Source organism: Rattus norvegicus, chromosome 4, assembly GCF_021556685.1.
Source record: "Rattus norvegicus strain SHRSP/BbbUtx chromosome 4, alternate assembly SHRSP_T2T, whole genome shotgun sequence".
Lineage (NCBI taxonomy): Eukaryota > Metazoa > Chordata > Mammalia > Rodentia > Muridae > Rattus > Rattus norvegicus.
The window spans coordinates 165,671,062-165,815,240 of NC_141537.1; the positions used below are offsets into that span (position 1 = coordinate 165,671,062).

The 144,179-nt window shown below is 37.8% G+C and overlaps 3 protein-coding genes across 13 annotated transcripts in view; all 3 read right to left on the reverse strand.

Annotated features, from left to right (window-relative positions):
- Window positions 1-3,931, reverse strand: part of Ly49si3l1 (immunoreceptor Ly49si3 like 1) — a 23,733-nt gene extending 19,802 nt beyond the window's left edge. For all 6 annotated transcript variants that reach the window (XR_015687104.1, XR_015687105.1, XR_015687106.1 and 3 more), the window contains exons 1-2: window positions 3,860-3,931; window positions 2,021-2,187 (exon numbers count right to left, since the gene is read on the reverse strand). Coding sequence is in view for 2 of the 6 variants with exons in the window: in XM_087659821.1 (XP_087515947.1) it covers window positions 2,021-2,132 (112 nt within the window). In the remaining 4 variants the exon portion in view is untranslated. The remainder of the gene's footprint in view (window positions 1-2,020; window positions 2,188-3,859) is intronic.
- Window positions 3,932-32,932: 29,001 nt separating this feature from the next.
- On the reverse strand, window positions 32,933-73,980 carry Ly49si2 (immunoreceptor Ly49si2). Of its 3 annotated transcripts, XR_015685725.1 has the most exons (9): window positions 73,867-73,980; window positions 72,024-72,190; window positions 69,858-69,947; window positions 69,022-69,240; window positions 67,675-67,817; window positions 63,997-64,100; window positions 50,558-50,713; window positions 38,037-38,157; window positions 32,933-33,186 (listed from the first exon to the last, which is right to left on the reverse strand). XR_015685725.1 is itself a non-coding variant. In XM_087658496.1 (8 exons), the coding sequence occupies exons 2-7, from the start codon at window positions 72,133-72,135 to the stop codon at window positions 50,578-50,580; spliced, it is 804 nt and encodes a 267-aa protein (XP_087514622.1). In that variant the 5' UTR covers window positions 72,136-72,190; window positions 73,867-73,980; the 3' UTR covers window positions 36,801-38,157; window positions 50,558-50,577. The 3 variants fall into 3 exon arrangements, 2 of the variants coding, with proteins under 2 accessions (XP_087514622.1, NP_001009498.1); XM_087658496.1 differs by lacking the exon at window positions 32,933-33,186 and having other exon boundaries at window positions 36,801-38,157; NM_001009498.2 differs by lacking the exons at window positions 32,933-33,186; window positions 38,037-38,157 and adding an exon at window positions 50,265-50,478.
- A 9,071-nt stretch (window positions 73,981-83,051) lies between these two features.
- Ly49si4-ps1 (immunoreceptor Ly49si4, pseudogene 1) lies at window positions 83,052-111,139 on the reverse strand. Of its 4 annotated transcripts, XM_087659824.1 has the most exons (8): window positions 111,033-111,139; window positions 109,208-109,376; window positions 107,016-107,105; window positions 105,942-106,163; window positions 104,735-104,877; window positions 100,995-101,098; window positions 85,323-85,478; window positions 83,052-85,243 (listed from the first exon to the last, which is right to left on the reverse strand). In XM_087659824.1, exons 1-7 carry the CDS (start codon window positions 111,132-111,134, stop codon window positions 85,343-85,345), a joined length of 966 nt encoding a protein of 321 aa, XP_087515950.1. In that variant the 5' UTR covers window positions 111,135-111,139; the 3' UTR covers window positions 83,052-85,243; window positions 85,323-85,342. The 4 variants fall into 4 exon arrangements, with proteins under 4 accessions (XP_087515950.1, XP_087515951.1, XP_087515953.1 ...); XM_087659825.1 differs by lacking the exon at window positions 107,016-107,105; XM_087659826.1 differs by lacking the exons at window positions 83,052-85,243; window positions 85,323-85,478 and adding an exon at window positions 97,315-100,154.
- Between the last annotated feature and the right edge of the window lie 33,040 nt (window positions 111,140-144,179).

Genomic DNA, 144,179 nt, shown 5'->3' on the forward strand with positions numbered 1-144,179 from the left:
ATTAATACAATTTTGTATAGCAGAGAATCATGGGGAAATTATGTACAAGTTGATGATACAAACAGCCTGAACAGTGTCCTGAAAATTGTAGATTTCTACCTAAAATATACCCATGGAAGAAATCCTACATGTGTGAAGATTCCCAAAGTTCTTAACTTATTTCAGCTTTATCCTTGTAATGTGAATAGTCTGATCTCAGACTATTATTAATTGTATGACAGGTATGTGTCCTCACTCAGTTCTATAGGAACAAAAGTGCATTCTAGAGAAGACATTGGTGGCATAGGTACAATGCAAGTACAAGATAACAAACTAGAGCATAGGGTTACCAAGAAAGATAACTGAAGATAAAGAGGAATGAAAGATGGATGGATGTTACTGAGAACTGGTAGGGAACCACAGCAGGTCTGGACTTGATGTGTATAAATCCTCATCCTTGAAAGGGCCTATAGTTAAACTATTTCTTTTTCCCTGTAATTTTGATTTTGCTTTATATAATACTAAATTTTTTCTGTATCTAAGGTATTTGGAATCTGAAACTTATGCTTCTCATTACTATGACATCAAAGAAGAAATTGACCTCTGCTTGGAACAGAGCCATGACAGTGTGTATAGAACAACTAAAAAAGAAACAGAGAAAAAAGAAAATGCCATACTTCTTCATTTTCATTAATAAATGATTCTTTGACATTTTCAGGAACTCATAATAGGGTGTAGTTATTCCCACATCCCCTAATCCTCTCATCCCCTCTTCCTTCATCTGCAAAATTATTTCCATTTAGAGACTTCATCTTCTGATGGCCAACTGTTGTTGCCTGTTTCATTAGATATTGGGATATTACAATAATTAAAACACTTTCCTTGAGAATGAAAATATTATTTATAATGCATGAGAGTTTTTTGTGTAGGATTCTGTTTCTCTAGAAAACAGTCTTTTATCAGACTCTGGCTTGTTAGTTTTAAAGTTTTCACAATTTCTGTTGACCTGACTAAATAAAACCCGAAAATCTCCTTACAGTTTATCACATCTTTTTTAATTTTAATTTTTATTGGCTGTTTTGTTTTGTATTTTCATTTCAAATGTTATCCTCTTTCCAGGTTCCCTCTCTCTCATCCCCCCTTCCTTTCTATGTGGATGCTTTTCCTCCCACCCAGCACTACTCTAGGGAAATGTGCCTCACAGTACCAAGGACTTCTCCTCCTATTGATGACAGAAAATGCCATCCTCTGCTACATATGCAGCTAAAGCCGTAGGTCCCTCCATGTGTACTCTTGGTTTGTGTTTTATTCCCTGGAAGATCTGAGGTGGTTGATATTGTTTTTTTTTTCCTATGTGGTTACAAACCCCTTCAACTCCTTCAGTCCTTCCTCTAGCTCCTCCATTGGGGTCCCCATGCTCAGTTTGATGATTAGCTGCAAGTATTCTCATCTGTATCATTAAGGCTCTGGCACGCCCTCTCAGGAAACATCCATATTAGTCTCCTCTCAACAAGCACTTCATGGCATCAGCAATATTGACTGGGTTTGGTGGTTGCATATAGGATGGTTCCCCATGTATGGCAATCTCTCAGTGTCCTTTCCTTTGGGCTCTGCTTCACTCTTTTTCAGTGTATTTCCTCCTGTGAGTAATTTGTTCGCCCTTCGAAGAAGAACTGAAACATGCACATTTCAGTCTTTCTTCTCACTTCTTGATTCTCAAAAATTTTTCCCTACATTTTCCCATTGTTCTACTCTCCTCATCTGATTTATTCATTAAGTGAGTAAGAGCTAAAGAGTAAAAGTAGTTTTCATTCTTCCATTTTAATTTTAAAATTTGATTGCTTTTCTTTTAATTTTGTTTTTAACAATTTTGTTCTTAACTACCCTCAAACTAATACTCCCAGTTCCCTTCTTGTGCAAAACCAACCCCAGATAAAATGGAACATGATAGTTTTCAATAGAAGCCAGTAAGGTATTTTTAAACTGTTGAAAGTTTAAAATGCATAAAAAGCAACTGAGTTTAGACACTAAATACTCTTACCTGTGTGGCCAGCTTCTCTGGCCGTTTGAGTCTCTTCAGGCCTCACTTGGTTCTGCCGCCCTGAAGACTTTTTAAATCTCACAGTTGAGTAAGAGACCTCCTGCTCACTCATTTTGGAAATGGTACATGAAGTTTGTTTTCAGTGAAAGTTGGGCCTTCAATGATTTCTAGATATAATGTTGAAATGCATATCTTAGGATGGTATCTGTATCTGATGATACAGAGGGCTGATAAAGGGTAGGGTCTGATTGATTTACTTAATGATCCAAACACCCTGACATGGAATGACCCTTATTTCCATTACAGGTGAGAACCCTTTGCAGATTTCTGTTAAATTTGTTTATTTCTAGTGGCTCCAGCCAATTTTGTTAAGAAATATGTAATGAATTAAAAATTTACTAACTCATTATAATATTGACACAGCAATGGTTCTAAATATTCGGCATATAAACATGTTAGGTAAAATAGGCCCTTTGAGTCTCCTCACCACTGAAAATCCTTAATTTTTTTTTAAACAAAGTGTCCAAATAGACGTGAGTCAAATCATTAGGATTAAATAAAAATGTTGCTTCAAAATTATTTACACGTTTCTATAAACACATGAATAGTAAATGTATTTTTATTGATACATGGATCTAAGAGTTTCCCAGGCACTACCTTCAAGAAATATTTGAAAGGCAATACTGCACATAATACAAGATATATAAATATCTCTTGGATTGAAGCCTCAATTAGCTGAGATGTACAATTTCTCCATGTAGCCACAATCTGCATATTGTTCTCTATACTTGAACCTGGTTAATCAATTCAACCAGAAAGGTTTCTACTGAGTATAATAATCCAGACCCAGAAAGACAAAACTATTGTGTCTCCTCTGAGGCTCCTAGCTCAAAGTCTTCAGAAATCCTGTTACCTTTAGTAACTGCAGCAACAAGAAAAGTAAAAAGGAGATATTACTGAATAGAATGTGGGAGCAACAGATAGAGGCAAAGAGGAAGCAATATGAAATTTTAATCTCAAATCATTCCATGTACACACCCATCTCACATATAATATACTCATACATGATATGATATTGCAGGAAGTTATATGTAGATAAATTTTGTTACGTTGTAGCATATATGAAATAATGCCCATGAATAATACACTCTGATAATAGACATCAATGTAATGTAAATAGTAAGTACTGGTAACTGACCTTATCCTTAAATTATTAACTGAGCTATGACCCAGCAGATAATAAAGACAACATGCTGCACATAATACAATATTCTTCTCTTGTTTTTAATTTGTGAAGTTTTCCCAGGTTATTTACCTTTATTCCTTATTTATGACAAAAAATAATCATTTCATTAAACAATTCTCATTCAAAATTGTTTTTTTATTATTGTGGAGTTGAATGAGCCAAGGTCATCTGTGCAGAAGACAACTTTACAAAGTTAGTTCTCTCACGCCACCTACATGTGAGCTCCAAGGATCAAACACAGGTATTAGATCAGGGTTATATAGCAAATACCTTTACAAACTGATCTATCTTACCTGGTTCCTATTGTGATATTTGTCAGATGGATAAGATATGAACATTTGATGCATTTAAAGAGTAAAGTCCTCCATAGATCCCTCTACCTTAATTTCTTAGCACACAGCAAAATTCACTGCATTCAGTGAAAGAAAATTACCAGTGCAGAATAAGAGTTTTCACATGCAGCCAGAGTTAACCTGATCTAACACAACCAACAGTGCTTCCCCATCAATCCCGCTTTCATGTCAAGTCATGTGAAATTCTCAATTAAATATTTGATCATTTGATAGAAAAACAATAAAAGCAGACATTGTTACCTCTGTCTCTACACTGAATTGATTCTGTTAAAGGGAATTGCTTCATCTGTATCCCCCAGAGGCTCCGAGATTAAAGGCAAAACTAACTTTCCTCTGAGTGATACTCAACCTCATGACTTTCTGCCCCTCCTATTGACCAAAGTGAAAAGAGGAAATTCTTTAATGAAGGCTGACTCTGAGACCAAAGGAAAGAAACAACTTACTGTGCTAGATCCTGCAAAATAAATGTCCAAAATTTACATTTGAAGACTTAGAAAATGTAAACTGCAGAGTGATAAAAACCAGTGTCTTTTGCACAACAATTAGGAAAAAAGGAAACTGAAGCTGTTCTGTGCCTAGATTTCAAATGGGCTGTTGTGAGTTTTGTCTTGTGTTACTACTTTTAAAGTTTCTTCTTCATTTTGAATTATGCTAATAGCAGCTTAAAGTATAGATTAGGAGTGCCATTAAAGCTTTCATGTTTCCACTAGTATTGACTTTCTTTACACTCTTCTAGCTTTTTAAACATAGATATTTACTGTGAACATTGTCATTCCACATGGAATGATTTAACTGCTGATATGTTCATGGTGATGGGAAATCAAATCTAAGACAATGAGCATGATCATGATACACACTTTTCCTGAGCTATAGTTTGTTCTTGTAGGGTTTTTTATTGCTTTGTTTATTGTTGTAATTTTGATATACTTGCCATACCTTACTATGTAGCACAGGCTGATCATACACATAGATCTCTGTACTCACTCTTTTATTCTGTTAGAATTATAGCTGTATACCACTACACCAATTTATTCTATGTTTGTGATAGATATTTTCTAATAAATAATAAGCAATTCTACACTTTACAAATATTGATCTCAAGTATCCCATCAATTATATACAGTATAAATTAAATAGATAATCCTCGGATGCTGAACATACTAATTGTTTTATAGAATTTTTTGCTGTTAATTTAAGGACTTCATGGGGTATACTTTAGAATATAATAAAAAAGCCATTTTATGCATGAAGTCATAGAATTTTAGATAGTACAACTTTATGAAACTCTAATATCTATCATCTCCTGACATCCAGTTAATTTACAGTCTATCAGTCCACATGAACAAATTCACAATTGATTTTTTTAGATATAGATTAGGTGACTTTTCCTTGTATGAGTTTTGCTGATGGGTTGTGATGAGAATTCTTGGAAACAAGATGTTTCAGTAAAGACTCATGTAAACAACAGAAAAGTAGGAACTGTTTAATGGTGTGTGTCTAGCCGTTAGACTCCAGAAGCTTATCTAAGACACAAAAGCAGCTAAATTTTCTACCTTGTAATACCCAAAAGTGCAGGTGTTTAAAGGTCAGGACACGGATGGTACATGAGCAAAAGGGAGAAGCTGTCACATCTGCAACTGTGAGCCATGGCTGCTCTAGAAAACCCACATAACCCCATCAATTCTGAAAGGTTTATGGCATAGTGCCTGAAGAATTAGTAATGGCACCAAGACCTTGCATTCTTATCTCTGCTGAGAGGGTGCTGTTTTTAACATGAGGCTAAATACATGCACAGGACACACTAGTTTTTGTTCTCTCTATATTGTGTGCCTCATCTAAATTCATGCAAAAACCATGGGAAAGAACTGAAGAACTGTTTGTTCATTACTGTGACCAAAGTATGAAGAGGAGATGGGGAACCTACCAGTGCACTTGATGAAGGAAGAGGGTCGTTAACAGAAACTGAACACAGGGTGGGAGGGTTTTGGTTTTTGTTTCTTTGTATGTCAGAGACAGGAGGATGCCCATAACTGTAAAGCCAAAGAGTAGCAGCTCTTGGCTGCTCTGTATAGTTGAGCTCTCAATTTATAGAAGAATGCAAACTGTTAAGGGGCACAATTAGCCTTGAAGATATAGGGACTGCAGAAGGAATGGAACTGACTGACATCCCCATACTGTTTCTTTGACCAAGGTTCACCATAAAACAGGAAGTACATAACTTCACATGACCAAGTAATAAAAGTGAGAAGTGAAAACATGAAGAAATTTTTGTTTTCTTGAGTTTTATCTTCTAAATTATTTTTGTGGAAAAAACAATAACAGTACACAGACACACACACTTAGAGAGAGGTGTGTGTGTCTGTGTGTGTATGTGTGTGTGAGTGTGTGTGTGTGTGTGTGTGTGTGTGTTGTGTAAGTGAGTGAATTCATGGATGATTTGCTGTAAAAAGCCTTTAGTTGTGAAACCACAACTGTCCACACCTTTATGTTGAGAAAGACACAAATCTAGTCCCACATTCAAACCTTCCAGTCAGAACCTTAGACCTCAGTGCCATCATTGCACAGCTGCAAGCTGCTATTCCTGTCCCAGCATAAGGTGAGAGACACCTGGAATAGTCATCAGCCTGAGAAGGATGGGCTGATCACTTGCATCATTGGGAGGACTGCTTACCCTGGCCAGTGTCTCTTCACTCAGTGCTGTCTTTCAAGGTGGAACTTTTACCACATGAAATATGGTAAACTTCACAGGTCTTAAGAAAACCCCCCAAAGCTCTATTTTGAGATTTCCTGTGCTTATGTCCACCCTGTGCAATTATTATGGCAGTTATTTTAGCACTCTGCCTTCTCTGCCTACCCACATAGTCCTAGATGGGCTCAAGCAGTGAGAGGAAATGAGGAAGATTATTCAGGAATGTTCTAAGCATGATAGAGTGTCTCAGATAGATTTTATTGTGTATAACTGAGCTCTTCAAAAGGCACAGATGCAACTGACTCTTGGAGAAGAGAGTTAGGCAACAATGTATAAGACCTTTGCCTCTTCACTCCCTGTTTTCTCACTGTGTCATATTTCAGAGTAAACACTCTAATCTAGTTTTGCTGCATCCTCTGTGCAGTATTCAGGCTCAGGCCATCTTCCTTAAAGCACTCATTCTTTTAAGTTTATTTCTATTTCATTGTGTGTAGTCTCATATAGTTCAGGATGGCTCAGAATTACTATGCATGTGCACAGCTCTGAAACTACATCTAACGGGTGTGATCTGAATGTGCAGTGTGATCTGCCATATCCAGCCTTTGTGTCACACTTTTACTTTTGATTCTGTAATTATATTTCTCATTTTGATGAGAAGTATTATCCAATAAGCCCAGGGATCTCAGGATTAAAACAGGTCAAACTATTGTGGATCAAGTTATAGCTTAGCCCTTTGTAAGAGACAGCTCCCTCTCATTTTAAGTAAATATGTAGGTGTGTAATAGGAAAAGTTTCAAATAATCCAAGCTATCACCTATAATCCCGACAATAATGTGGAATAGCCATATTGATAATGGTTAGACTTCAACAGAAACAAGTCCTGATTCAGAGAATCCACTTTTAACATCTCAGTGATTTTCTTCTCTCTCTCTCTCTCTCTCTCTCTCTCTCTCTCTCTCTCTCTCTCTCTCTCTCTTTCTTTTTGTCTATGGAAATTTTTTAATAGTCTATTCACTTCAACTATCCACACATTAGAATAAGCTGATGTTACAGCTAGCATTTCTAGATAGCTTCCATCATAGGTAAAGAAATAGCTGCTTTCCAGAATACTAAAGGTTTTTCTACCTAGGGATCCAGCTTTGTGGACTGAAAAAAAAAAAAAAAACCAAAAAAACCAAAAAAACTAAAAAAACAAAAACAAAAACAAACAAACAAACAAACAAAAAAAAAACCACTGGATTATCAGCTCCCCAACTATGAGGCCAACATTGTGAAACTATACAAACTGTTCAGAAAGCAGCAGGGTGAACAAACAAATGAGTGGGTGTTTCACTCTCCATTGTGACTCAGCGGTTGTTAAGTGTATAGCAAAGGAAGGACTAAAAAGTCCGTATATATGTTAGTTTAGGGTTACTATTATGTGTCTTAGTCAAGGTTATTTTTTTGCATTTTTCAAAATTAACATTTCAAATGTTATCCCTTTTCCTGGTTTCCCATCCATAAGTCCCCTATCAAATTCCCCCTTCTTCTATGAGGTTGTTCCCCTATCCAAACACCCACCTCTTCTCCACTCCATTCCTCAATGTTCCCCTACACTGGGGGGTCCAGTTTTGGCAGAACCAGGGGCTTTTCCTCCTATTTGTGCCCAACAAGGCCAGCCTCTGCTACATTTGCAACATGGGTCTGTCCATGTGTACTTTTGGATAGAGGTTTAGTCCCTGGGAGCTCTGGTTGATTGGTATTGTTCTTATGGGATTGCAAACTCCTCCAGATCTTTCAATCCTTTCTCTAACCCCTCCAGTGAGGACCCCATTCTCAGTTCAATGGTTGGCTATTTGAGATAATGCCTTACAGCTCAATGATCTCAAGGAGACATTTCTTCAAATGAGGCTCCTTTCTATGTGATAATTCCAGCTTGAGTCAAACTGACACACAAAACCAGCCAGCATACAATGTTGAATACAATTGGCACTCACAGGCTTATTTAGGTATCACCAAGGTAGTGAGTCATAGCTAAGGTCACACCATTGATTCTTGGGTGTTTCTAACTTATCCCCACTCTCTGTCTCATGCTAGACACTGAACCAAACAAACCTTGAAGGGAATGGTTTAATTCATTGCACATGTTACTACTAGATATTAAAGGAATATGGAACAAGCATATACTTGGCTCAGAGCAGAAATTACACATCCTTTTTCAGGCTTGCTCCATGGCTCAAATTTAGCTCTTTTTTCTTTCTTTTCACTTCTTTTTTTTCTTTTTTGATTTTTGATTTCTTTAAAATTTTATTTAATTTGCTTTTTTACATTCTAGATTTTATTCCTCTCCCAGCCCACCCTCTGACTTTTTCCCATTCCATACCTCCTCTGTACCCTCCTGTCTCCAAGATTATTTCCCTACTCTCCAAGCCCCTACCCCAGCACAATTGAAACTTCCTGGGGCTTCCAGTCACTTGCAGGTTAAGTGCATCTTCTATGACTGAATCCAGACTCAGCAGTTCTCTGCTGTATATGTGTTAGGGTTCTCGTATCAGTGGTGTATGCTGCCTGGTTGGTGGTCCAGTGTCTAAGAGATCGTTGGGGTCCAGGTTTATTGAGACTGCTGGTCCTCTTGCAGGACACCCTCCTCACCTTCTCCTAGCTTATACCTAATTCAACCTCAGGGGTCAGCAGCTTCTGCCAATTAGTTGGGTGCAAATATCTGCACCTGACTCTTTCAGCTGCTTGATGGGTCTTTCGGAAGGCAGTCATGATTGGTCCATTTTGTGAGCACTCCACAGCCTCAATAATAGTGTCAAGCTTTGGGGCTTCCCCTTGAACTGGATCCTACTGTGGGCTTGTTTCTGAACTTCGTTTTTCTCAGGCTCCTGCATTTCTTTCAAACAGGAAGAATTATTGGACTGTGTTTTGACTGTGGGATGTCAACCCCATCTTTCACTTGTAGCTCTGACTTTCTGCTAGAGGTGAGCTGTACAAATTCCCTTTTCCCATTGTAGGGCATTTCATTTAAGTTCTATCCCATTGATTCTTGAGAGTCTCTCACCTCTCAAGTCTCTGATACATTCTGTGGGATCTCCTCAACCTACTACGTCCTGAGGTTGCTTGTTTCTATTCTGTCTGCTGGCCTTCTGGATTCAGACCTTTCTCCTACCTAATACCACATCGTGTTTCCCACTCTGTCTCCCCATTCCCTTTCCTTCCCAGACCCCTCCCTCCCTCCTCACTTGTGATGGTTTCTTAGTTCAATAATTTATGTATTTGCCCCTCTCACCACTCCTCATACACCCACATGCCCCTCCCCCATTAACCCTTCCCATTTTCCTCAAAGAAGAGGAAAACTTTCATGGCTAAGAACCTTCCCTGGCACCTGCAATTACAGTAGCCGCATCCTAGGGCTCTAAAGCTAGACAAGGCAGTTCTTATTGTGAAAGGTGAACCACATGTTATCAACAGAACAGCAGGAGCCTCTATTCCAATTCTTAGGGGAACCATATGTAAACTAAGCCATACGTCTCTTAAAAATGTGCAGGGTCATAAGTCCAGCCCTTATATGATTCTTCTTTGGTGGTTCAGTATCTCTGGGACCCCAGGCATACAGGTTAGTTGACTACGTTAGTTATTCTTATGACATCCTTGACATTCAAACTCCCTCTATCCTATTCCCCACTTTTTCACAATGCTTCTTGAGCCTTGCCTAATATTTGACTGTGGAGACACTACACCAAGTTCCATCATCTAATACCACATCATGAAAACAGTTATGCTAGGCACCTGACTAAAAGCATAAGAGAATATCATTAATCATGTCAGGATTTGGCTCTTTCCCAAGGAATGGATCTCAAGTGGATAGAGTCATTGTTTGGCCATTCCCACAATCTATGCTACATGTTTTTTCAAGTGTATCTCATAGGCTGGATAAATGTTGAGTCAAAGGTGCTGTGTGTAGGTTGGTGTCCATTTCCCTACACTGGATGTCTGAATTATCTGCTAGATGTTGCCACTTCAGTCTCCATATCCCCACCTGGTAGGAGTCTCAACTAGGGTCAACCCCATAAGGACCCAGATGCTTCCCTTAGCCCAGGTGTCAGGCTATTCCCAGAGATATCACCCAGTGGAGTCCTCTTTTTCTCTCTAAGTCCTTTTGTACACTCCCTCACCATACCAGATCCCCAACTCAATTATCCTCCTCACCGACTTTCCCACCTAGTTTCCTCCATTCATCTACTTCTGATGTATATTTTATTTCCCCTTCTGAATGAAATACAAGCATCTTCACTTGAGTCCTCCTTATGACTTAGTTTCTTTGACTCTGCGGTTTGTAGCATATATTTCTTATAGTTTATGGCTAATGTCCACTTATCATTGCGTACATACCATGTGTGTTTTCCTAGATCTGAGTTACCTCATTTGGGATGATAATTTCTAGTTCCATTAATTTACTGCAAATTTCATGATGTCTATTTTTTTAATAGTTGAATTGCATCCCATTGTGTAGATGCACCACATTTTCTTCATCCATTCTTAAGCTGATGAACATCTAGGTTGTTTCACATTTTTGGCTATCATGAATAAAGCTGCTGTGAAAATAGTTGTGATGTGGTGGAGCTTAAGTATAGACCTGTGAGTGGTATAACTGGGTTTTCTAATAGAACTATTCCAAATACCTGTGACGTTACCCATTTAATTTGTACAAATCTGCATTACCTCCACTGATGGAGCAGTGTTCCTCCTGCTCTATATCTTTGGCAGCATGTGGTCACATTTAAGTGCTTTTAGCCTAGCCATTCTGATGTGTGTAAAAAGTCATTTTTCAGATGACTAAGCATGTTGATCATGTCTTTAAATGTTATTCAGACATTTGATATTCCTATTTAGAAGTCTCTGTTTATCACTGTACTCTAATTTAAATTGGGTTATTTGCATGAAGTCTGTCTAACTTATCTATTTATTTATATATTTTAGATATTAGACCTCTGACAGATGTAAGGTTGGTTAAGATTTACCCAATATGTAGGCAATTCTTTTGTGATATTGACAGTGTCCTTGGCCTGACAGAGTATTCAGTTTCATGAGGTCTCATTTACTAATTGTTGATCTTAGTTCCTGAGTTATGGGTGTTCTCTTCAGCCTGTTGTCTATTGTACTAATGAATTCAAGGCTATTCCCAACTTCATCTTCTTTTAAAATTGTCTATCTGGTTTTGTGATGATCCACTTAAACTTGAGTATTGTGCAGGGTGATAAACATGGATCTGTTTGCTTTCTTTTACATACAGACATCCAGTTTCACCAGCACAATTTGTTGAAGTTGCTCTCTCATTTCCATTGTATTATTTTGCCTTCTTTATTAAAAATCAAGTGTCTATAGGTATATGGGTTAACTTCTATGTCTTTGATTAGGTTATATTGATCAGTCTGTTTCCATAAAAATACTTTGCACTTTTTATTGCTATTGTTCTATAGTGCTGCTTGAATTCAGGCAAGTGATACTTTCAGATGTTCTTTTATTGTACATGATAATTTTAGCTATCCTGTACTTTATAGATTTTTTGTTGGTCCACATGAATTTGAGAATTGTTCTTTAGATTTTAGAAATTCACTGTTCTTGATTGTGGCTGCGGTTTGATGAAAATTATGGTACACACCTAATTAATTGAGTAATGAAGGTTCATGAACTAGAAAAATATATGTAAATAAACCCTAAAGGCAGTTATGTCAGTCTTTGTTATGTCGTAGAGTGTGGCTCCCAAAACTTACCCATGGGCTTCTGGATCCAAAAGACCCAGCATTCACAATTTTCTGCACAGCAAATAATAAGCTAACCATTGCTACACTGTGAGTCCATATCTCTAAAACCACACAAACAAATAGTTATAAATAAGTACATTTAAGTTGAATGAGCAGTCCAGAAAAAGCTGTACCACTAGGAACACACAGGTAAATATAGCTCAAAAGTTTTTTTCCAAACTCTGATGTTATAAATATTAGATTATACTCTACAAAAGATTTCTTCAAGGCCCATCATTCCTATAAGGGTTCTTAGAAATTCTTACTCTCTCTCTCCTCAAGGAAAGTTAGTGTGAAACATGTCATGAGAGCCTTTGTGGATGAGCTCAGGTTCTCTGGTTCACTTAATGGCAAGGTTCAAGTCCAAATCAGAACTAAATGCTACATATTTGACTTCTAGCTGGAACTTGGATATATCCCTGCAACCTTGGAACTCAGAAAAATTCATTGATGGGGTATCAGCAAGTCAAATCCCTCCTCTTCTGTAGTGTGAGTTTGAAACTAGGTTAGCCTATGGAATCCTGATTTCACAAAAGCAAAAAAAAAAAAAAAGGAAAAAAAAGTAAGGTCCACACAGTAAGCAAACCAACATGCTTTACTTTCATTGTTTTGTTTTTCACTGTTTTCACTTTTCACAAAGTGTATGCTCTTCATTAGGATACCCATAAGAAACTAACATGCATTTAAAAAATGGCAGAATCTACCGATTTAAGAAAAGTCACAAATTTATTAAAGGAAAAAAATTAGCCAAATTAAAAGATAGAAATACCTAAGTTGCATTAAGTCTAATATATATATATATATATATATATATATATATATATATATATATAATCTTTATATATATATATATAATCTCTCTCTCTCTCTCTCTCTATATATATATATATATATGTATATATATATATATATATATATATATATATATATAATCTTTCCAAAAGCCATCTTGCCTGGGAGGCTGGTGTTCTAGCCCTCATGGTTCATAGCTGCCTAAGAATGTTGGTAGATTTCTCCCTCATTACCTTATATGTCATCTTCCTTTTCTCTGTACATGAGTCAGCAGCAAAAAAGATTCTATGTGTGTTCCAAATTGATTTCTCTATATGCAGTCACCAAGGTGTTCAGCAATAAGGTCTTATAATATTGAGCTGGTGAGAACCAAAAGCCAAAGCAATATCCCATGTTGTTTTTGAGATCTGTGTGAAGTGTGGCTGTGGTAAATTCTTTTGATGGCTTGTTGTTTCTGCAACAGTCATTACCAACCATCAAATGTTACCTCTATTCACCTATAACTGTCAGTACTGAGACTGCACTAATTTCATTCTGTCAACACTTAGTATTGAGTAGGGAAAAGTTTCGTGGCACATGAGCCCCTGCTTGGAAACTACTGGCTATGGATAAATGCAGGTCATCAATGTTTTCTTTTGAGTCCTTACCAGTAACCAAAACAGACTCAATTGATAATAGTTATCCACCTATGCTCTGCATGGATGCAGGGATAGACCTAACTGGAGCAGTGAGCAAATGAAAAGAGATGTATGGATGGATGCAGAAAAGCTACTATGGTCAGATGTCCTGTTATCTTTGAAACAGGAGCCATTTGGTCTTCTTTGTTTTACTATTATTATTCCTTAACCTTATTTTTAGAGCCCAGTCTTTATACTCCCCCTTGTATGCTCCCCTTGTATGTTCCTCATCCCATATCTCCTCCACCCTCCAGTAACCAAGCATATGCCCCCCTGCCTATCCTTACTCCACAAGACTTCCCTATTCCCTGGGCCTCAAGTCTCTCAAGGTTTACAGCATCTTCTCTCATTGAAGCAAGATCAGTCAGTCTTATGACGTATCTGTGTCAGGAGACACATACCCATTCTTGTACACAGCTTGATTGGTGGCTCATTGTTTGAGCGATCTTGGGAGTCCAGAAGAATTCAGAATGCTGGGTTTTCCTATGTGAGTGATGAATAAGTACTTGAAAAAATGGTCTGTATCATTAGTTCTTAGAGACATGAAAATTCTTTGATCAGTCATAATCACAAAATTAAAACATTGATAATATCAAGTATTCCAAAAAATGAGAATCAAAGGGAATTTTCCCATACTACAGAGAATATTAAGTGATATAAAATATTCAAGACTTGCCAGAATTTCCTTGTGAAAGGAAACTGCATTTTACATAGGGATTCTTATATGAGATCTAGATGTTGACTGAAGAAGTATTAAATATATGTTCACACAGAGACTGACACAAAATTGGAATTAGAATTTTATTCAATAATTGTCAAAACTGAAAGACACATCATGTGTTCACATGTGAATGACAAAATATTATGAAATATTTGTGTAATAAGAAAGTACTTTTTAACAAAAAAAAAACAGTTGGTCTGTCAAAAAAGCTTGAGTTAGCTAAAAGGCAATAATGATAATAATAACAATAGTGAAATGTGTAGAGATTGGAGGAGCCAACCACAGCTTTGTACATAATATATGACACAAGACAGAGACATACTAATTCCCAGTTCACATAGCTTGTGTCTGCTCATGTGAGGCAAGTTGGGGAGGGAAAGAGGCTTAAAAGAATTTTAGGTGGTAAAAGAATTGCAGTGTGAGTGTTTGATGTTCCTCTTACTTACGGTTTCTAATGAGAAACACTAGGACCAAAAGAGTTTTGGAGGAAAGGGATTGTTTTACTTATACTTTCACATAACAGACTCAATGAAGAAATTCAGGACAGGAACTCAAACACAGTAGAAATCAGGAGACAGAAGCTAATTTACAGATCTTAGAGAAAATATTTATGGAAAGCTTATTACTTCTATTAACTTCACTATTATTCTTGTGCTTTATGAGACAGAGTCTCATTCTGTAGCCTCTAGTAGCTTCAAACTTACTGTGTAAATTAGGCTGCATGGAAACTCCTGTACCTGGAAGATTTAAAGGCTAAGCACTAGCAGCAAGCTGGTCTCAGCAAATATTACTGTATCTATGAAGTTGCAAATTATCAGCAAATGAGGGGGATAAGATATATGATATATGGATGGTTGTATGAATTTCTTGAATTGGCCTGACACCTAGTCACCAAATATGAAACTATATTTTAAATAAATTTAAATTCCTATTAAAAATAAATTCTTCTACATGAGAGAAAAAAATGAACACTAAGCAACCAACTAACGAATAGACAGAGCCCTATTACACATCCTAGTTTTAGGTAGCAATATCAAAGCAATAGGATATCAAAATGCCATATCCTAGTGTGCCACCTCAGGGTGATAAAGTATGTTTGCTATTACCCAGGTGCTGTGTTGCACTGAAGAACGAAACAGTGATTTCTTGGGGCCTGGAACAATTGGTGTCCATTCTCCTGTCACAACCTGCAATATTTAGGAGGAAGGATGCTTTCTTCTGCTCTGTTAAATCAGATTTCAGCACATTTTTCACTTTCTTCCTCATCACTCTGTACAGCTGATTGGGTCACGTGGTTTGGTAGTCACAGTCATCACAAGAATCCAATAAAAGCCTTCAATTTATATTTATACTTTGCATTATACACTGATTCAGGAAATCAGTCCATTCTTTTGACACAGACATATGACAGGGTTCTACTGCCATCAGCACAATGTAAACCTCTAAGTTTGAAAGCACCACAAACTCAAATTGTCTGTGATGACTTTATTGCTGCAAACTCATTATAAAGCAAAACATGTAATGGGTAGTAATTTAAATTTGAAGCTTATATTGATGTGGGCCATGATTTTAAAAACAACTTTATGGACTAAACAGTACAGAGTATACAATTAGTGTTAAGTTTATCACTAAGTCCTTTTCAGTATATCCCAATTCAACATTAAATGTTGTGGGCCAGAAACATTGTTTACTGGATAGAAGAAATTGTCAGCAAAACTAACAACCTGAATTAGGTACTCTTATACTATACTGTAGCAGGGGAGAAGTGAATCCATCAGCTGTCCCCTAACTACACATGTACTGTGACATAAAAACACATGTGTAAACACTTAAACAAAGATAAATGAATGTAATAAATATAAAGAATGATCTATAGATCACAATTCACAATTCCTTATTTATTCCTGTCATTTTTCGTCAAGTAAAATTTATCTTCAGTATCACAAAGGTGATTAACCATGATGATTTCTGGATTGAATTCATTTTGAAAACAAGAAAAATGAATATATGCAGCAAACAAATTAAGGTCTCATGTTCTGGGGAAAAGTTGCAAGTAAGCAGGCATGGTAAGGAACTGTGTCAAAAAGATGAAACAGGAAATGAAATCCACCAAACTCCATTGACAGAGATATGACAGGGATAAACCTTCTACCAAAGATATCATATCTGAGCCCTGGATTTAAGCCAGGTAGAAATAGAGAATTGGACTTTACTATAGTAACACTAAAGGAAGTCAAATGATTTAAGTGGTCTCTGAATCATAGAAAGAACCCATAAGGTACAATAGGACTGAGTATACACATAGCCAGACATGAGGTATTAATATGGGTACAACCAATAAAGGATGTACGTTGAACATGGGCAAAGAGGAAGAGGATCAGAAGACACTAATATACACATGACATACATACTCTGCATCATGAGCTCTCAACACTTCCTGCCAAATGATGCTCACCTAGATCTCTACACAAGAAAGAGGCTTTAGATTCATAGTTACTCAAATGTTTTGTTACAACCTGACATTCTAGCAGTGGGACATTTTATATATTTTTTTAAGGGAGAAAATACTTATAGTAACACCAAGAACTTTCTGATCAACAGAATCCCTACTGGAGCCTCAGGTCTGGTCATAACAAGCACACCAACATCAGGGAACACTTCTGTTGTATAGTCATGGCCCACAAAGATCTCTTAATCTGAATACAGGCATTCTCTCCCCTGTAAGCACAGTAATAGAAGAGTACTACCATCTCTGCCTCTGTTTGATGCTGTAGGTTATAAGCAAATTCATTAACTCATTGGACTGTCAAGGTGGAAAACAGCAGCCATCTTATTGCTTAGAAGACAGAGGCAAGGGGCACAAAGCAAGCCTATGTGAAATTATCCCTCATTTACAGAACAAAATTCATAACAAAAATTCTAATTTTTATGATTTAAAAATGTGAACACATCTAGTAAGCATGTCTGTTACTTGGCCAGTTCTGTAAGAACTTGCTTGAGAGTGTGGTAGGAGGTCAGAGAGGAAGTTGTTTTTCTGCAGATTTGTACCCTAGCTATCCTTACTGTCAGGGCCACATTGAAAAAGAATTGAGTGAGACTTGCCATATTCCCAGGCACTAAAAGATTCCTGAGAAAGCTATTACTTTACCATGCCTCAGATACTTTCTGTGCCTCTCAGAGGCAAGTCAGTGATTACCCCTAAGAATGTGACATCAGCAGCTAAAGCCAGCAGAAACATTATCGCTGAAGCATAAATCTTTACACACTAGGATGTTGAGCTAAAGCACATAAAATAAAATGGTTGATATCTTCATGGACAAAATGAACAGGACAGAGTCAAATCTTCCAGTATTCCCAGCACCTTAGAGATGGAGACACAAGGATCAGGACTTCAATACAAGCCTGAGTAAGTAAATCTTTATCTAAAAAGAACAAAATGCAATGAATACTAAAGTGATTTTAAGTGATAAAAAGGCGATTTAAAATATATGTTACTATCAATGATATTTTAGGAGAACCGCATAAATCTAAAGAAGAAATTTCAATCTTTTTTGCATTTAAAAGCATCATTAAGCAGGAGGCAAAATATATAATGGGATATAAAAATAGAGGAGGGAATTAGGAGGACTATAAACAATTGTGCATAGGACTTTACTGTGGGGGACCAGATTGCTTATTGGATCAAGAGTGAATTAAACAAATGAAAGGATGCAGAAAAGGCTGAATGTACACTCTCTACTTACTAAGTTCATAGGTGGGAGAGACAATATAGACACTGTGATACCTTAGTGGTTTACGGTTTTGTGTAAATTGGAGATTTTAAGTATATTTCTCTATGATTTGATTTATAGCTGTTGTTTTTTAATTTTCCTTTTCTAGGGAGAGTTAGAGAAAGATGAGGAAGTTAGGTGGATAAGAAGATGTGGAGGCTCTGGAAGGTGTTATGGGTGGACAATCTGATCAAAATATATTCTTCAAAAGATATGTTAGCTAAAAAAATAAAAATATAACATTGAAAAGGAGATAAAACCACAGAAACATGAGAAATTAAATTAAAACAATGTGAAAGTTATGGTTATCACCAGAGATATTACTGGTCAGGAATTTCACAGAAGTTTACAATACAGAAAAGTTTATTGCCATTGCCCTGAGTTTCCCTCCATAACTACATAGTAAGAACCTATTGCTAGAAACACTACAGATTTTAACATTACCACAAAGAGAAATTAGTCACAAACCAATCTGAAACATTTTCCTAGGCTGACTTAAAAAAGATTCCAAGGTGCCCTGCAGCCTACTGGGAGAGAAAAGATATCAGTTCTCTTAGAGGGCAGAGAACCCTAAACAATGTCATGACCTGCTTGCCATTATTGTAGCTAGCTGCCCTCCTTTTAGAGTTGAGGCTTTATAACATGGGAAAAAGTGTTAGTTGTGCTGGTGAGAGGGCTCAGAGGTTAAGAGCAATGACTGCCCTTCCAGTGGTCTTCAGTTCAATTCCCAGAATCCAAATAGTGGCTGAAAACCATCTGTAACAGGATCTGATATCCTCTTTTGTTATGTCTGAAGAAAGTGACAATGTACTTATATAAATAAATAAATCTTTTTAAAAAACAAAAAATAAAATTATGTTTGGTATTTTAATCCCAATCATACACCCAGGGTTAGGGAGGTCATAAACCCTAAAAGGAACCTTTTTATAGTTACAAGGCCAAGTGAATAGCCTGCCAAATTTAGTGTTGATATTCATATTTATGCTGTCAACATTGGCCAGGGAAGATTCTCTTTGCAGTAATACGTGTACAGTATGAAGCTGCAGAACTGTCAAACTTGAAGAAAAGAGAAGATATGATTGAGTCTATAGGGACATCTTGATTAAATCCCTCCCTCCTACCACCCACAGAACTCAGAGAGAAACAGCAGAAGAAGCAGAAAGAATATATGAGCTCTTTGTATTCTAGAGCAAAAAGTTTTGACCTGTGTTCATTACTAGCAGTTAGTTATCTTTTGAACCTTTCCTCTTCCTTGGTGATCTTATGTACATTTTTCTTACCACTGACATCCACAGATAACATGCACCAAAGTTAAATCAAGGTAAACTATGATCAGGTAAACTATCTAAACAGTCCCTAAACTAATAAGAAAATAGAAGCAGACTTTAAAACACTCCCAATCAAAAAATAAAAAAATAAAAAAAAGAAAGTTCTAGGCCAGGAGGTGATAATTCAGAATTCTACTAGAAGTTCAAAGAACAGCTAATATCAATACTCCTCAAGTTATTCCACAAAATATAAACAAAAAGAACACTTCTAATTCATTCTATGAAGCTATTTATACTGAGAGCCAAACGACATATAGACCCAACAGAGAAAGAGAACTTCATAGTAGTTTCACTTTTAAATATCTATGCAAAAATATTAAATAAAATTCTCAAAAACTGAATCCGAGAACACATCAAGATAATCATTCACAAAGGTCAAGTAGGCTTCGTTTCCAGGAATGCAAAGAAAGTTCAATTTATAGTCAACATAATCTCTAAACAAATTCAAAGAAAACTCAAATGATCATCTCACAAGATACAGAACAAGACTTGACAAAATCCATTATCTTTTCATGGTAAAAGCCTTTGAGAGAACAAGAATTCATTCTATATACCTATACACAATAAAAACAATATATAGAAAACTAACAGCCAACATCAAATAACATGGGAAGAAACTTGAAACAATCCAATGAAAATCAGGGACAATCAAGGCTTCCATCTCTCTCTCCCTATTTAATACAGTAATTGAAGATGTAGCTGTAGCAATTTGACAACAAAAGATCATATAGATACAAATTTTCAAGCAAGTAGTCAAAATATCAGTATTTGCAGATGATATGATAGCATAAAAAATGACCTCAGAAATTCTACCAGAGTTTTCCAGAGTTGTGAAATAACTTCAGCAAATGGCTCAATAAAAAATTAACTCAAAAAATTAGTAGCCTTCCATTATTCAAATGATAAAGGAGCTGAGAAAGAAATTAGGGAAACAACACACTTTCCACTATCCACAAATAATATAAAATATCTTGCTGTAACTATAACTAAACAAATGGAAGGTCTGTATGACAAGAATTTCAATTCTCTGAAATAAAAAGACTTAAGAAGATGAAAAGATCTTCCATTGAGTAGAGGAAGGCTGCTAATTTTTTTGAATTAATTTTATATCCAGCCCCTTTTTTGGGTTATCAGGGTTAGGAATTCTCTGGTGGAATATTTGGGATCAATTAAGTATCATCTGGAAATAGTGATATTTTGACTTCTTTCCAATTTGTATCCCTTTGACTTCCTTTTCTTGTCTAATTTTTCTGGCTAAGACTGCATATTATTATGTATTGATATGTAGAGAGTGGGCAGTCTTGTCTAGTCCCTGAATTTAGTGGGATTGCTTAGTTTTTCATCACTTAGTTTCATGGTTTTTACCAATTCGCTGTACATTGCATTTACTATATTTAGATATGTGCCTTGCATTCCTGATCTTTCCAGGACTTTTACCATTAAGTGGTTTTGAATACTGTCAAATGATTTCTCAGCAATGAATGAGATGTTCATATGGTTTTTTCGTTGAATTTGTTTATATAGTATATTATGTTGATCGATTTGCTTATATTGTACCATCCCTGAAACTTTGGGATTAAGCCTACTTGTTTGCAACCACATAGGAAGAACAAAAATATCAACCAACCAGACACCCAGAGCTCTCAGTGACTAAACTTCAATCAAAGTGTACACATGGAGTAACCCATGACTCCACTGGCATATATAAGAGAGGATGGCCTTGTCAAGCATCAAAGGGAGGAAAGGCTCTTGGTTCTATGAAAGCTTGTAGCCCTAGTCTAGGGGAATGCCAGGGTTGGTAGCCTGGAGGGAGTGGGTGGTTTGTCAGGGGAACATCCTCACAGAGGCAAGGGTGGGGATATGGGATTAGGAGTTTCCAGAGGAGAAACTAGGAAGGAGGATATCATTTGAAATGTAGGTAAGAAAATATCAAGAATAAAGAAGGAAAAAAAGATAAACTCATTGTGTTAAGAAGGGGGACCATAGAAGAATATTATACTATATTAAAAAATTGCTTTGAATTAAAAGAAGAGTCTTAACATGTGGAAGATGATCATAAAAGCATGTGAAAGGATACTCACAAACAATTGGAGAAACTAGTAATTTAATCCAAATTAGGTACACATAATATTAAATTCCTAGAAGTGAACACTTAAGGGTGGATACAAAGGGGTTGGGCAGGGAGGAAGAACAACATTTGGAACAGTTGATGGGTGTACCAGGATGGGAATAAAATCAGGAGTGTAAAAATAAATAATTTCAAAAGAAGAATACTGTAATCAAAATACTGCATGTAAATTTTGAATAAAAAGAAATCAATATATAATAAGTAGAATAAAATATAAATAATTTTCTAAGGGGAAAAAGGTTTCCATGATTTTGTATAAATAGATCTAAATGGATCAGTTGGATTAACATGGTGAAGATGGCTATCTTACCATATTGAATCTATAAATTCAGTACAATTCCCATTAAATGACAACACACTTCTTCACATATATGGACAATTCACATGGTAAAACAAACAACAACAAGATAGAGAAAACAATAATCAATAATAAAAGAACTTCTGGAAGAATAACCATCCCTGGACTCAAGCTGTAGTACAAAACAATAGAGAAAGAAATTGCGTGGTATCGGTACAGAGACAGAGAGGTAGATCTATGAATTAGAATTGAAGACACAGAGAAAACACCCACACACATATGGAAACTTGACCTTAGACAAAGAAGCCTAAACCAGATAGTAGACAAAGAGAGCATCTTCAACAAATGATGATAGTTTAACTGGCACTTTGTATGTAAAAAGAATGAAAATTGATCCATATTTATCAGCTTCTACAAAGCTCCAGTCCATGTGAATCAAGGATCACCTCATAAAACTAGATACACTGAATCCAATAGAAGATAAAATGGGAAAGAACCTCAAACACCTCGAAACAGGAAGAGAACACCAATGGCATAGGCGCTATGATTAACAACTTGCAAATGGTACCTCATGAAACCAAACACTTCTATATGGCAAAGGCCACTGTCAATAGGACAAAATGGCAACCTAGACATTGGGAAAAGATTTTTACCAAACCTATGTCTGATAGAGGGCTAATATCCAAAATTTACAAAGAACGCAAGAAGGTAGACTCCAGAAAACCAAAAACTCAATTAGAAATTGGGGTGCAGAGTTAAACAAAGAATTCACAACAGAAGAATTTTGAATGGCCAAAAAGTTCTTAAAGAAATATTTAAAGCCTTTTTCATCAGAGAAATGCAAATTTAAATAACCCCGAGATTCAACCTTATCCCAAACTAGAATGGCTAAGATCAAAAAGTTAAGTGACATACTGGCACATACTGGTTAGCACTGCATCATTGCTAGTGTTAAGACAAACTGGAACAACCACTCTGAAAAACAATGTGACAGTTTCTCAGAATTGGAAATAGTTTTACCTGAAGAAACAGCTATAGCCCTCTTGGGCATGTGCAAAATATGTTTAAGTGATTTCCCAGTAATAACTCATTTATGTCAAATCCAATGTCAGTTACATAAGTTATTTTAATGAAAACTTCAGGGAGCTAGAGGCCTTGGATTCATGAAATGATTTGTGAATGTATTTCTTAGACAAGTATTAATATGGAGCCAAAGATGGTCTTGAACTCACATTTTCCCAGCTCCAGACTACTCAAATTACATTTCATTAAATAAGTCTAACACTTCATGGAATTATTCAAAGACAAAATTCAGAAGACCAAAAAATCCTACGTGACTGCTTTTCTGTAGTTCTAACCTGGAAGTGCAAGAACTTGCATATGAGAGAGAGGATAATTGGATATGTTTAATGTGTCTTACATATGATGTCAGAGTGGAGTGAGTTCTACTAAAATTACTGCATGTATTTTAAAATGCTGTTTTAAACTTCCTTTATGGGAGAAACTGGAAAATTTTACTGTTATGTGACATTAAAAGTTATTTCATGCTGTAGTATTTCAAACATATATTAAATTGGCATATAAACTGTGCATCATGTTCTAAATGGAAAAGTGTTCAAGCTCATTCTGCAACCATTCCTCTAGGAAAAACACAACCTACGTATTAGGGTAGATTTCTTCAGCAACAAATGGAACTTGGACATTGTCAGAATCTTGGCCACTGATATTCTTTTGAATACTAATTTCTAAATGTAAATATCTTTATAGAACATAAGAATATTATGAAGTATATATTATGGACAAAACCATTGAAGATCACCATGGGTTAGCTCTAACAAACCATTCACTTCCACGGTTTTCATGTATCTTCCATTTTGCACACAGGCACAGAGGTCAATTACTTTCCCTACTGCCATCCAATTACTAAGATCAGGCAGCCTCACTTCTCACTTATCAAGATCAAGCCCAATACTATGGCTTCTGAGAATGTAGGTGACATTCTAAGGAGATAACTGTCAGTTTCAGGGTGTGCTTTGCCAAAGGGTGAATCTTATTTAGGCAAAATGAGTTTCTGTAATGGACTGTCTTTCAGATTCCTGAGAAAGTGATGAGATTACTAAGACATAAGTGTCACTTTAGTGACAAGACTCTTATAACAGACCCTGTGTCGTGCCACTAAACCAGAAGCAGGACGGGGCACCCTTGACACTCTTACTGCACACTTTTAGTCAAATTATAGGAAAACATACACAGCCCTTACTTGCCTGGATTTATACCACATTATCTAAATGTTAGAGATGGAGTCTAAGGATAAAGGAGCAAGTTAGCGCTTATGGTACTATAATAAATAATTAATAATAAATGATAAGCATACCAATTAAATTTAAAGAGTCCAGATGAATGGTAAGAAATGTTCCTTGTAATAATTTATATTTTTATCATTTGAGTCGTGTTCACTGCATAACTGACATATTTACGCAAGTGTGAACACCATATTGAAGCTCCCATCTCTGCTCAAGGGAGGATTCTTTTGTAACCAGTGGGACTCTTCTCTGACACCCAGGCAGGAGACACACACACACACACACACACACACACACACACACACACACACACACGATGAAAGGATGGAAAGAGATTCCAAGTAACAAAACTAAAGAACAAGCATAACTAGCTACTTTACTATCTGGTCAAAAAAAATTCAAACCAATACTACTGAAAATCACCAGTAAATGTCATTTCATATTCATTAAAGAAAAATTTCATTGGGATGATAACCAATCTATACACTCTCTGACTTCATAAAAAGAACTTGGAAGTGGTTCTCCCTATGTGTTCCAATGTTCGTGGCAGCTGATGATCACCTGAGTGAGTGTAGATTTTTTTTTTATATTAACTTGAGTATTTCTTATATACATTTCGAGTGTTATTCCCTTTCCCGGTTTCTGGGCAAACATCCCCCTCCCCCCTCCCCTTCCTTATGGGTGTTCCCCTCCCAACCCTCCCACCATTGCCGCCCTCCCCCCATAGACTAGTTCACTGGGGGTTCAGTCTTAGCAGGACCCAGGGCTTCCCCTTCCACTGGTGCTCTTACTAGGATATTCATTGCTACCTATGGGGTCAGAGTCCAGGGTCAGTCCATGTATAGTCTTTAGGTAGTGGCTTAGTCCCTGGAAGCTCTGGTTGCTTGGCATTGTTGTACTTTTGGGGTCTCGAGCCCCTTCAAGCTCTTCCAGTTCTTTCTCTGATTCCTTCAATAGGGGACCTATTCTCAGTTCAGTGGTTTGCTGCTGGCATTCGCCTCTGTATTTGCTGTATTCTGGCTGTGTCTCTCAGGAGCGATCTACATCCGGCTCCTGTCGGTCTGCACTTCTTTGCTTCATCCATCTAGTCCAATTGGGTGGCTGTATATGTATGGGCCAACTGTGGGACAGGCTCTGAATGGGTGTTCCTTCAGTCTCTGTTTGAATCTTTGCCTCTCCCTTCCCTGCCAAGGGTATTCTTTTTCCTCATTTAAAGAAGGAGTGAAGCATTCACATTTTGATCATCTGTCTTGAGTTTCGTTTGTTCTAGGGATCTAGGGTAATTCAAGCATTTGGGCTAATAGCCACTTATCAATGAGTGCATACCATGTATGTCTTTCTGTGATTGGGTTAGCTCACTCACGATGATATTTTCCAGTTCCAACCATTTGCCTACGAATTTCATAAACTCGTTGTTTTTGATAGCTGAGTAATATTCCATTGTGTAGATGTACCACATTTTCTGTATCCATTCCTCTGTTGAAGGGCATCTGGGTTCTTTCCATTTTCTGGCTATTATAAATAAGGCTGCGATGAACATAGTGGAGCAAGTGTCTCTTTTATATGTTGAGGCATCTTTTGGGTATATGCCCAAGAGAGGTATAGCTGGATCCTCAGGCAGTTCAATGTCCAATTTTCTGAGGAACCTCCAGACTGATTTCCAGAATGGTTTTACCAGTCTGCAATCCCACCAACAATGGAGGAGTGTTCCTCTTTCTCCACATCCTCGCCAGCATCTGCTGTCACCTGAGTTTTTGATCTTAGCCAATCGCACTGGTGTGAGGTGAAATCTCAGGGTTGTTTTGATTTGCATTTCCCTTATGACTAAAGATGTTGAACATTTCTTTAGGTGTTTCTCAGCCATTCGGCATTCCTCAGCTGTGAATTCGTTGTTTAGCTCTGAACCCCATTTTTTAATAGGGTTATTTGTTTCCCTGCGGTCTAACTTCTTGAGTTCTTTGTATATTTTGGATATAAGGCCTGTATCTGTTGTAGGATTGGTAAAGATCTTTTCCCAATCTGTTGGTTGCCGTTTTGTCCTAACCACAGTGTCCTTTGCCTTACAGAAGCTTTGCAGTTTTATGAGATCCCATTTGTCGATTCTTGATCTTAGAGCATAAGCCATTGGTGTTTTGTTCAGGAAATTTTTTCCAGTGCCCATGTGTTCCAGATGCTTCCCTAGTTTTTCTTCTATTAGTTTGAGTGTGTCTGGTTTGATGTGGAGGTCCTTGATCCACTTGGACTTAAGCTGTGTACAGGGTGATAAGCATGGATCGATCTGCATTCTTCTACATGTTGCCCTCCAGTTGAACCAGCACCATTTGCTGAAAATGCTATCTTTTTTCCATTGGATGGTTTTGGCTCCTTTGTCAAAAATCAAGTGACCATAGGTGTGTGGGTTCATTTCTGGGTCTTCAATTCTATTCCATTGGTCTATCTGTCTGTCTCTGTACCAATACCATGCAGTTTTTATCACTATTGCTCTGTAATACTGCTTGAGTTCAGGGATAGTGATTCCCCCTGAAGTCCTTTTATTGTTGAGGATAGCTTTAGCTATCCTGGGTTTTTTGTTATTCCAGATGAATTTGCAAATTGTTCTGTCTAACTCTTTGAAAAATTGGATTGGTATTTTGATGGGGATTGCATTGAATCTGTAGATTGCTTTTGGTAAAATGGCCATTTTTACTATATTAGTCCTGCCAATCCATGAGCATGGGAGATCTTTCCATCTTCTGAGGTCTTCTTCAATTTCTTTCCTCAGTGTCTTGAAGTTCTTATTGTACAGATCTTTTACTTGCTTGGTTAAAGTCACACCGAGGTACTTTATATTATTTGGGTCTATTATGAAGGGTGTCGTTTCCCTAATTTCTTTCTCGGCTTGTTTCTCTTTTGTATAGAGGAAGGCAACTGATTTATTTGAGTTAATTTTATACCCAGCCACTTTGCTGAAGTTGTTTATCAGCTTTAGTAGTTCTCTGGTGGAACTTTTGGGATCACTTAAATATACTATCATGTCATCTGCAAATAGTGATATTTTGACCTCTTATTTTCTGATCTGTATCCCTTTGATCTCCTTTTTTTGTCTGATTGCTCTGGCTAGAACTTCAAGAACTATATTGAATAAGTAGGGAGAGAGTGGGCAGCCTTGTCTAGTCCCTGATTTTAGTGGGATTGCTTCAAGTTTCTCTCCATTTTGTTTAATGTTAGCAACTGGTTTGCTGTATATGGCTTTTACTATGTTTAGGTATGGGCCTTGAATTCCTATTCTTTCCAGGACTTTTATCATGAAGGGGTGTTGAATTTTGTCAAATGCTTTCTCAGCATCTAATGAAATGATCATGTGGTTCTGTTCTTTCAGTTTGTTTATATAATGGATCACGTTGATGGTTTTCCGTATATTAAACCATCCCTGCATGCCTGGGATGAAGCCTACTTGATCATGGTGGATGATTGTTCTGATGTGCTCTTGAATTCGGTTTGCCAGAATTTTGTTGAGTATTTTTGCGTCGATATTCATAAGGGAAATTGGTCTGAAGTACTCTTTCTTTGTTGTGTCTTTGTGTGGTTTAGGTATAAGAGTAATTGTAGCTTCGTAGAAGGAATTCGGTAGGGCTCCATCTGTTTCAATTTTGTGGAAGAGTTTGGATAATATTGGTATGAGGTCTTCTATGAAGGTTTGATAGAATTCTGCACTAAACCCGTCTGGACCTGGGCTCTTTTTGGTTGGGAGACCTTTAATGACTGCTTCTATTTCCTTAGGAGTTATGGGGTTGTTTAACTGGTTTATCTGTTCCTGATTTAACTTTGATACCTGGTATCTGTCTAGGAAATTGTCCATTTCCTGAAGATTTTCAAATTTTGTTGATTATAGGTTTTTATAGTAAGATCTGATGATTTTTTGAATTTCCTCTGAATCTGTAGTTATGTCTCCCTTTTCATTTCTGATTTTGTTAATTTGGACGCACTCTCTGTGTCCTCTCGTTAGTCTGGCTAAGGGTTTATCTATCTTGTTGATTTCCTCAAAGAACCAACTTTTGGTCCTGTTGATTCTTTCTATGGTCCTTTTTGTTTCTACTTGGTTGATTTCAGCTCTGAGTTTGATTATTTCCTGCCTTCTACTCCTCCTGGGTGTATTTGCTTCTTTTTGTTCTAGAGCTTTTAGGTGTGCTGTCAAGCTGCTGACATATGCTCTTTCCTGTTTCTTTCTGCAGGCACTCAGCGCTATGAGTTTTCCTCTTAGCACAGCTTTCATTGTGTCCCATAAGTTTGAATATGTATCTTCATTTTCATTAAATTCTAAAAAGTTTTTAATTTCTTTCTTTATTTCTTCCTTGATCAGGTTATCATTGAGTAGAGCATTGCTCAATTTCCACGTATATGTGGGCATTCTTCCCTTATTGTTATTGAAGACCAGTTTTAGGCCGTGGTGGTCCGATAGCACGCATGGGATTATTTCTATCTTTTTGTACCTGTTGAGGCCCGTTTTTTGACCAATTATATGGTCAATTTTGGAGAAAGTACCATGAGGAGCTGAGAAGAAGGTATATCCTTTTGCTTTAGGATAGAATGTTCTATAAATATCCGTTAAGTCCATTTGGCTCATGACTTCTCTTAGTCTGTCGACATCACTGTTTAATTTCTGTTTCCATGATCTGTCCATTGATGAGAGTGGGGTGTTAAAATCTCCCACTATTATTGTGTGAGGTGCAATGTGTGTTTTGAGCTTTAGTAAGGTTTCTTTTACGTATGTAGGTGCCCTTGTATTTGGGGCATAGATATTTAGGATTGAGAGTTCATCTTGGTGGATTTTTCCTTTGATGAATATGAAGTGTCCTTCCTTATCTTTTTTGATGACTTTTAGTTGGAAATTGATTTTATTTGATATTAGAATGGCTACTCCAGCTTGCTTCTTCTGACCATTTGCTTGGAAAGTTGTTTTCCAGCCTTTCACTCTGAGGTAGTGTCTGTCTTTGTCTCTGAGGTGTGTTTCCTGTAGGCAGCAGAATGCAGGGTCCTCGTTGCGTATCCAGTTTGTTAATCTATGTCTTTTTATTGGGGAGTTGAGGCCATTGATATTGAGAGATATTAAGGAATAGTGATTATTGTTTCCCTTTATATTCATATTTGGATGTGAGGTTATGTTTGTGTGCTTTCATTCTCTTTGTTTTGTTGCCAAGACGATTAGTTTCTTGCTTCTTCTAGGGTATAGCTTGCCTCCTTATGTTGGGCTTTACCATTTATTATCCTTTGTAGTGCTGGATTTGTAGAAAGATATTGTGTAAATTTGGTTTTGTCATGGAATATCTTGGTTTCTCCATCAATGTTAATTGAGAGTTTTGCTGGATACAGTAACCTGGGCTGGCATTTGTGTTCTCTTAGGGTCTGTATGACATCAGTCCAGGATCTTCTGGCCTTCATAGTTTCTGGCGAGAAGTCTGGTGTGATTCTGATAGGTCTCCCTTTATATGTTACTTGACCTTTTTCCCTTACTGCTTTTAATATTCTTTCTTTATTTTGTGCGTTTGGTGTTTTGACAATTATGTGACGGGAGGTGTTTCTTTTCTGGTCCAATCTATTTGGAGTTCTGTAGGCTTCTTGTATGCCTATGGGTATCTCTTTTTTTAGGTTAGGGAAGTTTTCTTCTATGATTTTGTTGAAGATATTTACTGGTCCTTTGAGCTGGGAGTCTTCACTCTCTTCTATACCTATTATCCTTAGGTTTGATCTTCTCATTGAGTCCTGGATTTCCTGTATGTTTTGGACCAGTAGCTTTTTCCGCTTTACATTATCTTTGACAGTTGAGTCAATGATTTCTATGGAATCTTCTGCTCCTGAGATTCTCTCTTCCATCTCTTGTATTCTGTTGGTAAAGCTTGTATCTACAGCTCCTTGTCTCTTCTTTTGGTTTTCTATATCCAGGGTTGTTTCCATGTGTTCTTTCTTGATTGCTTCCATTTCCATTTTTAATTCCTTCAACTGTTTGATTGTGTTTTCCTGGAATTCTTTCAGGGATTTTTGCCATTCCTCTCTGTAGGCTTCTACTTGTTTATTAATGATTTCCTGTGTTTCCCTAAGTGTGTTCATGTCTTTCTTGAAGTCCTCCAGCATCATGATCAAATATGATTTTGAAACTAGATCTTGCTTTTCTGGTGTGTTTGGATATTCCATGTTTGTTTTGGTGGGAGAATTGGGCTCCGATGATGGCATGCAGTCTTGGTTTCTGTTGCTTGGGTTCCTGCGCTTGCCTCTCGCCATCAGATTATCTCTAGTGTTACTTTGTTCTGCTATTTCTGACAGTGGCTAGACTGACCTATAAGCCTGTGTGTCAGGAGTGCTGTAGACCTGTTTTCCTCTCTTTCAGTCAGTTATGGGGACAGTGTGTTCTGCTTTCGGGCGTGTAGTTTTTCCTCTCTACAGGTCTTCAGCTGTTCCTGTGGGCCTGTGTCTTGAGTTCACCAGGCAGCTTTCTTGCAGCAGAAAATTTGGTCTTACCTGTGGTCCCGAGGCTCAGGTTCGCTCGTGGGGTGCTGCCCAGGGGCTCTCTGCAGCGGCAGCAACCAGGAAGACCTGTGCCGCCCCTTCCGGGAGCTTCAGTGCACCAGGGTTCCAGATGGTCTTTGGCTTTTTCCTCTGGCGTCCGAGATGTGTGTGCAGGGAGCAGTCTCTTCTGGTTTCCCAGGCTTGTCTGCCTCTCTGAAGGTTTAGCTCTCCCTCCCACGGGATTTGGGTGCAGAGAGTGTAGATTTTTAATATATGCCTTTATGATTCCCTGAGTTTCCTCTTATGCCTGTTTTAATGTCTGTATTTTTATCTCTGATTTTGTTAACTTGGATCTTCTCAGTTTATTATTTGGTTAATATAGCTGAAAGTTTGTTAATCTTGTTAATATTTTCAATGAACAGTCTCCAGGACATGCCCCTCCTCCAGCAGTAGCTAGACAACACAACATGAATCAACGGGTTTTATAAAAGAAGAAAGAAAGTGAAAAGTAAACATAGAAGGGAGAATTGAGCAGGTAGGGAGATAGGAGTATGAACATAGTCAGATGAAGGGAAATGAATATGATTGAAATACCTGGTATGAAATTATTGAAAATCTATTATAGTATTATTGTTTTAAAAAGAAGTTGTAGGTTAATGTCAAAATCTGGCTTAGGAAAAAGAAGTCAGATACAATGCTGTAATCAAAACAGAAGTAATTTACAGTGCAAGAGCACAGAGAGGAGTAAGAAAGGATTTCTAGAAGAGAAGGAAATGCTCTGTTTGAATTTGATAGACGATTAGAAGTTTACTTATTGATCAAGGCCCATGTTTTTCAACTGGGTATAGTGCCACGTGTTTTAATCCCAACAAATAGGAGGCAAAGGTAAATATCTATGAGTTTGATGACAGCCTTGTCTATACAGCAAGATCCAAGCTGAGTGTGTGTGCGTGTGTGTGTTATATACATTTATATACATTTCTTATGACCTATAGTGGCTATATTTTTTTTACGTACACAGTCCCTAGAAGATGATTTTCAAAATATCAAGGTAAAAATATCAATATCATATGCACACATTTATTTCTGCACTCAGGAGGCAGAGGCAAATGAATCTCTGAGTTCCAAGTCAGCCTGTGTGTGTGTGTGTGTGTGTGTGTGTGTGTGTGTGTGTGTGTGTGAGAGAGAGAGAGAGAGAGAGAGAGAGAGAGAGAGAGAGAGAGAGAGAGAGAGAGAGAGAGATTCTGGACAACTAGTGTAGCACACAGAGAAACTGTCTCTGAAGAAACAAAAGAAAATCCCAAACAAGCAAGCAAACAAAAATCACCACCAAAAATGAAACAATAGAAAACATAAAAAAAAATACTCAGGACAAAAGAACACTAAGATGACACCATTGGTGAGTGAACAGGAGGATCCTGAACATGGAGAAAATACCTACAGTAAAAGTATCCAATCATTGGATAGGTACACAGATTCTAGATTAGAACAAGTTACTGTATCAAACTTAAGTGTTCTGAGATTGGTCATTTGTGCGTGGTTGTATAATACAAAGTGTTGTCCCTGGAAAATATTGAGAAACACGAATATCTTGATTTTATTTGATTTGTTTGGTTCTATGACGTAGGCTCTTGCTTTATTTATTTTTCAGCAACCACGTCATAACCTCCTAATTGCCAAGGTCACAGTGTAAGCCACTACATCTCACCAACTTAAGTTATTACCATCATTTCTACAAGGCCACAATTCTTGATGGATTAAAGTGGGTGTGTGGGACAACTGATACCTTAGATGAAAGATATTCAGTAGTTCCTTGAATTATGCTTACAAATGTTAACCAAACTTGAAATTATATTTCATGAGCAAAAGAAATGTTTGTAACAACTAGAAAATTTTCTAGATAAAAAAATTCAAATCCAAGCAAATAGTATCAACTAATATATAAAAAACCAAAACCTACAACTATATTCTATCTTGTAATTGAACTATCTTTTTAAAATAAATTAATTCATTTATTCACTTTACACATTCCAATATCAGCACCTACTCTACTACCAGAAACTCTCACACAGATCCTTCCCACATTCCTTTCTCTCCTACCCTTCTCAGAGCGCCTCCTCACGCCTTGCGAAAAGTCACATGTAGCTTTCTTAAATGAACATTGTCAATTATGCCAAGAAGGTGTTCAGGTTTTGTGTATTCAGGGAAGTGGTTTGAAGGGATCTTTTGTTTTCATTTTTATGTTTTGTTTTGAAACAGGGTCTCATGTAATCTGAACTGCCCTCAAATTTGGTGTATAGCTGAAGATGACCCTTAACTCTTGATCCACCTGGTCCACTTTCAATTAAGAGAATTTATTCAAATCTTAATGAAATAATCAGGCTGTTTATTGGGATTTATTTAGTTCTATAAGAGTTTAAAAAATCAGAAAGAGCAAAGTCCTGGAGGCTTTGAAACAAACCATGTCCATGCACCAGAGGAAATGTCTCCTGTCTTCAACAGGAAGGAACAAACCTCTGCTATGCCATATCAGATTCCAGAGAATATTCCAAAACTCTTCCAGTTCATCTCTCTGTTTGTACAACAGGCTAAGTCCTATGAAGAAAACACTTGTTTGAAAGCAGTCACACATTATTACAGGAAACAAATGAGGATCAGCATATTTCAATTTTACGTTTAACTCTCATTGGAGAGACAATCAGGGAACATATCCAGTTCCTTCTTACAAATACATGGGTAGAATTTTTTGCACACAGCATTTTCTAGTCTTGTTTTGGATAAGAACATACATCCTCCATGCTTTTGATCGTATTTCATTAGGTTCAAGGGACTAAAGAACAAAATCACCAATTGGCAACTGTTTAATTTTGAACATTCCCTGCAATAAGTCATGTTTTTAAATTTCTGTTCGCCAAAGTATATGGAATGTAGATAAATTAGTCATAAGTTCACCACCAAAATGTATTTTCTTTAAGCTCATAAAAGGAAATTGTCTCATGATGACATGAAAAGTTTCTATCTTTTTTCACACTCACAATTTTTGGGCAGCAGGTAAAATGGATTTTCAATATTTCCAAAGAATTATTTCATGCTAAACTTGTTTCACTTTAATATTTTGGTCAATAAAAATGCTAGGATAATAGTAAAACAGATGAGTTTGGCACAAAGAACAAAAACATATATTTATGTTTTAAAGTGAAAGGGGAGATTTGACATACAATCACATATTAGGGCATGTATCTTATGTATGGGACTCTTTTCCTTTCTTCCTGCTGACCTCATAATTAATGAAGCTTCATGTAAACATGGTAATCTAATGAACTGCCTGTATGCATGCAACACAACTCTGATTTCTGCAGATTGGTTTATGAGAGACCACAAATACCCTTCTGTTTAAAAAAAATGCAGCTAAATAAAATAATATGTTAGATAACAGAGATAACTACCAATAAAACAAAAGGACTGTGAGTTCTGGGACAGCTTGGGCTATGTGGTAAACAAGAATTAAAAATGAATTATTTAATAATTAATCATTATTTTTCCCTTGTATAAAGTAATGGAAATCAGATTTCTACTCAACCTGAGTTGTTAGCAGGAATTGGAAGAAACTTAGATGGTCAGGGCAGCACTGAAGCTAGTGTTTCCCCATAGAGGTAACTAAATAAAGAATGCACTCAAAACTGAGATTCATAACACTAAGTGCAGCCAGATCTGCTGGGAAACAACTGTAGTTCCAGTATTTGGAAGATGAAAGTGGAGGATTTAAGATACAAGGAAAGTCTTTCATACATAGAGAGCTTGAGCTTAGTAAGGGTTACTGAGTCTCGGTCAAAGAAAGGAGAAAGAGCATGAAACCCACTCAAACTACTTGGGCTGAGATTTCATTTTTTATGTACTTTTTTTTCATTTTTTCTTTCTTTTACTGGATATTTTCTATATTTCTGTTATAAATATTAATCCCCCTTCCTGGTTTCCCATCTGGAAACTCACTATCCAATCCCTCCACCCTGCAATCTCCATAAGGTTACACCTTCATCCACAAAACCACTCCCTCCTGCTGACTATCCCTGGCATTCCCCTGTACTGGAGAATCGAGGCTTCATAGGATCAAGGGTCTCTCCTCCCATTGATGTGCGACAAGTCTATGCTCTGCTACATATGGAGCTGGAGCTGTGGGTCGCTCCATGTGTACACTTTAGTGGGTAGTATAGTGCCTGGGAGCTCTGTGGGGTCATTTAGTTGATATTGTTCTTCCTATTGGGTTGAATCCCATCTCCTCTACCTCACTCCTTTCTTTAACTTATACTTTGGGATACCTGTTCTCATTCCAATCATTGACTGTGAGGTTCTGCCTCTGTATTTATCCAGCTCTGGCAGAGCCTTTCATGACAAAGCTGTATCAGTCTCCTATTAGCCTGCACCTCTTGGCATCCCCAATAATGACTGGGTTTGGTGATGGTCATCAGGGAAACGTGAATCAAAACATCCCTGAATAACCACCAAAAAAAAAAATCAATCAAAGTGGGATATACACCTAAACTGATAATTCACATCAGGGGAATCTGAAATTACTAAGAAGAACCTAAAGAAATGTTCAAATTACTTAGTTATCACTGAAATGCAAATCAATATGACCCTGAGATTCTACCTTATACTAGTCAGAATGGATAAGATCAAAACATCAGGGGACAAAACATGTTGGCCAGGATGTGGAGAAATAGGAACACTCTGCCATTGCTAGTGGGATTGCAAACTGGTACACCCACTCTGGAAATCAATTTGGAGGTTACTCAGAAAATTGGAGATAGACCTACGCAAAGACCAAGAAATAGCACTCTTTGGGAAGTACCCAAAAGATGCCCCACTATGCCACAGGCCACATGTTTTACTGTGCTCATAGTGGCCTTATTCGTATTAGCAAAGATCTGGAAACAACCCAGATGTCCCAGGACAGAAGAATGGATACAGAAAATATTTTTCATTTACACAATGGAATACTACTCAGCTATTAAGAAAAGGCCATCCTGAGACTTGTAGACAAATGGATGGAACTAGAAAATATCCTGAGGGAGGTAACTCAGACCCAAATAACATGCATGGTATGTTCTCACTAATAACTGGATATTAGCCAAAAATAATACCCAAGATACAGTTTACAGAACTCAAAAATATTAACAAGGTGAAGGGCCCAAATGAGGACAACTCGTCCCACTTAGGAGGGAGAAGAAAACAACAATAAGAGGGGGAGAGAGTGAGGGACAGGAGATGTATACGTCATGGGGTAAGGGAAGAGGGGAACATGATCTGGTATTGGGTGGGGGAAAAGGACTGAAGCCCCGAAGGCCAGCAGAAAGAATGAAAACTGGAAACCTCAGGGAGGGAGGTTGGGAAAATCCTGTAGAATATACCAGAGATCTGGGAGGTGAGAGCTCTCAGGACTCAAAGGGGGTACCCTTGATAAAATGCCCTACAGTGGGGGACAGAACTATTTGCGCCAAACTACCACAGAGAGAAAGGGCATCAAGTGAGGGATGGGGCTGCTATCCCACATTCAAAGATCTGTTCCTGTATATAAGATGAAGGGATCGAAATGAAGCAGAGCTTGATGGAAAGAAGATCCAGCAACAGGCCTCAAGTGGCATCAGGCTCAAGGAGAGGCCCCAAGACCTGACACCATTACCAAGGCTCTGGGGCATTCACAAAAGGAAAACTATAATGGTTGCCCTCTAAAAAACCCAAGGAGCTGCTGAAAGAGTCAGATGCAGATATGTGCATTCAACCAATGTACTTCAAAGCTGCTTTGTAAAAGAGGAAGAAAAATGGCCTTTACCATTTTAAGTCAAATTTCAAAAGAACATTTCTTCCCTTTCTAGTCCATCACCCTATTTACATGGTAGCCTGAGACCTGAGGTTAAATCATTTGGTCACTAAGTAGTCACAAATCATTACAGGAAATCAACAAATATAGCAAAATATTCCACTTTTATCTTTCCTTCCCTTCTCACACCAAATCTGGAAATAGATGTACTGTCTTTGAACAGATATGGAGTGGCTTTACCACAGTCATCATTATCTGTATCTGTGACACTGAAAGATACATAGTCTCTCTCTTAGATAATGATTTCATTACAGATAAATCATTAGAAAACAAAAATATAAAATGGGCAGTTGTTTAAGTTTAAAGCATATTGATTTAGGCCAAGGTTTTTGAAAACAAGGTTTATTAACCAAAGTGTACACAATATGAACTTAATCAGAAGTGCATAAATAAAACTGTTAAATTTCTCTGAAGTCATAAAAAGCTTCTTGGGCCAGTAACATGACTCACACAAAATGACAACCTGATTTCACACTTCATACCCCACAAAGTAGGTGAGAAATAACTTAGACGTTGTATTAAGTGGCACAACAATATTCTTAGGAAAACATACTTTAATGTAGACCAAAATACATAACACTGTTATGAGACTATGAAAGGTGAGGCAGGTCAATAACCTCATAATTTGGGTGGCTGAATTAGTAGGATATTAACCCTGGTTAGATATAGAACAAGGTCCTAATCAAATATTAAGTAATAATTAAAAGACCACTTGATGTACAGTCAGGAAGCAGATCCCTACAGGCTAAAGCTTCAGTAGAGCTGACACTTGATAGTATCAGCAGAACCTGGCAGGGAAAGAAGAATAGAGGAACTGTGTGAAATGATCATTTAAATTCTAAGAAAACCATTGCATGGAGGTCAGGAGTTCAAGACTTGTTGGTAAAATACAGTGAATGTGAACTAGAATATCCTAGGAAAAAAATCTATGTCAGAAATATCAGAAAGAGAAAGCCATTTCCCAAGCTTTTTGGGAAAAAAAATGGCAAAGGAGGGGTTGGGGATTTAGCTCAGTGGTAGAGCGCTTGCCTAACAAGCACAAGGCCCTGGGTTCGGTCCCCAGCTCCGAAAAAAAGAAAAAAAAAAAAAAAGAAAAAAGAAAATGGCAAAGGGATAAATCATTAACATATGATCACCTTTCTTTAACCTTGGATTTAATCCAGGGAGAAAGAGAATATTTATATTTACTGTAGGCACAGAAAAAAAAGGATAAATGAATCCAAGGTGGCCATAAACAACAGAGAGAGTTATTAGATACAGTAGAAGTGAATACATCTTGTAAGCATGTCTGTTCCCTGGCCAGTTCTGCAAGAACTTGCTTGAGAGTGTGGACGGCAATTAGAGAGTTATTTGTTTTTCTGCAAATTTGTACCCTAGCTATCCTCACTGGCAGGGGCACATTGAAACAGAATTGAGTGAGATGTCCCATGTTCCCAGGCACTGAAAGATTCCTGAGAAAGCTACTACTTTACCATGGCTTAGATACTTTCTGCTGCCTCTCAGAGGGAACTCAGTGATTAACCCTAAGAAAGTGACATCAGGTGATTAAAGCCAGCAGAAACATTACCTCTGAAGCAGAAATCTTTACAGAGTAGGATGATTATCTAAAGCATATAAAATAGAATGGTTGATATCTTCATGGAAAAAAACGAACGGGACAGAATCAAATCTTCCTGGGTTCCCGGCACCTAAGAGATGGAGACATAAGGATCAGGACCTCGACACAAGTTGAGTAAATAAATCTTTATCTAAAAAGAACAAAATGCAATTAATATTAAAGTGATTTTTAAGTGATATAAAAGGCGATTTAAAATATATGTTACTACCAATGTTATTTTAGGAGAACCACAAAAATCTAAAGAAGAAAATTCAACCTTTAATGTATATAAATGCACCATTAAGCAGGACGTAAAATATATAATGGGATATAAAAATAGAGGAGGGAATTAAGAGGACAAAAAACAATTGTGCATAGGACTTTACTATGGGGGACCAGAGTCCTTATGTGATCAAGAGTGAATTAAACAAATGAAAGAATGCATAAAATGCTGCACATACAATCACTACTTACTAAGTTCATAGGTGAGAAAGACAATATAGACACAGTGATTCTTTAGTGAATTAGGGTTTTGTGTAAATTTGACATTTTTTAAGTATATTAATCTATGATTTAATTTATAGCTGTTGTTTATTTGATTTTCTGTTTCTTGGGAGAGATAGAGGAAGTTAGGTGGATAGGAAGATGTGGAGGTTCTGGGAGGTGTTAGGGGTAGGAAATCTGATCAAAATATATTCTTCAAAAGATACATTAGCTGAAAATATAAAAATATAACACTGAAAAGAAGATAAAATCATAAAAACATGAGCAATTAAATAAAAACAATGTTCAAGATAGGGTTATCACTAAAGGAATGACTGGTCAGGAAGATCACAGAGGTTTACAGCATAGCAAAGTTTATTGCTATTGCCCTGAGTTTCCCACCATAACTAATCGTTGCTATTGCTAGAAACACTACAGACTTTAACATTACCACATAGAGAAAACAGTCACAAACCAATCAGAAACATTTTTCATAGTTTGGTTTAAAAAGATTCCAAGATGCCTTGCAGCCTACTGGGAGAGAAAAGATATCTATTCTCCTAGAGGGCACAGAACCCTAAATACTGTAATGCTGACCTGCTAGGCATGATATGGCAGTGGTACCATTATTTTAGCTAGCTGCCATCCTTTTAGAGATGAGACTTTATAACATGGGAAAAAGTGTTATTTGTGCTGGTGAGATGACTCAGAGTTTAAAAGCAGTGACTGCCCTTCCAGTGGTCCTCAGTTCAATTCCCTGAATCCAAATAATTCCTGAAAACCATCTGTAACAGAATCTGATGCCCTTTTCTGGTATTTCTGAATAAAGTGACAATGTACTCATATAAATAAATAAATCTTTTTAAAAAGCAAAAAAATAAAATTATATTTGGTATTGTAATCTCAATCAAACTACCAGGATTAGGGAGTTCAGAAGCCCTAAAAGGCACCTTCTATAGTAACAATGCTAAGTGATTAGGCTGCCAAATTTAGTGTTGACATTCATATTTATGCTGTCAACCTTGGCCAGGGATGATTCTCTTTGCAATAGTAAGTGTACAGTATCAAGTGGCAGAACTGTCAAAGTCTTAGAGTGAAGAGAAAATGTTTTTTAGTCTATAGAGACATATTGATTCCCTCCCATCCTACAGCCCACAGAACTCAGAGAAAAAAGAGCAGAAGCAGCAGAAAGAATGTACGACCTGTGTTCATTACTAGAAGTTAGTTACCTTCTGAACCATTTCTCTTCTTTGGCTATCTTATGCTCGTCTTTCTTACCACTGACCTCTACATAAAACATGCACCAAAGTTAAATCGAGATAAGTTTAACTATCTGAACAGTCCATAAACTAATAAAAAAAGAAAAGCAGAGTTTAATACACCCCCAATCGAAAAATAAAAATAAAAAAAAGAAGGAAAGCTCAGGGTCAGAAGTTCATAATGCGGAATTCTACTAGACATCTAAAGAAGAGCTAATATCAATTCTCCTCAAGTTATTCCATAAAATATAAACAAAAAGAACATTTCTCATTCATTCTATGAAGCTACATTTATATTGATAGTCAACTGACACAAAGACCTAACAAAGAAAGAGAACTTCAGAGTAGTTTCACTTTTAAATATCTATGCAAAATATTAATAAAATTCTGAATCCAAGAACACATCAACATGATCATTCACAAAGGCCAAATAGGCTCCATTTCCAGGGATGCAGAGATGGTTCAATTTATGTCAACCTAATCTCTAAACAAAGTTAAAGAAAAAATCAAATGATCATTTCACTAGACACAGAACAAGACTTTGACAAAATCCAATATCTCTTCATGTTAAAAGCCTTGGAGAGATCAAGAATTCATTTCACATATCTATACACAATAAAAACAATGTATAGCAAACTGACAGCCAACATCAAATAAATTGGGGAGAAACTTGAAGCAATCCAACTAAAATCAGGGACAACGCTGCCCTCCTCCCTATTAAGTACAATAATGGAAGTTCTAACTACAGCAATTTGAAAACAAAAGATAAAATAGATACAAAATTTCAAGGAAATAGTCAAAATATCACTATTTGCAGATGATATGATAGTATAAAAATGGACCGCAAATATTCCACCAAAATTTTTTAGAGGTGAGAAACAACTTCAGCAAATGGGTCAATAAAATATAAACTCAAAAAAAATAGTAGCCTTCCATTATTCAAATAATAAAGGAGCTGAGGGAAAAATTAGGGAAACAACACACTTCCCACTATACACAAATAATATAAAATATTTTTCTGTAACTTTAACCAAACAAATGAAAGATCTGTATGACAAGAAATAAAAGTCTCTGAAGGAACAAGACCTCAGAAGATGAAAAGATTTTCCATTGAGTAGAGGAAAGCTGCTGATTTTCTGGGTTAATTTTATATCCAGCCCCTTTGCTGGTTTATCAGGTTCAGGAACTCTGTGGTGGAATATTTGGGGTCAATTAAGTATACTATCTTATCATCTGCAAATAGTGATATTTTGACTTCTTTTCAATTTGTATCTCTTTGACTTCCTTTATTGTCTAATTGCTCTGGCAAAACTTCACGTATTATTACGAATCGATATGGAGTGACTGGGCAGTCTTGTCTAGTCCCTGAATTTAGTGGAATTGCTTAGTTAGTTTTTCACCACTTAGTTTGATGCTTTTTACCAATTCGTCATACGTTGCTTTTACTATATTTAGATATGGGACTTGCATTCCTGATCTTTCTAAGAATTTTAGCATTAAGTGGTATTGAATTCTGTCAAATGCTTTCTTAGCAAGGAATGAGATGATCATGTATGGGTTTTTTTCATTGAATTTGTCTATACAGTGTATTATGTTGATGGTTTTACTTATATAGTATCATCTCTGCAACCTTGGGATTAAGCCTATTTGTTTGCAACCACATAGGAAGAACAAAAATATCAACCAACCAGACACCCAGAGCTCTCAGTGACTAAACTTCAAAGTGTACACATGGAATGACCCATGGCTCCACCAGCATATGTAAGAGATGATGGTCTTGTCAGGCATCAATGGGAGGAAAGGTTCTTGTTTCTGTGAAAGCTTGATGCCCTAATCTAGGGGAATGCCGGGTTGGAAGCCTGGAGGGAGTGGGTGGTTGGGTGGGGGAGCATACTCACAGAGGCAAGGGTGGGGATATTGAATAAGGAGTTTCCAGAGGGGAAACTAGGAAGGAGGTTAACATTTGAAATGTAGATAAAGAAAATATAAAGAATAAAGAAGGAAAAAAAGATAAACTCATTGTTATAAGAAGGGGGAAAACATAGTAGCATATTATGCTAGATTAAAAAAATGCTGTGATTTTAAAAAAGACCCTTAATGTGTGAAGAATGATCATAAGAGACATGTGAAAGGACACTCACAGACAATTGGAGAAACTAGTAAATTTAATCCAAATTAGGTACGTACAATATTAAATTCCTAGCCTTGAACACTTAAGGGTGGATAAAAAGGGGTTGGGCAGGGAGGAGGTACAAGATTTGGAACAGTTTGGTGGGTGTAAGAGGACGGTAATAAAATTGGGAGTGTAAAAATAAATAATTACAAAAGAAGAATACTATAATCAAAATACTGCATGTAAATTTTGAATAGAAAATAAATCAATATGTAATAAGTAGAATAAAATGTAAATAACTTTCTAAGGGCAAAAAAGTTTTCTATGATCATTGATAAATTGATCTAAATGGATCAATAGGATTAACTTAGTGAAGATAGCTATCTTACCAAATCAAATCTCCAAATTCAGTACAATTCCCATTAAATTACAACACAATTATTCACATATATAGATACTTCATATGGAAAAACAAACAAAAACATGATAGAGGAAACAATAATCAATATTAAAAGAACTTCTGGAGGAATTACCATTCCTGGACTCAAGCTGTATTAAAGAACAATAGAGAAAGAAATTGTACGGCATTGGTATAGAGACAGAGATGTAGATCAATGAAATAGAATTGAAGACACAGAAATAAACCCATACACTTATGGAAACTTGACAAAGAAGCCTAAATCATATAGTAGACAAAAGAGAGCATCTTCAACAAATGACGATAGCTTAACTGGCACTTTGTCTGTAAAAGAATAAATATTGATCCATATTTATCAGCTTCTACAAAGCTCTAGTTCATGTGAATCCAGGATCACCTCATAAAACTTGATACACTGAATCCAATAGAAGATAAAATGGGAAAGAACCTCAAACACCTCAAAACAGGAAATTTTCCTAAAGAGAACACCAATGGCATAGGCTCTAGGATTAACAACTGACAAATCGTATCTCAGGAAACCAAACACTTCTATAAGGCACAGGACACTGTCAGTAAGACAAAATGGCAACCTAGAGATTGGGAAAAGATTTTTAACAAACCTACATCTGATAGAAGGCTAATATCCAAAATTTACAAAGAACACAAGAAGGCAGACTCCAGAAAACCAAAAACTTAATTAGAAATTGGGGTACAGAGTTAAACAAAGAATTCACAACAGAAGAATTTTGAATGGCCAAGAAGTGCTTAAAGAAATATTTAAAGCACTTTTTATGAGAAAAATGCAAAATTTAAACAAACTCGTTATTCAACTTTATCCCAACTTGAATGTCTACGATCAAAAACTTAAGTGACATACTGGCACATACTGTTTAGGGAGTGGAGAAGTAGGAAAACTATGTCATTGCTAGTGGTATGACAAACTGGTAAAACCACTCTGAGAAACAATGTGACAGTTTCTCAGAATCGGAAATAGTTTTACCTGAAGGAACAGCTATAGCCCTCCTGGGCATATGTAAAATATTCTCCAAACTACCATAAAGACACATGCTCAAATATGTTCTTAGCTACTTTTTTTGGTAATTGCCAGAAGCTGGAAACAACTATGACGCCACTCATCTGATAAATAGATACAGAATATGTGATTCATTTACACAATAGAAAGTATTCAGTTATTAAAAAGAGGACATATTGAATTTTGCAGGCAAATGGATGGAACCAGAAATATGTTCTGAATAAGGTAACTAAGACAAAATATGACATGCATGGTATGTACTCACTGATAAGTGGAAATTAGTCAAAAATATAAAAGTCCCCTGATATAACTCACACACTTTAGGAGGTTAAAGAAGAAGGAAGATCCAAGTATGGGTGCTTGAATTCTACTTAGAAGGGAGAGCAAGGAGTCGTAGGAGGCAGAGGGAGTGATCAGGGAGCTAGTGGGGAGGGAAGAGTCAGGGATAAGGAAGGCAAGATCACATAGTTTGGAGACAGAAGAGAAAGCCAGAGGCCAGGAGAGTGAATGGATATATGAAGCTCCCTGGGCATGATTTGAGTTAGAGCCCTGGGATGTGAGAGGCTCTCAGGACTCAATGTGGATGACCTTAGCTGAAATGCCCAACCATATGGAGAGGGAACTTGAAGAGACCATTTCCAGTCAATAGACAGGGCCTCCAGTCCAGAAATGGGCCACAAAACCATCTTTAAAATTTATGACTCAGAATTTTGTCTGTCTAAAAGGAATGCATGGACAAAAATGAAGTAGAAGATGAAGGAAAGGCCATCCAGTGACCAGCCAACTTTGGATCTATTCTATATGCAGGAACTAAACCCAGACACTATTACTGACAATATGTTATGCTTGCACAGAAGCTTTGCCTAGCTGTCTTCAGAGAGGCTCAACCAATAGCTGACTGAGATAGATGCAGATACTTAATGCCTAAGTATTAGGCTGAGATCAGGAACACCTGTGGAAGAGTTAGGGAAAGACAGAAGGATCTGAAAGGGATGGCATCCCAATAGGAAGAAGAACAGTATTAACTAACTTGGACTTCTTAGAGTTTTCAGAGATTGAGTACCAACCAAGGAGCATTCATGGGCTGATTCAAAGCCCCCCAGGGAACATTTGTATCAGAGGACTGCCTTGTCTAGCCTCAGTGGTAGTATATGTGTCTAATTATGTAGAGACTTGATGCACCAGGGAAGAGGAATGTTGGAGGGTTGTGAGGTGGACATGAGGGGCTTTGTGAATGGGAGCATGCTTTCAGAGGTAAGTTGCAGTGGTATGGTGAAAAACTCTGAGTCAGGGGCTGGGAACACAGGCAACATTTGGAGTATAAATAAAATAATTTAATAAGAAAACAGAAATAAAAATCGAGGAAAGCCATGTAAAATGAGAAAATAGCCTTTGTCCACAATCCTCTTAGCCCCTGCACCAGTGTGAAAGGTTGAGGAAACTCACAGTTAGAATGGGCCATAAACAATGGACATTTTCCTTTGGTAATATAGGATAATGCAATCAAATAAGTGTTTGTAGAAATTTGGGCTGAAGTAACTTCTGTAAAGAAAATGAAACATCTCATGATGAATTTGCTGTCTTTTGTGGGAAAGGAAGAACCATAACAGGTCTCATTTATTCGTGTATCTGTTTTCTCTTCTACTGTTCTCCAGCCCTTTACTTCTTCCAAGTTCATGTTTAAGTGATTTCCCAGTATTAACTCATTTATGTCAAATCCAATGTCAGTTATATAAGTTATTTTATTGAAAACTTCAGGGAGTTAGAGTCCCTGAATTCATGAAATAATTTGTGAACGTGTTTCTTAGACGAGTCTTACTCTAGAGCCAAAGAAAGTCTTCAACTTACATTTTCCCAGCTCCAGACTCCTAAATTTACATTGCATTAAATAAATCTAACACTTCATGAAATTATTCAGATGCAAAGTTCAGATGACCACAAAAGCTTATGGGTAATATTCATCCTCAGTGTCCTCTTTTCTGTAGTCCTAAATTGGAAGTGCCAACATTTGAATAGGAGAGAGAAGATATTTGGAAAGGTTTAATGTGTCTTACATATGAGTGGAATGAGATCAACTACAATTACGGAATATATTTTAAAATATGATTTAAAATTTGTTTATTGTAGAAACTGGAAAATTATACCATTATGTGACATTAAAATTTATTTTATGCTGTAGTATTTCAAACATGTATTAAATTCGCATATAAACTGTGCATCATGTTCTAAATGGAAAAGGATTCAAGCTGATTCTGAAACCATTTCTCTAGGAAAAACACAACCTACATATTAGGAGAAATTTCTTCAGCAACAAATGGAAACAGACTGTCAGAATCTTAACCACTTATATTCTTTTGAATACTCATTTCTAAATATAAATATCTTTTACATAACATAAGAATATTATAAAATATATATTATGGACAAAACCAGTGAAGATCATCACCATGGGATAGCTCTTACAAACCATTCACTTCCATGGTCTTCATGTATCTTCCATTTTGCACACAGGCACGGAGGTCAATTTCTTTCCCTATTGCCATCCAATTACTCAGATCAGGCAGCCTCACTTCTTGGTTATGAAGAGCAAGCCCAATACTATGGCCTCTGAGAATGTAGGTGACATGGTAAGAAGATAACTGACCATTTCAGGATATGCTGTGCCAAGGGTTAATCTTATGCAGGGAAAATGTGTTTCTGTAATGGACTGTATTGCAGATTCCTGAGAAAGTGATGAGATTGCTAAGACATAAATGTCACTTTAGTGAAAAGTCTCCTATAATAGACCCTGTGTCCTGCCACTAAACTAGAAGCAGGAGGGGTCACTGTTGAACACTCTTACTGCACATGTTTGCTAAAATTATAGGAAAACATATATAGCCCTTACTTGTCTGGAATTATAGCGCATTATTTAAATGTTAGAGGTGGAGTCTAAGGATAAAGGAGCAAGTAAGAGCCTATAGTATTATAAAAATTAATTAATAATGGATGATAAGCATAACAATTAAAGTTAAACAGTCCAGATGAATGGTAAGAAACGTTCATTGTAATAATTCACATTTTTATCATTTGAGTCTTGTTCACTGCATCACTGACATACTTACACAACTGTGAACACAATATTGAAACTCCCATCTCTGTTCAAGGAAAGATTCTTTTGTAACAAGTGGGCCTCTTCTCTGACACCCAGGCAGAAGGAGACCACACACACATGCACACACACACACACACACACACACACACATATGGACGCATACATACACATCACATATGATGAAAGGATGGAAAGATATTCCAAGCAACAAAATAAGAAACTAGCATAACTAGGTACTTTACTATCTGGTCAAATAAAATTCAAACCAAAACTACTAAGAATCACCAGTAAATTTCATTTCCTACTCATTAAAGAAAAATTTCATTAGGATGATATCCAATCTAAACATTCTCTGACTTCAAAAAAGAATTTGGAAATGTTTGTCCCTATGTGTTCCAATGTTAGTGGCAGCTGATGGTCACCTGAGTGAATGTAGATTTTTAATATAAGCCTTTATGACTCCCTGAGTTCCCTCTTGTGCCTGTTATAATGTCTGTCTTTTCATCACTGATTTTGTTAACTTGTATCCTCTCAGTTTACTTTGGTTAATATAGCCAAAATTTTGTTAATCTTGTTAATGTTTTCAATGAAACATCTCCAGGACATGTCCCACATCCCACAGTAGCTTACAATACAGCTTGAATTGATGGGTTTCAAAAAAAGCAAGAGAAAAGTAAATAGAGAAGAGAGACTTGAGTGGGTAGGGAAAAAGGAGCAAGGACGTAGTCAGATGAAAGGAAATGAATATGATTGAAATACATGGTATGACATTATTACATAACTATTGAAATATTGTTTTAAAAAGAAGTTGTAGGTTAATGTTAAAATATGACTTAGCAAAAAGAAGGCAGATACTATGCTGTCATAGAAATAGAACTAATTTACAGTGTAAGAGCACAGAGAGGGGTAAGAAAGGATTTTGAGAGGAGAAGGAAATTCTCTGTTTGGATTTGATAGAGGATAAGAAGTTTACTTATTGATCAAGGACCATGTTTTTCAGCTGGGTATGGTGCCACATTTTTTTAATGCCAGCATAAGGGAGGCAAAGGCACATCTCCATGAATTTGAGAAAAGCCTTGCCTATATAGCAAGATCCAAGGTGTGTGTGTGTGAGTGTGTGTGTGTGTGTGTGTGTGTGTGTGTGTGTGTGTGTGTTCTATACATTTCTCATGACCTGTAGTTGGTTTATTATGTTACATGCACAGTCTGACTCCAGAACATAATTTTCAAAATATAAAGGTAAAAATTTTAAAACCATATGCACGCATTTATCTCAGCCTTCTTGAGGCAGAGGCAAAGGAATCTCTGAGTTCTAAGTCTTCCTGTTGAGAGGGAGAGGGAGAAAAAGAGAGAGAGAGAGAGAGAGAGAGAGAGAGAGAGAGAGAGAGAGAGAGAGAGAGAGAGAGAGAGACTCAGGGTAGCCCACAGAGAAGCTCTCTCTGAACAAACAAAAGAAAAACCCAAAGTGTTGCCCTGGAAAATATTGAGGAACATGCATGTCTTGATTTTATTTGGTTTGTTTGGTACTATGTTGTAAACTCTCCCTTTATTTATTTTTCAGCAATCACTTCATAGCTTCATAAATGCCAAGGTCACAGTGTAAGCCACTACATCTCACCAACTTCAATTATTACCATCATTTCTACAAGGCCACAACTCATGATAGATGGATTAAATTAGGTGGGTGGAACAACTGATGCCTTAGATAAAATATATTCAGCAATTCCTTGAACTATGCTTGCAGATGTTCACCAAACTTCAAATTATATTTTATCTCCAAAAGAAATGTTTATAACAACTAGAAAGACTTCTAGATGAAAAAATTCAAATCCAAACCAAATAGTATCATGTAACATATAAAAAACCAAAACCTACAACTACATTCTATCTCTCAATTATACTGTATTTTTAAATTTATTTATTTATTCACGTTATAAATCCCAATATCAGCATGTCCTCTATGCCCAGAAACTCCTCACAATGAAGCTTCCCCCATTCCATTCTCTCCTTTACTTCTCAGAGCCCCTCCTCACCATTTGCAGAAAAGTCAAAGGTAGGTTTCTTAAATGAACATTGACAATTATACCAAGAAGATTTTCAGTTTTTTGTTGGTTTGTTTGTTTGAGGGAGTGGGGTCAGGAAAAATTTTTTTCTTTTTATGTTTTGTTTTCTTTTTTTTTTTTTGTTTTTTTTTTTTTTTTTTTTTATTAACTTGAGTATTTCTTATATACATTTCGAGTGTTATTCCCTTTCCCGGTTTCCGGGCAAACATCCCCCTCCCCCCTCCCCTTCCTTATGGGTGTTCCCCTCCCAACCCTCCCACCATTGCCGCCCTCCCCCCATAGACTAGTTCACTGGGGGTTCAGTCTTAGCAGGACCCAGGGCTTCCCCTTCCACTGGTGCTCTTACTAGTATATTCATTGCTACCTATGGGGTCAGAGTCCAGGGTCAGTCCATGTATAGTCTTTAGGTAGTGGCTTAGTCCCTGGAAGCTCTGGTTGCTTGGCATTGTTGTACTTTTGGGGTCTCGAGCCCCTTCAAGCTCTTCCAGTTCTTTCTCTGATTCCTTCAATAGGGGACCTATTCTCAGTTCAGTGGTTTGGTGCTGGCATTCGCCTCTGTATTTGCTGTATTCTGGCTGTGTCTCTCAGGAGCGATCTACATCCGGCTCCTGTCGGTCTGCACTTCTTTGCTTCATCCATCTAGTCCAATTGGGTGGCTGTATATGTATGGGCCAAATGTGGGACAGGCTCTGAATGGGTGTTCCTTCAGTCTCTGTTTTAATCTTTGCCTCTCCCTTCCCTGCCAAGGGTATTCTTTTTCCTCATTTAAAGAAGGAGTGAAGCATTCACATTTTGATCATCCGTCTTGAGTTTCGTTTGTTCTAGGGATCTAGGGTAATTCAAGCATTTGGGCTAATAGCCACTTATCAATGAGTGCATACCATGTATGTCTTTCTGTGATTGGGTTAGTTCACTCAGGATGATATTTTCCAGTTCCAACCATTTGCCTACGAATTTCATAAACTCGTTGTTTTTGATAGCTGAGTAATATTCCATTGTGTAGATGTACCACATTTTCTGTATCCATTCCTCTGTTGAAGGGCATCTGGGTTCTTTCCATTTTCTGGCTATTATAAATAAGGCTGCGATGAACATAGTGGAGCACGTGTCTCTTTTATATGTTGAGGCATCTTTTGGGTATATGCCCAAGAGAGGTATAGCTGGATCCTCAGGCAGTTCAATGTCTAATTTTCTGAGGAACCTCCAGACTGATTTCCAGAATGGTTTTACCAGTCTGCAATCCCACCAACAATGGAGGAGTGTTCCTCTTTCTCCACATCCTCGCCAGCATCTGCTGTCACCTGAGTTTTTGATCTTAGCCAATCGCACTGGTGTGAGGTGAAATCTCAGGGTTGTTTTGATTTGCATTTCCCTTATGACTAAAGATGTTGAACATTTCTTTAGGTGTTTCTCAGCCATTCGGCATTCCTCAGCTGTGAATTCTTTGTTTAGCTCTGAACCCCATTTTTTAATAGGGTTATTTGTTTCCCTGCGGTCTAACTTCTTGAGTTCTTTGTATATTTTGGATATAAGGCCTCTATCTGTTGTAGGGTTGGTAAAGATCTTTTCCCAATCTGTTGGTTGCCGTTTTGTCCTAACCACAGTTCAAACAGGGTCTCATGTAATCTGAACTGCCCTCACATTCAGTGTGTAGCTATAGATGATCCTTAACTTTTGATCCACCAGGCCAGTTTCAATTAACAGGATGTATTCTAATCATAATGAAATACTCAAGTTGGTTATTGGGATTTAATTTAATTCTATAAGAGTTTAAGAAATCAGAAAGAGCAGAGTCCTGGAGACTTTGAAGCAAACCATGTCCATGCACCCGAGAAAATGTGTCCTGTCTTCACCAGGATGGAAGAAGCCTCTGCTCTGCCATATCAGATTCCAGAGAACATTCCCACACTCTTCCAGCTCATCTCGCTGTTTGCACAGCAGACTAAATCCTGTGAACAAAACACCTGTGTGAAAGCAGTCACACATTATTAGAGGAAACAAATGAGGATCAGCACATTCCATTTTTACCTTTAACTCTTGCTGGAGAGTCAATCAGGGAATTTCTCAAGTCTCTTCTGACAAATACATGGGTAACGGTTCATGCACATAGCATTTTCTAGTCTTGTTTGAGATAAGAACATACATCCTCCATACTTTTCATTGTATTTTTTTAGGTTCAAGGAACTAAAGAACAAAAACAACAATTGGCAACTCTTTAATTTTGAAAATTCCCTGAAATAAGTCATGTTTTCAAAATCATATTTACAAAAGTATATGGAATATAGAATTATTAATCATAAGTTCACCACCAAAATATCTTTCTCTAAGCTCATAAAAGGAAATTGTCTCCTAATCACACAAAAATTTCCATCTTGTTTTAGACGCCCAATTTTTTGGTAAACAGGTAAAATTTATTTATTATTAAAGAATTTTTTATGCTAAACTTCCTTTCACATTAATATTTTTATCAATAAAAATTCTAGAATAATAGTAAAACAGACGTGCTTGGCACATAGAAGAAGAACTTATATGTTTATGTTTTAAAGTGAAAGGGGAGGTTTGACATACAATTACATAAGAGGAATTGTTTCTTATGTTTGGGACCGTTTTCCTTTCTTCCTGCTGACCTCATAATTAATGATGGAAACATGGTAATCTAATGAACTCCCTGTATGCAACACAACTCTCATTTCTGCAGGATGGTATATCAGAGACCACAACTACCCTTTTATTTAAAAAATGCATCTAAATAAAATAATATCATAGAAAACAGAGATAACTACAGTAAAACAGAAGGACTATGAGTTCTGGAACAGTTTGGCCTATGTAGCAAAACAAGAATTAAAAATGAATTATTTAATAATAAATCATTAGCATTCTCTTGTGGAAACTAAAGGAAATCAGATTTATACTCCACCTGAGTTGTTAGCAGGAAAACTTAGATGGTCAGGGCAGCACTGAAGCTAGTGTTTCCCCTAAGAAACCTAGAGGTGACTAACTAAAGAATGCACTCAAAACTGAGATCCTTAATATTTAAGTCCCTCCAGGTCTACAGAGTCTCTCTCTTTTTTTTTTTTTTTTGGTTCTTTTTTTCAGGGCTGGGGACCGAACCCAGGGCCTTGCGCTTCCTAGGCAAGCGCTCTAACACTGAGCTAAATCCCCAGTCCCCTGGCAGAATCTCTTAAGAGAAAACTATATCAGACTTCTATTAGCATCCACCTCTTGGCATCCCCAGTAGTGACTGGGTTTGGTGACTGTCATCAGGGAAATGTGAATCAAAACAATCCTGAGGTACCACCCAAAGAAAATCAATCAAAAAACGGGATATAGAACTAAACTGATAATGCACAGCAGAGAAATCTCAAATTGCTGAAAGGACCTAAAGAAATGTTCAAAATCCTTAGTTATCACTGAAATGCAAATCAAAATGACCGTGAGATTCCATCTTATAATAGTCAGAATGGATAAGATCAAAACATCAGGGGACAATACATGTTGGCTAGGATGTGGAGAAATAGAAACTCTCCTCCATTCCTAGTAGGATTACAAACTGGTACACCAACTCTGGAAGTCAATTTAGAGATTCCTCAGAAAATTGGAAATAGACCTACACAAAGACCAAGAAATAACTCTCTTGTGGATGTACCCAAAAGATTCCCCACTATACCATGTTCCACTACATTCTTAGCAGACTTATTTGTATTAGTAAGAATCTGGAAACAACCCAGATGTCCCAGGACAGAAGAATGGATACAGAAACTATGCTACATTTACACAATGGAATACTACTGAGATATTTAGAATAAGGATATCCTGAGAACTGTAGGCAAATGGAACTAGAAAATATCATCCTGAGTGAAGTAACTCAGACCCAAAGAACATGCACGGTATGTTCTCACTGATAACTGGATATTAGCCAAAAATACACAAACACAGTTCACAAAACTAAAAAATGTTAACAAACTGAAGGGCCCAAGTGAGGAAAACTCAGTCCCACTTCAGAGAGAAAAGAACACAACTACAAGAGGAGGAGAGAGGGAGGGACAGGGGTTGTATAAGGACATGGGGTTGGGGGAGAGAAGAACATGATGTGGTATTGGGTGGGAGAAAAGGACTGAAGCCCTGAGGGCCAGCAGAAGAAAGATAACTGGAAAACTCAGGTGTAGAGAGGTTGGGAGAAACTTGTAGAATATTCCAGAGAGCTGGAAAGTGAGAGACTCTCAGGACACAAGGGTTTACCCTTGATAAAATGCTCTACAGTGTGGAAGGGAACTTATAGTGCTAACGTACCACAGAGAGACAAAGTATCAAGTGAGGCATAGGGTTGCTATCACAAATTCAAAGCTCTGACATTGTCTATAAGTAATTCAGGAATGGAAATGGAGCATGATGAAATGAATGTCCAGCATCAGGTCGTAAGTGGCATCCAGCTCAAAGGGAGACGCTAAGACCTGGCACAATTACCTAGGCTATGGGGTGTTCACAAAAGGTGAATTATTATGACTGCCCTCTAAAAGACCAAAGAAGCTGCTGAAAGAGTCAGATGCAGATATGTGCACCCAACCAATGAACTTCAAAGCTGTTTGGAATAACAGGAAGAAAAATGGCCTTTGCCATTTTAAGTCAGATTTCAAAAGAACATTTTTCCCTTTCCAGTCAATCAACCTATTTGCATGGTGGCCTAAGACCTATGGTTAAAAACTCATGGGACACAATGAAAGCTGTGCTAAGAGGAAAACTCATAGCTCTGAGTGCCTGAAGAAAGAAACATGAGAGAGCATAAATCCCCAGCTTGACAGCACTCCTAAAATCTCTAGAACAAAAAGAAGCAAACACACCCAGGAGGAGTAGAAGGCAGGACACAATCAAACTCAGAGCTAAAATAAACCAAGTAGAAACAAAAAAACTATACAAAAAGTGAACAGACCCAAAAGCTGGTTCTTTGAGAAAGTCAACAAGATAGATCAACCCTTATCCAGACTAACCGGAGGATACAGAGAGTGTCCAAATTAACAAAATCAGAAATGAAAAGGGAGACATAACAACAGAGCCAGAGGAAATTCAAAAAATCATCAGATCCTACTACAAAAGCCTATATTCAACAAAACTTGAAAATCTGGAGGAAATGGACAATTTCCTAGACAGATACCAGGTACCCAAGTTAAATCAGGAACAAATAAACCATTTAAACAACACCATAACTCCTAAAGAAATAGAAGCACTCATTAAAAGTATCCTAACCAAAAAGAGCCCAGGTCAGTGCAGAATTCTATTAGACCTTCATAGAAGACCTCATTCCAACACTATCCAAACTATTCCATGAAATTGGAACAGATGGAGTGCTACCAAATTTCTTCTATGAAGCCACAATTACTCTTATACCTAAACCACACAAAGACCCAACAAAGAAAGAGATCTTCAGACCAATTTCCCTTATGAATATCGATACAAAGATACTCCATAAAAATTGTGCAAACCGAATCCAACAGCACATCAAAACAATCATCCAACATGATTAAGTAGGCTTCATTCCAGGGATGCAGGGATGGTTTAATATACGGAAAACCATCAACGTAATCCACTATATAAACAAACTGAAAGATAAAAAACATGTGATCATTTCATTAGATGCTGAGAAAGCATTTGAAAAAATTCAACATCCCTTCATGATAAAAGTCCTGGAACAGGGATTCAAGGCCCATACCAAACATAGTAAAAGCCATATACGCAGACCAGTATCTAATATTAGACTATTGAGAGAAACTTGAAGCAAACCAACTAAATTCAGGGACTAGATAAGGCTGCGCACTCTTTCCCTACTTATTCAATATAGATATCCAGGTCCTAGCAAGGACAACAGAGCAAGCAGACAACAAAAGAAGATCAAAGGAATACAGATAGGAAAGGAAGAAGTCAAAATATCACTATTTACAGATGATATGATTGTATACTTAAGTGATCCCAAAAGTTCTTCCAGAGAACTACTGAACCTGATAAACACCTTCAGTAAAGTGAATGGGTATAAAATCAACTCAAATAAATCAGTAGCCTTCCTCTACACAAAAGAAAAACAAGCCGAGAATGAAATTAGGGAAACGACACCCTTCATAATAGTCCCAAATGATGTACAATAATTTGGTGTGACTTTAACCAATCAAGTGTAAGATCTATATTATAAGAACTTCAAGTCTCTGAAGAAAGAAATTGAAGAAGATACTCCTGGGTTGGCAGGATAAATATAGTACCAATGGCCATTTTACCAAAAGCGATCTATAGATTCAATGCAATCCCCATCAAAATACCAACCCACTTCTTCATAGAGTTAGACAGAACAATATGCAAATTCATCTGGAATAACATAAAACCTAGGATACCTAAAACTATCCTCAACAATAAAAGGACTTCTGGGGGAATCACTATCCCTGAACTCAAGCAATATTACAAAGCACTAATGATAAAAACTGCATGGTATTTGTACAGAGACAGACAGATAGACCAGTAGAATAGAATTGAAGACCCAGAAATGAACCCACACCCATATGGGCACTTGCTTTTTGATCAAGGGGCCAAAACCATCCAATGGAAAAAAGATAGCATTTTCAGCAAATAGTGCTGGTTCAACTGGAGGTCAGCATGAAGAAGAATGCAGATAGGTCCACGCTTATAGCCCTGTACAAAGCTTAAGTCCAAGTGAATCAAGGACCTCCACTTCAAACCAGGTACACTCAAACTAATAGAAGAAAAAGTGGGGAAGAATCTCAAACACATGGGGACTGGAGAAAATTTCCTGAACGAACACCAATGGCTTATGCTCTAAGACCAAGAATCGACAAATGGGATTTCATAAAAGTACAAGGTTTCTGTAAGGTAAAGGACACTGTTGTTAGACACAATGGCAACCTATAGATTGGGAAAAGATCTTTACCAATCCTACAATGGATAGAGGGCTTATATCCAAAATGTACAAAGAACTCAAGAAATTAGACTGCAGGGAGACAAATAACCCTATCAAAAATGGGGTTCAGAGCTAAACAAAGAATTCAGAGCTGTGGAATGCCACATGACTGAGAAACACCTAAAGAAATGTTTAATATCTTTAGTAATAAAGGAAATGCAAATCTAAACAACCCTGAGATTCCATCTCGCACCAGTGAGAATGGCTAAGATCAAAAACTCAGGTGACAGCAGATGCTGGCAAGGATGTGGAGAAAGAGGAACACTCCTCCATTGTTGGTTGGATTGCAGACTGGCACAACCATTCTGGAAATCAGTCTGGAGGTTCCTCAGAAAATTGGACATTGAACTACCTGAAGACCCAGCTATACCTCTTTTGGGCATATACCCAAAAGATACCCCAACATATAACAAAGACACATGGTCCACTATGTTCATAGCAGCCTTATTTATTATAGCCAGAAGATGGAAAAAACCCAGATGCCCTTCAACAGAGGAATGGATACAGAAAATGTGGTACATCTACAGAATGGAATGCTACTCAGCTATCAAAAACAATGAATTTATGAAATTCCTAGGCAAATGGATGGAACTGGAAAATATCATCCTGAGTGAGGTAACTCAATCACAGAAAAACACCCATGGTATGTACTCATTGATAAGTGGATATTATCCAAAATCCACAAATTACCCTATATGCAAAGAGCACATGAAACTCAAGAAGGATGACCAAAATGAGAGTTTCACTCTTTCTTTAAAAGGGAACAAGAATAACCATGGGAGGGAATAGGGAGGCAAAGTGTACAACAGAGGCAGAAGGAACACCCATTCAGAGCCTGCCACACATGTGGCCCATAGATATAAAGCCACCAAACTAGATAAGATGGATGAAGCAAAGAAGTGCAGACTGACAGGAAGTGGATGTATATCTCTCCTGAGAGACACAGCCAGAATACTGCAAATACATAGGCGAGCGAATACCAGCAGCAAACCTCTGAACTGAGAACGGGACCCAGTTTGAAGGAATCAGAGAAAGGACTAAAAGAGCTTGAAGGGGCTCGAGACCCCATATGAACAACAATGCCATCCAACCAGAGCTTCTAGGGACTAAGCCACTACCCAAACAGCGAACATGGACTGACTCTGGGCTCCTACCGCATAGGTAGCAATGAATAGCGTAGTAAGAGCAACAGTTGAAGGGGAAGCCCTTGGTCCTGACACGATTGAACCCTCAGTGTACGTGATTGTTGGGGGAGGGCGGTAATGGGGAGAGGATGGGGAGGGGAAGAGTCATATAGAAGGAGAGGGGTAGGAGTTAGGGGTATGTTGGACCAGAAACTGGAAAGGGAATGAAAATCGAAATGAAATAAGAAATATCCAAATTAATAAAGGTCTAGTAAAAAAATAAAAAGACCTGTGGTTAAAACATTTGGTCACTATGTAGTCCCAAATCATTACAGGAAATTAACAAGTATAACAAAAGGTTCCACTTTTATCTTTCCTTCCCTTCTCACAGAAATTCTGAGAAAAGCAATACTCTCTTTGCACAGATATGGAGTGGCTTTACCACAGTCATCATTATCTATATTTGTGACACTGAAAAATACACAGCCTCTTAGATAATAATTCCATTACAGATAAATCAATAGTAGACAAAAAGTAAAATGGGCAGTTATTTAAGTTTAAAGCATATTGATTTAAGCCAAGGTTTTTGAAAATAAGGTTTATTATCCAAAGTGTACAAATTATGGACTTAATCAAAAGTTCATCAATAAAACTGTTAATTTTCTCTGAGCTCATAAAAAAATTCTTGGGCCAGTAACATTGCTAATACAAACCAACAGCCTGACTTCATACTTCATACCCCACAAAGTAGGAGAAAAATAATTTAGACAGTGTATTAAGTGGCACAACTACATTCTTAGTATAACTTACTTTCAAATGTACACTAAAATATATAAAATTGTTATGACAGTATGGAAAGTGAGGCAGGTCACTAACCTTATCATTTGGGTGGCTAAATTAGGAGGATTTAAACCCAGGTTAGACATGGCTATAGAAAATGGTCATAATCAAATATTAATTAATAATTAAAACCCCACTTGATGCACAGTCAGGAGCACCAAGCCAACAGGCTTAGGCTTCAGCAGAGCTGTCACTTCAAAGGATCAGCAGAGGCTGATCAAAAATGAGAAATACCTGCCACATGCCCACGCACTGAATTATAGTTTCCTAAGAAAATAATCAGTCTAGATGCCATGCCTCAGACTGTTTCTAGAGCAATTTGCAAAGAAATCCAGTAAATGCCCCTAAGAAAATGACATAATGAACAGAAGACAACAGAAATAGAACATTAAATCCATAAGATTAGAGACACTAGAATTATCACTAGCACGTGTAAAATAAGAATAACTGACATCTTTCAAGAAATTAAAGATAGGCTAGGCATGCATGCCTGTATTCCCAATACCTGACAGAACTAAGAGGATCACGAGTTCAAGGAATGCCTGAATCTTGAGATGATTCCTTATTTCAAAATATGAACAAAATAACAAAAATTCCATCTATTTTATATTCTATAGAAAGCAAATTAAAATATATCTACATAGAAAAATTAGTAAAGAATAAATAATATTGAGGTGATTTCTGAAAATTTGTATTTCTAAAAAAATCAGCAACCAGAAAAAATTATATATATATATATATATATATATATATATATATATATATATAAATTGAAAGCAGAAGGTATATTTTGAGGATTCAAGTACAAAGGTGAATGAGGATTGAAAAATAAGGCACATGAGAGAATAAAGGATAGATTAACCAAAACTAAGGATATGTAAATGTCCCTATAAAAACTCACAAGATAGTAAGTTCATAGATGGTCAACAGAAAACAAACTCCATTATTCCTTGGTTCTTTGGAGTGGTGTGTGTGTGTGTGTGTGTGTGTGTGTGTGTGTGTGTGTGTGTGTGTGTGTGTGTGTGTGTGTTGTTTGTGTAATTGTTTTGGTTTTGGGGAGGGGAAATGTTTTTGTCTTTTTGTGATTTTTGTGTATTTTGATCGCGTGATTGATTTTATTTCCCCCTTTTTTGTTGTTTAGAGGAGAAAGAAATAGTATGACTTTGGGTGGGTAGTAAGTTTGGGAGGAAAGGGAGCACTTACTGAAGAGAGAATCCATTCAAAAGAAGATATGAGTTTTTAAAAGGAACCCAGTTGCAAGGCAAAGGACTCTTCAAGAGGAATTACTTACTGGTCTGGGAGATGACAAGGGTGTTCTACACAGCACAGGATACTGCTCCTCCCCTTGGGTATCTATCATAACCACATGGAAAAACCTATTGCTGAAGACACTTCCCATTTTGACACCAACACATAGAGAAGTCAATCCCAATCAATATGGAAATATCTTCCCCTCGTTTGGCTTTCAAAGGGCTAGAAACTGGTTTTGCTGGTTGCAGAGAAGAAAAGATATGAGTAGACCTATTCAGCACTGGACCCTGCATGCTACAATGCTGACCTGTTAAGCAAGATATGTTGCAGGATAAATTGATGCTTTCTTACTGGAACTAGGTCCTTTACGATAAGAGGGAACCATGTCTGATGCTGTAATCTAACTCCAAAGCCTGAGATTGAAGGTGGTCAGAGGCCACTTGTGCCAATTGTCCTGCTATGTAGTCAGTGGGTAAAATGCGCTCCTAGAATTTATCGCTATGGCCTAGACTTGTGCTGCTCTCAACTCGATCAAAGATGAATCTTTTTTTCCCTTTTTTTTTTGCGATGTCATTCATTTACATTTCAAATGATATCCTGCCTCATTGTTACCCCACCACAATCCCGCATCCCATCTACTATAACACCCTTAATTTCACCTACAGGACTGTGCTCCTCCACCCACTTACCAATGCCAGTCTCACCTCTCTAGTATCTCCCTATGCTGGGGCATCAAGCCTCCACAGGAACAAAGACCTCCCCTCCCTCTGATGTCAGATAAAGTCATCCTCTGATACCTATGTATCTGGAACCCTGGATCCTTCCATGTATACTCTCTGGATGGTTGTTAGTCTCTGGGAGTTCTAGATCCTCCACTTAGTTGATATTGATCTTTTTATGGGGTTATAATTACCTTCAGCTCCTACAGTCTTCCCCTAGCTCTTCCATTGACGTCCATGGGCTCAGGAAGATGGTTGGCTATGAATAACTGTATCTGTGTTGGTCATGTGATAGTAGAACCTCTCAGAGAATAGTCATACCAGGCTCTGCTTAGCAAGCACTTCTTGGCATCAGCAATAGTATCAAGTTTTGGTGTCTACAAATGGGGATGGATCCTTAGGTGGGATAGTCTGTGGATGGTCTTTCTTTAGTCTCCTTCCAACTTTTGAACCTGCCTTTCCTTTGTAAAGGAACATTCTGGGTAAAAAACATTGAGACTGCTTGGTGGCCCCATACCTCAACTAAGGGTCACGCCTATCCCTGGATGTGGTTGTCACAAATTATTTGTCCACTTTCCTACATATTTCATCTATAGTCATCCCCACTGGGACCTGGGTACCTCTTGCATCCCTGGTATCTGAGACTTTCTAGTCATTACCTGTACTTCCCCATCACTCACTACTACATATTTATATTCAATTTCCTGACATTCTTTACATGCTTCTTGTACTTGATCCTACCTCCGTTTGATGTCCCCTTTCTCTCTTCCTCCCAGGTTCCTCCTTCACTCTACTTGCTACGATTATTTTGTACCCTATTCTATGTAGGATTGAAGATTCCACATCTTGGTTTTATCACTTTTTTGTTATTATTGGCTACCTTTTATTTACATTTCAAATTTTATTCCCCTTCCTAGTTTCCCATAAATAAACACCCTCTCCTATTCCCCTCCCCTTCTTCTTTAAGGGTGTTCACCCTTGATAACCAACACCATTCCTACTCTTCTACCTGACATTCCCTTACACTTGGGAGTCCAGCCTTGGCAAAACTAAGGGCTTCTCCTCCCCTTGGTGCCCAACAAGTCCATCCTCTGTTACATATGCAGCTGGATCCATGGCTCTGTCCATGTGTAGTCTTTGGGCAGTGGTTTAACATTAGTAACTCTGGTTGGTTAGTATTGTTGTTGTTATGGGGTTGCAAGCCCCTTCAGTTTCTTTACTCCTTTCTCTAATTCCTCCAACGGGGATGTCATTCTCACTTTAGTAGTCTTCTGGTAGCATTTGCCTCTTTATTTGTCATGCTCTGGATTAGTCAACCTGTAGACACCTATATCAGTCTCCTTTCAGCATGCCCTTATAGGCTTCATCAATATTGTCTAGTTTTAGTGGTTATGTGTATATATATATATATATATATATATATATATATATATATATGCATATATATATGCGTATATGTGTATATATGCTGAATTCCCAGGTGTGGCTGTCTCAGGAATAGCCAAATATAGCCAAATAGCCATTTCTTGACCTTTGCTCCAAAGTCTGTCTCCATTTATACTCCTATGTATATTTTTGTCCTCCCTTTTTTAGAAGGAGTGAAGCATTCACACTTTGGTCATCTTTTTCTTTGTGCTTCATGTGGTCTATGGATTGTATCTTGCATAATTTGACCTTATAGCTAATACCTACTTATCTTTGTGTGCAAACCATGTGTATTTTCTTATGATTAGGTCACCTCACTTGGGATGATATTTTGTAGTTCCATCCATTTACCTATGAATTTTATGAATCATTGTTTTTGGTAGTGGAGTAGTACTCGATTATATAATTGAACTATATTTTCAGAATCCATATTTCTTTTAAGGGACAACTGGATTATTTTGAGCTTCTGGTGATTATAAATAAGGCTGCTAAAAACATGGTGGAGCCTCTGTCCTTATATTTTGAAATAACTTTTGGGTGTATGTCCAGGAGTGCTATAACTGAGTCTTCAGTTAGAACTATTTCCAGTTTTCTGAGGAATTGCCAGCTTGATTTGCAAAGGGGTTTTACCAGCCTGAAGTCCTACTAGAAATGGAGGAGTGTTCCACTTCCTCCACATCCTCATCAACATCTGCTGTCAAATTTGTTTTTGATCTTTGCCATTGTGATTGGTATGAGGTGGGAACTCAGGATAATTTGATTTGCTGTCCCCAATAACTAAGGATGTTGAACATTTTTTAGGTACTACCTGGTTATGCAAGATTTTTTACTTGAGAATTCTTTGTTTAGCTGTGAGTCCCATTTCCATAGGGTTATTAGGCTCTCTGCAGTCTAACTTTTGAGGTTTCTGTAAATTATAGATATCAGCCCTCTATCTATTTTAGGGCTGGTAAAGATAGTTTACAATATATAAGTTGTGATTTTGTCAAAATTATACTATTCCAACTTCTAGCCAGAGCAATTAGACAACAAAGTAAATCAAGGAAATAAAAATTGAACAGGAGGAAGTCAAAATATCACTCTTTGCAGATAATATGATAATTTACATAAGAGACCCCACAAATTCAACCAAAGAACTGCTACAGTTGCTGACCAACTTCTGCAAAGTGCCTGGATATAAATTGACTCTAACAGATCAGCCTTCCCCTACTGAAAGGATAAATGGGCAGACAATGAAATTATGGAAGCAACATCTTTCACGATAGTCACTAATTATATAAAATAAATTCTATCAAATTAATAGGCTTCCTATATTGAAAGGATATCCAGACTGTGAAAAATATGGAAACAACACCCTACACAATAGTTTCAGGTATTATGAAAAAAACCTTGGTATGAATCTAAACAGGTAAGTGAAAGATTTATATGACAAGTACTTCAAGTGTCTGAAGAAAAGAATTCAAGAATTCCTCAGAAGATAGAACAGTCTCCCATGCTGATGCATCAGCAGGGTTAACATAATAAAAATGGCCACCTTACCAAAAGAAATCTAAAACCAAAATATTCAGTGCAATCCTCATCAAAATTCCAATACAATTCTTCACAGTTATAATGAGAAATTCTCAAATTCATTTGGAATTTTTAAAAAAAAGTAGCAAAATTATTCCCAATAATTAATGAAGTTCTGCAGGGATCACCATTTCACACCTGAAGCTGTTCTACAGAGCAATAGTGATAAAAAAATACTAAATGACCTGGCATTTGTGCAGAGAAATGCACATAGATCAATGGAATAGAATTGAAGACCCAGAAATAAACCACAGCCTATGGTCACTTCAACGTTGACAAAAAAGTTAAAACCATTCTGTGGAAAAAGGTAGCAGTTTCAACAAATGGTGCTGGGTTAACTGGAGGGTGACCATGTAGAAGAATTCAAATTGGTTCATATTCTCCATTTCCAAAGATCAAGTCCAAGTACATCAAGGTCTTCTACATAAAAAGAGATATGCTAAGTCTACTAGAAGAGAAAGTAGACAAGATCCTGAAACACATGGAAAGAGTGCAAATTTTCCTGAAAACAATATCAATGACTCATGCTATAAGATGAACAGTCAACAAACGAGAACTCATAAAGTTGAAATGCTTCTCTAAGGCAGAGAACCTTCTTTACAAAGTGGGCTATCGTACATGTAGAGTGGTAGAATTTGTCACAGTGCATAGGAGAAGTGTATATGTGCTGAGTCCTAAAGGAGATATCTGCATCAAATTCCTTGCCTGTATAACAACAGCAAATTTCTGGAGAGGGCACAGAACAGGACATAGAATAAAATATAAGAACCAGACGAGGCAGAAAGCTCTATGTATTTCAGGATTCTTAACAAGATGATATATCTTTAAATTTATATCTTCTTAAGAAATCACTATTCTTAGGTGAAAGCTGCAGGAAAAGAGAAAGATAATTCTTTATGGAGTGTTTGGGTACTGTGTGTTACTTGTTCCAATAGATTGCATACAACGATGAACCTCTAGACAGTTAACTTGAAGACATGAATTAGTATGATTCCTGTTTGAGTTTTGAGGAGGTTAGGGTTTTGTATGCTCATATATTATTTGATGTTTTATGATACTCAATAAAAATGCATATTACTAATAAAGATAATCTTGGAAGAGTTTTCTAGCAGATTATAAATAAGCAAACACCTTGGGATTTTCAAAAGAGCTTAAATGGATGGCTGGGCTACATATGTATGTTTATATAAACATGACCCTGTGTTTATATATGACCAATATTTATATAAGCTGAAAACAAAAAGAAATGTCACATGAACGTCTGAATGACTCAGGTTAAATTCATATGTCATGATCATTTGGTCACTCCACACCATTTATGTTGTTGACATTGTAGTGCCTGCCTTTCTTATGTTACAAGAAACAGTCCTGAGATGTATGCAGTTTTAAGCCACTTTTGGTCAGTTTCAGGAACATACAACTTGCCTCTGTAACACTTTCTCAGAGACTTCCTTATGCAACTTGTCCTTGACTATGAGCTCATAGAAAATGAGGAAAGGCATGAGAAATGAGAAAAAAAAAGCCTCTGCACACAAACCTCCCAGTTCCCACACCACTGTTAGTCTTAAGAGTTTAGAAACTCACAATTCAGATTGGCCATTATCAATCCATGACCATTCCTCTTTTGCTTTATTGTATGACAATCCAATCCAGTACTGGTCTGAAAGAACCTGGAGCTGAAGGAACTTCTGTAAAAGAAATAACACACCCTACGATGAATTTTCTGTAGATTTGATGAAAGAACAAACAAGAAAATTTCCCACCATTCCAGTATCATTCTGTGCTGTCCTGTTCTCTCATTCATCAGTCCCACCATGTTCATTCTGGATAGGACTTCCTACAATAGCACATTTAAATCAAAACTAAGTCAGTTCTGTAAGTCATTTAAAATAAAACTTTCAAGTGTCTTGAGATATTAAGATCATGGCATGCTGTCTGAGTATGTTTCTTAGACCAAGTCTCACTAAGCAGCCATGAATGGACTAGAAGTCACAATGTTCCTATTGAAGGCAGATTTAATGCTATTTTTTTGATTTAGCATTTTTTGGACTGATTTATCAATTTCTTCCAGTGCTTTATCTCTGCCTGAGCTAAATAGAAAATTCTTAATGTAGGAATCTTGAATCGTCATGAAGCACATAAATGTATGTTCAATGTCTTCAGCAACCAGAGAAATGCAATTCAGAACAACTCTGAGACCTCACCTTACACCAGTAGGCATGGGTAATATTAAAACTCAAGTGATAGCATAGGCTAAGAAGGTTATGGAGTAAGGGGAACACTCCTCCAGTATTGGAGGGAGTGGGAACTTGCACAATGTCTTTAGAAATAAATTTGGAGGTTTACCAGAAAAGTGGTAATAGTTCTAATTCAAGAACAAGCCATACCACTCCTAGACATATACCCAAAAAGTGCTCAATCATTTCACAAAGACACTTGCTCAATTATGTTCATAGCAGTTTTATTCATAATATCCAGAAACTAAAATCTTCTTAGATGTCCCTCAATTGAAGAATTGAAAAAAGTATTTGGAATATCTGCACGATGGAATAGTATTCATCTATGAATTACAAAGACACCTGTTATACCGACAAATGGATGGAACTTGAGAATATCATCCTGAGGTTGCCAAGTCCCACAAAGACAGTTTTGGTATGTTTCAACTTATGAGTGGATATTAGTCATAAAGAAGAGAATTTTTGTGCTACATACCACAGACCCAAGTAGTCTGGACAGAAAGAGGGGCACAAGCAAGAATTCTTGGGTCTCACTTGGAAGGGAGATTGGAATGGTTATGGAAGGCAAATGGAGACAGGGAACTGAGCAGGAGAGGGGTTCATGAGGGGAGTGGAATTGCAGTTTCATGTGTGGGGAAGCATGGGAGTATGGCCTGATGGTCATGAGAATCAGTGGAATTCTGCAACTGCTGAGGAAGTCGGTAGGGAACATCTTCTGGAATGTGGTGACCAGTGATAAGAGAGGCACACAATAATCAGTAGGGGTGTCCTTAGCTGAGAAACTTATGTAGACTGGTGAGACAGCCTCCTGTCGCCAGGAAAGAATCCCTGGGGACCAATAGCAATATCAATAAACTGACAAAACTTTTGAAACAAACTCACCCTGTCTATAAGAAATACAGGATTTGTAAATGGAGTAAGACTGAGGGAGAGGGCAACAAATAACTGGCTCAAATTGAGACCCATCCTGTGGAAAAGCATCAATCCATGACCCTATTAATGATACTCAGTTATGCTTGCAGACAGGAGTCTAGGATGCTGACCTCTGTGAGCCTATACCAATCAGCTTAGTCATACATGCACAGTAACCCCAAGCCAAACCTTGGATGGAGCGTGGGGACTCTTATGGAAGACTAGGAGGATGGATTGTGATCTCTTAAGTGGATAAGAGCTCCACATGAAGACCAAGAGTAACACTAACCTGGACCCTTGGGGATCTCAGAGACAGACCACTAAACAAAGTACCTATGTAGGGCTGGACCTTGGCTTCCCAGCATATATGCAGATTTATCTTCTTTTGGTATCTGAACAATTGCAGCAGACAAAAGTTGTTGCCTGCATATAACTGAGCTGCCTTGTCTGGCCTCAGTGGAAGAGGATGCACCTAGCCTCATGGAGTTGAGGGGCTATTGGTGCCTGGGGCTCCTCACAGAGATCTATTGCCTGGCTGTGTTCATGGGTTTGGACCAAGAAGGGAGAGAACTCAGGTTGGGGGAGGGAACAGCTTTCATCACCCCCTCTGCCAGTCCTTCTCCTTTTTGATGCTGCCACTTTGGTTGCTCAGGTCAGGCTGAGTCAGGAGGGGACTGACTAGCTCAAGAAGGATACAGGAGGGCTTTGGTGGCAATTTTGGGAGAGCAGATCTCTTCCCAAGAGGCATTGTTACAGCTCTTATGACAGAAGCTCTCAAACAATAGAATAATTCCTGCACACTTTTATTCCTTAACATGATTCTTAAATACAATTTTTGGATGGGTCAGTGTGTGACAGCAGGTACTTCCTATTGGATTCTCATGTGAGTTTTGGAAGACCTCGTCTACATATTCAGGGACTTGACTATTTCTTTGACTGATCTGTCTTGAACCTATGTGACCTGTGGTCATGTCCTTACCTATGGAGTAGGGGCTTGGAGCATTGCCCTATGTGAGTGGTCTATCTCAAATCTCTCTATAGGGGTCAGTGGGGGACTGCAGCTAGTGAGGCCTTGATCTGGGAGACTGGGAATTTGCCTGCTGTTCCATTTAGGCTTTCCAAGGATTTGATCTATCTCAAACAGAAATCAGGGTACCTTTCACAGCCTGCTGCCCAACATGCTGTCTTGATGTGCCAGGGTTTGAAAAAACAAGGGGGGCAAAATATTTTTGCTCCTGCTCCTGCTCCTCTCCTGCTGCTGCTGCTGCTGCTGTAGCTACACTACTACTACTACTACTACTACTACTACTACTACTACTACTACTACTACTACTACTAGTATTACTATTACTACCGAAAAATAATAAAAATTTTAAATAAATGTTTACAGTTAAGTGTTTCAAATGGATACTTACTCTATTATTTGTAATTAAACATACTTTTATGTTGTTATTTGAACATGTATTAAATTGATATATAAATATAATACTGTGTTATAAATAACAATGTTTTCATGGTGAATCTGCCACTATTTCTCTAGAAAAATATAGTCTTCAATGAGATTTCATTAGTAATGATTAAAACAGGAAATGTCAGATATGGGAATTATAAAGCATAAGAATACTGTTCAGTAATGATAGGGACAGTCTCATTGAAAATCACCATGGACCTAACTGGTCAACCACTTTATTACACATTTTTCATATTGTCTCATATTATAGGCAGGCAGAGAGGTTAGTTACTTTCCCTGTTGTCATCTGATTTCTCATCTCAGGAAGTCTCACATTAGAGCAAACATTAGACAGGGGGAGTTTATTTAGAACTCTATGAAGAAAAATAACTCTCAGCCAGAGGATGTGCTGTACCAAAGTTTTAAACTTAATCAGGAAAAGGCATGCTTTCTAAGGGACTCTCTTATAGGCTCCTGAGAAAGGGAGTAGACTGAAAGACACAAGTGTATCTGTAGTAATGAGTCTCCGGTAACGGACATTTGTCTCAAAGTTTTGTTCATATTACAGAAAAATAATATACATATAAAATATGGATTTAATATCTCATTATTCAGGGCTAGAGACAAAATTGAACAGAATAAAGGGGCAAGTGTCTACAGTACCAGCTCATCCTCATCATCTATCTTCAGAAGGGATAATCTGGATTTCTGGCAGGCTTGTTGACATCTGATCCAGGTTTTTTTGTCCAGGATGAAATAATAACATTTTATACCATAGCAGAACCAGTATATTTCAACATTTTTGCCTGTGAAAGTGAAGTTAAATGGTTAAATTCGTTGTTTTCTGGTATTGTGTTATCAGAACACAATATTAATTAATGTTGTGTTGAAAGAAAGAAAGAGGGGATGGGGTAAAATCTCCCAGGTTTCAGAAAATGAGATTCTATAATGCCCAGAGAACCCTGCACATTCAAGAGCAATGCAACATTGTTGATAACACTAGAGATATAGAACCATTTCCTGTGTCAATCATGTATGAGTCAGTAGAGAAAAGAATACTATTAATCCTTTCAAGAGAAATGAATTGGCTGGTCATGATAACATGCCTATAACCTGAGTACTCCAAAGAGAGAGACACACGAAGATAACTATTAGCTTGGGGTCATCCTAGGTTAAGTAATGACTTCCAGGCCAACATTGGATACACTTTGAGTTCCAAGTCAACCTGGACTACACAATGATGTCATGTCTCACATCAAACCCAAGAGAGAGATGCTGGCCTATGTGACAAACATGGTTGAACTTGAAGATGGTGAATAAGGAGAAACACACTATGGTCTAGGACCATAACTTATGTTTCTAACCAGATTAGGTTTTTAAATCAGCCCAGTTCTATGAAACTTAAGCTTATAAGATACCAGGGGGGTTGCGGATTTAGCTCAGCGGTAGAGCACTTGCCTAGCAAGCGCAAGGCCCTGGGTTCGGTCCCCAGCTCCGAAAAAAAAAAAAAAACAAAAAAAAAAACAAAAAAAAAAAGATACCAGGAACAGGAGGGCAGGAAATGAGCACGTGTTGTTCAGAGCCAGTTAAAGTGATGAAAGAATTCTAGATCTGCTATAATGCATTGTGTCCACACTGGTCCACTCTGTACTGTGAACTTAGCATTGTGCCATGTCATTGTTAAATTCTCTTACCTTGAGAGAAATGAAAGACATACAAGGGAGGTTTTGATGTTGATAGTCTGTTCTCATGATCATGTTGATAACTGGTAATTCCTTGCCCAGGGGGCAGTAGAAGTTTCAATGATACTCTGACTTGTAGAAACTAAGACTATGCTAACTCAAACAAAGATTTCTGAGTTGCCAGTGCCTACATGAAATAAGAACCCCTCAAATGATTAACCATGGCATCACCAGCATCTCAAGCTGAAGGTTAGACCTCAAAGCTTCCATGAAAGAAACAATATATGATAATGCACTTCTGTATTCCTGGTCTTCCCCTGGTACATACCTGTGTGCTGAAAGGAAGGTATAACAGTCTTAGTTTCACGGTACCATCTTGTCTGTTCTCTCTTTAGTGATAGCAGAAGATCATTGCCTCGACTACAATTTATAAACATATTTCTTAGCATTTCTTCCTTTAAGTCAATGTCATTCGGCATGGATGTGCAATTATACTTGTGGCTTAGAGTCTCATGCAGTTCATGTTTTTCATGAGTATACTGAAAAACTACATTAGTCACAAATAAATATCTAAGTAAAATATTCTACTAATTCTTAACCCACCATGAAAATTTGAATTTAAAAAACTATTAGGATGTGGGACAACTGTTATTAGATCATATGGAATACAAAATATCATCATATAACCTTATGTTTTAGCACAGCCTGGATGTTATTTTTTCTGTAAATGTGAAGGAATGCAATAAACTTTAAACTTACTGTCTCTGTACAGATGAAGTCTTTTTACTTAACCATGACCTCAATATGCATTAAAGAAAAAGGAAAAGAATGCCATAAGTTCTTTGCAAAGCTGTATCTTACAATACTTTTATGTAATATTAACAATCCCCTGAACTCAGAATGTACACTTCCACCAAGTCGTCAAAAGGAACATTACCATGAGTGAGAAAGAGCAGGGCAATTCCTAAGAGCCCCAGAGCTAACAGATTAGTATGAATAAGGACAGAACACTGCAGAGTATAAGGAAAAGTTATTAAAGTCCATAAGTTCTGATTTATTTCCTAATTATAGGCTACATAATGGACAGAGTATTTAACTGCATCATCCCTTTCCAAAACTATGTTTTAGGTAGAAGTTCAAATAATATGTATCTCAATTACTCACTGTTTGTCACGAACATTACAACAGCTACCAGCCGAAGGGAACAGAGGATTACAAGAGCTACCACAATGAGCTGCCAGGGGACTGACCTCTCTAAAGTCAACAAAACAAAACAAGAAAAACAACACCATGAAAACAGCACATCTCAATACTAATAAAATTTTGTATAGCAGAGAAACATGGGGAAATTATGTACAAGTTGATGGTACAGAGTGAAAAGTGCCCTGAAAATTGTAGAATGCTACCTAAAATACTGCCAATGAAGAAATCCTTCATGTGTGAAGTTTCACAAAATTCTGAACTCATTTCTGCTTTAGCCTTGTATTGTGAATAGTCTGATCTCAGACTAGAAGTAGTTGGATGACAGGCATGTGTCCTCACCCATTTCTGTAGAACCAAAAGTGCATTCAAGAGATGGCATTGGTGGCATAGGTACATTGCAAGTACAAGATAACAAACTAGACCATAGGATCCACCAAGAAAGATAACTGAAGATGGAGAGGAATGAAAGATGGATGGATGTTCTTGAGAACTGTTACAGAACCACAGCCAGTATGGAATTGATCTGCATAAATCCTGGAAAGGGCCTATACTTGAACTATTTCTTTTTCCATGTAAGTTTGATTTTGCTCTATATAATACTAAATATTCTTCAGTATCTAAGGTATTTGGAATCTGAAACTTATGCTTCTACGATCTCGGCTTGGAACACAGCCATGACAGTATGTATACAACAACTAAAAAAGAAATAGAGAAGAAAAGAAAAAGTGATACTTCTTCATTTTATTAATCCATGATTCTTTGACATTTTCAGGAACTCATAATAGGGTGTAATTATTCCCACACCCCCTAATCCTCTCATCCCCTCTTCCTTCATCTGCAATTTTATTTCCGTTTGGAGACTTCATCCTCTGATGGACAACTGTTGGTGCCTGTTACATTAGATGTTGGGGATATTTATAACAATTAAAACACTTTCCTAGAGGATGAAACTATTATTTATAATGCATAAGGTTCATTTCTGTAGGATTCTGTTTCTCTACAAAGTAGTCTTTTATCAGACTCTGGCTTGTTAGTTTTAAATTTTTCAGTATTTTTCTTTACCTGACCAAATGAAAAACCAAAAATGTCCATATGGTTTATCACATCTTTTTTAATTTTAATTTTTATTGGCGATTTTATGTATTTTCATTTCAGATGTTATCCTCTTTCCAGGTTCCCTCTCTCTCATTCCACATTCCCATTCTATGTGGATACTTTTCCTCCCAACCACCCATTCCAACCTCATCACCCTGGCCATTGCATTACTCTGGAGAAATGTGCCTTCACAGTACCAAGGGCTTCTACTCCTCTTGATGCCAGACAATTCCAGCCTCTCCTACATATACAGCTAAAGCCATGGGTCTCTCCCTGTGTACTCTTGGTTTGTGTTTTAGTCCCTGGAAGATCTGAGGTGGTTGATATTGTTGTTTTTCCTATGGGGTTACAAACCCATTCAACTCCTTCAGTCCTTTCTCTACTTCCTCCATTGGGGTCCCCATGCTCAGTTTGATGATTAGCTGCAAACAGCCTTATCTCCATCATTAAGGCTCTGGCAGGCCCTGTAGGAAACATCCACATCAAGCTCCTCTCAACAAGCTCTTCATGGCATCAGCAATATTGACTGGGTTTGGTAGTTGCATATGGGATTTTTTCCCATGTAGTGTAATCACTCAATGTCCTTTCCTTTGGGCTCTGCTTCACTCTTTTTCGCTTTATTTCCTCCTGTGTGTATTTTGTTCCCCCTTCTAAGAAGGACTGAAACATGCAAATTTCACTCTTTTTCTCACTTCTTGATGCTCAAGATTTCTTTCCCTACATTTTCCCATTGTGGTACTCTCCTCATCTGATTTATTCAGTAACTGACTAAAAGCTAAAGAGTAGAAGTAGTTTGTCATTCTTCCTTTTTTAGTTTTAAAACTTGATTATTTATTTTTTAAATTTTGTTTTAAACAATTTTGTACTTAATTATCCTCCAAAATACTCCCAATTCCCTTCTAGTCTTGTGCAAACCAACCCCAGATAAAGTGGAGCATGATAGTTTTCAATAGAATACAGTAAGGGATTTTTAAACTGTTGAAGGTTTAAAATGCATAAAAGCAATTGATTTTAGACACTAAAATATCTTACCTCTGTGGCCAGCTGCTCTGGCCCTTTGGGTCTCCTCAGGTCTCACTTGGTTCTGCAAATCTGAACATTTTTGAAATCTCACATTTGAGTAAGACACCTCCTGTTCACTCATTTTTGGAGTGATGTATGAAGTTTGTTTTCAGTTAAAGTTGGGCCTTCAATGATTTCTAGAAAAAATGTTGAAATACACATTTTAGGAAAGTACCTAGATCTGGTGGTACAGAGGACTAAGAAAGGGTAGGGTCTGATTGATTTACTTAATGATCCAAACACCATGACATGGAATGACCCTTATTTCCATTACAGGTGATAACTATTTGCAGATTTCTGTTAAATTAGTTTATTTCTAATGGCCCCAACAAATTTTGTTAAGAAATATATAAAGAATTAAAAATTTACTAACTCATTATACTATTGGCACAGCAATGGTTCTAAATATTTAGCCTACAAACATGTTAGGTAAAATAGGCTCCACTGAAAATCATTAAATTTTTTTTAAACAAAGTGTCCAAGTAGACGGGACTCAAGTCATTAGGATTAAATAAAAATGTTGCTTTAAAATTATTTACACATTTCTATAAACACATGAATAGTAAATGTTCTTTCAGTATTTTTATTGATCCATGGATCTTACAGTTTCTCAGTCACTACGTTCAAAATAATATTTGAAAGTTAATACTGCACATAATACAAGATATATAAATATCTTTTGGATTGAATTCTCAATTAACTGAGATGTACATCTTCCCCATCTAGCCACAATCTGCATATTCTTCTCTATGCTTGAACCTGCTTAAAATTCAACCAGAAAGGTTTCTACTGAGAGTAATAATCCAGATCCTGAAAGACAAAACTAAATATTGTGTCTCCTCTGAGGCTCCTAGCTCAAAGTCTTCAGAAATCCTATGCTGCCTTTAGTAACCGCAGGAACAAGAAAAGTAGAAAGGAGATATCACTGAATGGGATGTGGGAGCAAAAGAGAGAGGTAAAGGGGAAACAATTTTAAGTTGTAATTTCAAATCATTCCATGTGCACACCCATCTCACATGTAATATACTCACACATGGTATGATATTGCAAGAGGAAGCTAAATGAAAATAAATTTTGTTACAATGTAGAATACATGAAATAATACCCATGAAGAATACAATCTGATAATAGATATCAATGTACTAGTAAATAGTAAGTATTGGTAACTGACCTTACCTTACATTAATAACTGAGATGTGAGCCAGCAGATAATAAAGACAACATGCTGCACATAATACAACATTCTTCACTTGTTTTTAATTTGCAAAGTTTTCCCAGGTTTTCTACCTTTATTTCTTATTTATGATTAAGAAATAATCATTTCATTAAACAATTCTCTTTCAAAATTGTTGTTTATTATTGTGGAGCTGATTGAACCAAGGTTCATCTGTCCAGAAGACAACTTTACAAAGTTAGTTCTCTCACTCCAACTACATGTGAGTTCCAAGGATCAAACGCAGGTATTAGATCAGGGTTATATAGCAAGTAACTTCACAAACTGATCTATCTTACCTGATTCCTATTGTGATGTTTTTCAGATGGATAAAATATAAACATTTGATGCATTTAAAGAGTAAAGTCCTCCATAGATCTCTCTACCTCTAATTCCTTAGCACACAACAAAATTCACTGCATTCAGTAAAAGAAAATAACCAGTGCAGAATAACAGTTTTCACATGCTGCTAGAGTTAACCTGATCTAACACAACGAACAGGGCTTCCCCATCAATCTCCATTTCATGTCAAGTCATGTGAAATTCTCAATTAAACATTTGATCATTTGATAGAAAAACAATAAAAGCAGGCATTGTTACCTCTGTATCTATACTGAAATGATTCTGTTAAAGGGAACTGATCTCCCAATTGGAGGAAGAGTTGACCTTTCTTCGTCTCTATCCCCAAGAGGCTCCGAGAAGAAAGGCAAAACTAACTTTCCTCAAGTGATACTCAACCTCATGCCTTTATGCCACTCCTCTTGACCAAAGCGAAAAGAGGAAATTGCTTAATGAAAGCTGACTCTGAGAGCAAAGGAAAGAAGCAACTTACTGTGCTAGATGCTGCAAAATAAATGTCTTTAATTTACATTCGAAGACTGAGAAGATGTAAACTGCAGAGAAAGAAAAACCAGTGTCCTTAGCAAAACAATTAGGAAAAAAGGAACTGAAGCTGTTCTGTGCCTAGATTTCAAATGGGCTGTTTTGTCTTATGCTACTACTTTTAAAGTTACTTCTTCATTTTGAATTTTGCTAATAGCAGCTTAAAGTATAGATTAGGAGTGCCATTAAAACTCTCATGTTTCCACTGGTAATGACTTTCTTTACACTCTTCTAGCTTTTTAAACATAGAAATTTACTGTGAACATTGTCATTCCACATGGAATGATTTAACTGCTGATATGTTCATGGTGATGGGAAATCAAATCTAAGACAATGAGCATGCTCATTATGTACTCTTTTCCTGAAATACAATTTGTTCTTGTAGGCTTTTTTTGTTGGATTTTTTATTGTTGTTATTTTGATATACTTGCTATATCTTACTATGTACACAGGCTAATCTCATACTCATAGACCTCTGTTCTCACTCTTTTTTCTCTTAGAATTATAGCAGTATACCACTACACCAATTTATGCCATGTTTTTGTTAGATATTTTCTAATAAATAATAAGCAGTTCTGCATTTTATAAATATTGCTCCCAATCAATTATATACACTATAAACTAAATAGGTAATCCATGGATGCTGAACATCCTAATTGTTTTATAGTGTTTTTTGCTGTTAATTTATGAATTTCATGGGATATACTTTAGAATATAATTAAAAAAGTCATTTTATGCATGAAGCTATAGAATTTTAGATAATACACCTTTATGAAACTCTAATATCTATCATCCACTTAATTTATAGTCTATGACTTTGCATGAACAAATTCACAATTAATTTTTTTTAGGTATGAGATTAGGTAACTTTTCCTTGTTCGAGTTTTGCTCATGGGTTGTGATGAGAATTCTTGGAAACAAGCTGTTTCAGTAAAGACTTTTTTAAACAACAGAGATGTAGGGACTGGGTAATGGTGTGTGTCTAGCCTTTAGACTCCAGAAGCTTCTCTAAGACACAAAAGCAGTTAAATTTTCTACCTTGTAATACCCCAAAGTGCAGGTGTTTAAAGGTCAGGACAAGGAAGGTATATGAGCAAAAGTGAGAAGCTGTCACATCTACATCCCTGAGCCATTGCTGCTCTAGAAAACCCACATCACCCCGTCAATTCTGAAAGGTTTATGGCATACTGCCCAAAGAATTCGTATTGGCACTAAGACCTTATTGCTTTCTCTTTTTTTTTTTTTTTTTTTTTTTTGGTTCTTTTTTTTGGAGCTGGGGACCGAACCCAGGGCCTTGCGCTTCCTAGGTAAGCGCTCTACCACTGAGCTAAATCCCCAGCCCCATTGCTTTCTTATCTCTGCTGAGGAGGTGCTGTTTTTAACATGAGGCTAAATACATACACAGGGCATACTACTTTTTGTTCTCTCTACATTGCGTACCTCATCTAAATTCATACAAAATACCATGGGAAAGAACCAAAGAACTGTTTGTTCATTACTGTGACCAAAGTATAAACAGGAAATGGGGTACCTACCAGTGCACTCGATGAAAGGAAGAAGGTTGTTAACAGAAACTGAACACAGGGTGGGAAGATTTTGGTTTTTGTTTGCTTGTTTGTATGTCAGAGTCAGGAGGATGCCCATAACTGTAAAGCAAAAGAGCAGCCGCTTCCTCTAAGTTCTGTATAGTTGAGCTCTCAATTTATAGAAGAATGTAAACTGTTAAGGGACACAATTAGCATTGAAGATATAGGACAGCAGAAGGAATGGAACTGACTGACACTCCCGTATTGTTTCTTTGATCAAGGTTCACCATAAAATAGGAAGTACATAACTTCACATGAGCAAGTAATAAAACAGAGAAGTGAAAAAACATGAAGAAATTTTTGTTTTCTTGAGTTTTACTTTCTAAATTATTTTTGTGGAAAAAACAACAACAGTACCAACAGTACACACACACACACACACACACACACACACACACAAACACAAACACACTTAGAGAGGTGTGTGTTTGTGTGTGTGTGTGTGTGTGTGTGTGTGTGAATTCATGGATGATTTGCTGTAAAAGCCTTTAGTTGTGAAACCACAACTGTCCATACCTTTAGGTTGAGACAGACAAAATCCTAGTCCCACATTCAAACCTTCCAGTCAGAACCTTAGACCTCAGTGCCATCATTGCACAGCTGCAAGCTGCTAATCCTGTCCCATGCTAAGGTAAGAGACACTTGGAATAGTCACCAGCCAGAGGAAAGGATGGGCTGATCACTGCAACATTGGGAGGACTAGCTTATCCTGGCCAGTGTCTCTCCACTTCATGCTGTCTTTCAAAGTGGAACTTTTACCACATGAAATATGGTAAACTTCACAGGTCTTAAGAAAACCCCCAAAAGCTCTATTTTGAGATTTCCTGTGCGTATGTTCAACCTGTGCATTTATAATGGCAGTTATTTTACCACTCTGCCTCCTCTGCCTACCCACATAGTCCTAGTTGGGCTCAAGCACTGAGAGGAAATGAAGAAGATTATTCAGGAATGGAGTAAGCATGATAAAGGGTCCAGATAGATTTTATTGTGTATAACTGAGCTGTTCAATACAAAGGGACGCAATTGACTCTTGGAGAAGAGAGTTAGGCAACAATGTATAAGACCTTTGCCTCTTCAGTCCCTGTTTTCTCACTGTGTCATATTTCAGAGTAAGCACTCTAATCTAGTTTCACTGCATCCTCTGTGGAGTCTTCAGGCTCAGTTCATGTTCCTTAAAGCACTCATTCTTTTAAGTTTTTTTTTTTTTTCTATTTCGTGGTGTGTAGTCTCATACAGTTCAGGATGGCTCAGATTTACTATGTATGTGACACAGCTCTGAAACTATATGTATCTGTGTGATCTGGATTTACAATGTGATCTGCCATATCCAGCCTTTTTATCATTTTTTTTTTACTTTTGATTCTGTAATTTTTTTCTTATTTTGATGAGAAGTATTATCTAATAAGCCCAGGGATCTTACGATTAAAACAGGCAAAACTATCTGTGGATCCATTTATAGCTTAGCCCTTTGTAAGAGACAGTTGCCTCTCACTTTAAGTAATATGTAGGTGTGTAATAGGAAAAGTTTCAAATAATCTCAGCTATCACACATAATCCTGACAATAATGTGGAGTAGCCATATTGATAATGGTTAGACTTCTACAGAAACAAGTTCCGATTCAGAGACTCCACATTTAACATCTCAGTGATTTTCTTTTCTTTTCTTTCTTTTCTTTCTTTCTTTCTTTCTTTCTTTCTTTCTTTCTTTCTTTCTTCCTTCCTTCCTTCCTTTCTTTCTTTCTTTCTTTCTTTCTAGCTTGCTTGCTTGCTTGCTTGCTTTTTGTCTAAGGACATTTTTTAATAGTCTATTTCACTTCAATTCACCACACATTGGAATAAGCTGATGTTAGAGCTAGCATTTCTAGCTAGCTTCCATCATAGGTAAAGAAATAGCTGCTCTCCAGAATACTAGAGGTTTTTCTACCTAGGGATCCAGCTTTTTGGACTGAAAAAAAACCACTGGATTATCAGCATCCCAAATATGAGGATAACATTGTGAGAGACACTCACAGACAATTAGAGAAACTAGTAAATTTAATCCAAATTAAGTACACATGATATTAAAATCCTAGAAGTGAACACTTAAGGGTGGATACAAAGGGGTTGGGCAGGGGGGAGGTACAAGATTTGGAACAGTTAGAGGGTGTACCAGGAGGGGAATAATGTAAGGAGTGTAAAAATAAATAATTACAAAAGAATACTATAATCAAAATGCTGCATGTAAATTTAGAATAAAAATAAATCAATATATAATAAGTAGAAAAAAATGCAAATAATTTTCTAAGGGCAAAAAGTTTTCCATGATCATGTATAAATGGATCTAAATGGATCAGTAGGATTAACATTATGAAAATATCTATCTTATCTAATAGAATCTACAATTTCTGTACAGTCCCCATTAAATTCCAACACAGATATGGACATTTTATTTGGAAAAACAAAACGAAACCAGATAGAGAAAACAATAATCAATAATAAAACAAATTCTGAAGGAATAAGCTTACCCGGACTCAAGCTGTTCTACAGAACAATAGAGAAAGAAATTGCATGGTATTGGTACAGAGACAGAGAGGTAGATCAATAAAATAGAATTGAAGACACAGAAATAAACCCACACACATATGGAAACTTGACCTTAGACAAAGAAGCTTAAACCATAGAGTAGACAAAAGAGAGCATCTTCAACAAATGATGATAGTTTAACTGGCACTTTGTATTTAAAAGAATGAAAATTGATCCATATTTATCAGCTTCTACAAAGCTCTAGTTCATGTGAATCAAGGATCACCTCATAAAACTAGATACACTAAATCCAATAGAAGATAAAATGGGAAAGAACCTCAAACACCTCGAAACAGGAATATTTCTTGAAGAGAACACCGATGGCATAGGCTCTATGATTAACAACTGGCAAATGGTACCTCAGGAAACCAAACACTTCTATAAGGCAAAGGCCACTGTCAATAGGACAAAATGGCAACCTAGCGATTGGGAAAAGATCTTCACCAAACCTACTTCTGATAGAGGGCTAATATCCAAAATTTACAAAGAACACAAGAAGGTATACTCCAGAAAACCAAAAACTCAATTAGAAATTGGGGTACAGAGCTAAACAAAGCATTCACAACAGAAGAATTTTGAATGGCCAAAAAGTGCTTAAAGAAATATTTAAAGCCTTTTTCATCAGAGAAATGCAAATTTAAACAACCCTGACATTCAACCTTATTCCAACTAGAATGGCTAAGATCAAAAACTTCAGTGACATACTGGCATATACTGTTTAGGGTGTGGAACACTCCATCATTGCTAGTGGTATGACAAACTGGTACTACCACTCTGAAAAACAGTGTGACAGTTTCTCAGAATTGGAAATAGTTTTACCTGAAGAAACAGTTATAGCCCTCCTGGACATATGCAAAATATTCTCCAACCTACCATAAAGACACATGCTCAAATATGTTCATAGCAGCTTTATTGGTAATAGCCAGAACCTGGAAACAACCCAGAAGTCACTCAACTGACAAATAGATACAAAATATGTGGTTCATTTACATAATAGAAATTATTCAGCTATTAAAAAGAGGACATCCTGAAATTTGCAGGCAAATGAATGGAACTAGAAATGTCATCTGAGTAAAGTAACTAAGACAAAAAATGACATGCATGGTATGTACTCACTGATAAGTGGATATTAGCCAAAAATACAAAAGTCCCGTGATATAACTCACAGACCATAGCAGGATAAACAAGAAGGAAGACCCAAGTAAAGATGCTTGAATTCTATTTAGAAGGGAGAGCAAGGAGTCATAGGAGGCAGAGGGAGTGAGGAGGGAGTTGATGGGGAGGGAAGAGTTTGGGATAATGAAGGCAATATCACAAAGTTTGGAGACAGAAGAGAAAGTCAGAGGCCAGGAGATTGAATGGAAAAATGAACCACCCTGGGCATGTTTTGAGTTAGAGCCCTGGGATGTGAGAGGCTCTCAGGACTCAATGTGGATGACCTTAGCTGAAATGCCCAACCATATGTATAGGGAACTTGAAGAGACCATTTCCAGTCAATAGACAGGGCCTCCAGTCCAGAAATGGGCCACAAAACTATCTTTAAATTTTCTTACTCAGCTCTTGCTCTTACTCTTGTCCCCTCTTCTCTGTCCCTTTTCTCCCCACCCCCCTTTTCCGCCAACATGCCTGTGGTCAGCCTTTCCTCTCTTCATCTACTCTTCTCTCATTAAACGTTTCCACGTGGGAAAAAAAAAAAGGAAAAAATTTTCTTACTCAGATTTTTTCTGTCTAAAAGGAATGCATGGACAAAAATGAAGTAGAATATGAAGGAAAGGACATCCAGTGACCACCCAACTTTTGATCTATTCTATATGCAGGAAAAAAACCCAGACACTATTACTGATAATATGTTATTGTCACAGAAGCCTAGCCTAACTGTCCTCAGAGAGGCTCAACCAATAGCTGACTGAGATAGATGCAGATACTTATACCCCAGCATTGGACTGAGATCAAAGACCCCTAAGGAAGAGTTAGGGAAGGATAGAAGGATCTGAAAGGGATGGCATCCCAAAGGAAGAACAACAGTATCAACTAACTTGGACTTCTTAGAGTTTCCAGAGATTGAGTCACCAACAAAGGAGCATACATGGGCTGGTTCATAGCCTCCAGGGAACATACGTATCAGAGGACTGCCTTGTCTAGCCTCCGTGGGAGTATATGTGTCTAATTATGAAGAGAATTGATGCACCAGGGAAGAGGAATGTTTGGGGGTGTGAAGTGGGCATGTGGGTTTTCGTGAAGCGGAGCATGCTCTCAGAGGCAAGTAGCAGTGGTATGGTGAAAAACTCTGAGTGGTGGATTCAGAACAGAGGCAACATTTGGAGTATAAATAAAATAATTTAATAAGAAAACAAATAAAAAAATGAGGAAAGCCATGTAAAATGAGAAAATAGACTTTGTCCACAAGTTTCACAACCCCTGCACCAGTGTGAAAGGTTGAGGAAACCCACAGTTAGATTGGGTCATAGCCAATGCATTATCATTCCCCTTTGATAATATAGGATAATGCAATCAAATAAGTGTTTGGAAAAACCGAGGCTGAAGAAACTTCTGTAAAGGAAATAAAGCATCTCATGATAAAAAATTGTTGTCTTTTTGTAGGAAAGGAAGAACCAAAACAGGTCTCATTTATTCCTGTGTCTGTTTTCTGCTTCCCTGTCCTCCAGCCTTTCATTTCTTCCATGTTCAAGTTTAAGTGATTTCCCGGTAGTAACTCATTTATGTCAAATCCAATGTAAGTTTCATAAGTTATTTTAATGAAAACTTCATAGTCCCTGGATTCATGAAACGATTTGTGAATGTGTTTCTTAGACAAGCCTTAATATAGAGCCAAAGATGGTCTTGAACTCACATTTCCCCAGCCCCAGACTCCTCAATTTACATTGATTAAATAAGTCTAACACTTCATGGAATAATCAAAGGCAATTCAGAATACCACAAAATCCTAAGTGATCTCTTTTCTGTACTTATAAACTGGAAGTGCCAGAACTTGCATATGAGAGAGAGGATATTTGGAAATGTGTAATGTGTCTTACATATGATGTCAGAGTGGGAGCTCTACTAAAATTAGTGCATGTATTTTAAAATACAGGTTTAAACATTGTTTATTGTAGAAACTCAAAAATTATACCATTATGTGACATTAAAATGTATTTTAAGCTATAGTATTTCAAACATGTATTAAATTGGCATATAAACTGTGCATCATGCTCTAAATGGAAAAGGGTTCAAGCTGATTCTGCAACCATTTCTCTAGGAAAAACACAAACTACATATTAGGAGAGATTTCTTCAGCAACAAATAGAATTTGGACATTATCAGAATCTTGGCCACTTATATTCTTTTGAATACTCATTTCTAAATATAAATATCTTTATAGAACATAAGAATTTTATGAAGTATATATTATGGACAAAACCAGTGAAGATCACCATGGGTTAGCTCTAACAAACCATTCACTTCCACGGCTTTCATGTATCTTCCATTTTGCACACAGGCACAGAGGTCAATTGCTTTCCCTATTGCCATCCAATTACTCAGCTCAGGCAGCATCACTTCTTGGTGATCAAGAGCAAGCACAACACTATGGCATCTGAGAATGTAAGTGACATTCTAAGAAGATAACTGTCAGTTACAGGATGTGCTGTTCCAAAGGCTGAATCTTTTCATGGAAAATGAGTTTCTGTAATGGACTGTCATTCAGATTCTTGAGAAAATGATAAGATTACTAAGACATAAGTGTCACTTTAGTGACAAGTCTTGTATAATATTCCCTGTGTCATGCCATTAAACCAGAAGCAGGAGGGACACTCTTACTGCACACTTTTGCTCAAAATATAGGAAAACATACACAGCCCTTACTTGCCTGTGACATTTTAATGTCACATAATGGTATAATTTTTGAATTTCTACAATAAACAATGTTTAAACCTGTATTTTAAAATACATGCACTAATTTTAGTAGAGCTCCCACTCTGACATCATATGTAAGACACATTAAACATTTCCAAATATCCTCTCTCTCATTTACATTATCTAAATGTTAGAGATGGAGTCTAAGTATAAAGGAGCAAGTTAGAGCCTATGGTATTATAATAAATAATTAATACTGAGTGATAAGCATATCAATTAAAGTTAAACAGTCCAGATGAATGGTAAGACAGGTTCCTTGTAATAATTCATATTTTTATCATTAGAGTCTTGTTCACTGCATAACTGATATATTTACACAGTTGTGAACACCATATTGAAGCTTCCATCACTGCTCAAGCGCAGATTCTTTTATAACCAGCAGGTCTCTTCTCTGACACCCAGGCAGGAGGAGACCACACATACACACAAACACAAACACACACACACACACACACACACACACACACACACACACACACACACACACACACACACACAGACATCACATATGATGAAAGGATGGAAAGAGATTCCAAGCAACAAAACCAAGAAACAAGCATACCTAGCTACTTTACTATCTGGTCAAATAAAATTCAAACCAAAACTACTGAGAATCACCAGTAAATGTCATTTCCTACTCATTAAAGAAAAATTTCATTAGGAGAATATCCAATCTAAACATTCTCTGATTCAAAAAAGAATTTGGAAGTGATTCTCCCTATGTGTTTCAATGTTCGTGGCAGCTGATGGTCATTTGAGTGAATGTAGATTTTTAATATATGCCTTTATGATTTCCTGAGTTCCCTCTTGTGCCTGTTATAATGTCTGTCTTTTCATCACTGATTTTGTAAACTTGTATCCTCTCAGTTTCCTTTGGTTACTATAGCCAAAATTTTGTTAATCTTGTTAATATTTTCAATGAGCCATCTCTAGGACATGTCCCACATCTACAGTAGCTTACAACACAACTTGAATTGATAGGTTTCAAAAAAAAGCAAGAGAAAAGTAGACAGAGAAGAGAGACTTGAGTGTGTAGGGAGATAGGAACAAGTATGTAGTCAGATGAAAGGAAATGAATATGATTGAAATACATGGTATGACATTATTAAATAACTATTAAAAAAATTGTTTTAAAAAGAAGTTCTAGGTTAATGTTAAAATCTGACTTAGCAAAAGAAGGCAGATACTATGCTGTCATAGAAATAGAACTAATTTACAGTGTAAGAGCACAGAGAGGGGTAAGAAAGGATTTTGAGAGGAGAAGGAAATTCTCTGTTTGGATTTGATACAGGATAAGAAGTTTACTTATTGATCAAGGACCATGTTTTTCAGCTGGGTATGGTGCCATATTTTTTTTATCCCAGCATAAGGGAGGCAAAGGCACATCTCCATGAGTTTGAGAACAGCCTTGCCTATATAGCAAGATCCAAGGTGTGTGTGTGTGTGTGTGTGTGTGTGTGTGTGTGTGTGTGTGTGTGTGTTCTATACATTTCTCATGACCTGAAGTTGGTTTATTATGTTACATACACAGTCTGCCTCCAGAACATAATTTTCAAAATATAAAAGTAAAAAGTTTAAAACCATATGCACGCATTTATCTCAGCCTTCTTGAGGCAGAGGCAAAGGAATCTCTGAGTTCTAAGTCTTCCTGTTGAGAGAGAGAGAGAGAAAGAGAGAGAGAGAGACAGACAGACAGACAGACAGACTCAGGGTAGCCCACAGGGAAGCTCTCTTCGAACAAACAAAAGAAAAACAAACAAACAAACAAGAATCACCACCAAAAATTAAACACCTAGAAACATAAAATATATTAACGACAGTGGGACACTAAAATGATACCATTACTCAATGAGCAAGATCATGAACATGGATAAAATACCTAGAGTGACATTATCCAGTCTGTGGATAGGTACACACATCCTAGATTAGAACAAGATACTCTTACTAATCCTGAGATTAGTCATTTGTGTGTACTTATATAATACAAAGTGTTGCCCTGGAAAATATTGAGGAACATGCATGTCTTGATTTTATTTGGTTTGTTTGGTACTATGGTGTAAGTTCTCCCTTTATTTATTTTTCAGCAATCACTTCATAGCTTCATAAATGCCAAGGTCACAGTGTAAGCCACTACATCTCACCAACTTCAATTATTACCATCATTTCTACAAGGCCACAACTCATGATAGATGGATTAAAGTAGGTGGGTGGAACAACTGATGCCTTAGATAAAATATATTCAGCAGTTCCTTGAACCATGCTTGCAGATGTTCACCAAACTTCAAATTATATTTTATCTCCAAAAGAAATGTTTATAACAACTAGAAAGACTTCTAGATGAAAAAATTCAAATCCAAACCAAATAGTATCAACTAACATATAAAAAACCAAAACCTACAACCACATTCTATGTCATAATTATACTGTATTTTTAAATTTATTTATTTACTTTATAGATCCCAATATCAGCATGTCCTCTATGCCCAGAAACTCCTCACAAAGAACCTTCCCCCATTCCATTCTCTCCTTTTCTTCTCAGATCCCCTCCTTATCCTTTGCACAAAAGTCAAAGGTGGGTTTCTTAAATGAACATTGACAATTATACCAAGAAGATTTTCAGTTTTTTGTTGGTTTGTTTGTTTGAGGGAGTGGGGTCAAGAAATTTTTTGTTTTTATTTTTATGTTTTGTTTTCCAACAGGGTCTCATGTAATCTGAACTGTCCTCAAATTCAGCGTGTAGCTGTAGATGACCCTTTACTCTTGATACACCAGGCCAATTTCAATTAACAGGATTTATTCTAATCATAATGAAATACTCAGGTTGGTTTTTGGGATTTGATCTAATTCTGTTTGAGTTTAAGAAATCAGAAAGAGCAGAGTCCTGGAGACTTTGAAGCAAACCATGTCCGTGCACCAGAGAAAATGTGTCCTGTCTTCACCAGGATGGAAGAAGCCTCTGCTCTGCCATATCAGATTCCAGAGAACATTCCCACACTCTTCCAGCTCATCTCGCTGTTTGCACAGCAGACTAAATCCTGTGAACAAAACACCTGTCTGAAAGCAGTCACACATTATTAGAGGAAACAAATGAGGATCAGCACATTCCATGTTTACCTTTAACTCTTGTTGGAGAGTCAATGAGGGAACTTATCCAGTCTCTTCTGACAAATACATGGGTAACGGTTCATGCACATAGTATTTTCTAGTCTTGTTTGAGATAAGAACATACATCCTCCATACTTTTCATTGTATTTTTTTAGGTTCAAGGAACTAAAGAACAAAAACAACAATTGGCAACTCTTTAATTTTGAAAATTCCCTGAAATAAGTCATGTTTTCAAAATCATATTTGCAAAAGCATATGGAATATAGAATTATTAATAATAAGTTCACCACCAAAATATCTTTTCTCTAAGCTCATAAAAGGAAATTGTCTCCTAATCACACAAAAATTTCCAACTTATTTTAGACACCCAATTTTTTGGTAAACAGGTAAAATTTATTTATTACCAAAGAATTTTTTTATGCTAAACTTCCTTTCACATTAATATTTTTATCAATAAAAATTCTAGAATAATAGTAAAACAGACGTGCTTGACACATAGAAGAAGAACTTATATGTTTATGTTTTAAAGTGCAAGGGGAGGTTTGACATACAATCACATATGAGGGCTTGTATCTTATGTATGGGACCGTTTTCCTTTCTTCCTGCTGACCTCATAATTAATGAAGCTTCATGGAAACATGGTAATCTAATGAACTCCCTGTATGCAACACAACTCTAATTCCTGCAGGATGGTATATTAGAGATCACAACTACCCTTCTATTTAAAAAAATGCAGCTAATAAAATAATATCATAGAAAACAGACATAACTACCAGTAAAACAGAAGGACTATGAGTTCTGGAACAACTTGGCCCATGTAGCAAAACAAGAAATAAAAATGAATTATTTAATAATAAATCATTAGCATTCTCTTGTGTAAACTAAAGGAAATCAGATTGATACTCCACCTGAGTTGTTAGCAGGAAAACTTAGATGGTCAGGGCAGCATTGAAGCTAGTGTTTCCCCTAAGAAACCTAGAGGTGACTAACTAAAGAATGCACTCAAAACTGAGATCCTTAATATTTAAGTCCCTCCAGGTCTACAGGGAAACAATTGTAGTTCCAGTATTTGGAAGATGAAAGTGGAGGATTTAAGATTCAAAGAAAGCCTTTCATACATAGGGAGTTTAGCTTAGTAAGGGTTATAGAGTCTCGTTCAAAGAAGGGGAGAAAGAACATGAAACCCACTGAAACTACATGGGCTGAGATTTCATTTTTATTTCCTTTTTAATTTTTGTCTTTTTTCTTTCTTTTATTGGATATTTTCTATATTTACATTACAAATACTAATCCCTCATTCTGGTTTCCCCTCTGGAAAGTCCCTATCCAATCCTTCCATCCCCTACCTCCATAAGGGTGCCTCTCTACCCACACAACCACTCCCTCCTGCAGACCAGCCCTGGTATTCCTTTGCACTGGAGCATCAAGCCTTCATAGGATCAAGGGCCTCTCCTCCCATTGATGCCCAAAATACGCAGCTGGAGCTATGGGTTGCTCCATGTGTAGCCTTTGGTTGGTAGTATATGCCTGGGAGCTCTGGGATGTCATGCTACTTGAAATTGTTGTTCTTCCTATTGGGTTGCAACCTGCCTTGTCTACCTCATTCTTTTCTTTAACTCCTCCATTGGGAAACCTGTTCGCAGTCCAATGGTTGGCTGTGAGCATCTGCCTCTGTATTTATCTAGCTCTGGCAGAGTCTCTCTCTTTTTTTTTTTTTTTTTTTTTTTTCGGAGCTGGGGACCGAACACAGGGCCTTGCGCTTCCTAGGCAAGCGCTCTAACACTGAGCTAAATCCCCAGCCCCCTGGAAGAGTCTCTTAAGAGAAAACTATATCAGACTCCTTTTAGCATCCACCTCTTGGCATCCCCAGTAGTGACTGGGTTTGGTGAATGTCATCAGGTAAATGTGAATCAAAACAATCCTGAGGTACCACCAAAAGAAAATCAATTAAAAAACGGGATATAGAACTAAACTGATAATGTACAGCAGAGAAATCTCAAATTGCTGAAAGGACCTAAAGAAATGTTCAAAATCCTTAGTGATCACTGAAATGCAAATCAAAATGACCGTGAGATTCCATTTTATATTAGTCAGAATGGATAAGATCAAAACATCAGGGGACAATACATGTTGACTAGGCTGTGGATAAATAGAAACACACCTCCATTCCTAGTAGGATTATAAACTGATACACAAACTCTGGAAGTCAATTTAGAGATTCCTCAGAAAATTGGAAATAGACCTACACAAAGACCAAGAAATAACACTCTTGTGTATGTACACAAAAGATTCCCCACTATACCATGTTCCACTATGTTCATAGCAGCCCTATTTGTATTAGCAAGAATCTGGAAACAACCCAGATGTCCCAGGACAGAAGAATGGATACAGAAACTATGCTACATTTACACAATGGAATACTACTCAGATATTTAGAATAAGGACATCCTGAGAACTGTAGGCAAATGGAACTAGAAAATATCATCCTGAGTGAAGTGACTCAGACCCAAAGAACATGCATGGTATGTTCTCACTGATAAGTGGATATTATCCAAAAATACCCAAACACAGTTCATAAAACTCAAAAATGTTAACAAACTGAAGGGCCCAAGTGAGGACAACTCAGTCCCACTTCAGAGAGAAAAGAACACAACTACAAGAGGAGGAGAGAGGGAGGGACAGGGGATGTATAAGGACGTGGGGTTGGGGGAGAGAAGAACATGATGTGGTATTGGGTGAGAGAAAAGTACTGAAGCGCTGAGGGCCAGCAGAAGAAAGATAACTGGAAAACTCAGGTGTAGAGAGGTTGGGAGAAACTTGTAGAATATTCCAGAGAGCTGGAAAGTGAGAGACTCTCAGGACTCAAGGGGTTACCCTTGATAAAATGCTCTACAGTGTGGAAGGGAACCTATAGTGTTAACCTACCACAGAGAGACAAAGTATCAAGTGAGGCATAAGGTTGCTATACCAAATTCAAAGCTCTGACACTGTCTATAAGAAATTCAGGAATGGAAATGGAGCAGAGCTTGATGAAGTGAAGGTCCAGCATCAGGTCCTAAGTGGCATCCAGCTCAAAGGGAGACCCTAAGACTTGGCACAATTACCTAGGCTATGGGGCGTTCACAAAAGGTGAATTATCATGCCTGCCCTCTAAAAGACCAAAGAAGCTGCTGAAAGACTCAGATGCAGATATGTGCACCCAACCAATGAACTTCAAAGCTGTTTGGTATAACAGGAAGAAAAATGGCCTTTGCCATTTTAAGTCAGATTTCAAAAGAACATTTTTTCCCTTTCCAGTCCATCAACCTATTTGCATGGTGGCCTAAGACCTATGGTTAAAAACTCATGGGACACAATGGAAGTTGTACTAAATGGAAAACTCATAGCTCTGAGTGCCTGCAGAAAGAAACACGAGAGAGCATAAATCCCCAGCTTGACAGCACTCCTAAAATCTCTAGAACAAAAAGAAGCAAACATGCCCAGGAGGAGTAGAAGGCAGGAAATAATCAAACTCAGAGCTGAAATCAACCAAGTAGAAACAAAAAGGACTATACAAAAAATGAACAGACCCAAAAGCTGGTTCTTTGAGAAAATCAACAAGATAGATCAACCCTTATCCAGACTAACCAGAGGATACAGAAAGTGTCTAAATTAACAAAGTCAGAAATGAAAAGGGAGACAGAACAACAGAGCCAGAGGAAATTCAAAAAATCATCAGATCGTACTACAGAAGCCTATATTCAACAAAACTTGAAAATCTGGAGGAAATGGACAATTTCCTAGACAGATACCAGGTACCCAAGTTAAATCAGGAACAAATAAACCATTTAAACAACCCTATAACTCCTAAAGAAATAGAAGCACTCATTAAAAGTATCCTAACCAAAAGGAGTCCAGGTCTAGATGGGTTCAGTGCAGAATTCTATTAGACCTTCATAGAAGACCTCATTCCAACACTATCCAAACTATTCCATGAAATTGAAACAAATGAAGTGCTACCAAATTTCTTCTATGAAGCCACAATTACTCTTATACCTAAACCACACAAAGACCCAACAGAGAAAGGAACTTCAGACCAATTTCCCTTATGAATATTGATGCAAAGATACTCCATAAATTTTTTGCAAACCGAATCCAAGAGCACATCAAAACAAACATCGAACATGATCAAGTAGGCTTCATTCCAGGGATGCAGGGATGGTTTAATATACGGAAAACCATCAACGTAATCCACTATATAAACAAACTGAAAGATAAAAAACGTGATCATTCTATTTGATGCTGAGAAAGCATTTGAAAAAATTCAACACCCCTTCATGATAAAAGTCCTAGAATAGGGATTCCAGGCCCATACCTAAATATAGTAAAAGCCATATACACAAACCAGTAGCCAATATTAAACTAAATGAAGAGAAACTTGAAGCAAACCCACTAAAATCAGGGCTAGACAAGGCTGCACACTCTTTCCCTACTTATTCAATATAGATATCCAAGCCCTGCCAGAGCAATCAGACAACAAATGGAGATCAAAGGGTTACAATTAGGAAAGGAAGAAGTCAAAATATCGCTATTTGCAGATGATATGATTGTACACTTAAGTGATCCCAAAAGTTCCTCCAGAGAACTACTAAACCTGAAAAACATCTTCAGCAAAGTGGCTGGGTATAAAATCATCTTAAAGAAATCAGTAGCCTGGAAAAAATTTCCTGAACAAAACACCAATGGCTTATGCTCTAAGATCAAGAATCGACAAATGGGATCTCATAAAACTGCAAAGCTTCTGTAAGGCAAAGGACACTGTGGTTAGGAGAAAATGGCAACCAACAGATTGGGAAAAGATCTTTACCAATCCTACAACAGATAGAGGCCTTATATCCAAAATATACAAAGAACTCAAGAAGTTAGACCACAGGGAGACAAATAACCGTATTAAAAAATGGGGTTCAGAGCTAAACAAAGAATTCACAGCTGAGGAATGCCGAATGGCCGAGAAACACCTAAAGAAATGTTCAACATCTTTAGTCATAAGGGAAATGCAAATCAAAACAACCCTGAGATTTCACCTCACACAAGTGAGAATGGCTAAGATCAAAAACTCAGGTGACAGCAGATGTTGGCGAGGATGCGGAGAAAGAGGAACACTCCTCCATTGTTGGTGGGATTGCAGACTGGTACAACCATTCTGAAAATCAGTCTGGAGGTTCCTCAGAAAATTGGACATTGAACTGCCTGAGGATCCAGCTATACTTCTCTTGGGCATATACCCAAAAGATGCCCCAACATATAAAAAAGACACGTGCTCCACTCTGTTCATCACAGCCTTATTTATAATAGCCAGAAGCTGGAAAGAACCCAGATGCCCTTCAACAGAGGAATGAATACAGAAAATTGGTACATCTACACAATGGAATATTACTCAGCTATCAAAAACAATGACTTTACGAAATTCCTAGGCAAATGGTCGGAACTGGAAAATATCATCCTGAGTGAGGTAACCCAATCACAGAAAAACACACATGGTATGCACTCATTGATAAGTGGCTCTTAGCCCAAATGCTTGAATTACCCTAGATGCCTAGAACAAACGAAACTCAAGACGGATGATCAAAATGTGAATGCTTCACTCCTTCTTTAAAAGGGGAACAAGAATACCCTTGGCAAGGAATAGAGAGGCAAAGATTAAAACAGACACAGAAGGAACATCCATTCAGAGCCTGCTCAACATGTGGCCCATGCATATACAGCCATTCAATTAGACAAGATGGATGAAGCAAAGAAGTGCAGGCCGACAGGAGTTGGATGTAGATCTCTCCCGAGAGACACAGCCAGAATGTAGCAAACACAGAGGCGTATGCCAGCAGCAAACCACTGAATTGAGAATAGGACCCCCATTGAAGGAATCAAAGAAAGAACAGGAAGAGCTTGAAGTGGCTCGAGACCCCATATGTACAAAAATGCCAAGCAACCAGAGCTTCCAGGGACTAAGCCACTACCTAAAGACTATACATGGACTGACCCTGGACTCTGACCTCATAGGTAGCAATGAATATCCTAGTAAGAGCACCAGTGGAAGGGGAAGCCCTGGGTCCTGGTAAGACTGAACCCCCAGTGAAATAGATTGTTGGGGGGAGGGCGGCAAGGGGGGGAGGATGGGGAGGGGAACACGCATAAAGAAGGGGAGGGGGAAGGGGGATGTTTGCCCGGAAACCGGTAAAGGGAATAACACTCGAAATGTATATAAGAAATACTCAAGTTAATAAAAAAAAAAAAAGAAAGAAAGAAATCAGTAGCCTTCCTCTACGCAAAAGAGAAACAAGCCAAGAAAAATTAGGGAAATGACACCCTTCATAATAGTCCCAAATGATGCAAAATAATTTGGTGTGACTTTAACCAATCAAGTGAAAGATCTATATTAGAAGAACTTCAAGTCTCTGTAGAAGGAAATTGAAGATCTCAGAAAATGGAAAGTTCTCCCATACTCATGGCTTGGCAGGATAAATATAGTACCAGTGGCCATTTTACCAAAATCGATCTATAGATTCAATGCAATCCCCATCAAAAGTCCAACCAAAATCTTCATAGAGTTAGACAGAACAATATGCATATTCATCTGGAATAACACAAAACCCAGGATACCTAAAACTATCCTCAACAATAAAAGGACTTCTGGGGGAATCACTATCCCTGAACTCAAGCAATATTACAAAGCAATAATGATAAAAACTGCATAGTATTTGTATAGAGACAGACAGATAGACCAGTAGAATAGAATTGAAGACCCAGAAATGAACCCACACCCCTATGGGCACTAGAATTTTGATCAAGGGGCCAAAACCATCAAATGGAAAAAAAGATAGCATTTTCAGCAAATAGTGCTGGTTCAACTGGAGGTCAGCATGTAGAAGAATGCAGATGGGTCCACGCTTATCGCCCTGTACAAAGCTTAAGTCCAAGTGGATCAAGGATCTCCACTTCATACCAGGTACACTCAAACTAGTAGAAGAAAAAGTGGGGAAGAATCTCGAACACATGGGGACTGGAGAAAATTTCCTGAACGAACACCAATGGCCTATGCTCTAAGACCAAGAATCGACAAATGGGATTTCATAAAACTACAAAGCTTCTGCAAGGCAAATTACACTGTTGTTAGACACAATGGCAACCAATAGATTGGGAAAAGATCTTTACCAATCGTACAATGGATAGAGGGCTTATATCCAAAATGTACAAAGAACTCAAGAAATTAGACTGCAGGGAGACAAATAACCCTATCAAAAATGGGGTTCAGAGCTAAACAAAGAATTCAGAGCTGTGGAATGACAAATGGCTGAGAAACACCTAAAGAAATGTTCAATATCTTTAGTAATGAAGGAAATGCAAATCTAAATAACCCTGAGATTCCACCTCGCACCAGTGAGAATGGCTAAGAACAAAAACTCAGGTGACAGCAGATGCTGGCAAGGATTTGGAGAAAGAGGAACACTCCTCCATTGTTGGTTGGATTGCAGACTGATACAACCATTCCGGAAATCAGTCTGGAGGTTCCTCAGAAAATTGGACATTGAACTGCCTGAGGACCCAGCTATACCTCTCTTGGGCATATACCCCAAAGATACCCCAACATATAACAAAGACACGTGCTCCACTATGTTCATCGCAGCCTTATTTATAATAGCCAGAAGATGGAAAGAACCCAGATGCCATTCAACAGAGAAATGGATACAGAAAATGTGGTACATCTACACAATGGAATATTACTCAGCTATCAAAATCAATGAATTCATGATATTCCTAGGCAAATGGATGGAACTGGAAAATATCATCCTGAGTGAGGTAACCCAATCACAGAAAAACACACATAGTATGCACTCATTGATAAGTGGATATTATCCCAAATGCTTGAATTACCCTAGATGCAAAGAGCACATGAAACTCAAGAAGGATGACCAAAATGAGAATGTTTCACTCCTTCTTTAAAAGGGGAACAAGAATACCCATGGGAGGGAATACGGAGGCAAAGTGTAGAAAAGAGGCAGAAGGAACACCCATTCAGGGCCTGCCACACATGTGGCCCATAGATATAAAGCCACCAATCTAGATAAGATGGATGAAACAAAGAAGTGCAGGTTGACAGGAACTGGATGTAGATCTCTCCTGAGACAAAGCCAGAATATAGCAAATTCATAGGCGATTACCAGTAGCAAACCTCTGAACTGAGAGCAGGACCCAGGTTGCAGAAATCAGAGAAAAGAATGAAAATGCTTGAAGTGGCTCAAGACCCCATATGAACAACAATGCCAACCAACCAGAGCTTCCAGGGACTAAGCCACTACCAAAGACCATACATGGACTGACCCTGGGCTCCTACAGCATAGGTAGCAATGAATAGCGAAGTAAGAGCACCAGTTGAAGGGGAAGCCCTTGGTCCTGCCAAGATTGAACCCTCAGTGTATGTGATTGTTGGGGGAAGGGCGGTAATGGGGAGAGCATGTGGAGGGGAACAGCCATCTAGAAGGGGAGGGGTAGGAGTTAGGGGTATGTTGGACCAGAAACCGTGAAAGGGAATAAAAATCGAAATGTAAATAAGAAATATCCAAATTAATAAAGGTCTAGGAATAAAATAAAAAGACCTGTGATTAAAACTTTAGGTCACTATGTAGTCCCAAATCATTACAGGAAATTAACAAGAATAACAAAATGTTCCACTTTTATCTTTCCTTCCCTTCTCACACCTATTCCGAGAAAAGTGATTCTCTCTTTGCACAGATATGGAGTGGCTTACCACAGTCATCTTGATCTATATTTGTGACACTGAAAAATACACAGCCTCTTAGATAATAATTCCATTACAGATAAATCAATAGTAGACAAAAATTAAAATGGGCAGTTATTTAAGTTTAAAGCAAATTGATTTAAGCAAAGGTTTTTGAAAATAAGGTTTATTTTCCAAAGTGTACACAATATGGACTTAATCAAAAGTTCATCAATAAAACTGTTAATTTTCACTGAACTCATAAAAAAAAATTTGGGCCTGTAACATTGCCCACAAAAACCGATAGCCTGAGTTCATACTTCACACCCCACAAAGTAGGAGAAAAATAACTTAGACGGTGTATTAAGTTTCACAACTACATTCTTAGGATAACATACTTTCAAATGTAGACTAAAATATATAACCTTGTTATGACACTATGAAAAGTGAGGCACGTCACTCACCTTATCATTTGGGTGGCTAAATTAGGAGGATTTAAACCCAGGTTAGACATGGCTATAGAAAAAGGTCATAATCAAATATTAACTAATAATTAAAACCCCACTTGATGCACAGTCAGGAGCATCAAGCCAACAGGCTTAGGCTTCAGCAGAGCTGTCACTTCAGAGGATCAGCAGAGGCTTATCAAAAGTGAGAAAGACCTGCCACGTGCCCAGGCACTGAATTATAGTTTCCTAAGAAAATAATCAGTCTAGATGCCATGCCTCAGACTGTTTCTAGAGATATTTGCAAAGAAATCCAGTAAATGCCCCAAAGAAAATGGCATCATGAACAGAAGACAACAGAAATAGAGCATTAAATCCACAAGATTGGAGACACTAGAATTATTATTAGCACTTGTAAATAAAGTATAACTGACATCTTTCAAGAAATTAAAGATAGGCTAGGCATGCATGCCTGTATTCCCAATACCTGACAGAACTAAGAGGACCACGAGTTCAAGGAATGCCTGAATCTTGAGATGATTCCTTATTTCAAAATATGAACAAAAATAACAAAAAATTCCATTTATTTTATGTTATATAGAAAGCTACTTAACATATATCTACATAGAAAAATTCGTAAAGAATAAATAATATTGAGGTGATTTCTGAAAATTTGTACTTCTAAAAAATCAGCAACCAGAAAAAATGATAAATATATAATTTGAAGGCTGAAGGCAGATTTTGATGATTCAAGTACAAAGGTGAATGAGGATTGAAAAATAAGAGGCATGAGAGAATAAAGGATAAATTAACGAAGACTAAGGATATGTAAATGTCCCTATAAAAACTCACAAGATAGTAAGTTCATAGATGATCAACACAAAACAAACTCCATTATTCCTTGGTGGTTTGGAGTGGTGTGTGTATGTGTGTGTGTGTGTGTGTGTGTGTGTGTGTGTGTGTGTGTGTGTGTGTGTGTGTGTTGTTTGTGAAGTTGTTTTGGTTTTGGGGAGGGGAATGTTTTTGTCTTATTGTCATTTTGTGTATTTTGATAGCCTGATTGATTTTATTTCCCCTTTTTTTGTTGTTTGTAGGAGAAAGAAATAGCATGACTTTGGGTGGGTAGTAAGTTGGAGAGCAACAGGGAGCACTCAGTGAGGAGAGAACCCATTCAAAAGAAGATACGAGTTTTTAAAAGAAACCCAATTGCAAGGCAAAGGACAATTCAAGAGGAATTACTTACTGGTCTGGGAGATGACAAGGGTCTCCTACACAGCACAGGATGCTGCTCCTCCCCTTGGGTATCCATCATAACCACATGGAAAACCCTATTGCTGAAGATACTTCCCACTTTGACACCAACACATAGAGAAGTCAATCCCAATCAATATGGACATATCTTCCCCTCGTTTGGCTTTCAAAGGGCTAGAAACTGGTTTTGCTGATTGCAGAGAAGAAAAGATATGAGTAGACCTATTCAGCACTGGACCCTGCATGCTACAATGCTGACCTGTTAAGCAAGATATGTTGTAGGATAAATTGATGCTTTCTTACTGGAACTAGGTGCTTTACGATAAGAGGGAACCATGTCTGATGCTGTAATCCAACTCCAAAGCCTGAGATTGAAGGTGGTCAGAGGCCACTTGTGCCAATTGTCCTGCTACGTAGTCAGTGGGTAAAATGCATTCCTAGAATTTATCGCTATGGCCTAGACTTGTGCTGCTCTCAACTTCATCAAAGATGAATCTTTTTTCCCCTTTTTTGCGATGTCATTCATTTACATTTCAAATGATATCCTGCCTCATTGTTACCCCACCACAATCCCCCATACCATCTACTATAACACCCTTACTTTCAGCTACAGGAGGGTTCTCCTCCACCCAATTACTAATCCCAGTCTCACCTCTCTAGTATCTTCGTATGCTGGGGCATCAAGCCTCCACAGGACCAAAGACCTTCCCTCCCTCTGATGTCAGATAAAGTCATCCTCTGATACCTATATATCTGGAACTGTGGATCCTTCCATGTATACTATTTGGATGGTTGTTAGTGTCTGGGAGTTCTAGATGCTCCACTTAGTTGATATTGATCTTTTTATGGGGTTATAATTACCTTCAGCTCCTACAGTCTTCCCCTAGCTCGTCCATTGAAGTCCATGGGCTCAGTACGATGTGTTGCTATGAATAACTGTATCTGTGTTGGTCATGTGATAGTAGAAACTCTCAGAGAATAGTCATACCAGGCTCCGCTTAGCAAGCACTTCTTGGCATCAGCAATAGTATCAAGTTTTGGTGTCTACAAATGGGGATGGATCCTTAGGTGGGATAGTCTCTGAATGGCTTTTCATTTAGTCTCCTTCCAACTTTTGAACCTGCCTTTTCTTTGTAAAGGAACACTCTGGGTAAAAAATATTGAGAATGCTTGGTGGCCCCATACCTCAACTAAGGGTCATGCCTATCCCTGGATGTGGTTGTCACAAGTTCTATGTCCACTCTGCTACCTATTTCATCTATAGTCATCCCCATTGGGACCTGTGTACCTCTTGCATCCCTGGTATCTGAGACTTTCTAGTCATTACCTATACTTCCCCATCACTCACTACTACATATTTATATTCAATTACCTGACATCGTTTACATCATTCTTCTTTCTTCCAGTACTTGATCCTCCCTCTGTTTGATGGCCCCTTTCTCCCTTCCTCCCAGGTTCCTCCTTCACTCTACTTCGTACGATTATTTTGTACCCTATTCTATGTAGGACTGAAGCATCCACACCTTGGTTTTATCACTTTTTTGTTATTATTGGCTACATTTTATTTACATTTCAAATTTTATTCCCCTTCCTAGTTTCCTATCAATAAACACCCTCTCCTATTCCCCTCCCCTTCTTCTTTAAGGGTGTTCACCCTTGGTAACCAACACCATTCCTACTCATCTCCCTGACATTCCCTTACACTTGGGAGTCCAGCCTTGGCAAAACTAATGGCTTCTCCTCCCCTTGGTGCCCAACAAGGCCATCCTCTGCTACATATGCAGCTGGAGCCATGGCTCTGTCCATGTGTAGTCAATGGGCAGTGGTTTAATCGTTAGTAACTTTGGTTGGTTAGTATTGTTGTTCTTATGGGGTTGCAAGCCCCTTCAGTTCCTTTACTCCTTTCTCTAATTCCTCCAATGGGGACCTCATTCTCACTTTAGTAGTCTTCTGGTAGCACTTGCCTCTTTATTTGTCATGCTCTGGATAAGTCACCCTGTAGACACCTATATCAGTCTCCTTTCAGCATGCCCTTATAGGCTTCATCAATATTGTCTAGTTTTAGTGGTTATGTGCATATGTGTATGTGTGTGTGTGTGTGTGTGTGTGTGTGTGTGTGTGTGTGTATGTGCATATATGCTGAATCCCCAGGTGTGGCTGTCTCAGGAATAGTCAAATACAGTCAAATAGCCATTTCTTGAGCCTTTGCTCCAAAGTCTGTCTCCATATATACCCCTATGTATATTTTTGTCCCCCTTTTTTTAGAAGGAGTGAAGTATCCACACTTTGGTCATCTTTTTTCTTGTGCTTCATGTGGTCTATGGATTTTATCTTGGATAATTTGACCTTATAGCTAATACCTTCTTATTTTTGTGTGCAAACCATGTGTATTTTCTTTTGATTGGGTCACCTCACTTGGAATGATATTTTCTAGTTCCATCCATTTACCTATGAATTTTATGAATCATTGTTTTTGGTAGTGGAGTAGTACTTGATTATATAAATGAACCATATTTTCAGGATCCATATTTCTTTTAAGGGACAACTGGATCATTTTGAGTTTCTGGTGATTACAAATAAGGCTGCTAAAACATGGTGGAGCCTGTGTCCTTCTTATATTTTGGAGCAACTTTTGGGTGTATATCCAGGAGTGCTATAACTGGGTCTTCAGTTAGAACTATTTCCAGTTTTCTGAGGAACTGCCAGCTTGATTTGCAAAGGGGTTTTACCAGCCTGCAGTCCTACTAGAAATGGAGGAGTGTTCCACTTTCTCCACATCCTCATCAGCATCTGCTGTCAAATTTGTTTTTGATCTTTGCCATTGTGATTGGTATGAGGTGGAAACTCAGGATAATTTGATTTGCTGTCCCCAATAACTAATGATTTGAACATTTTTTAGGTACTTCCTGGTTATGCAAGATTTTTTACTTGAGAATTCTTTGTTTACCTGTGAGTCCCATTTCCATAGGGTTATTAGACTCTCTGCAGTCTAACTTTTGAGGTTTCTGTAAATTTTAGATATCAGCCCTCTATCTATTGTAGGGCTGGTAAAGATATTTACAATATATAAGTTGTGATTTTGTCAAAATTATAGTATTCCAACTTCTAGCTAGAGCAATATAAAACAAAGTAAATCAAGGCATTAAAAATTGAACAGGAGGAAGTCAAAATATCACTCTTTGCAGATAATATGAAAATTTACATAAGAGACCCCACAAATACATCCAAAGAACTGCTACAGTTGCTGAACAACTTCTGCAAAGTGCCTGGATATAAATTGACTCTAACAAATCAGCCTTCCCCTACTGAAAGGATAAATGGGCAGACAATGAAATTATGGAAGCAACATCTTTCACAATAGTCACTAATTATATAAAATAAATTCAATCAAATTAATAGGCTTCCTATACTGAAAGGATATCCAGACTGTGAAAAATATGGAAACAACACCCTACACAATAGTTTCAGATATTATGAAAAAACCTTGGTATGAATTTAACCGGGTAAGTGAAATATTTGTATAACAAGTACTTCAAGTGTCTGAAGAAAAGAATTCAAGAATTCCTCAGAAGATAGAACAGTCTCCCATGCTGATGCATCAGCAGGGTTAACATAATAAAAATGGCCACCTTACCAAAAGAAATCTAAAACCAAAATATTCAGTGCAATCCTCATCAAATTTCCAATACAATTCTTCACAGAGTTATAATGAAAAATTCTCAAATTCATTTGGAATTTTAAGAAAAGGTAGCAGAATTATTTCCAATAATTAATGAAGTTCTGCAGGGATCACCATTTCACACCTCAATCTGTTCTACAGAGCAATAGTGATAAAAAAAAACCTAAATGGCCTGGTAGTTGTGCAGAGAAATGCACATAGATCAATGGAATAGAATTGGAGACCCAGAAATAAACCACAGCCTATGGTCACTTCAACGTTGACAAAGAAGTTAAAACCATTCTGTGGAGAAAGGTAGCACTTTCAACAAGTGGTGCTGGGTTAACTGGAGGGTGACCATATAGAAGAATTCAAATTGGTTCATATTCTCCATTTCCAAAGATCAAGTCCAAGTACATCAAGGTCTTCTACATAAAAAGATATATGCTAAGTCTAGTAGAAGAGAAAGTAGACAAGAGCCTGAAACACATGGGAAGAGTGCAAATTTTCCTGAAAACAATAGCAATGACTCATGCTATAAGATGAACAATCAACAAACGAGAACTCATAAAGTTGAAATGCTTCTCTAAGGCAGAGAACCTTCTTTACAAAGTGGGCTATCATCGATGTAGAGTGGTAGAATTTGTCACAGTGCATAGGAGAAGTGTATATGTGCTGAGTCCTAAAGGAGATATCTTCATCAAATTCCTTGCCTCTATAACACCAGCAAATTTCTGGAGAGAGCACAGAACAGGGCATAGAATAAAATATAAGAACCAGACGAGGCAAAAAGCTCTATGTATTTCAGGATTCTTAACAAGATGATATATCTTTAAATTTATATCTTCTCAAGAAATCACTATTCTTAGGTGAAAGCTGCAGGAAAAGAGAAAGATAACTCTTTATGGAGTATTTGGGTACTGTGTGTTACTTGTTCCAATAGATTGCATACAACAATGAACCTATAGTCAGTTATAAAGACATAAGTTAGTATAATGCATGTTTGAGCTTTTAGAAGGGGTAGGGTTTGATATGTTCATATATTTTTGGATGTAAATATGATATTCAATAAAATGCATATTACTAATAATGATAATCATGGAAGAGTTTTCTAGCAAATTATAAATAATCAAACTCCTCAGGATTTTCAAAACACCTTAAGTGAATGGCAGGCATATATATATATATATATATATATATATATATATATATATATATATATTAAGCTGAAAACAAAAAGGAATGTCACATGAATGTCTGAATGACTCAGGTGCAATGTATCTGTCATGATCATTTGGTCACTCTGCACTACTTTAAGTTATTTACTTTCTAGAGCCTTACTTATATTACCAGAAACAGTTCTGAGATGTATGCAGTTTGAAGCCACTTTTGGTCAGTCCCATGAACATACAATTTGCCACTGTAACACTTTCTCAGAGATTACCTCATGCTACGTGTCCTTAACTATAAGCTCATAGAAAATGAGGAAAGGCATGTGAAATGAGAAAAAAGCCTTTGCACACAAACCTCCCAGTACCCTCACCAGTGTTAGTCTTAAGAGTTTAGAAACTCACAATTCAGATTGGCCATTATCAATCCATGACCATTCCTCTTTTGCTTTATTGTATGACAATCCAATCCAGTACTGGTCTGAAAGATCCTGGAGTCGAAGGAACTTCTGTAAAAGAAACAATGCACCCTATGATGAATTTTCTGTAGGTTTGCTGAAAGAACAAGCAAGAAAATTTCCCACCATTCCAGTATCATTCTGTGCTGTCCTGTTCTCTCATTCATCAGTCCCACCATGTTCATTTTGGAAAGGACTTCCTACAATAGCACATTTAAATCAAAACTAAGTCAGTTCTAGAAGTTAGTTAAAATAAAACCTTCAAGTGTCTTGAGATATTAAGATCATGACATGCTGTGTGAGTATGTTTCTTAGACCACATCTCACTAAGTAACCATGACGGGACGTGAATTCACAATCTCCTTATTTAACGCAGATTTAATGAAATATTTTTAGATTCAGCATTTTTTGACTGATGTAACAATTTCTTCTAATGCTTTATCTATGCCTGAGCTAACTATAAAATTCTTAATGTAGGAATCTTGAATCATCATGAAGCACATAAATGCATGTTCAATGTCTTCAGCAACCGGAGAAATGCAAGTCAGAACAACTCTGAGACCTCACTTTACACCAGTAGGCATGGTTCATATTAAAAACTCAAGTGATAGCATATGCTAAGAAGATTATGGAGTAAGGAGAACACTCCTCCAGTGTTGGCGGGAGTGGAAACTTGCAAAATGTCTTTAGAAATAAATTTGGTGGTTTACCAGAAAAGTGGTAATAGTCCTAATTCAAGAACAGGCTATACCACTCCTAGGCATATACCCAAAAAGTGCTCCATCATTCCGCAAAGACACTTGCTCAATTGCCTTCATAGCAGGTTTATTCATAATATCTAGAAAATGAAAACTTCTTAGATGTCCCTCAATTGAAGAATTAATAAAATCTTTGTAACATCTGCACAATGGAATAGTAGTCATCTATGAATTACAAAGACACCCGTTTTACAGACAAATGGATGGAAATTGAGAATATCATCCTGAGGTTGCCAAGTCCCACAAAGACAGTTTTGGTATGTTTTAACTTATGAGTGGATATTAATCATAAAAAAGAGAATGTTTGTGCTACATACCACAGACCAAAGTAGTCTGGACAGAAAGAGGGGCACAAGCAAGAATTCTTGGGTCTCACTTGGAAGGGAGATTGGAATGGTTATGGAAGGCAAATGGAGACAGGGAACTGAGCAGGAGAGGGGTTCACAAGGGGAGTGGAGTTGCAGTTTCATGTGTGGGGAAGCAAGGGTGTATGGCCTGATGGTCATGAGAATCAATGGAATTCTGCAACTGCTGAGGAAGTCGGTAGGGAACATCTTATGGAATGTGGTGACCAGTGATAGGAGAGGCACACAATAATCAGTAGGGGTGTCCTTAGCTGAGAAACTTATGTAGACTGGTGAGACAGCCTCCTGTGGCCAGGAAAGAATCCCTGGGGACCAATAGCAATATCAATAAACTGACTAAACTTTTGAAACAAACTCACCCTGTCTATAAGAAATACAGGATTTGTGAATGGAGTAAGAATGAGGGAGCAGGCAACAAATAACTGGCTCAAATTGAGACCCATCCTGTGGAAAAGCATCAATCCATGACCCTATTAATGATACTCAGTTATGCTTGCAGACAGGAGTCTAGCATGCTGACCTCTGTTAGCCTCTACAAAGCAGCTTAGTTATACATAAACAGGAAAAACCATGGATCGAGCTTGGGAACCCTTATGGAAGAATAGGAGGATGAATTATGGTCCCTGAAGGGGATAGGAGCCCCACATGAAGACAAAGAGTAACAATTAACCTGGAACCTTGGGGATCTCCAAGACACACCACTAGACAAAGAACATATGTAGGGCTAGACCTTGGCTTCCTGGCATATATGCAGATTTGTCTTCTTTTGGTATGTGAACAATTGCAGCAGACAAAATTTGCTGCCTTTATAAGAGTTATATTCTAACAGCTTCTTGTCTGACCTCAGTGGAAGAGGATGCACCTAGCTTCATGAAGTTGAGGGGCTCTAGGTGCCTGGGGCTCCTCCAGGAGATCTATTGCCTGGCTATGTTCATGGGTTTGGACCAGGAAGAGAGAGAACTCAGGTAGGGAGAGGGAAGAGCTTTCGCCACGCCCTCTGCCAGTCCTCTATTTTGCTGCTGCCAATTCAGACCAGGCTGAGCCAGCAGCAGACTGACTAGCTGGCTAAGGATGCAAGAGGGCTTCTGGTTGTAATTTGGGAGAGCAGATCTCTTCCCCAAGATACAGTGTTACAGTTCTTATGACAGAAACTCTCAGACAATGGAATAATCCCTGCACACTTTTAATCCTTAACATGATTCTTAAATATAGTTTTGGGATGGGTCAATGTCTGACAGCAGGTACTTCCTATTGGTTTCTCCTGAGAGTTTGGGAAGACCTCATCTTCAAATCCAGGGGCATGGACCTATTTGTATGACTGATCTGTCTTGAGCCCATGTGACCTGTGGTCATGTCCTCACATATGGATTAGGAGTTTGGAGCATTGCCCTATGTGAAAGGTCTGTCTCAAATCTCTCTATAGGGGTTGATGGGGGCTGCAGCTAGAGGCCTTGGTCTGGGAGACTGGGAATTTGCCTGAAGTTCCATTTAGGCTTTCCAGGGATTTGATCTATCTTGAACAGGAATCAGGGTACCTTTCACAGCATGCCGCCTAACCTGCAGTCTTGATGTGCAGGGTTTGAAAAAACTAGGGGGTAAAATAATTTTATTCCTTCTCCTGCTCCTTCTCTTGCTACTACACCTGCTTCTGCTTCGCAACAGTGACAACAACAACAACAACAACTACTACTACTAATACTACTACTGCTGCTGCTACTACTACTACTACTACTACTACTACTACTACTACTACTGCTGCTGCTGCTGCTGCTGCTGCTACTAATATTACTACTACCGAAAAATAATAAAAATTTAAAAAATTGATTACAGTTGGTGTTCCAAGTGGATACTTAATCTATTATTTGTAGTTAAAAATACTTTTATGTTATTATTTGAACATGTATTCAATTGATATATAAATACCATACTGTGTTATAAATAACAATGTATTCAAGGTGAGCCTGCCATCATTTCTCTAGAAAAATACAGACTTAAATGAGATTTCAGTAGTAATAATTAAAACAGGAAATGCCAGATATTGGGATTATAAAACATGAGAATACTGTTCAGTAAAGGTAGGGACAGTTTCAGTGAAAATCACCATGGACCTAACTGGTCAACCACTTAATTACACATTTTTCCTATCATCTCATATTTCAGACAGGAACAGAGGTCAGTTACTTTCCCTTTTGGCATCTGATTTCTCATCTCAGGAAGTCTCACTTCCAGTTCCAAAGGGCAAACATTAGACAAAGGGAGTTTACTTAGAACTCTATGGGAAAAATAACTCTCAGCCAGAGGATGAGCTCTACCAAAGGTTTAAACTTTATCAGGAAAAGGAATGCTTTCTGAGGGACTCTCTGGTAGGCTCCTGAGAAAGAGAGTATACTGAAAGACACAAGTTTATCCATAGTAATAAGTCTCCCCCCAACAGACCCTTGTCCCAAAATTTTGTTCATATTACAGGAAAATCATATGCAAATGAAAAAGTATGCATTTAATATCTCATTATTTAGGGCTAGACACAAAATCGAACAGAATAAAGGGGCAAGTGTCTACAGTACCAGTTCATCCTCATAATCTATCTTCAGAAGGGATAATCTGGATTTCTGGCAGGCTTGTTGACATCCGATCCAGGTTTTTTTGTCCAGGATGAAATAATAACATTTTATACCATAGCAGAACCAGTATATTTCAGCATTTTTGCCTGTGAAAGTGAAGTTAAATGGTTAAATTTATTGTTTTTTAGTATTGTGTTATCAGAACACAATATTAATTAATGTTGTGTTGAAAGAAAGAAAGAGGGGATGGGGTACAATCTCCGAGGTTTCAGAAAATGAGATACTACAATGCCCAGAGACCACCGCACACCCATGAGTTATGCAACATTGTTGATAACACTAGAGATATAGAAACATTTCCTGTGTCAATCATGTATGAATCAGTAGAGAAAAGAATACTATTAATCCTTTAAAGGGAACTGCATTGGCTGGGCATTATAACATGCCTATATCCTGAGTACTCCAAAGAGAGAGACAGGGAGGGGTCATCTTAGGTTAAGTAATAACTTCCAGGCCAACCTTGGATACACTTTGATTTCCAAGTCAACCTGGACTACACAATGATATCCTGTCTCACATGAAACCCAAGAGAGAGATGCTGACCTATGTGACAAACATGGATGAACTTGAAGATGGTGAATAAAGAGAAACACACCAGGTCTAGGACCATACTTTAAGATTGTAATCAGATTAGGTTTCTAAATCAGGCCAGTTCTATGAAACAGAGACTCATAAGATACCAGGATGCAGAGGGCAGGAAATGAGAACTTGCTATTCAGAGGAAGTTAAACTGATGACAGAATTCTAGATCTGCTGTAATGCATTGTGTCCACACTGTTCCAAAAGTACTGTGAACTTAGCATTGTGCCATGTTTTTGTTAAATTCTCTTACCTTGAGAGAAATGAGAGGCATACAAGGGAGGTTTTGATGTTGATAGTCTGTTCTCATGATTATGTTGATGATTGGCAATTCCATGCCCAGCAGGCAGTAGAAGTGTCAATGATATACTGACTTCAAGAAACTATAAGATTCTGCTAACTCAAACAGGGATTTCTGTGTTGCCAGTCCCTACATGAAATAAGGAACCCTGAAATGATTTACCAAGGCATCACCAGCATCTTAAGCTGGAGGTTAGACATCAAAGCTTCCGTGAAAGAAACAATAGATGATAATGTACTTCTGTATTCATGGTCCTCCCTCGCTACATACCTGTGTGCTGAGAGGAAGGTATAACAGTCTTAGTTTCACTGTACCATCTTGTCTGTTCTCTGTTTAGAGATTGCAGAAGATCATTGCCTTGACTACAGTTTATAGACATATTTCTTAGCATTTCTTCCATTAAATTGATGTCACATTGCATGGTGCTGCAGTTATTGTTGCAGCTTAGAGTTTCCTCCGCTGGTTCATGTTTTTCGTGAGTATACTGAAAAACTAGATTAGTCACAGGAGAAACATCAAAAATGCCCATAAGCAATACATATTAAACTTTAAGATTAGAGAAAAACTTTATGTTGACAGCCAACACATATTATTCTTTTCATGGGTCCATAACATTTCAAAATTAGCCTTTCTATTGACTCACTATTGAAACATATACATCAATTTTGCTCTATAGTTAAAGTGACTATATAATAAATAATAGAGGTGAAAAAAATTATGGTGGGAGTAACATTCAATCACTTCAGTTTTTAGGAGAAATTTACAAATAAATACCTAAGAAAAATAATCAGCTACTTCTTAATCCACCATGAAAATTTGAACTAAAAAAAACTTTAATAAATGGGACACCTGTTTTAGGAGCATATGGAATGCAAAATATACACATGTTTTAACACAGTCTGGAAGTGATTTTCTCTGTCAATGAGGATTATCTTTTAATATCTCTGTACTGATGAAGACTTTTTACTTAACCACAACCTCAATATACATTAAAGAAAATGAAAAGAATGTCATAAGTCCTTTGCACAACTGTGTCTTACAATATTTTTACATAACATTAATGTCACCAGAGTGCAGAAGGTAGACTATTACCAAGTCCTCAAAAGAATTATGAACAAGAGTGAGAAAGAGTAGGACAGCTCCTAACAGCCTCAGAGGTGACAGATTAGGTATGAAAGAGAACAGAGCACTACGGAGTGTCAGAAAAAAGTTATTAAAGTTCATAGGTTCTGAGTCATCCCCTAATTGTAGGCAGGACAATGGACAGAGTGTATAACTGCATCATCCCTGTCCAAAGCTATATTTTAGGCAGAAGTTCAACAAATATGTACTTCAACTACTCACTGTTGGTCAACAATACTGCAACAGTTACCAGCAGAAGGGAACAGAGGATTCCAAGAGCTATCACAATGAGCTGCCAGGGGACTGAACTCTCTTAAACCAACAAAACAAAGCAAGAAAATCAACACCATTAATAGTGCACATCTAAATATTAATTATAGCTTTGTACAACATGAAAACAAGGGGAAATTATGCTCAAGTCGATGATACAAACAGGCTGTACATATGCTCTCAAAATTGTAGATTTCTACCTAAAATACACCCACTGAAGAAATACTAAATGTTTGAGGTTTCACAAAATTCTGAACTCATTTCTGCTTTAGCCTTGTATGGTAAATTCTCCCAACTCAAACTAGAATTAGCTACATGACACACATTTGCCCTTACCCAGTTCGCCAGGATCAAAAGTGCATTCTAGAGAAGGCATTGGAGGCATAGATACAATCGCAGTACAAGATAACAAACTGGAGCATAGAGTCCACCAAGAAAGATAACTGAGGGTGGAGAGGAATGAAAGATGGATGGATGTTCCTGAGAACTGGTAGGGAACCACAGCTGTTCTGGACCTCATCTTTATACATCCCCATCCTTGAAAGGGGGTATAAGTCAACTATCTCTTTTTCTGTATAAATTTGATTTTGCTCTATAAAATACTAAACATTTTGTTGAATCTAAGGTACTCGGAATCTGAAAGTCATGCTTCTGGTTACTACTACATCAAAATATAAAACAATCTCAGCATGGAACCGAGATGTAACAGTATAAAAAAACTAAAAAAAAGTGATGTTTCTGCTTTTTCATTAATAATTGAAATTATTCTATGATTTCTTTGACATTTCAGGAACTCACGGGGTTTAGTCATTCCCACAGCCACTAATCCTCTCATTCATTCTCCCTTCATCTGCAACTTTATTTCCATTTGGGGATTTCCTCAGCTGACAGACAAATTTTGTATTAGATGCTGGGGTTATTTATAATTAAAACACCTTCCTCAAGAATTAAAGCATTCTTTCTATTGCAAAAGCTTCATTTCTGTAGCATTTTCTTTCACTAGAAACTTTACTTTTTTTCAGATTCTAGTTTGTCTGTTAGTTTTTAAGTTTTCAGAATTTTTCTTGACTATACTAAATAAACAAAAACAAAAATCCCCTAATGGTTTCTCACATTTTATTATTTTTATTTTTATTGGATATTTTATTTCAAATGCTATGCCCTTTCCCACCCCTCCCTTCCATCTGTCTTCCCCTGGTTCTGTGAGGATGCTCTCCCTCCCACTCACACACTCCCACCTCAGTACCCTGGCATTCCCCTCCTCTGGGGAAATGTGACTTCACAGTAACAAGGACTTCTCCTCCTATTGATGCCCAGACAATGCTGTCCTCTGCTACACATGCAGCTAAAGACATAGGTCTCTCCATTTGTCCTCTTGGTTGGTGGTTTAGTCCCTGGGAGCTTGGGGGTGGTTTGATTGGTTGATATTCTTGTTTTTACTATTGGGTTGCAAACTGCTTCAGCTCTTCAGTCATTTTTCTAACTCTACCAATGGGTTTCCAGTACTCAGTCTGATGGTTAGCAGTAAGCATCCTCATCTGTATCAGTAAGTCCATGGCAGACCCTCTCAGCAGACATCCATATCAGACTCCTGTCAGCAACCACTACTTGGGATCAGCAAAATTACTGGTTTTGGTGGCTGCATATGGCATCGTTCTCCACATGGGGCAGTCTCTGGGCCTCCTTTCCTTCAGTCTCCACTCCACACTTTATCCCTATATTTCCTCCTGTGAGTATTTTGTTCCCCCTTTTAAGAAGGACTGAAACATCCACGTTTTGTACTTCTTTCTTCTCACTTTTTGTTTCTACGGATTTTTTTTTTCTTACAGATTCCCATTGTTCTATTCTCCTTAACTGATTTATTTTGTAACTGGCTAACAACTAAAGGGTAGAAGTAATGTATAATTCTTTCTTTTTTTAATTTTAAAACTTGATTGCTTTATACTTTAAACTTAGTTTTGAACAATTTTGTACTTGATTACCTTCCAACTAATACTTCCGATTCCCTTCTACCCTTGTGCATAATCAAGCCCAGATGTTATCGAAAATTATGAATTTCAATAGAAACCAGTAGGATATTTTTAAATTGTTAAAATTTTAAAATGCATAAAAATCAAGTAATTTTAGACACTTAAAACACTTACCTCTGTAGACAGCTTCTCTGGTCCTTTGAGGCTCCTTAGGCCTCACTTGGTTCTGTACTTCTGAAGATATTTTAAATCTCACAGTTGAGTAAGTGATCTCCTCCTCACTCATCTTGGGAGTGATGTATAAAGTAGGTTTTAAGTTAAAATGGAGACCTTGAGAGATTTCCTAAAAAGAAGTTGAAATAATTCATTTTTGGTATGGTACCTGGATTTGATGAAACAGATTGCTTGCAAAGAGTGGGGTCTAATTCACTTAATGATCCAAACATGCTGTCATGGAATGACGCCGATTACAAATTAGAATTCTTTGCAAATTTCTGTTAAATTTGTTTTTACTTCTTATGTTCACAGCAATTTTTGTTAAGAAACATTATAAAGAATTAGAAATTTACTAAGTAATTATAATATTGAGGCAGCCACTTTGTTCTAAATATTCAGCACATAAAATGTTAGGTAAAAATGGTACCACTGAAAATCTTTAAAAATCTTGTAAACAAACTATTAAAAAAATGAGTCAAAGCATTAGGAATAAATAAAAAATGTTGCTTTGTTACAAACACATAAACATTAAATATTTTTACAGTCTTTTTATTTATACATGTCTCTCAGAGTTTCCTAGACAATACTTTCCAAGGAATATTTGAAAGTTAATAGTTCAGGTGATCCAAGGCATATAAATATCTCTTGGATTGAATCCCCAAAGAGCTGAGATGTACAACTTCTCCATCTAACCATAATCTACATATTCTTCTCTATGCTTGGAGCTGGATTCAACCAGAAAAGATCCTACTGAGTGGGATAATCCAGACTGAGAAAGACAAAACTAAATAATGTGTCTCATCTGAGGATCCGGGCTCAAAGCCTTCAGAAATCCTATGTAGTCTTTAGTAACTGCAGCAACAAGAAAAGTAAAATGGGGAAATAGCTGGGTGGGTATGAGAGCAACAGAGAGAAGCATAGAGGATACAATATGAGGTTTAATCTCAAAGCATTCTATGTCCACAACCATCTCACATAGAATATGTGAGATACATACATGAGGTGGCAAGAGGAGGACATACGAAATAAATTTTGTTACTATGCAGCATACATGAGCTAATGCCCATGAAAAATACAATCTGATAATAGATATCAATGTATTAGTAAATAGTAAGTATTGGTAACCGACTTTACCTTTACATTAATAACTTAGATGTGAGCCAGCAGATAATAAAGATAACACACTGCACATATTATAACATTCTTCCCTTGTTTTTAATTTATGAAGTTTTCTGGGGTGGTTTACCTGTTCCCTTACTTTTTTGACAAGGAACAAAAACCTTTCAGTAAACAATTCTCTTTCCAAATTGTTATTTTTTATTATTGTCTCTAGGGTGGAGCTGGCTGAGGCAAGGTTCATCTGTCCAGAAGCCAACGTTACAAAGTGAGTTCTCTCACTCCAACTTAATGCTAGTCCAAGGATTAAATTCAAGTATTTGATCAAGGTTGTTTAGCAAGTACCTTTACAAACTGATCCATCTCACCTTGGTCCTATCTTGACATTTGTCAGATGGATAATATATACACATTTGACACGGTTAAAGAGAAAAGAACTCCATAGATCCCTCTATCTTAACTTCTTAGCACACAATAAAGTTCACATCATACCGTGAAAGAAAATAACCAGTGCAGAAAAACAATTTTCACATGCTGCCAGAGTTAACCTGATCTAACAGAAACAGCAGGGTTTCTTCAACAATCCTATTTTCATGTTAGACCATGGGAAATTCTCTAAAAGATATTTGATCATTGTTAGGAAAACAATAAAAGCAGATATTTTTACCTGTGTCTCTATACCGAAGTGATTCTGTTGGAAGGTATTGGTCTCCCAATTGGAAGCAGAGTTGACCTTTCCTGGTCTATATCCACAAAGAGGCTCCCACATGAAAGGCAAAACTAACTTTCCTCTCAGTGATACTCAACTTCATGAATTTCTGCCCCTCCTCTTGACCAAAGCGAAAAGAGGAAATTGTTTAATGAAAGCCAACTCTGAGAGTAAAGCAAAGAAGCAACATATTGTGCTGTTGCAAAATAAATGTCAATAATTAGCATTGGAAGACTGAGAAGATGTAAACTGCAGAGAGAGCAAAACCAGTGTCCTTAGCAAAACAATAGGAAAAAGGGGGACTGAAGCTGCTCTGTGCTTAGATTTCAAATGCACTGTCAGAAATTTTGTCTTATGTTAATACTTTTAAACTTACTTCTTGATTTTGTATTATACTAATAGCATCTTAAAATATGGATTAGAAGCATCATTAAAGCACTCATGTTTCCACTGGTAATGACGTTTTTACCCTCTTCTCACTTTTTAAACATAGATATTTGATGTTAACATTGTCATTTCACATGAACTCATTTAAATGCTGATATGTTCACAGTGTTGGGAAATCAAACCTAAGACAATTAACATGTTCAGTATATACTCATTCCCTTAGTTATATTTTATTCTGGTGTTTTGGTTTTAGTTTGTATGTTGATATTATTTTTTTTCTTTTTTCTTTTATTTTGGAGCTTGGAACCGAACCCAGGGCCTTGTGCTTGCTAGGCAAGTACTCTACCACTGAGCTAAATCCCCAACCCCTTTTTGATATTATTTTAATATACTTATTGTATCTTACTGTGTAGCACAGCTGACTCCACATTCACAGACCTCTGTGCTCACTAATTTTTCTCTTAGAATTATAGCTGTATACCACTACCCCAATTTATGCCGTTTGTGATAGATATTTTCTAATAAATAAAAAGAAGTTCTACATTTTATAAATATTGGTCTCAAGATTTTTGAAGCCATATGTAATTACTAATCAATTATATATTGCATGAATTAAATTGGTAATCCTCACATACTGAACATCCTACTTGTTTTATAGAATTTTCTTATTGTTAATTGAAGAACTACAAGGGGCATACTTTAGAGCATACTGAAAAAGTCATTTTATGTATGAAGTCGTGGAATTAGGGCAGATTCACATATAAGAAACTCTAACATCGATCAGTACTTGATATCTAGTTAATTTATAGCCTGTCATTTGGCATGAACAAATTCACAATTGATTTTTTTAAAAATAAGGTGAATTTTTATTCTATGAGATTTGCTCATAGAATTCTTATGAGAAGTCCTGAATAGAAGCTCCTTCAAAAGAGACAGACTTAAACTACAGGGAAGAGGGAACTGTGTAATGGTGTGTGTCTAGTCTATGACAAAAAAGAAAAGGCCTAGATTCACTACCTGATTATTTCCAAGAGTGCAGGTGTTTGGAAGTTCAAGAAAAGGAGGGTATTTGAGCAAAAGTGAGAGGCTGTCACATCTACGGCCCTGAGCCATTGCTGCTCTAGAAAACCCACACCACTCCCTCAAATCTGGGAGGTTTATGTCATATGACCCACAGAAGTAATAATGGTGATGAAACCTTCTTGCATTTTTATCTCTACTGAGAGGTTGTCATCCTAACCACGGAGGCTAATTGCATGCACAGGGGACAGATCTTTCCGTTCTCTGCATTTTGTTTGCCTCCTCTAACAGCATGCAACAACTGTGTGAAGGAACCCAAGAGCTTGTTGTTCATTACTGTGACCAAAGTATGAACAGGACATGGGGTACCTACCAGTGTGCTTGATGAAGGAAGAGGGTAGTTAACAGAAACTGAACACAGAGTAGGTAGGGTTTGGTTTTTGTTTCTTTGTTTGTATTTCAGAGACAGGAGGCTGCATATAACTGTAAAGCCAAAGAGCAACAGCTTCCTCTAAGCTCTGTAGAGTTGAATTCTGAATTTATGGAAGACTGTAAACTGTTAAGGGGCACAATCAGCATAGAAGACATAGTGACTGCAGAACAAATGGAACTGACTGACACTCATATTTTGTTTCTTTTCCAAGGTTCTCCATAAAAGAGGAAGTACTAAACTTCACATGACCAAGTAAGTAATAAAACAGAGAAGTGAAGAACATGAAGAAATTTTGTTTTCTTAAGTTTCATCTTCCAAAATTTTTGTGAAAAAACAAAAATAACGTATACATACATACACATTACACACACACATTACACACACACACACATACACACACACACACACATTCATTTCTGTTTTACTGTAAAAACCTTATTTGTGAAACTACAACTGCCCTCTTCTTTATGCTGAGAGAGACACAATCTAAATCCTACATTCAAACCTTCCAGTCACACCCTAAAACCTAAGCACAATCTTTGCTCAGCTGTGAGCTCTTTTTCCTCTCCCTGGCTGAGATGAGGGACACCTGAAGTAGCCACCAGTCCACAGGAAATGATGGTCTGATCACTTGCTTCACTGGGAGAACTGGCTTATCCTGGTTAGTGTCTCACCAATTGGTGCTGTCTTTTAAGGTGGAATTTTTAACTACCATGAAATGTGGTAAACTTCACAGGTCTTAAGGAAACCCCAAACAGCGCTATTTTGAGATTTCCTGTGTGTGTGTCCACCCTGTGCATTTATAATGACAGTTATTTTAACACTCTGCCTTTCCTGCCTACCCACATTGTCCTAAAGGGGCTCAAGCACTGAGAGAATATAAGAACATGATTCAGGAATGTATTCAGAATGATAAAAGGGGCCCAGACAGGGTTTGTTGCAGATAACTGGGCTCTTCAATACCCAGGGATACAAGTCACTCTTGGAGAAGACAATTAAGAAACAATCTATGAGACCTTTGTTTCTTCAGTTTCTTTTTTCTCATTATGTCATACTTCAGAGCAGACCCTCTGATCCAGTTCAGCTGCATCCTCTATGGAGTCTGCAGGTTCAGCCCATTACCGTAAGGCAATCATTCTTTTAAAGTTATTTCCTTTTCATGGTGTGTGGTCTCATATAGTTCAGGATGGCCCAGAATTACTATGTATGTGACACAGCTCTGAAACTCCTTCAAACATGTTTGATCTGGATTTTCACAGTGATCTATCATATCCAGCATTTGAATCATTCATTAACTTTTTATTGTGTAATTATTTTTTTTATTTTGATGGGAAGTATTATCCAATAAACCTAGGGATCCAACTATTGAAACAGGGAAACCTCTCTGTAGTTCAACTTATAGCTTAGCCCTTTTTAAGAAAGAGCTCTCTCTCATTTTAAGTAAATATATAGGAGTGCAATAGGGAAATTCCAAATAACCTCAGCTATCATTCATAGTCCTGACAACAATGTGGAGTAGACATATCGATAATGGTTAGTCTTCCACAGAAACCAGTATTTATTCACAGAATCCACATGTAACATCTCAGAGAATTTTTTGGACTAAAGGCATTTTGTGGTCTGTTTCAACTCACCACAGTATAGAATCAGCGAGTGTTAGAGCCAGCATTTCCAAGCTTCCATCTTGGACTAAGAAATAGCAGCTCTCCAGAATCCTAAATGTTTTCCCTGCCACAGAGGGACTAAGGGACCCAGCTTTGTGTACTAAACAATCACGGGGTTGTCAGCTCCCCAACTCAGAGGCAAATATTGTGCAACTACTCCAAGTGTCAAGACAACAGCTAGGAGGACCAAGAAATCAAGAGCATTTACCACTCTCCATTGTGATTCAGCTGTTGTTAATTTTATAGCAAGTGCAGAACTAATAAGTCATTTCATGTGTTACCTTAGGGTTACTGTGTGTCTTACTCAGGCTTTCTATTCTTGCACAAACATGAACAAAAAGCAAGTTGGGGAGGAAAATGTTTCTTCGGATTAATCAGTTTATTCCATATTACTGTTCATCACCAAAGGAAGTCAGGGCTGGAAGTCAAACAGGTCAGGAAGGAGGTGCTGATGCAGAGGACATTCAGGGATGTTACTTACTGGCTTGCTTCACTTGGTTTGCTCAGCTTGCTTTCTAATAGTACCCAAGACTACTAGCCCAGGGATGGCACCAGCCACAATGAGCTGGGACCTTCCCCCTTGTTCACTACTTGAGACAATGCCTTAGAGCTGGATCTCATGGAGGCATTTCCTCAACTGAGGCTCCTTCTCTGTTTTAACTCCAGCTTTTGTCAAGCTGACACAGAAAACCGGCCAGTACACTATGTTGAATACAAATGGCACTCATAGACTTTATTGGGTATTCCTAAGGTCACACCCACTGATTCTTGGGTGCACCTATCTCATTCACAGTCTCTGTCTTATCCTGGACACTGAACCAAACAAACTTTGAATGGAATGGTTCAGGTCATTGCACATGTTACTACTAGATGTTAAAGGAATATGGAACAAGCATATACTTGAAGGCTCAAAGCAAATATTATAGAAAAACTATGTTTCAGGCTAGCTCCATAGCTCAAGTTTAGCTCCTTTTCTTTTTCTCTTGTTGTTGTTTTTGTTGTTGTTGTTGTTGTTGTTGTTTTTGTTCTTCTTCTTCTTCTTCTTCTTCTTCTTCTTCTTCTTCTTCTTCTTCTTCTTCTTCTTCTTCTTCTTCTTCTCCTCCTCCTCCTCCTCCTCCTCCTCCTCCTCCTCCTTCTCCTCCTCCTCCTCCATCTTCTTCTTAATTATTTAAAAATTGTCTTTATTTTTTTACACTCCAGATTTTATTCCCCTCTCAGTCTACCCTCTGACTGTTCCCCATCCCATACCTCCTCCTCACCCTCCTGACTCCAAGATGATTTCCCCACCCCTAAACCCCCTACCCCAGCACAACTTGAAACTCACTGGGGGCTCTATTCTCTTGAAGGTTAGGAGAAGTTTAGGTGCATCTTCTGTGACTGAATCCAGACTCAGCACTACTCTGCTGAATATGTGTTGGGGGCCTCATATCAGCTGGGGTATGCTCCCTGGTTGGTGGTCCAGTGTCTGAGAGATCTTCAGAGTCCAGTTTAATTGAGATTGCTCATCCTCTTATAGGTCTCCCTCCTCCTCAACTTCTCGGAGCTTTCCCCTAATTCAACCACAGGGGTCAGCAGATTCTGTTAATTGTTTGGGTGTAAATATTTGCATCTGACTCTTTCAAAGGGCAGTCATGACAGGTCCATTTTGTGAGTGCTCCATAGCCTCAGTAATAGCATCAGGCCTTGGGGCCTCCCTTTGACCTGGATCCTACTTTGGGCCTGTTGTTGGACCTCCTTTGCCTCAGTCTCCTCTTCATTTCTATCCCTTCATATCTTTCAGACAACATATATGGGTCAGCATTTTGACTGTGGAATGGCAACCCCATCCCTCACTTGATGCCCTGTCTTTCTGCTGGAGATGTACTCTAAAAGTTCCCTCTCCAAAATGTAGGGCATTTCATCTAAGGTGTCTTCCTTTGAATCTTAAGAGTCTCTTGCTTCACAGGTCACTGGTACATTCTAGAGGATCCTCCCAACCTCCTACCTCCTGAGGTTGCCTGTTTCCATTCTTTCAGCTGGTCCTTTCCCCCATCTAATGATATATCAATGTTCCCTCTCCTCCCCAACCTCCAATTGCCTTTCTCTCCCAGAGCCCTCCATTCCTGCTTGTGATTGCTTCCTTTTATTCAATGGTTTATATATTCACCACTCTCTCCATTACTCATACATCCACAGTCACTTGACAATTCCCATTAACCCTTCCCCTTTTCCTCAAAGAAAAGGAAACACTCCATGGCTAAGAACCTGCCCTGGCATCTGCAATTAGAGCAGGAATAGCCTCTACCTCTAAGGCTAGACAAGACCATCCTTATTGGGGAAGATGATCCAAAGTTAAGCAACAGATTGAAAGCAGCCTCCACTCCATACTTAGAGGACTCATGTGAAAACTAAGTCATACAAAGAATAAAAATATATAAGGGTCCTTGTTTTAGCTGAAGCATGGTTTTTGGTTTGTTGTTCTTTCTCTGTGAGACCACATAGGTCCGGGTTAGTTGACAATGTAGGTCTTCTTGTGATATCATTGATCTTCAGATGCCTTCTATCCTATCCCTCACTCTTTCACAATAGTTCCTGAGCCTTTCCTAATATTTGAATGTGGAGATACTAACCCTGCATTCATCAACTGATAGATGAAGACTCTCAGGAGACAGTTATACTAGGTCCCAATCTGAACACATTAGACAATATCATTAACCATGTCAGTGTTTGGCTCTTTCTCAAGGAATGGATCTCATGTTGGTGTAGTCATTTGTTGGCCATTTCCACCATTTCTGGTCCATCTTTATTCAAGTATATTTCGTAGGCTGGAAAAATGTTCAGTCAAAGTTGTTGGATGTAGGTTGGTGTCCATTTCCTTCTTGGAAGTCCTATCTGTCTGAGAGTTGTTACCACTTCAGTCTCCATATACCCAGTTAGTAGATGTGTCAACTAGGGTCATTCCCATAAAAACTCAGAAGTTTCCCCCACCCAGGTCTCAGGCTATGCCCAGAAATGTCCCATAAATGGGTTCACTTTTCTCTCAAAATCCTTTTCTACTTTCCTGCACCACACTAGATCCCATCCCCATTAGTTTCCTCACCCACTCTCCCCATTCATACACCTCTGATATATATTTTATTTCCCCTTCTAAGTGAAATATAAGCATCTTCACTTGAGTCCTCCTTATGACTTAGTTCCTTTAAATCTAGGACATGTAGCATGTATCTCCTGTACTTTAAGGATAATGTCCACTTATAACTGAGTACATAGCATATATGTCTTTCTAGATATGAATTACATAACTTGGGACCATAATTTCTAGCTCAATTAATTTACTGCAAATTTCATGATATCCTTGTTTTTTGCTATTGTTGTTTTCTTCATGTTATTACTGTTTTATTCTAAATATGGAAAAGTTACATTTTTATTGGATACTTGTATTTATATTTCACATGTTATTCTTTTGCTAGGCTTTGAGTCTATAAGCACCGTATAGTAGCTCCCCCCCCACTTCTTCTGTAAGGGTGTTCCCAGTAACCAAACACACCCCCTCTTCCCACCTCCCCACCCTGATATTCCATTAAATAGGTAGGTCCAGCCTTGGCAAGACCAAGGAAAAAGATTCTCATTGGAGGCCAAGCAGGCCATCCTTTGCTACATATGCAGCTAGATCCATGGGCTTATCCATGTTTAGTCTTTGAGTAGTGGTCTAGGACCCGGGAGCTACGGTTTGTGGGTTCTGTTGTTCTTCTAGGGTTGCAAGCCCCTTCAACTTCTTCAATACTTTCTCTAATTCCTCCGGTGGGGACCCTGTTCTCAGTTCGATTGTTTACTGCTAGCATTTGACTCTGTATTTGTCATGTTCTGGCTGAGTCACTCAGATGACAACAATATCAGGCTCCTTTCAGTGACACACACACACACACACACACACACACACACACACACACACACACATATATATATATATATATATATATATATATGCCCTGAATGGTCATTCCTTCAGTCTCTACTCCAAACTTTATCAACAAATCCCCTCCTTTAAATATTTTTGTTCCCCTTTTAAAGAAGGCCTGAAGAGTCTTCGCTTTGGTCAACCATCTTCTTGAGCTTCCTGTGGTCTGTGAATTGAATCTCTGGTAATTCAAACTTTGGGGCTAATATCCACTTATAAGTGAGTGTGTACCATGTGTGGTTTTCTTTTTGTGATTTGGTCACCAAATAAAGGTTGATATTTTCTAGCTCCATTCTTTTGCCTGTGAATTTCATGAAGGCATTGTTTTTGAAAGCTGAGAAATATTTAATGTGTAGGTATACCACATTTTCGGTATCCATTCCTCTGTTGAATTGCAACTAAGTTCTTTCCAGCTTCTGGCTATTATAAATATGGCTGCTGTGAACATAATGGAGCATGTGTCTTTGTTTTATGTTGGAGAATCATTTGGGCATATACACAGGAATGGTGTAGCTGGGTCCTCAGATAGTACCATGTCAATTTTTTTTAAAGAAATGTCCAGACAGATTTCCAGAGTAAGTGTAACATCTTGCAATCTCACCAACAATAGAGAAGTGTTCCTTTTTCTTCACAGCCTCACAAGCATCTGTTGTCATCTAGTTTTTTTCTTAGTCATTCTGACTGCTGTGAGGTGGAATAACAAGGTGGTTTGATTTGCATTTCCCTGATGACTAGGATGACGAATATTTATGTAGGTACTTCTCAACCATTCGATATCCCTCAGCTGAACATTCTTTGTTTAGCTCGGTACGCCATTTTTTAATTGGGTTATTTGGCTCTCTGAAGTGTAACTTGTTGTGTTCTTTGTGTATTTTGAATATTTGCCCTGTATCAGATGTAGAATTGGTCAATATCTTTTCCCAATCTGTTGGTTGCCATTTTGTCCTAATAATAGTTTCCTTTGCCTTACAGAAACTCTGCAGTTTACTGAGATCTCATTTGCTGATTCTTGATCTTAGAGCATAAGACATTGATGTTTTGTTCAGGAAATAAGAAATGCCCATGTGTTTGAGACTCTTCCCCACTTTTTTTCCTATTACTTTGAGTGTCCCTGGATTTATGTGGTAGTCCTTGATCCACTTCGACTGAACCTTAGTATAGAGCCATAAAAATGGTACAATTTGCATTATTCTACATGCTGACCTCCAGTTGAACCAGCACCATTGGTTGAAAATGGTATCTTTTTTTACTACTGGATGGTTTTAGCTCCTCTGTCAAAGATCAAGTGACCAGGTGTGTGTGGGTTCAGTTCAGGGTTCATATTCTATTCCACTGATCTACTTGCCTGTCTCTGTAAAAATACCATACATTTTTTATCACTATTAGTCTGTAATACAGCTTGATATCAAGGATGTTGATTCTCCCAGAATTTCATTACCTGTTGAAGATAATTTTTGCAATCCTGGGTTTTTTGTTATTTGAAATGAATTTGCAAATTGCTCCTTCTGACTTTATGAAGAATTGAGTTGGAAATTTGACGGGGATTGCATTGAATCTGAAGATTAATTTTGGCAAAATGGACATTTTTATTATATCCTGCCAATCCATTAACATTGGAGGTCATCCCAACTTCTGAAATCTTCTTCAGTTTCTTTCATCAGAGAGTTGAAATTCTTGTCATAAAGATCGTTTGCTTGCTTGGTTGGAGTCACAGTGAAGTATGTTATGTTATTTGTGACTATTGTGAAGGGTGTCGTTTCCTTAATTATTTTCTCAGCCTGTTTGCCTTAAGTAGAGGAAGACTACTGATTTGTTTGAGTTGACTTTACAATTAGCCACTTTGCTGAAGTTGTTTATCAAGCATAGTAATTCTCTGGTGTGTCTTTAGGAGTCACATAATTATACTATCATACCATCTGCAAATAGTGATATTTTGACTGTTTTTTGTCCAAAAGGGGTATCCCGTTGACCTCCTTTTGTTATATGATTGCTCTGAGTAGGACTTCAAAACTATATTGAATAAGTAGGGAGATAGTGGGCAGCCTTCTCCAGTCCCTGATTTTATAGGGTTTGCTTCATGTGTCCCTTCATTTTGTTTAATGTTGGGACTGTTTTCCTGTATATTGCTTTTACTATGTTCAGGTATGGACTTTGAATTCCTGATGTTTCCAAGACTTTGAACATGAAGGGATGTTGAATTTTGCCAAGTGATTTCTCAGCATCTAATGAGATGATCAGGTGATTTCTTTTCTTTGAGTTTGTTTACATAGTGAATTTTGTTGATGGATTTCCACATATTGAACCATCCCTGCATCCCTGGAATGAAGCATACTTGAACATGTAGTATGATCATTTTGATGTGGTCCTGGCTTCTGTTTGCAAGAATTTTATTGAGTATTTTTGCATCGACATTTATAAGGAAAGTTGGTCTGACGTTTTCTTTCTTTGTGTTGTTTACGTATGAGCATAACTGTGGCTTCATAGAAGAAATTGGGTAATTCTCCTTCTGTTTCTATTTTGTGGAATAGTTTGGACAGTGTTGGTATGAGGTCTTCTATGAATGTCAGTTAGAATTCTTCACTAATCCCATCTTGTCCTGGTTTTTTTGTGGTTGGGAGACTCTTAATAACTGCTCATATTTCTTTAAGAGTATGGAACACTTTAGGTGGTTTATTTGATCATTTTTTAACTTTAGCACCTGGTATATGTCTTGAAAATTTGCTCCATATTTTCTAGCTTTGTTGAATATAGACTTTTATGGTGGGATCTGATGATTTTTTAATTTCCTCAGATTCTATTGTTGTGTCTCCTTTTTCATTTCTGATTTTGTTAATTTGAATTCACTCTTTTGCCCTCTAGTTAGTCTGGCTGAAGTTTATCTGTCTTGTTGATTTTCTGAAAGGACTAGCTCCTGGTTTTGTTGATTCTTTTTATAATTCTTTTTGTTTCTACCTGCTTGATTTCAGGCATGAGTTTCATTATTTCCTGAAGTCTATTCCTCTTGTGTGTACTTGCTTCTTATTGTTCTAGAGCGTTTAGGTACCCTGTAACATGGTATTTTATGTTTTTTCCTATTGACAAAACATTTTCCTTGCAGAGTATAGAGTTTAATGAGGTCCCCATGTTGATCTTAGTGTCTGAGTTATGGGTGTTCCCTTTATCATATTGTCTATTGTACTAATTAATTTAAGGCTATTTCCAAATTTCTCTTCTTTTAAAATTTGTGTATCTGGTTTTATGATGATCTACTTAGACTTGATTTTGTGCAGGGTGGTAAACATGGATCTATTTGCTTTCTTCTATACACAGACATCCAATTAAACCAGCACAATTTGTTGAAGATGCTTTAACCTTTTCATTGTATTATTTAGCCCTCTTTGTCAAAATATCAAGGGTCTGTAGTTTTATTGGTTTACTTCTGTGACTTTTATTCAAATCTATTGATCAGTCTATGTGTTTCTATAAAAGTTCTATGCAGTTTTTATTTCTGTTGCTCTATATGGAAGCTTGAATCCAGGGAGGTGATACCTTCAGATATTAATTTATTATATAGGAAAATTTTAGCTATCCTGTACTTTATGAATTTTTGTTTCTCCAAATGAAGTTGAGAATTATATTTAGACTTTAGAAATTCAAAGTTCTTGTTTGTGGCTGCTATTTGATTAAAGGTATATTACACACATTCTTAAATGATGAAGGAAATTGCTTGATCTAGAAATTTTTTTTCTGACCAGGCCAGAAAATGCTGCACCACTGGCAACACATAGTTAGGTATTGCTCAAAATTTTTCTTTAAAGCCTGATGTTACCTATTATTGGATTGTAGTCTACAAAAGATTTCTTCAAAGCCCACCATTCCTATGAGTGTTCTTGAGCATTCCTACTCTCTGTCCTCAAGGGAAATAAGTGTGAAAGACATCATCAGAATCTTCTGTGAATGATCACAGGTTCTTTGGTTCAAGTAATTGAAATGGTCTAGTCCAAATCAGAACTAACATCTACACATCTGATTTCCACATGGAGTATAGATACACATTTGTAATGGTGGCACTCATAAAATCATTGAAGGTGTATCAGCAAGTCTAATGTATCCTCTTCTGTAGATTGAGTTTCAAACTAGGTTGGCCTATGGAATCCTGATCTCACAAAAGGAAAAACAAACAAACAAACAAACAAACAAAGCAAATGTAAGCCCCATACAGTAAGCAAATATGCACTGTTTTTCTTTCATTCACAAAGTGCATGTGTTTCACTTGAATAACTGGAAGGAACTAACACAAATTTAAAAAGTAGTAGAAACCTAACAATTTAAGAAAAGGCACAAATATATTAAAATGCAAATTTAGCCAAATTAACATATAGAAATATTTATACCTTTTCTAAAAGTCAACTTGACAGGGAGGCTGGTATTCTAGCCCTCGTAGCTCATAGCTGCAAAAAATTTTGGTAGATTTTTTTCCTCCTTAGCCTTCATGTCACTTTCTTTCTCAATGTACACAAGCCTGCAGCAAGAAAACTTTTAGGTGTGATCCAAATTGACTGAATTGTTTTCGCTATATTCAGTAACCAAGATGTTCAGTAATAGGCTCTTATAATGTTGATCTGGTGAGAAACTAAAAGCAAAAGCAATAACCCATGTCGCTTTGGGGATTTCTGGGATGTTTCTGACCCACATCTGGCTGTCTTTTTTTTATTAATGGCTTGTGGCTTCTTGAACAGTCATTATCAACCATACCTCTAGTCATCTATAACTATCAATGCTGAGATTGCACAAGTTTCATTCTATCAACACTTTGTCTTCTATAGGGAAAAGTTTCATGGAACATTAGCCCCTGTTTGGAAACTATTGGCATTGATAAATGCAGCTCATTATTGTTTTCATTTGCATTCCAACCAGTAACCACAGCATACACAATTGATAATAATTCTCCACCTATGCTATGCATGGATGCAGTGTTGACCTAACTGGGGCAATGAGCAAATTAAGACAGATATATGGATTGATACATAAAAGCTAATACAATCAGATAGTTTGGTGTCTCTGAAACAGGAACCATTTGGGATTATTATTATTATTATTATTATTATTATTATTGTTATTATTATTACCTAATTCTTTTTTGTTGTTTTTCAGTCTTTATCCCCCTCCTGGCCCTCTAGATGTTCCTCATCCCATACCTCCCCTATCCCTGGTCTTCAAGGTGATGTCCCCACCATCTTCCACCCCACTAGACCTCCCACTCCCTGGGACCTCAATTCTCTTGAGCATCAGGTGCATCATCTCTCACTGAGGTAAGTCCAGGCAGTCTTATGCTCTATCTGTGTCAGGTACTTCATATCAGCTCTTGTATACTGCCTGGTTGGTGGCTTATTGTCTGAGAGACCTTGAGAGTCCAATAATTCAGACTGGTTGGTCTACTTATAGGGTAGCCTTACTTCTCAGCTCCTTCAAGCTTCTAACTACTTAAGCCACAGTGGTCCCTGACTGCTTTTCATTGGTGTCTGCATCTGACTCTTTCAGCTGATTGTTGAACCTCTTAACGGGCAACCATGGCTGGGCTCCTATTTGTAAGCAAACCATAGGATCAATAGTGTCAGTCCTTGGATGTTCCACTTGAGATTGATCTCATTTTGGGCCCGTCACTGGATAACCTTTCCCTTGGGCTCTTTTCCATTTTTCTTCCTGCAGTTCTTTTAGAGAAGAAAAATTCTGGGTCAGTGTTATTGACTGTGGGATGGCAAATTCACCCACTCCACTTGATTCCCTGTCTTTCATCTGAGGGTGAAACCTACAAGTTCCCTCTTCTCACTGTAGGATATTTCATCTAAGTTCACTCCCGTTGAGTCCTGAGAGTCTCCTACATTCCCAGTCTCTGGTACATTCTGCAACAACCAACCTCATTCCCTACTTCTCAAGGTTCCCATTTCCATTCTTCCTGCTGGCCCTTGGGTCTTCAGTCCTATTCTTCCCAATACCTTGTCATATCCCCTTTTCCTCTCCCTTTACTCCCTCCTACACAGGTCAAACCCTCCTTTTGTCCCCCCATGCATGTTTGCTTTCTTCACCCTCCCACGTTTTATTGCGTCTTCTTCATTTTAGCCCTTCAGCTTCTTAAGGTTCTTGAATTCTATGGATAGTATCCTGGGTATTCTGTACTCTTTTTTTGCTCATATCCCCTTATTAGTGAGTACATGCCATTCTTGCCCTTTGAGTCTGAGTTACCTTACTCAGGATAGTATATTCTAGATTTAAGTATGTGCCTGCAAAATTCCTTAATATTTGAGTAGTATTCCATTGAATGAATGTACCACATTTCTCTGCAATTTTTCCTATGCTGTGGAACATCTGGGTTGTTTCTGGCTATGACAAATAAAGTTTCTATAAATATAGTGGATCACATCTGGTGGGACATATTTTGGGTGTATGCCCAAGTGAGGTATAACTGGGTCTTCAGGTAAATCTATTTCCAACTTTCTGAGGAACCTCCGAATTGATTTCCAGAGTGATTGTACCAGTTTGCAATTCCACCAGAAATGGAGAAGCATTCGTCTTTCTCTACATCCTCATATTGACATGTGCTATCATTTGAGTTTTTGATCTTAGCCATTCTGATTGGTGTAAGTTGGAATTTCAGGGTTGTTTCATTTGCATTTCCCTGATCACAAAGAACTTTGAACATTTCTCTAAGTGCTTCGCTGCCATTACAGGTATCTCTACTATGAATTCTCACTTTTTGTCTACATCCTATTTTTTGATTGGGTTGCTTCTTCTTTTTTGTGGTTAGCTTCTTAAGTTCTTATATATTTTGCATATTAGCCTTCTATCTAATGCGGGGTTAGTGAAAATTTTTTACCAATCTGTAGGTTGCTGATTTGTTCTATGGACCATGTCCTTTGCATTAAAGATTCTTTCTAGTTTCATGAGGTTCCATTTATTAATAATTCTTGATCTTAGAAACTTGCCATTGGAGATTTGTTTAGGATCACACACACACACACACACACACACACACACACACACACACACACAAAGACCTATACATACACACACACACACAAAGACATATACATACACACACACACATACACACACACACACACACACACACACACACACACACACACGACAATGAGTTCAAGGCTTTTTCCCACAATCTCTTATTTTATATTCAGTGTATATGGGTTTATGTTGAGGTCCTTGATCCACTTGAAGAGTAGACTTCAGGGAGTAAACATCATTATGGAAATTAAACAAAGAGAAACAAAGTGAAACATAAAGATTGTACAAAATCAAAAGCTGGTTCTTCAAGAAAATCAATAAAATAGATAAGCCCCTAGACAAACTAAATAAATGGCACAGAAATAGTATCCAAATTAAGCAATCACATTAAAGTCAGGGAGAAGATAAGGCTGACCACTCTCTCCCTGCCTATTCAATATAGCTCCCGAGGTGTTGTCCAGGACAATTAGAAAACAAAAGGAGATCAAAGGGATAAATATTGGGAAGAAAAAAGTCAAGATATCACTATTTGCAGATCATATGACAGTATACATTACCAACCCCCAAAATTCTACCAGAGAGCTCCTATACTTGATAAACAACTTCTACAAAGTTGCTGGATTTAAATTAACTCTACCCTAAGTATAAATTTGCAGAGTAAAAATTTTGAGAAACAACACCCTTCACAATAGCGAAAAATAACATATCTTGGTGTGACTCTGCCAAGAAAGTAAATGATATGTATGACAAGAACTTCAAATCACTGAAGAAAGAAATTGAGGAAGACCTCAGAAGTTCGAAAGATCTCCCACACTTATGGATTGGCAGGATCGATATAGTAAAAATGGCCATCTTACCAAAAGCAATGTATAGGTTCAATGGTTTCTCATAGAGTTAGAAAGAGTAATTCTCAAATTCATTTGAATAATGACAAACCCAGAACAGGAAAACGATTCTTAACAATGAAAGCACTTCTGGAGGAATGCACATCCTTGACTGCAAGTTATATCCTAGACCAATAGTGATATAAACCATGTGGTTTTGTTACAAAAACAGGAATATAGATCAGTGGAATACATTGAAGGTCTAGAAATGAACCCACAACCCCATGGTCACTTGATCTTTGATAAAGAACCTTAAATCATCCAGTGGTTCAACTGGCAATCTGCTTACGCTTTAAGATCAACAGTTGACAAATGAGACCTGATAAAATTGAAAAGCTTTCATAAGGCAAAGAACACTATCAACAGGACAAAAGAGCAACCCACAGATTGGAAAAATATCTTTACCAATCCTGTATCCAATATAGGGCTAACATCCAAAACATATAAAGGACTCAAGACTTTAAGACACCAAAAAACCAAATAACCCTATTAAAAAGTGAATTACAGAGCTAACTAGAACTCTCAACTGAGCAATCTCAAATGGGTGAGAAGCACTTAAAGAAATGTTCAACAACCTTACTCATCAGAGAAATGGAAACCCAATTGACCCTGAGATTCAATCTCAAACCAATCATAATGGATAAGATCATAAATGCAGGTGACAGCAAATGTCGGCAAAAATGTGGAGAAAGGGGGGAACACTTCTCCATTGCCAGTGGAATTTGCAAGCTTATAAAACAATTTTTGAAAACAATCTGTCTGTTCCTTGGAAAATTGGAAATATCTCTATCTGAAGACACAACAATACCATTACTGTGCGTATACCCAAAATATTTCCCAACATATTACAAGGACACATGCTCCACTATGTTCATAAAAGCCTCATTTATAATAGCCCAAAGCTGGAAACCCAGAAGTCCCTCAACAGAAGAACTGATACAGAAAATGTGGTACATTTACATAATGGATTACTACTCAGGGCTTAAACACAATGATTTCATGAAATTCCCAGGCAAATAGATGGAACTAGAAAATGTAATTCTGAGTGAGATAACACAGACAGAAAAGTGCATACATGGTATGTACTCACTGCTGTGTGAAAATTAACTCAGAATCTCACAATGCCAATTTTCAACTCACAGACCATATCAAACTTAGGAGGAAGGAAAAACAAGGTGTAGATGATTCAGTCTTGCTTGAGGGGAAAACAGGATAATTGAGGGAGGTGGAGGGAGAGGGGGATCTGAGAGGGAGACAGGAGATGGAGAAAATAAGGGTGCTCTAATAGGTACTGGTGTAGATGGGAGAGAGGTACAGATGGTCAGGAAATCAAATAAAAATATGTTGCTAGTGGGTAGAGGGGAGACGAGGAACTGGGGATAGCCATTGGATGATTCCCAGACAAAAAGAAAACAGGCTCCCAGGACCCACCTGGGATGACTAAAGCCAAAATGCTCAGAGGCTCAGAATGTAGATCTTATAGAGACCATCTCCAACAGATAAGCGCAGTCCTCTCTTGAGGAATGGGCCAACATACCCATCTCAAAATATTTAACCCAGAAATGGTCCTGTCCAAAGGAAGAACTGGGACAAAAATGGAGCAGAGACTGAAGGGAGGGTCATCTACGGACTGCCCCACCTGGGGATCCCTCCTCTCTGCAAACACCAAACCCTACACTGTTGCTGAGGTCAAGAGGCACTTACTGACAGGAACATGTTGTGGCTGCTTCTTGGGAGGTTTGGCCAGCAACTGACCAAGGAAGATGTGAATGTATGGAGCTAACCATCAGACTGAGCTCAGGAACCCAGGTGGAAGAGCTGATAGAAGGACTGGAGGAGCAGAGGGAAATTTCAATCCCATAGGGAAAACAATATCAACAACATCAGCTAGCAGCATGACTCAGTGCTCCCAGAGACTAGACCGCCAAGCATAGAGTGTACAGGGAGGGATCCAGGGTTTTGTATATATATGTAGCAGAAGATAGCCTTACCTGACAACATTGGGAGGGGAGGTCTTGAGTCCTGTGGTGGTTTGATGCTCCAGTGTAGAGGGATGATGGAGCAGTGGGGAAGGAGAGGTTGGGTGGGCAGGATAGTACCCTCATTGAGTCAAAGGGGAGGAAGGGGTAGGTGCATATGGCAAGGGGGGCTGTTGTGGAGGGATAACCCGGAAGTGGGATTTCATTCGAGAATTAAATGAATAGAATGATTAACAAAAAAGAAAAATGAAAACATGAACATGGAGAAAATGTTGATTTAGTTAGCAATTACAGCCAGAATACAGCAAACACATAGGCGAATGCCAGCAGCAAAATACCAAACTGAGAACGGTACCCCCGTTGAAGGAATCAGAGAAAGGACTGGAAGAGTTTGAAGGGGCTTAAGACCCCATGTGAACAACAATGCCAAGCAACCAGAGCTTCCAGTGAGTAAGCCACTACCCAAAGACTATACATGTACTGACCCTGGGCTCCAACCTCATAGGCAGCAATGAATAGCCTAGTAAGAGCACCAGTGGAAGAGGAAGCCCTTGGTCCTGCCAAGACTGAACTCCCAGTAAATGTGATTGTTGGGAGGAAGGCAGTAATGGGGGGAGGATGGGGAGGGGAACACCCATACAGAAGGGGAGTTGGAGGGGTAGGGGGATGTTGGCTTGGAAACCCGGAAAGGGAATAACAATCAAAATGTAAATAAGAAATACTCAAGTTAATAAAGATTGAAAAAATGTAAATAATACTCAAGTTAATAAAGATAAAAAACAAACACAGACACACAGACACACAGACACACAGACACACAGACACACAGACACACAGACACACACACACACACACACACACACACAAAACAGCACAAGCCAGATCCCCCACATAGACTCTGATTACAGTTGCAATTAATACTGGCAGGCTTTTAAGAAACGTATTGCTTTTATTGATTCTTTAAATTTTTCATTTTTAAAATTTTGAAACGGTGTCAATAAAATCTACTTTGAATAGCTAAAAAAAACCCAAAACAACCCCCCCCAAAAACCAAACAAACAATGGTTTGTGAATACAATTTTGTTGTTTTCATTTGACTTCCCCAACTCAGAACTAACAGGTCTTTGAAACATGGTTTCTGAGTGACTTCCCTGTATTCAATTCAGCTGCAATCTTTGCTGCTTGGTACATTTGGTACCACAGCTTTCTTACTGTGAAAAGTAATTTTAAAAGTTTAATAGTAAATAGAACAAAGAAGGTGTGATACATACCTATAAACTCAGCATTTGGGAGTAAAATGCCAGGTGATAAGATTTTGGAATTCTGAATGACTAGGATTACAAACCAGGTCAAAATTGGCTTTGGAACTAGAACCTCATGAAATGTTAACCAATAATTTAAAATTTAATGAATATATTTGTGAAAGATAATGATGCAGAATTCTACATAGGCTAGGGTTAAGTAGAGGTGAGATTTCCAAAGGATTAGTGAGTGTGGCTGCCAATCCAAGCAGGAAAAGGGAGGATGGATTAGGGGGCTTCAAGAGGAGAAACCAGGAAAGGGATTACATTTCAAAAGTAAGTAAATAAATCATCTAATGAAAAAGTTGGGGAGGATCTCCTAATTGTGGTGGTGGATGTCCTGAGGAAAATAAATTCTATGAAAAACCTATAACTTCATGATCAAAGTAGAGCTGTGTGGTGGTGATGCACATCTTTTTTCCCAGCATTTGTTGGCAAAGGCTGGTAGATCTCTGAATGTGAGGTTAGCCTGGTATATTGAGTAAGGTACAACAGAGTCTGAAATATACAGAGAAACTCTGATTTCAAAAACCTAATATATATGAAGAATTAAAGTACAGATTTATAAGATACTAAATGAATATTGAAGTGCAAATCAGGGGATATTTCCAAGAAATTATTGGTCATGAAGGCAAAGAGGTTTCCAACACACCACCTTCACTTTCTTTTTTACCAAAACTACATGGTAAAACCTTATTGCTGAAGATACTACACACTGTGACAGAAAGACATAGAGATTTAATGTCAAATCAATCAGGAAACATTTTCCTTTGGCTACATATCAGAGGGTCAAATGTACATTGCAGTCTGATTGGAGGACAAAAGATATCAATGGCTCATAATTAATACCCTGCCTTGTTAGTAATTGTTTGAATTCTGCCACAATTACTTGCCCAGTATATACATCCCTGTCACAATCTGCTCAGGGTCATCTCCCCTTAAAAGGGAGGACGAGGAAGTGCTGTAATTAATCTCCTCTTGCTATTGTATCAATCACTGTCTCCATGTGTCTCATTCAAGAGGTCCTGGAAAAGATTCAATTCAGACCTCACACAACAAACTCCTTTCTCCCTTTTAACAGCTTACCTCACCTCACAGCTTCTTGTTCCAAAATTTGGAATCCACTCATGATTTTCTGAGTTCCTCCAAAAGGCTTGGATTACTTCTCCAGTTCTGCCCTGTGTAGCATTCTAGATTTTGGTTGACTCCACTCCACTGCTGCTGCTGTTTTTAATGGTCATCTTATGATGCTGAAATATCCCATATGCTGGGGTCTTCGACTGCAACTAGGCCTCACCAATACCCTCTCATATTCACTCTTTATGGTGCCAATTCTCAATTTCTTTGTATGACCCCCTCAGTCCTAGGACATCAACTGCAACTGAGCTGCCCCTTTACCAATGATCTTCCCTTAACCTATTTTTTCCTCCATGACCCCTTCATATCTTCAAAACCAGTATGACTTATGTGACTCTTAAACCTTATCAAGGCCATCAGAAGCAAGAGGAACAGCCTTATCTCTTCTTATCACTTTGTGCTCTCAGAAAACACCACTCAGCAATTTTCACCAAAATAATTCTGATCTCTGCTTAATCATCCCTAATTCATGAGGTTGAGCTAAAAAGCATTAATTGCCTCAATAGTTCCTTTTTTTTTTACTCTAGATCAAGATTCCTATGGATGAAGCTGCCAAGTTCTACTACTTGCTAGGGCTGGAGGAGGTCCCACCACTTTACTTATCAGCTTTCTGTTTCCTAACTCCCTCACTGCCTAATGTTGGCTCTCCTGAAACTTGTTCTGTAGATTGACAAGAATTCAGAGATCTGCATGACTCTTCCTCCTAAATGCTAGAATTAAAGGTGTGTTCCCCCATGCCTGGAATTAAGCTTTTCTATACCTAGATATCCCTCTGTCCCAGGCTGGCATTGAACACCAAGGTCTGCTTGCCTTTATCTCCTGAGATTAAAGATTTTATCACCATGTCTGGGTCTAAGCTGTTCACAGCTCCTCAAAATCTGGAATAAAATTGTTAGAGGAAGTTCATAGCACTAAGTCCCTCCATAAAGAAACTAAATTTGCTTTCCATCAGCTTTTAAGTACACCTGAAAGGTTTGGAAGAAAAAAAAGCAAACACAACAAAGAGTAATAGAAGGCAAGAAATAATAAAAAAAATCAAGATATAGAGAAGTAAATCTCAAATAAATATGGAAATATATTCCCCTGGGATGGCTTTCAAAAGCTTAATAGGTATTTTGCAGTTCGAATGGGAAAAAAGATAAAATAGTCCTTTCCTGCATTTGAACCTGCATGCTAAAATACTAATCTGCTAGGCAATATATGTTTTATGATAAATAGATGCTTTCTTATTGGAACTAAGACCTTTACTAAATGAGGAAATAATGTTTGGTGTTGTAATGTAAATCAAGAGTCCAAGTTTGGTGAAGTCACAGGTTCTATGTTGGAGCTTGCTACAATTGTTCTGACAAATGGTCAGTGGCCAATTAGATAGACCCCCCCCCCCGAGCTCGCAGGGACTAAATCACCAACAAAAGTGTATAAATGGAGCCACACATTATTGGGAGCGATTTCCTTGAAGCCCTCCATTGTTGATGTTATTATTATGGTTAGAATTAAGTATGACTGAGTTCATGGAAAATCCCCAGCTAGCTGCAGAAGACTAATACAAATCTGGTGGTCAAAATGAATAATAATATGATACGTCAAGACACCCAATGTGATGACCTGCAACTTTTCTGAAAAACCAACATCCTGTTGACTAATAGATATGACAAACCTGTGACCTTTCTGACATTCTGTCAACATCACCCTATTCCCTGACCACACAAATATTGTGTCCTGGGACTGTGTAAATGTTTCTTACTTCCCCTCTCCCTCTGATACCCCTATTATGGTATAAATTCAACCTTGGAGAAAAATAAAATTGTTGCCTTGATCAGACTCTTGTCTTGGCGTCCTTCATGTCTCTTGTTCCCCATTCTCTTCCAGGTACCTTCAGCTGCCTTCGTGGACAAATGGCGCCCAGTGTGGACCTTTTAGAGGTCTCCTGGAGAACATCATCCCCCCTGATTAGGCAGACCTGTCTTCCTTTTTTTTTTTTTTTTTTTTTTTTTTTTTGGTTCTTTTTTTTCGGAGCTGTGGACGGAACCCAGGGCCTTGTGCTTCCTAGGTAAGCGCTCTACCACTGAGCTAAGTCCCCAGCCCCTCAGACCTGTCTTCCTTATTTGTTGGAGCCTTTGCTCATCCTCAGAGCTTTGATACCCCCTCGGAGACTTTGCTCTCCCACTTCTGGCAACCATGAACTGCCCAACCAAGGTTCAGTGGCTTGGTGTGTGTTTGTCCCCAGATGACACAGATCTCAGTGGTGAGTGATGGGACAAGCATTCTATAGTCACCTTTTATGACAGGACTCAGGGAGTCACTCAGGACACAAAGAATAGGGTTAAGAAAAAAATTAAAGAAATTCTTCGATTTTGTAGGAAATATTTGTCCATATCTCCCCCAGGAGGGAACAATTGATACAAAGGATGGTGCAGAGTTAGTGATTGTTTAATGGATCAGCTAACCTTGTTGCTGAAGTTTGCCCTCTGTAATGAATAAAAGTTGTACGTTTTTTTGGGTTTGAGGTTGCGTCTCCCTGCATGGATGAGCAACCCTGCATACATGGATTAAAAACCTTATACTCTCCTATTACTGCAGCGGTCACTTTGTCACTCTATGCTCTGTGGATGGTGCTCCTGAGGTAAGGTCACTATGGGGTCTTAAAACATTTTGGTGCATCAACCCCAGACCACAATTGGCGAGGAGATCAGAGGCAAGCTCGAGCAAATCTGTGCTTTGTGTTCTGTGTTACTTTCTGTTTTATCTCTGTGTCATGTCTTGTCTTTGTTTCATGTTGTTTTGTGTTGTCTGTGTCTGCTGTCTGAAAGGTTTGAGTTCCCCCTGGAGAGGGGTTAGAGTCCCATTGGTGGTTGCTGTGGATCCTATGAGGGTCTTACGGCTGTGACAGGCAGACATGCTAGTTGTCACATGCCACAGGCCCTAAAGGATGCTCTAGGAGGAGAAAGTAATCTAGAGGACACTCTGGTATCCCATTGGGAGGTGGGATCAGATGGTCCTCCTCATTCAGGAAGCAGCTAAGGTTAAGCTTCAATTTGGGCCAGGTACTGAAGGTATCAGGCATCCGTGGAAATAGCTTATAGGACGCTTTGTCTTGGTCTTGTTTGTCTAGTTTGTTTTCTGTGTTATTGTCGAGTATCTTTTTGGCTTTTGTTTTGTTTTTGAACTTGGACTGACGACTGTGTTTGAAATCAAGGAACTGTTTGTTTTGTTTGTCAAAGAGTTTTACTTGGTCCTCTTTGTGCTTAACTTGAAAATAATTTGCTTGAGAGAAATTGTTTTCTGCCAGGGAATTTTGTCTTTGTCTCTTTAGCCTCCTTCCCAAGGAGAGATGCCTCTCCCTTTGTTCCCCTTGTCCAGTCTAGCTACTGTTAATAGTTCATCACACATGGACTCCAGGTTAGCCAGTGACCCTGTCTGAAGCAGGAATTAACAAGAACCTGAAAGCTTTGCCTTGGATCCTGAAGGAAGGAATAATTAGGGGGTAAAATGCTATTGCTCCTGCTGCTGCTGCTGTTGCTGCTGCACTACTATTACTACACCAAAAATAATAAAAGGTTTAAAAACTGGTTATATTTAATGTATCAAGTGGATACTAGCTATATTATTTGTAATTAAATATTCTTTTATGTTGTTATTTGAACACGTATAAAATTGATATATAAATAACATACTATGTCATAAATAACAATGTTTTCAAAGTGAACCTGCAATCATTTCTCCATGAAAATACAGTCTTCAATGAGATGTCATTAGTAATAATTAAAACAGGAAATGTCAGATATTGAAATTAAAAAAACATAAGAATACTGTACAGTAAAGGTAGGGTTAGATTCAGTGAAAATCACGATGGTCCTAACAGATCAACCACTTAATTACACATTTTTCATATCATCTCATATTACAAACAGGCACAGAGGTCAGTTACTTTCCCTTTTGGCATCTGATTTCTCATCTCTGGAAGTCTCATTTCCAGTTGCAAAGAGCAAATATTAGACAGAAGGAGTTTGTTTAGAATTATATGTAGAAAATAACTCTCAGCCAAAGGATGTGTTGTACGAAAGATTTAAACTTAATCAGTAAAAGGCATGCTTTCTGAGGGACTCTCTTTTAGGCTCCTGAGAAAGTGAGTAGACTGAAAGACCTAAGGGTATCTGTAGTAATGAGTCTCCCCCTAACGAACACTTGTCCCACAGTTTTGTTCATATTACAGGAAAATCACATACACATGAAAAATATGGATTTAGGATCTCATTATTCAGGGTTAGAGAAAAAATCGAACAGAATGAAGGGGCAAGTGTCTACAATACCAGTTTGTCCTCATCTTCTTTCTTCAGAAGGGATAAGCTGGAATCCTGGCAGGTCTGTTTACATCCATTCCATGCTTTTTTGTCCAGGATTAAATAATAACATTTTATACCATAGCAGAACCAGTGTATTTCAACATTTTTGCCTGTGGAACCGAAGTTAAATGATTAAATTTATTATTTTCTTATATTGTATTATCAAACACAATATTGATTGAGGTTGTATTGAAAGAGAGAAAGAAAGAAGGGTTGGGGTAAAATCCCCCAGGTCTCAGAAAATGAGATTCTATAATGCCCAGAGACACCTGCACAACCATGAGTTATGGAACATTGCTGATAACATTAGAGATATAGAAACATTTCTTGTGTCAATCATTTTTCAATCAGTAGAGAAAAGAATACTATTAATCTTTTAAAGGGAAATGAATTCGCTGGACATGATAACTTATTCCTATAACCTGAGTACTCCAAAGAGAGAGACAGGAAGATAACTATTAGTTTGGACTCATCCTAGCCTAAGTAATGACTTCCAGGCCAACCTTGGATACTCTTTGAGTTCCAAGTCAACTTGGACTACACAATGATGCCATGTCTCACATGAAACCAAAGAGAAAGATGCTGAACTCTGTGGCAACCATGGATGAACTTGAAGATGGTGAATAAAGAGAAACACAACAGGTCTAGGACCATACATTATGATTCTAATCAGATTAGGTTTTTAAATTAGCCCAGTTCTATGAAACAGAGGCTTTATGAAACCAGGAGCTGGGGGTAGGAAATGAGTACTTGCTATTCAGAGGAACTTAAACTGATGACAGAATTCTAGATCTGCTATAATGCACTGTGTCCACACTGGTCCACACAGTAATGTGAACTTAGCCTTGGGCCATGTCTTTGTTAAATTCTCCTACCTTGAGAGAAACGAGAGACTTATAAGGGAGGTTTTGATGTTGATAGTCTGTTCTCATGATTATGTTGATGATTGGTAATATCATGCACAGCAGGCAGTAGAAGTGCCAAAGATACACTGACTTCTAGAAACTATAAGATTCTACTAACTCAAACAGGGGTTTCTGAGTTGCTGGTAGCTACATGAAATAAGGAACCCTCAAATGATTAACAAAGGCATCACCAGCATCTTAAGCTGAAGGTTAGACCTCAAAGCTTCCATGAAAGAAACGATAAAAATGAACTTCTGTATTCATGTCCTCCCTTGCTACATACCTGTGTGCTGAGAGGAAGGTATAACAGACTTAGTTTCACTGTACCATCTTTTCTGTTCTCTGTTTAGATATTGCAGAAGGTCATTGCCTTGTCAGCAATCTATAGACATATTTCTTAGCATTTCTTCCATTAAATCGATGTCATTTTGCATGGTTGTGCAGTTATACTTGCAGCTTAGAGTTTCATGCAGCCCATGCTTTTCGTGAGCATACTGAAAAACTAAATTAGTCACAAATAAATGTCTAAGTAAAATATTCTGCTAATTCTTAACCCCCCATGAAAGTTTGAACTAAAAAAAAAACTTTAAGAAATGGAACAACTGTTAAAAGAACATTTGTAATCCAAAAGATCAACATATGAACTTATGTTTTAGCACAGCCTGGAAGTTATTTTTTCTGTAAATGTGAAGGAATGCAATAAATTTTAAACTTAATGTCTCTGTACAGATGAAGTCTTTTTTTTCTTAACCATGACCTCAATATGCATTACAGAAAAGGAAAAGAATGCCCTAAGTTCTTTGCAAAGCTGTTTCTTACAATATTTTTATGTAATATTCACAGTCCCCTGAGCTCAGAATGTACACTACCACCAAGTCCTCAAAAGGAGCATGACCACGAGTGAGAAAGAGCAGGTCAACTCCTAAGAGCCCCAGAGCTAACAGATTAGTATGAATAAGGACAGAACACTGCAGAGTGTCAGGAAAGGTTATTATACTCCATAGATTCTGACTTATCTCCTAATTATAGGCTACAAAATGTACACAGTATACAACCGCATCATCCCTTTCCAAAGCTATGTCTTAGGTAGAAGTTCAAATAATATCTCTCTCAATTACTCACTGTTTGTCATGAACATTACAACAGCTACCAGCCAAAGGGAACAAGGGATTACAAGAGCTACCGCAATGAGCTGCCAGGGGACTGTACTCCATTAAATCAACAAAACAAAGCAAGAAAATCAACACCATGAAAAGAGAACATCTCAATACTAATAAAAATTTTTATAGCAGAATCATGGGGAAATTGTGTACAAGTTGATAATACAAACAGACTGATCAGTGCCCTGAAAATTGTACATTTCTACCTAAAATACACCTGTTGTAAAAATATAAAAAGTAATAAGTATAGTTGTCTTTTACTCTGCAAGGTCCACATGGAATTGCCCCAAGATATCTGCTAGATATCTTGCATTATGACATACCAACCCCCTGGCAGCCCATTGTCTCCTGCTGCTGCACATGTTCCTACACTCAAACCGTCACATAAAAGAGCACACAACACAATAATCTTTGACCCATTTGATGAGATATAATTGCCCACTTAAACATCCCCTCTTCCTTCATCTACAATTTTATTTCCATTTGGAGAATTCATCTTCTGTTGGACAGCTGTTGGTGCCTGTTATATTAGATGTTGGTGATATTTATAACAATTAAAACACTTTCCTTGAGAATGAAAATATTATTTCTAATGCAAAAGCTTCATTTATGTATGATACTGTTTCTATAGAAAAGTCTTTTATCAGACTCTGGCTTGTTAGTTTTAAAGTTTTCAGAATTTTTATTGACCTGATCAAATAAAAAAACAAAAATCTCCTTATGGTTTATCATATCTTTTTATTTTTAATTTTTATTGGATATTTTATGTATTTTCATTGCAAATGTTATCCTCTTTCCAGGTTCCCTCTCTCTCATCCCCCCTTCCCCTTCTATGTTGATGCTTTTCCTCCCACCTACCCACTTCTACCTCAACACCCTGGCATTCCACTACTCTGGAGAATTGTGCCTTCAAAGTACCAAGGGCTTCTTCTCCTATTGATGACAGACAATGCCATCCTCTGCTACATATGCAGCAAAAGCCATGGGTCCCTCTCTGTGTACTCTTGGTTGGTGTTTTAGTCCCTGGAAGATTTGAGTTGATTTATATTGTTGTTTTTCCTATGGGGTTACAAACCCTTTCAAATCCTTCAGTCCTTTCTCTAGATCCTCCACTGGGGACCCCAATGCTCAGTTTGATGATTAGCTGCAAGCATCCTCATCTGTATAATTAAAACTATGGCAGGCCCTCTCAGGAAACGTCCACTTCAGGCTCCTCTCAACATGCACTTCATGGCATCAGCAATATTAACTGGGTTTGGTGGTTGCATATGGGATTGTTCCCCATGTAGGTCAATCTATCAATGTCCTTTTCTTTGGGCTCTGCTTCAGTCTTTATCACTGTATTTGCTCCTGTGAGTATTTTGTTCCCCCTTCTATGAAGGATGGAAACATGCACATTTCAGTCTTTCTTCTCCCTTCTGGATTCTCAAGATTTTTTTCCCCTGCATTTTCCCATTGTTCTTCTCTCCTTATCTGATTTATTCGGTAACTGACTAAAAGCTAAAGAGTAGAAGTAGTTTATCATGCTTCCTTTTATAATTTTAAAACTTGATTGTTTTATTTTTTAAATTATGTTTTGAACAATTTTGTACTTAATTGCCATCAATATAATCAGTTAATACTCACGGTTCCCTTCTACTCTTGTGCATAACTATGTGCAGATAAAATGGAACATGATAGTTTTCAATAGAAGCCAGTAAGGTATTTTTAAACTGTTGAAAGTTTAAAATGCATAAAAAGCAACTGATATTAGACACTAAAAACTCTTACTTCTGTGGCCAGCTTTTTGGCCCCTTGAGTCTCCTCAGACCTCACTTGGTTCTGTAAGCCTGAAGACTTTTTAAATCTCACAGTTGAGTATGAGACCTGCTCACTCATTTTGGGAGTGGTACATGAAGTTGGTTTTCAGTTAAAAGTTGGGCTTTCAATGATTTCTAGAAAAAAATGTCGAAATACACATTTTAGTAAGGTACCTGGATCAGATGATACAGAGGGCTGATAAAGGGTAGGGTCTGATTGATTTATTTAATGATCCAAACACCCTGACATGGAATGACCCTTATTTCCATTACAGGTGAGAACCCTTTGCAGATTTCTGTTAAATTTATTTCTAGTGGCCACAGTAAATTTTGTTAAGAAATATATAAAGAAGTAAAAATTTACTAACTCATTATACTATAGACACAGCAATGGTTCTAAATATTCAGCATAAAAACATGTTAAGCAAAATAGGCACCACTAAAAATCATTAATTTTTTTTAAACAAAGTGTCCAAACAGACATGAGTCAAATAATTAGGATTAAATAAAAGTGTTGCTTTAATGTGTTATTTACACCTTTCTATAAACACATGAATAGTAAATGTTATTTCAGTATTTTTATTGATACATGGTTCTCAGAGTTTCCCAGACACTACCTTCAAAAGAATATTTGAAAGTCAACACTAGCCCACAGTTCCCTGCTCTCAAACACTTTCAGAGAGAAAGCTCACTGCCTGGACCAGTGGGCACTTCTGAGACTGCAGAGCATGAGAGACCTCCAATACTGCCCACCCCTGCCCACATCCCTGCTCCAAGAGGAAATTGTATAGGGCCTCTAGGAACATGCAGGTAGGGGCACTCAAGCAGCAGATCCCCTGCGGTCCAGATACCTCCTAGATCTCAAGGGACGGGATCAAAAGTTCCCTGCACCAAAATCCTGTGATAGGGAGAGCTAAGCCTTCAGAGGGGCAGACACGCCTGGGAAGCCAGAAGAGACTACACTGTGCCCACATTTCTGACTCCAGAGGAAAACACCTAATGACATCTGGGACCCTGGTGCACGGGGGCCCAGGGAAAAGGTGGCACAGACCCTCCTAGTCACCGCACTCACAGAGAGCTCAAAAGCAACCCCCCATGAGCAACTTCATCGCAGGACCACAGGTAATACCAACTTTTCTGCTCAAAGTGACCTGCCTGCTGGACTCAGGGCACAGGCCTACGGGAATAGCTGAAGAGCAGTAGGCAGGAAAGACTACACTCCCGAAAGCAGAACACTCTGTTCCCATAACTAGCTGAAAGAAAACAGGAAAACAGGTCTAGAGCACTCCTGACACACAGGCCTATAGGATGGTGTAGCCACTGTCAGAAATAGCAGAACAAGGTAATATCAGAGACAACCTGATGGTGAGAGGCAAGCACAGGAACCCAAGTAACGGAAACCAAGACTACATGGCATTATCGGAGCCCAATTCTCCCACCAAAGCAAACACTGAATATCCAAACACACCAGAAAGGCAAGATCTAGTTTTAAATCACATTTGATCATCATGATGCAGGAGTTCAAGAAAGTCATAAAGAACTTCGTTAGAGAAACAGAGGAAAACATAAATAAACAAGTAGAAGCCTGTAGAGAAGAATAACAAAAATCCCTGAAAGAATTCCAGGAAATCACAATCAAACAGGTGAAGGAACTAAATATGGAAAAGAGAAGTAAAAAGAAAGAACAAAGGGAGACAACCCTGGATATAGAAAACCAAAGGAAGAGGCAAGGAGCCATAGATACAAGCATCACCAACAGAATACAAGAGATATAGAGAGAATCTCAGGAGCAGAAGATTCCATAGAAGTCATAGACACAATGGTCAAAGGTAATGTAAAATGGAAAAAGCTACTGGTCCAAAACATAGGAAATCCAGGACTCAATGAGAAGATCAAACCTAAGGATAATAGGTATAGAAGAGAGTGAAGACTCCCAGCACAAAAGACCAGTAAATATCTTCAAAAAAATCATAGAAGACTTCCCTAACTTAAAAAAAAAGATGCCCATAAACATAAAAGAAGCCTACAGAACTCCAAATAGATTGGACAAGAAAAGAAATTCCTCCTGTCACATAAAAATCAGAACACCAAATGCACAAAATAAAGAAAGAACATTAAAAGCAGTAAGAGAAAAAGGTCAAGTAACATATAAAGGCAGACCTATCAGAATCACACCAAACTTCTCACCAGAGACTATGAAAGCCAGAAGATCCTGGACAGATGTCATACAGACCCTAAGAGAACACAAATGCAAGCCCACGTTATTGTATCCAGCAAAATTCTCAATTAACATAGATGGAGAAACCAAGATATTCCATGACAAAACCAAATTTACATAATATCTTTCTACAAATCCAGCCCTACAAAGGATAATAAATGGTAAAGCCCAACATAAGGAGGCAAGCTACACCCTAGAAAAAGCAAGATAATAATCATCTTGGCAACAAAACAAAGACAAGAAAAGGACACAAACATAATGTCACATCCAAATACAAATATAACCGGAAGCAACAATCACTATTCCTTAATATCTCTCAACATCAATGGACTCAACTCCCCAATAAAAAGACATAGATTAACAAACTGGATACGCAACGAGGACCCTGCATTCTGCTGCGTATAGGAAACACACTTCAGAGACAAAGACAAACATTACCTCAGAGTGAAAGGCTGGAAAACAACTTTCCAAGCAAATGGTCTGAAGAAGCAAGCTGGAGTAGCCATTCTAATATCGAATAAAATCGATTTTCAACTAAAAGTCATCAAAAAAGATAAGGAAGGATGCTTCATATTCATCAAAGGGAAAATCCACCACGATGAAATCTCAATCCTAAATATCTATTCTCCAAATAAAAGGGCACCTACATACATAAAAGAAACCTTACAAAAGCTCAAAACACACATTGCACCTCACACAATAATAGTAGGAGGTTTCAACACCCCACTCTCATCAATGGACAGATTATGGAAACAGAAATTAAACAGAGACATAGACAAAGAGAAGTCATGAACCAAATGAACTTAACAGATATTTATAGAACATTCTATCCTAAAACAAAAGGGTATACCTTCTTCTCACTACCTCATGGTACTTTCTCCAAAATTGACCATATAATTGGTCATAAAACAGGCCTCAATAGATACAGAAAGCTAGAAATAATCCCATGCGTCCTATCAGACCACCACGGGCTAAAGCTGGTCTTCAATAACAATAAGGGGAGAATGCCTACATGTACGTGGAAGTTGAACAATGCTCTACTCGATGATAACTTGGTCAAGGAAGAAATGAAGAAAGAAATTAAAGACTTCTCATAATTTAATGAAAATGAAGGTACAACATACCCAAACTTATGGGATACAATGAAAGCTGTACTAAGAGGAAAACTCATAGCTCTGAGTGCCTGCAGAAAGAAACAGGAGAGAGCAAAATCAGCAGCTTGACAGCACACCTAAAAGCTCTAGAACAAAAAGAAGCAAATACACCCAGGAGGAGTAGAAGCCAGTATCTCATTGATGACTACAGAGACCATCTCTTGCTTGGTGGGGAAAGCTTCTATCTATTCCTAAAAAGTATCTATAAGCACTCCTTGTTTTATCTCAGTGATGTTAACTTTGACTTCCCACTGAACTCCCTAGGTCTCTTTGCCCTGTTTGCTAATGTCTGGGGCTTCTTATCCTCTACTTTTAAAGTCAATATCATGGAAGTGGGAGTACCCCACTTTACTTCAGGTCCGGTCTGAGTAAATGGAATCTGTGCCTTCAACTTTGTCTTTTAATTTCCTAATGATTGTTTTAGGACTGAATACTCTGCTCCGGTATCCACTAGAAAGTCTATAGGGGTCCCCTCCATGTTTAGGGTTACCATAGGCTTGGGGAAGGGGTCTGAGCCCTGTCTCCGCTAGTCATGTTTTTCAAGAGACCGGACCTTAGGGGACCTTTCTTCTTTGGGCAATCTTGGGTTCAATGTTCTTTTTCTTTGCAATACTGATCTTTCTCCAGTGGCTGTCTCTGCATCTCTCTGCTCCCATTTGGTCTTGGTCTTCTATTGCCCAGGTTCTCTGTCTGTCTAGAACCTGCCCTCTCTCTATCTCTGTCTCCCACTACTGTATCCAATATTCTAGTCAAGTTTCTCTCTTGCTTACGATCTGCCTTTCCTCTCTTGTCTTTCCCTTTCTCTTTTCTTTCCTGCTTCTCTTTCTCAGTCTCTCTGACTTCACTTTCTCTACAACTTACACTAACTCTCTCAGTGATATAGCATACCCCTTCATGTTCCTGCAACTTTCTCTTCATATATTTTCTTACCTTAGAAAATGGTGGGGCATTATCCAGCCCCTCAGAGACCCACCATTGGAGCCTGGCTGTATACCAGGCCCTCCCTACTGTCAGACGTATTGAAGTCAACAGGCAGAAGTGAGGGCCTTCCATCCATATAACAGCCACTAACAAGCATCTAAAGTGGGGTGGTGAGAAAAAAGAAGAGAGTCTAGAAAATAGAGATCTGACAAAGAGGACAAACAGTATTCAGTCACACAGAAAGACAATCAAAAGAGACAAAAACAGAAGTGCACACAAAAACAAAAAACAAGCGGCCGCTGAGAGATCACCACAAAACTGAATGATTCAGACAGGAGCTTCTGTGAGCTCACTACTGACAGTTGAAGGGGGGAACAGATTCCACATCACTCCTCCTTCCCAACAGGAGCAGATCAAAAATAATGGTTAAGTCAAAGGTGCCCTCTGGAGGCTAGCCGACATCAAACACAGGCCGCTCTGAGAAGCAAAATGTCTGCCAAGGTCCGTTTTTAATCTCAACTGACAAGTTGTGTGCTCTAGCCCTAACTACAGTCCAACGGTCTAAAGCCAAACTAAGGAGTCTTCACGGTCTGTCTCATCATCAGAGTCACAAGTAACACAAGACAGAGACCTAAGATACACAGACAAATACTAACATTTTGCTTCGTCAGTCCAGAACTACAATGTCTTCACCAGCACCCAGACAGCTGGGAGGGCAGGTCTTTTGTCCAACTCCAGGAGAATCACTGAATCATCACCAGCACCCAGACAGGAATCTCCCAGGCATCCCTGGAGTCTGTACAGACCTCCTGGGATGTCTCTCGGGGCAGCACAGTTGGTGAGCCCCTGGCACATCTACCAATA

Coding starts and splice junctions, on each gene's coding strand:
- Ly49si2 (XM_087658496.1), bottom strand. CDS start 72,135: ATGAGTGAACAGGAGGTGTCTTACTCAAATGTGAGATTTCAAAAATGT. Junction 69,948..72,023: donor CAGAGCAGCTGGCCACAGAG/GTAAGATATTTT, acceptor TGTTGACTTTAG/AGAGGTCAGTCCCCTGGCAG. Junction 64,101..67,674: donor TAGATGATGAGGATGAGCTG/GTACTGTAGACA, acceptor TTTCTTTTACAG/AAGTTCCTTCAGCTCCAGGT.
- Ly49si4-ps1 (XM_087659824.1), bottom strand. CDS start 111,134: ATGTGGGAGCCTCTTTGTGGATATAGACCAGGAAAGGTCAACTCTGCT. Junction 107,106..109,207: donor CAGAGAAGCTGTCTACAGAG/GTAAGTGTTTTA, acceptor TGTTGGTTTAAG/AGAGTTCAGTCCCCTGGCAG. Junction 85,479..100,994: donor GATAATGGCCAATCTGAATT/GTGAGTTTCTAA, acceptor TTTGTTCTTTAG/TTCCTTGAACCTAAAAAAAT.